Source organism: Mauremys mutica, unplaced genomic scaffold (assembly GCF_020497125.1).
Source record: "Mauremys mutica isolate MM-2020 ecotype Southern unplaced genomic scaffold, ASM2049712v1 000102F_np12_subseq_7507455:7611277_obj, whole genome shotgun sequence".
Classification (NCBI taxonomy): domain Eukaryota; kingdom Metazoa; phylum Chordata; order Testudines; family Geoemydidae; genus Mauremys; species Mauremys mutica.
Window position 1 is genome coordinate 1 of NW_025422848.1, and position 103,823 is coordinate 103,823.

At 42.1% G+C, this 103,823-nt stretch overlaps 2 protein-coding genes across 4 annotated transcripts; one reads left to right on the forward strand and one right to left on the reverse strand.

Moving 5' to 3' along the window:
• Positions 1-116: 116 nt before the first annotated feature.
• LOC123356966 (myotubularin-related protein 6) lies at positions 117-24,262 on the reverse strand (the record flags this gene model as incomplete). The annotated part of the gene is made up of 9 exons (XM_045000222.1): positions 24,135-24,262; positions 17,648-17,764; positions 15,396-15,558; positions 13,184-13,341; positions 12,314-12,442; positions 9,551-9,685; positions 7,402-7,534; positions 4,676-4,785; positions 117-242 (listed from the first exon to the last, which is right to left on the reverse strand). Coding segments are annotated over exons 1-9 (1,095 nt in total), but the record flags the coding sequence as incomplete, so codon positions are not given.
• Positions 24,263-30,356: 6,094 nt separating this feature from the next.
• Positions 30,357-89,462, forward strand: LOC123356967 (nucleoporin p58/p45-like). 3 transcript variants are annotated; one of them, XM_045000224.1, is made up of 16 exons: positions 30,357-30,559; positions 34,368-34,507; positions 36,665-36,700; positions 40,727-40,879; positions 43,226-43,360; positions 46,106-46,216; positions 49,108-49,132; positions 49,918-49,983; positions 50,536-50,710; positions 57,242-57,321; positions 58,261-58,379; positions 59,310-59,392; positions 64,286-64,487; positions 70,130-70,228; positions 73,527-73,622; positions 84,539-86,603. In XM_045000224.1, exons 1-16 carry the CDS (start codon positions 30,486-30,488, stop codon positions 84,706-84,708), a joined length of 1,764 nt encoding a protein of 587 aa, XP_044856159.1. In that variant the 5' UTR covers positions 30,357-30,485; the 3' UTR covers positions 84,709-86,603. The 3 variants fall into 3 exon arrangements, with proteins under 3 accessions (XP_044856159.1, XP_044856160.1, XP_044856158.1); XM_045000225.1 differs by lacking the exons at positions 30,357-30,559; positions 84,539-86,603 and adding exons at positions 32,409-32,626; positions 89,149-89,462; XM_045000223.1 differs by lacking the exon at positions 30,357-30,559 and adding an exon at positions 32,410-32,626.
• Positions 89,463-103,823: the final 14,361 nt, after the last annotated feature.

The window sequence follows — 103,823 nt, forward strand, 5'->3', positions numbered from 1 at the left end:
TGGTTTTGTTTTTTTACAAAAGGCATTCATTTATGCTGTTATACTGCATGCTTAGGACTCTTAGATTTAGCATGTGAGAACAAAAAGAACCATCAGTTATATGAGTAGATGCTTACCATGAAGCCTTTGATTGTTCTATAATGCGAATCCAACAAGAGAGATCCAAGGGAACAAACTTGGGAAGTCCTGTCCCAGCCATCAGAGCAATGAACTAGCACAGTTGCATTTTCAACTGCTATTGCCTGTAAAGTGGAAAACAAAGTCTAGTAATGTGTGTTCCACAAAGAGCTAAGTTCATAGTATAACCCATATTTAATGGCAGCACTTGAAACTCATCTGGCAATACACAAAGAAATTATTGTATGTGTGAAAATGTGCTGCAATCAGTTAAAACTGGGATCTCCCCTTTGCAATGCTATAATGCTCCCCATAAAGATCATAAGATCCAGTTTCCTGCTTGCCCACTGAAGGGGCAAGAACTACTAAGGTGGCTTGTCATTTTATTTTCCACCTTCCACCACTTCCAAGAAGTTAAAGTACCCAGAAGCATCTACAGTCTCCACAGACTGCTAGGAAAAAGCCTGACTACACATCCCAGAAATCCAAAGCAAGTAAGGACTACTTGGCCTTTTTTTTTTTTTTTTTTTAAACCTCAGTCTGCTCCACCCCTCAAGAATATGGAAGCATGTGGAGCAAGTAGCTTGGACTCAGGGATTGACTACACTACAAGTTATGTCAGTATAACTTATGTCGCTCAGGGGTATGAATAAGCCATCCCCCCCCCCATTACATTGGTGATGTAAGTTACACCAATATAATTGCCAGCGTGGACAATACTATGTCAATGGGAAACCTTCTCCTGCTGCCATAACTACCACGTCTCGCAGAGGCGGTTTTATTATGCCAACAGGAGAGCTCTCTCTCATTGGCATAGAATGTCTTCACCAAAGGCGCTACAGCTGCACCACTGTAAAACTTCTAGTGTAGCCTAGCCCTCAGTCAAATAGGAATTTACGCCTCATTCATCTAATCATTTGCAGGTCACATTTAAGAGATGTGCCAGCATTCTAACCTCTAAATCGCCTCAGGCACTACTTCAGCTACTAAAAAGTTTTGGGGCAAGAATTAGTGCTTCACAAAATACAATGTATTTTCTACTTTTTATGAGCCTCATGTACACCTTTACCCCGATATAACGCTGTCCTCGGGAGCCAAAAAAATCTTACCGCGTTATAGGTGAAACCGCATTATACCGAACTTGCTTTGATCCGCCAGAGTGCGCAGCCCCACCCCCCTGGAGCACTGCTTTACCGCGTTATATCCAAATTCATGTTATATTGCAGGGGTAGGCAACCTATGGCACGTGTGCCGAAGGTGGCACGCAAACTGATTTTCAGTGGCACTCACACTGCCCGGGTCCTAGCCACTGGTCTGGGGGACTCTGCATTTTAATTTAATTTTAAATGAAGCTTCTTAAACATTTTAAAAACCTTATTTACTTTACATACAACAATAGTTTAGTTATATATTATAGACTTATAGAAACAGCCCTTCTAAAAACATTAAAATTATTACTGGCACGTGAAACCTTAAATTAGAGTGAATGAATGAACACTCGGCAGACCACTTCTGAAAGGTTGCCGACCTCTGTTATACTGGGTCGCGTTATATCGGGGTAGAGGTGTATATGTGATTGTGCCAGATTCGCATGCACTGAGACATGTTTTTCCACAGAGCTCTATCAGCAGTATCCCACAGTATAAATATATGTTTTCAAAATGCCCAAAAAAGTACACACACAGTGAATTCATTCATAGATGAAGTCGTGCATGTTAGATTTAGCAGATAAGAGACAAAACACCATACCGTAAAGAGTGCCTCAAGGTGACAAAGGTTGCAAAGCGTAAACACCTCAGAAAAGCACCAGGGACATTAAGAGCCCCAACACACTGACATCCCTACTTACAGGTTGATAGCCCTCTTAAAATGTGACCTGCAAATATTTAGAGCGGCGTACACACAGATTTGTTCTAACAAACAAGGGCACTCAGCATACAACCACTTCAACCTACCCTTTCCCTGCCCACTAATTCAGGTCCCCTGAAGTCACAATCAATCAGCTATCTACTCCAGTGTCACCCGAACACAAGTTGTTCTGTGACAAAGTTATCACAGAACATCATTTGTAGCAGCCTATGAATGAGTCAGGGTTTAAATCAGGGTGGATAAAAATCAATTTAAAAAAAAATATCGGATTTTTTTTTATTTAAATTGATTTTTTTGATAAAATGCTTTTTGAGGAAAACACCTATCTAAAGATATTATAATGTTTCTTAATTAAAACTATGAGACAATACATTCATGTAATGTTTGAGAAAAGTTTTGTAAATTAGTTCCAATAGTTCATGGATTAAGGGCCCAATTTTATGGGGTTCCAGGGGCTTCTGTATAGATTATTTAGGTTAATCTTTCTATCTACCCAATGGGACTCAGTGCTCAGTCTAGAAGATACCACTAGAGATGCTTAGTTTTGTAGTTCTCAAACTGTGGCTTTGTGTCTCCAGAGATAACATGCTTGTTAACAGCAAAAATGTTTTTAAATAAATAATATATAGAGGTGAGAAATAAGACGTCAACCCTATTGTCCCTCTGCAAATCTGTGTACACCGAGTCAATTCCTTACCTCTCTCTAAAAGTGCAAAGTTTCAAAAAGTTCAATGAATAGAAGATTGTTGGGGGCAGCATAGATCTGGACAAGGAGAAGTCTGGAGATAAATGTGAGAAGGGAGGGACAGGCAGTAGAAACAAAAGTGAAACTGTTTGAGCAGCATATTCCAGAAGTCTTGAGGTCTTTCTGAGTGTAGCTTTCATTGATTTGAGATCTACCATACCATTCTCTCACTAGAAGGAAAAACCTATAATGGCAGCAGGCCGTAAAAGAGACCCAGTGTGGGAATATTTTAATGAAGTTCCTCTACCTGTGGGTAAGAAAGGCATGCGTGCAAAATGCGAACAGTGCAACAAAGAAATGCAAGGCCTGGTTGCCCGAATGAAATAACATCATGAGAAGTGTTCCTTCTCAGGAGGAAGCTGCATTGAAGATGATGAAAGGAACATGTCTGAACATGCGGGATCTTCAGGTTGGTAAACTTTTTTATTTCATGCTTCTTTCTTAAGGACTGCCTGTCTTCCTTCTGGACTATTCCTGAATTCTCATTTTGAGCAAAAAATATGAACTAATTCATTCCAAACTGAGAAATCATTTGGGACCCAAAAAAGCAGGAAAGCTTGTTGTTGATTTCCCCCCCCCCCCCCCAGATTATGGACAGAAAAATGAAGGTGAAGACGGAGTTAGCTGCAGAAGCCTATATCAAGTTTCTCATGTTGACCTAGCTGACACACACGATTTTTTTTTCAAAATATTTCATTTAACTATTTTAGTTAAAAACAATTTTAGCAAAAACAAAGATTTTAAAAAGCTTGAATGTTTAACTAAATTCAAAAATTCATATGCTTGCTTTGTTAAATTATGATGTTTGCTGTTGAAGAAAAAAATCCAGAATACATAACATTGTTGTTTTAGTTAAATAAAACAATTTAAATGTCTGTCTGGTGATGTTCTCCTCCTAATACAGCATGGCAAGAAAATCCGCCAAATACTAATGATTAACCTGTTGAATTGGAGATATTTATGAAGTAATTGGGAGGTGAACTATCTGCTTCAATTACCTTTGGTAAATGAAATAACCAAACAATCATTCGCTTTCTGATATAGCTATAAAACTAATCTGAAAAGTTTTCAAAATAAATCACTTTAAAAATGTATAGTGTGTACCTACTAAAAATGAAACCTATCTCTGTTTTATGAAGAAAACGTATTAAGGTTATAACAACCAACAAGAACGCACTTTTATGTAGAAATCCACGATTAAATTAAGTCTTCCTGACTAGTGATTTAAATCATGATTTAAATCAAATTGATTTAAATCAAATCCACCCTGATTTTAATTATTATATGATGTGGATTTGCAGAGATTTTATATCTCAAGAGATAAAACAAAAATAGCTGTTTTAAAACTGCAAACCACACCATGTAATAAAAAAAAGTTGCTTACCCTATCCCTATAGGTCAGCGCCAGTGCAGTTCTTTGATATCTGTGTATCAGAGTATGTTGGGGGGGACTCTGAGTAGGAACTGGCTGATTTGATTCTGAAAAGACTTGAACTAAAAGGAAAGAAAGAAGTAAAGTTAGAGTTGTGGGACTGGTCCCCTGCTCACCCCTGCTATGTGGAACACTCAGAACATTTAGCTTCCTCCATCCACATATTCATATATTTACAGGTCAGGTGATCTCTAAACTACGGCTACATAGCACAAAACTTGGGTAACCTAACATCCTTTCTTCACACTGGTAGGTGGGCAGCCTTCAGAGAAACCTAAAATATTAGGAGGCACATCAGTTCTCTCTAAATATACAGAAACATGTTCTGTTTGCATGCTGATGTACTTGGTGTGTATGTTATTTCTAACATAATTAAGATTCATAATGAAGCAAAACATCAACCACTGAGATTATAGCAGCAGCCGCCATCCCCAGTTTACACCTGACAGAATGGTTCGGCCTGTCACCAATCACCATCCCTCCCCCAGAGAAAAAAAGAGCATATGAATTACTTTGGCTAAGAAGATAGCAGCATCCAATACAGCTTTGATATGACGCAGCCAGCCAGAGTTCTCCAAACCAGACAAGAAACTGTTGACAGACAAAGCTTTTGTACCACTGACTGAAATAGAAAGAAAAAAGGTGTTAGAACTTTCTATGGAGCTGTAGCTCTCTAGGTGGAGAAAAATAAAATCAATTACAGGATAGGCTGATATTCCTCCAGGTTTAAAAATCTATTTGAATTATTCTCCTCTTTTGGCAAAAGTGTCAGATTCCTAATGTTTCAGAAATGCAAACACGAGTAATAAAACCCTTCAGCTAATATAGATCTTGCAGGTATCTGATCACGAGTTACAGAAGTGAAGAGATACAGCAACTCCTCACTTAACGTTGTAGTTATGTTCCTGAAAAATGCGACTAAGTGAAATGATGTTAAGCGAATCCAATTTCCCCATAAGAATGAATGTAAATGGGGGGGTTAGGTTCCTGGGAAAGCTTTTTTTGCCATACAGTATAGTACAGTACTATAGTTGGGAGGTGCCCCAGTCTTACCCCACACAGGCACAGCCCACTGGCACTGGCACTGGAGACAATGAGGCAGACAAGGAGGCTGAAGGTGCTGTAGGCTAGGAAAAGCAGCAGCAGCTTCCCCTACTCTGCAAGCACCAGGGTGGGGGCTCAACCCTCGGCCCACCCATGCCTCCTGTTCCCCCAAACCCCCACCCTTAACCCACCTCTTCTTCCCCCCCTTTACTCCGCACATCACATCCTCGCTCCTCCCCCTCCTTCCCCTGCCTCCTGCCCATGGCAATCAGCTGGCTTGCAGCGTTCAGGAGGGAGTGGGGAGGAGTGAGGACATGGTGTGCAGGCTCCCCCTCCCTCCCCTGCCTCCTGAACACTGCAAGCCAGCTGATAGCTGCAGGCAGGAGGCAGGGGGGAGGAGTGAGGACGTGGTGCACAGTCTCCCCCCTCCCTCCCGCCCATGGCAATCACCTGGTTTGTGGCGTTTGGGTGGGGGGGGGGGGTAGCGGGAGCCTGCGCACTGAGTCCTCGCTCCTCCCCGCTGAACGCCTCAAGCCAGCTGGCTGCTGCGGGCAGGAGGAGGAAGGGGAAGGCGCGGATCCGCGGGGTCTGCCGGTGGGCGGGAGGGGCGTAGGGGAGCTGATGGGGGGCTGCCAGCTGTGGACAAAGCATTATAGCGAAACACTGCACAACTTTAAACAGAGCATGTTCTGTAATTGAGCAGGGACGTAAGATTGAAACAACGTTAAGTGGGGAGTTACTGTACTAAGTCATCAGTGTGGTCAAAATGTAACGACAACATTCAAGGAAATGGGATTAGTGGTGCCCAGTTGGAAGAGCTACCTAACTTAACAGAAGAAGGATAGCACAAGATAAACATGCCACAATCCCAACAGCCTATCAAAAATATTTACCTGGGGAGTAAATCACATAAGCAGACAATGTTTACAGTTTTGAACAGTTATAAATGATTACTCCAGTAAATCACTTTCTTTAAATAATAAAGTAAATGTAGTGCTTGTATACGCAATGAACTGACAACCCTGGACAGCGAGGCCCTCTGTGTATCTGCAGAACAGATGTGCTGCCGCTACCTTACTGTAAGTTCCTCCATATTGCCTCACTAATGTACCTCAGATGCGATACTGGTGGCAGTGGGGGAGGGAAATTAATAGGAGAGGGTAGTTCACCCTCAATCATTCTAATTTCTCCCGCCTTCTGAGAGTATCAACATGGATGCTTCATTGCTGTTGAATATGAAGGGCTATTTATTTTTTGTGATGTGGACAATTGTCAGTCCACAAGAAACAGGACTTAGGACATCAAGTAATCATAAGATAATAGCTTTTTGCCTGTAATTCACTTTGAATCACACACATTACTCTGACTGCCAAGCAACCAGTCTGGCTTGAACCAGGTCAAGTAAATCAAAATAGTTTTGCACTATTGATCCTAGCTGATTGAGAGGTCTGGGCATCAAAAAAGATCAGGGCTTTGGAGTGGAGCATGGAGCTGGAGCACGGAGCAGCTCCAGACCAGTGGAGCTGCAGGTTTTTGCCTGGAGCTGGAGTGGAGCCGGAGCACAGCTCAAAGCCCTGAAAAAGATGAAACAGCTACCCATTTAGCTGCCACAAGATCACATGACCATGTGAGTTAAGGGAATTTTTAGTAGAGCGAGTGAAGATGTAGTAGTTAGTGCAAAGTCAATCCTTTTAGAACTGGCCTCTGATTTCTGAGAGTGAAAGTAAGTGCAGGTACATTTTATAGCACTCAGATGTCAGAGTATTTTATCTGTGAGTGCAATCAAGCATTTCAACATTTAAGTCCTATTGAAAAATGAAGGGTAATACACGCATGTTATAAACCCCAATGGTTTTTTCCTGTAAACTATCTGACATGCTAACAGAATTTGCCCACTTCCACCCAAGACACATTACATGTTAAACTATTTTCCTTGAGATAAATGACTGACAATTCATAAGAGCTCATTGCCCAGGAATTGTGATTAACACTAGCACCTGCCCCTCGGAAGTCCGTAACAGACACTAAATTCACTGGTGTCAATAAGAAAGTTTGGAAGTTCCTTGGTGTTTTACATAGACTAACATTAAAAGACCAATGACTTGAGAAGGTCACTTATCTTATTTTTAATCATATTCTGTTACACCAGAGTTAGAACCAAACAAAAAAAACAAAAAAAAAAACACAACCATACCTTCTAAAAGTTTCTGTAGGCTGGATCTCATTACATGAATGTTTTCAATTCCAACAAACTGGAATCTAATGTTAGCATAGTTATCTTCATTTTCATAGCCTTTACCTGCTGCTCTGTTTGCCATTGCATTAAGCTTAGTGAAAGAAAATACAAATATTTAAAATCAAGAGTTAAAAAGTAAATTGTAAAATCAAAATATAGATTAAGTAACCAAACATCTTCAGCAGGACACTCAGTTACAAAACAAAACTAACACACACATACCATAAACATCCTTATGGATATCAGATTTGTGGCAGACTAATCTGAAAGGATTACTCTGACATGAGAACACCACAACATGTGGGGGGGATTTGATACATAGAAGACTATGAAAAGTAAAAACAATCAGATATTGAGAGCTGACAAATCTGAATACTATATCCTAATTCTCCTTTTCCCAAATCATAACTGCTTATTTGAAAGATACCACACAGTAATTAACCTAAAAGAAAAAGTTAGTACTATGAAGTGTTAGGATACCTGAAGAGTGTAATTTGAAGGGAAAAAAAAGATCAGTGTATCCTAAGTTACATGATATCTACAAAATTATGAGGTACCAAAAACAGATCCAGCTGGGCTGGTTCCATTTCACTCAACAAGCCAGCACTTTTTTCTGGCGGCTCCCTCTTGTGCTCCAGAATCTAATATTTTACAGTTAAAATTTAATCTTAGATAAAATAAATTTAAAAATAAGAATGAGTGGAATCAACAAATATATCTGCCAAAGTCTGCAACTACGGCTCCAATAAGTATCAGCTGCACCATTCTTCTCAGTGCAGTGCTAATGCTGAACTTTAATAGCTGATCAGATATGAACAATTTACTATTTTATTGCTGACCAAAACATGTAAAAAAAAAAAAAGAGAGGAGATCTACAGTCTACTTTAAGTGACATCTCATTTTGATATCACATATGGATGGAACTTGGTTATAAGTAGAGTTTAAGAAATAATCACCATTTGATATGCCCACCCCTCAATCTGATCAGTGACCAAAGTCGTAAAGATGTAGTAATGAAATTGCTTTTTAAAATGGGATATCTAAACAAATTCTAGGGCTTGAACACTGTCCTGCAGATGCTCTCGAGGTTTTACAATTTCTGTTTCCTAATTTCTCCATGCTCCATTAAGGCATGCTCACTATAATTCTACCAGTGTGCGCTTGTTTTGTTTTGTTTTTTTAAAAACAGCCCTCCAGCTCTGCATCCAATGCTATAATAAAGTTCAGATCAATGTAACACATTTAATCCCAGCTAGAGAGTTAAAAAGTTTTAAAACTCAGAGTCTAAAGAAATGGGAGCCCAAATTTGACTGCTAAATCTGTTTATGCACCTAAATAAGTGGCCTAGTTTTCACAAGCATTGAACACCCAACAGCTTTCATTGACTTCAACGGGAGCTACTGGGTGCTCAGGACCTTTTAAAATAACATTTATTGCTTGAATATGGAGTCTTGCATGTAGGCACCCATTTTTAAAAAACTTCACCCAAGTTCCTAGGTGAAATGTGTGTTTCATTTTGGTTAGCTACCTGAAGAAGAGAAGTTACCAAAACTCATCTCACGTAGAACATGAACATCATATGAAACAGTAATACTTTTGGTCATTGACCTGGGACAATTCTGAATCTAGAGCAGGGGTTCTCAACCTCTCTCTCTTTATGAAGCCCACCCAATAAAAACTCCATGGCCCACCTGTGCCACAACTATTTTTCTGCATATCTAGCAGATTAAAAGCTAGTGTCGGCATTAGGGGGTAGCAAGCAGGGCAATTGCCCGGGCACAATGCCCCACGAAGCTAAGATGCTCAGGCTTTGGCTTCCGCCCCGCATGGCAGGGCTTGGGCTTTCTGCCCTGGAACCCAGCAACTCTAATGCCAGCCCTACTCTCTGGTTTATTTTGCCGGAACCCCTGAAACCTGCTCTCAGATCCTCTAGGGACCTCGGACCCCTGGTTTAGAACCGATGCTGTAGAGATTAAACAGCATGATACAGTACACTCCCAGCACCTGACCCACAGAGTGCCCTCAGTAGCACTTCCGTATGTATAAAGTGATTAAGTAAAGGAATTTAAGCTGAACCCTAAGCTGCAGCCCTGATAAAGGTACATACCTTAGGTCGAGTGTCCATGACATACATATAGTGATGAGCAGGGTTGGCTATACTGATCGCATGCAGCATATTTTCATCCTCCAGACACCTGGCACTGAAACCTGAGAGAGGCTGACTGCATCTGCAAATGGCAGCCTAGTACAGAAAACAAAGAATCAGATAGCAACAGTATATTAAGTAACACCTCTAAAAGAATGCTTCAGACATATGTATTCTATAGAGCTGAAACACAATAAATTATTTTATTCTGCAGACTATGAAGTGAAAGATAAGCTGAAGAACTAAAGCAAAGATGCTCTAACTTTTTAAATCAAAGTACACTTTTATAATAGACCTTACATTTAAGTCCCTGACTGCTGTTCATGGACTTTAAAGATCATGTGGCACTTTGATAGTGTAAAGGTTTACCAAATTTTGGAAATATGCCCAAAGATCTTAGACATCTCAGTTTACTTCCTAAAAAAAATTAAGTTTATAATACACAGCCTTTTTTTTTTTTTTTTTTTTTTTTTTTTTTTACAGTAAATGCCTGTCTCATGTCTCTACACTCTCAGGATGTTTTCTACTGAATCATCATCTCCCTAAATACAAGATGAATCTACATTTATAATGAAGACAGTCATTTTGTGCTCTTCTACACATCCTTTAGACTATGTCTACACTACGAAATTAGGTCGATTTTATAGAAATCAATTTTTAGAAATCGATGTTATACAGTTGATTGCGTATGTCCACACTAAGCGCATTAAGTCGGCAGAGTGCGTCCTCACTACCATTGCTAGTATCGACTTACAGAGTGGTGCACTGTGGGTAGTTATCCCACAGTTCCCGCAGACTCCGACGATCACTGGAATACTGGGTTGACCTCCCAATGCCTGATGGGGCCAAAACATTGTCGCAGGTGGTTTTGGGTACATGTCCCCTCCCTCCGTGAAAGCAACGGCAGACAGTCGTTTCGTGCCAGACACCAGGGCGATTAGAAGAGCACAGCAAAGGGCGCTACACACCAGAGAGGCTTTGAAAACCAGGCTTCGGTGTGACAGTTGTGTCTGTTTCTCCTTGATACAAACCCACCCCCTTTGTTGATTTTAATTCCCTGTAAGCCAGTCACCCTCCCCCCTTCAAAATAAAGTAACTTTTGTTTTGAAATCATGCATTCTTTCTTTATTAATCAAAAAAAAAATAGAGAGAGAGAACAGACTAGGTAGCCCGGGTGGGGTGGGGGGAGGAGGGAAGGACAAGGCCACATTGCTTATTGGAGCCACATTAAAAATCACACCGTTTGAATGACAGCCTTCTGTTGCTTGGGTCATCCTCTGGAGTCGAGTGGCTGGGTGCCTGGAGCCTCCCCCACTGCGTTCTTGGGTGTCTGGGTGAGGAGGCTATGGAACATGGGGAGGAGGGTAGGCGGTTATACAGTGGATGCAGCGGGGGTCTGTGCTCTTGTTGGCTTTCCTGCTGCTCCAACAGATGCTTCATCATGTCCGTTTGCTCCCCATTAGCCTCTGCATCACGTCCTGCCTCCGCTCTTCGCGCTCACTTAATTCTTTCCTGGCCTCTGCCACTGAATGCCTCCATGCATTAAGCTGTGTCCTATCAGTGCGGGAGGACTGCATGAGCTTGGAAAACATGTCATCGTGAGTGCGTTTTTTTCCGCCTTCTAATCTGCGATAACCTCAGGGACGGAGATGATAGGGGAAGCGTAGAAACATTCTACGGTCTACAATTCTGGGGGGGACTTCATGGTCACCTGTGCTGCTGAGTTCGCCACTGACCAAACAGGAAATGAAATTCAAAACTTCCTGGGGCTTTTCCCATGTATCTGGCTAGTGCCTCGGAGTTCAAAGTGCTGTCCAGAGCGGTCACAATGGAGCATTCTGGGATAGCTACCAGAGGCCAATACCATCGATTTGCATTCACACTACCCCAAATTCAACCCAGCAAAGTCAATTTTAGCACTACTCCCCTCATCGGGGAGGAGTACAGAAGTTGATTTTAAGAGCCCTTTAGGTTGACGGAACGGGGTTGGTTGTATGGACGCATTCATTTTTAAATCGACCTAACGTGGCTAAATTCGACCTAACCCCGTAATGTAGACCAGGCCTTAATCTCCAGCCTGGCCAATATAAAAACTGTAGTTCTCTCCTTGACAGCAGTGTTCTCTGAGGGGTGTAACGCACAGTCCCTGACAGGTAACACTCACAAATAAATCAACTCCGTGGATACAACTGGCAGTTGCGTATGTGTAGCTTTACAATACTGGCCCTTCAGAAACTGCTGAACTCACAGGAGCAGTTGATATAACTGCTATTCCCTCAGATATATATCAGGATTGAGATGGACTGCTGCTGCTCCATACAAACAACCCTCCTCTATGGAGTCCCACAGGGCTTGATTTTCTCTCTTCCCGCTCTCCTTCTCTCTTTAACAAATTATTTCCACAGTTCATAGCATTTTGGAACAAAAGGATTTTATTCTTGACATTCCAAGAAGTACAAAAACACAGAGGATTTGATCATCAGCTGATCTTAAAGGCACTATTTTTAGAAGTTTTAAGAGATTCAATTGACTAGTGAAGAATTTTACAGTTGGCTAAGCAAGACCTAGGCATCTCATTAGCCATCAGCAGTGTCAGAGATTAAGGAACTAGGATTGATCTATGAACTTAGAGAGGTAAGTATAATAACCTATCTTTCCTGGACCAGTGGCATCTGTTGAGAAATAGTTTTAGCCCACTTGCCCTGAAAGGAAATCAGACTGTACCTCTTTATCTCTGTGATAATACGATAACACTGGGAATCTTCCTTTGCTTCTAAATTTGGAGCTACCAACGATTACGGGCTTGCTTGCAGTTCTAGGAACATAAAGTTCTCTGGGATAGGAGTCACAAATCTGCAGGACAAAATAAATGTACAACCTAAGTGTTTCATTTACAGACTATATCAAATCTGGTGCAAGATTTCTAACAGTGGACTGCTGTCCTTGCATGAATCTGACAGCTTTGTGGATAAGAAGGTGGTTATAGCCGGGCTAGATGACACAGAGGTAAAAACACTTGCACCTGACATACAGAAATATGCTCCCAATCCTTCCTAATGTACACACACCAGAAGTGATACATGGATTAAAGGATATGAAAGAATGATGAAATGAAAATCATACGCTGTGGAAGGGGACTGAGACACCAGTGTACAGTCTATCAAAATGAGACCACAGAGAATAATTCCGCACTAGTAGTACAGGAAGATCACACCCCTTGCACCTATCCCCAACTTCACTAATGCAAGGGTAGGCTTCTCCCTCACTGAAAGAGTTGTTCTGCTGCTCCTTTATAACAGGATTTCCATGGCTTAACCTCAAAATAGGACTGTCATTGAGGGAAAATAAGAAAGAAACCATGCTATCAAAGACTATCCCAACACCAAAAAACCGAATGGGGAGGGAGAGTCTCACAAGTAGGCTCTCCCATCTTCTGCATCCTTTCACTTTAGGCAGCAAACTCATGACTCAAAGGGTATGTGGTTTGCAAGGCATTGCAGATATTGTGTTGGACTGGAATCCGAGGTTCTAAAATCAAACAGGCATAAAAATAAACGTTTCCTCCACTGCAACAGATTCTCTATTATCCTTTACCTCATAATTACGATTAGCATCGGACAACTGCCAGTTAGAGTTTGGCACTCCCATCCGCTTGTATTCTTCTGCGAGGTCAATGAGCTGCCACCCTTGCAGCCGCTTAGACTCATTTTGTTTTGGATTGTAAGAGAAGGCATACAGTTCATCGTAGCTTGCTAAAGGAAAAAAGAAAATAAGGTATTATGCATGGAGTCAGATCCCAGAGTCTTTTTTGTCAGAAAAAGGGCAGGAATAGTTTAATTCATCATCTGATTATCTTTGTAGTTCTGTAACTGGGCAAGATATTTTATAAAATATTCACGGTGGGTAAACTTTTAAAAAATGCCTACGTCACTTAGGCTAAGGGACTTTGGTACTTTTGAAATATTTTACTCAGTATGTAACTTCCGCGCCAAAGAGTTTACAATCTGAAGTCACACAGGTACCATACAGTTAACTGACAAATAAAGATGAATGGCCACCAGCACAGGTAAGTTTGGTGGAATGTAGGTTTCAGTATTTTCTGCAGAATAGGGTGGTTCCTAGCCATACATCAACTGGGACATTTTCAAGGTTTAAGGGGTGAGAAAAGCTGCTGGATTCAAATCTTGCTTAGTCTGTTAAAGTTTAGACTTTAGACTGCAATTTTATTTTTATTTCCTATGTAACCTACTTTGACCTCTATGCCTAGCACTTATAATAACTAAAGAAAGATAGATTTTAAATTAATAAACTTATTTTAATGTTTTATCCTTACCAGTGGGTTTGTCTAAAGTGCTTGGGGAATCTATTCAGATTACAAAGGCTGGTGCAAATCTATTGTCCTTTGACAAAGTGACAAACTAATCAATGAGCTTGCACTGTTCAAGAGAAGGTCTTCAGCAGTGTAAGACAGTACATTTCTAGGGTACAAGGCTTGGGGGCTGGAGGAATTGGTTGGAGTCTCCCACTGTATAATCCATGAATGGCTTAGAGAGCATTCATGCAACTCAGCTGGGCGTGTCTCTCCACTAGTTGATAGCTGAGTGATCACAGCACTTGGAAGGGTTTGCTGCGTGTCAGGGTATGGCTACACTTGCGGTTTGCAGCGCTGGTAGTTTGCAGCGCTGGTCATCCAGCTGTGCAGGGCCAGCGCTGGTGTGTGGCCACACTCACAGCTACCAGCGCTGGTGTGTGGCCACATTTGCAGTATTTGCAGCGCTGTTGGGAGTGATGCATTATGGGCAGCTATCCCAGCATTCAAGTGGCCGCAACGTGCTTTTCAAAAGAGGGGGGTGGAGTGGGGTCTAGTGTGACAGGGAGCGGGGGGAAAGAGAGAGGGGATTTTTGGAGCCAACACTGTGTGTTTAGCTTTCTGCATTGAAAAATCAGAACATGTTTCTGACCACTTAGTCTTAACTCTTAATTGCAAACAGCCTGCAGCCAACACGACTCCCCGCTGTTTCACTCCCTCCCTGCTTGCAATCTCATTTGATTGTTTACAGCCAGGTACAGATGATCACAGCAAACAGGAGCTCTGTTTGTTTTTTAGATAAGCAACGGAGCTCCTATCGGAGCTCGTTCATAACAAAACAAAGAGAGGCTGCATAACAAAACAAAGAGAGTAATTTATAAAAGCATTCTGGGATACATCCTTATACCCTGGAGGCCAATCACAGCGCTGGTGTGTGGCCACACTTGATGACCAGCGCTGCAGCACCAGCGCTGGAATCCTTATTCCCCATGCTGAGTGAGGTGTACGGCCAGCGCTGCAGCCAGGGAGTTGCAGCGCTGGAAGTGCCCTGCAGGTGTGGCCACTTACTAATTGCAGCGCTGGTGGAGGCTTTCCAGCGCTGCAACTCACCAGTGTAGCCATACCCTCACTGGCATAACACTGGGAGAGACAGCCCAAGCTGAAAAGTTGAAGGGGACTCAGTGGTCCCACAGTCTAGGTTGTACCCCAAGGTATGTGACAGCCAGCAATGACTTTTATAAATGCAGTTTCACAATCACTTAAGATCTCACTCTCTCCCATACCCGTACGTCAGCACACTCGAAGCTACACGCAGACTAACAGTTACCAAAACTATGCACAGCAGATCAAATGGCTTTCTGTGTTTATGCTGCTCAATTTCAGAGACTTTACAGAAGACTCACATTTAATAACAGAAACAGCACAAAGCCCAGAGTTGTTTTGCAGAATGGTGGCACAAACATACACTGCAAGGTCTTGTGCACTTGAAAGTCATACCTGGTTTTGACAGTTGCAGCAAAGAGTTGTAAATGTCATGACAATCCCTTTCTCTGGGAACAATAAAGTGAACTACCCTGAAGTTCTTGCACTGGATCACAAGAGGGCAACCTGAAGTAGTCAAGGCAAGTTTCTCCACTGCAGCGATATGATGATGTAGTATCTATGGCACACAAGAATTCATAATTCAAGTCTTACTGTAAGATGTTAATTAATAGCACTTTAAAATATACTTTTGAAAAGAGACACAAAGTATATTGTTAAACATAACTGAACAAGCTAGTCAAAAATCCTTATACAGTAGGTTTAATTTGTTAAAGAAATCTCTGACACTGGCATTTTGGTCAACCTATCCTAACCATTTATTTGAAATTATGCTCCTTCTCTTCTGCTAAACTTCAGAGGATTACCAGTATGTCACAAACTTCACGCGAATATCTTTCTTCACACATAGTGCAAAGGTAAATATTCAAAAAGGCAGGTCAATCACTTTCTATAAAGCTCCATTGCCTGAAAAGCTGCATCCATTTAGGTGTTGGGAAGATATGCGGTTGGTTGCTTTCCATGTCTGGGAGTGCTCTTAAGTGCAAAGCATCAAAAATAGCAACCAAACAAAACAGATAAAAATACAGAAAAGGTTATTTTAGTTAACCTCTTAACTAGACTTAGTTGAACATTTTTCATCAAGATGATTTTCTCGAAAAAAAAGTGTCTTTTTTGCAAAAGTGAAATTAAATTTTGAAAAAAAATAAATCCATTTTCTGTCCTGAAAATCAAAAGAGTTCCTCAGCTCCCTGTCTAGGCGGCTTTTGTCAATTTCGCTTTCCTTCTGTAGGCTGTGAAATTGACACAAAATTTTCCAGGGGGCTGCTCATGTTGAACACCTTAGCTTTCGGCCTCTCCAACACTAGAGCTGATGGTAGCGAGGGAGAGACAGGAAGCTGAGCACCTTGCTCTTTGACAGCAGCCCTGAGAGGCTATTATCAATTTCATTTTCTGCCAGATCCTTCCACGCCAGCAGCTGAGAAGGCTAAAATGTTTTGGTTCTCCAGAAACGGAATTTTTCTTGAAACCCCTTTTTGTGAAAAAAAAAAAAATATATAGCTTTTCGCCCCAGGTCAGAAGGAAAACATGGAATCTTTTGCAGGAAGGGATTTCCATTATCAGCCAGCTTTAATCTTAACACAACTCAGTTTTACTATCCTCAAACTTTAGTTTTAAGCAGCTGAACCACTACTTGACATGCAGAAGATGGACTTTCTAATGAAGAATGTGAAGGTTACCTTACATTTATGCCTATAACTGTAGTTTATGTTAGTGCTCTTTACTTTTGACATCAATTCCTAGAATCAGCCTCTCTGTACCCACACAGGTGTGAGCTAGGAGGCAGCATAATCTGTTCATGGGGAGCAGGATGAAAAGAGAGATGAGGAAGATCTACTATGAATTATTCTACAGCTACTCATCTGTATGGTCTAGATGTTATACTCAGACTCCAAAGTCAGTTCCATACAACTTCTCCCACACCAAACCACCACCTCAACCACAATACATGTCTTTTGAGGGAAGAAAGAATTAACATAGGAATTTTACTAAGTTTTTTACATAGACATGTAAACACAACAGATCAAATATGGAAAAATGCATGTGTGATTTAACAGTTGTTTTCCTATGCAGGAAAGCCACAGATGCAGTCTGCTTCATCTGAGACACTGAAAGGAGCATATTCTTCAGTCCTCTTACTACCAGTTGTTTTCTCCTCTTAAGACTCCAATAAAATATCCTTCCATCTGATAGCACAGAAAGTCAAAGAGGTAGAGATCTAAACAAAGTCACCACATACAAATGAAAAACTAATTGGCATGACCATCTTTGAATAGATAAGAAATAGAAATTAGCTGCATAATGACTTGATTTTCAGCACCCACAGCTCCCACCTTTGAAAATCAGGCAGCTATTTAAGTGCTTAAATAATATGGATTTACTTTAGACTCCCATGTGTTAAAATATTAGCTATAATGACAAGATGCAGCACTTAAGCCTGGTCACTGGCACAGTAAGAGTATAGATTGTGGATCTATTGCTTATTGTTTGTATTCATCATGAAGCAGGGAAAAATATTTGAGAAACTATATCCAGTTAATTATTTATCTTTAATTAGACATGCACAAGAAGAAGAAAAAAAGGAAAAGAAAACATTTGGAGAAGCTATGCATTTTCAGGCTACAAGGTAATGCATTTCATATCCTTACCCAAGTCTCCTTCTGGCTAGAGTCTATAAATAACAGATGAGTTGCTGTAAGGTACAAAGTTCCCATTAACGATTTGTTGCTGGTGCTGAAACGGTCTATTAATTTCACCTGCTCTACCTGCAGGAAGGAAACAAAAACTAATTTTACAGGAAGTAAAAAATGACTGAACATTGGGGGGGAAAAACCTTCCCTGACAGTGAGATCTATCAGCCTGTGGAATAATCTTGAAAGTGGTGGAAGCTCAAATACGTTGCACATTTAAAACTACACCGGACAAATACTAGGAAGCAAGCAATAGCAAACAAATCTGATTTGCCAGGAAGACTAACTAGATAACCTAGGTAATCCCATTCAAGACAATGCACAATAAATACACAAGGCTAGGATCATAAGTAGATTCAGTTCTTATCTGTAAAAGTTAAAGTTTGTCAAATAAAGAGTCACTTTCTGTTCTGCTATGTATTAGGGATTATTTTCCATTGGTGTTGATCGGTGCATTTAAGAACCATTTTGAAAGCAAGAGGTATAATGTGCTAAAGTAGAAAACATGTAGCATCCAAGTCTATCTGAAGTATAGCAGCAAATCCTCAAACAACAGTAAGCATATTATCCTGTTATGTAGAAGTCTCAAGTATTGAATTAACATCTTTTTTTTTTCTTCCAAGGTTTTCAGTATCCCTGTCAGAGCCCATGGACCAACCTGTCCTGACTTCATTTTCACTCCCACTTTGCACTATTCCCACCCTCCAAAACCTAGGTCACGGTGTGATGACTTGCTCTCTGGTAGTGAACTGGAAACTCCCAGTAAAATGGAAACAAGGGCTACTATCAGCAAAAAGACATTCTCCTAAAATGGCAGAGGAGTTGTTTTTAGAATAGAGAGCCCTTGCAGGGAGAGATCTCTCATGCTGGCACCCAGCCAGGGGTTTTAGATAGCCCACAATTTAGCTGGCGTGAACAAAGCCCTTTAAAAACTCCACACAGTTTGTTTTACAAGAAACAAACGTCACATGATCCTATATGTAAAACACCACAACACAAAAGGACTACAGTAAAAGGCTGGTCTGTGCAGTAGTCATCATTTCTTGGCAGGACTGTCTCATTAGTGCCAAGTTAGAGCTGTGTTACTAGGGGCCCAATGCTGCTCCCATTAAAGTCAGTGGCACAATTCCCAATCACTTCTATGGCAGCAGGATCAGCACCCAGGAGAGGTGGCTGTGACAACATAGATAAAGCCTTGGATCAGCAAAGCAGGCATCTGCATTTCCTAGATATTACCTCGATAATGCAGGCACAGATAACTGTATCTAGATGACCCCAAATGATACAGATTTGATTATTAAGCCACTAAAGCAATTTTTAAAAAAGTCAAGTGCAGTGGGAAGGATAGGTTGTGTGTACACTGTTCTACTGAACCATTAACAGTGTGCCACACCTCAAGGGGAAAAAATAAAACGAGTTATAGTTTTTCTCAGATTTATAAAGAAAGGGATTTTTAAAAAGGATAGAAAATAAAAGATGGCCTGCATTTACAATATAGATAACATAACAAATGTAAGATTATACAGCAAAGAAAACGTCAAAATATTGCTTCCAAACTAATGCCCCCAGACAAAAAATAACATTGTCTCTAAGAATTGTAGAGTGCTTTCAATAGCAAGATGGAAACCAGTCACCCCAACAATATATGAAATCTGTTTACAGTGACCAGAGTCACAGGAGAGGACTGAGTAATTGATTGGGACTGGTAGTGATGATCAAAGACTGCATAACAAAGGACATGTCTGAATGTTCTCTAGTAAGATGGCTAGTATATCACAGAAGAAAAATACAACAATTTTAAGTCTTTCCTTGCAAGTGTTTAAAAAGCGATTAAACTCTGAGTAATAACTAAAAATGGTATTCGGTCATTCCAGGTTTACTGTCTTGCCATGACTCCATATCAAATTTGCTCAGGTTATGAACAGATTTCCTGCCCCCAAAACCCTTAATACCATGCCTGCAAACTCATCCTGAGATCCAATAGCCAAGTTGTACTCCTTCTGAGAAAAGTATTACTAGTAAAAGACCCTACAGTGGAATGGACTCAGAAGTACTGATGATTTTTGAAGCAGAAATTAATCCCATAGCTGTATTGTTCTCCAATAGTAAATAAGATAAAAAGTAATACAATTGAATTCCTTCACTAAAAGAAGATTTGAATTGGAATACACATAAGAAACAGATCTGTGGTGCCATTTTTACACAGTCTCTTTTCTGAGCATAACCATACTATTTCTTTAGTCTAACCAAAAAAAAAAAAGATTGACAAACTGTCACTCCTGTACAATGTAAGTATCTAAGTACATTACAAAAGCTTGGCCAGACACTTGTAGAGTTCATTTCAGATTTGTTTAAAAAAGTAAAGAGCACCATAACTGGAAAGTCCACCTGAACACAGTTATGTGTGTGGCTTTATAGATTACAGCGTCAATGATAAGAAGACTGGATGCATGTGTCAACAGTTCTCATTGGTAGAATACTGGGCCTAACAGTCACTGCTCTTTAAATACACCTGTGTTATAGCGGGTCGTGTTATATCGAGGTCAAGGTGTATTCTGCGACTGTGTGGTTAGGCTCTAGTGCACCACTGGTAAGGCTCCACTGAGCACTAAGGTGGCACTACCAGGGGAACTGAGGCAGAAGCACAGGGACTGGGCTCTCCTAACCCCACTTCACATAGAATCCATCTCACTCAAACTGCCCTTTATCTTTATTTTGCATGTTTAGTTTGAAGAGGAACAATGGATAAAATTTTGAAATGTAAGTAAGGATTTAGGAGCTTAAATCCCATTTTCAAATGCAATTTAAGCACTTCAAAGCATAAATCTCATTGAAAGAGAATGGGATTTACGTTCCCAAGTCAATTAAGTGCTTTAGAAAATTTTACTCAGTATGTAGTTCCAAAGAGAATTTACAATTACAAACTCAATCCACAATAAAATAGCCTTATTATTGAGACCAGAAAGGAATGGGAAGGAACTTCATGATTACCTCTTCGGGTTAATGTTCTCACTGCCAGCCCATTGGTCTAGATCGGTGTGTCATTGCATTGTTGCCACTAGACCCCCCTATATGTTTTGCCTTCAAGCCAGGATTCCATTTGCAGCATTCATAGTTTGTTTAGCCATTTGCTATACCATCCACATGGAAAAACAAAATCTCCAAAGAGCAGTCAGATTAAAAAAGTAAATATGCCTCCCATAACAGTCAGAACAAAGTCCAGCCTGAACTATTATGCAGAAGGGATTTGCAAGATATTTATATTTTAATTGCCCCACTTCCCATGATAGATCTGCTTACATTTATTATCAACTGGTATATGCCTGCCTGCCTTCCTCCACTCCCACGCACACTATATCCTCCAAAGTTTATTTGAAAAAAAATCCAAACAAAGCAAGCACATTAGTGGACATGTTTCATAATTGAACAGAGTCCTTTCATAACCAACCTTGGTCATTCCTGACAATTAAATCCCACATTTTAATGTGAATTGTTTCTAGCAGGAATTATTCAAAAATTATATTAGTCTCTGACAGAGCACCCTCAAAAAATTCAGGACATACCATTTAAATTTCCTTTTTAAAAAAAGTACATTTTTCTCTCTTCATCTGATTATATATACACATAAAGGATTTTTTTTTTTTTTTACAAGAGAGACACTAAGGCCCAATTCCTGCAATGAACTCTGCACAGTCAAATCGTGTGCCCATCCTGAGCCTCATTGATTCCTATGGGATTGGGCCTACACCGAGCTAGGTAGAGGTTTGGTGCCAAAATAACTACTTGGAAATCGGTGAACCTAGCTAACCCAGTTTCCTGTCAAATGTAAAGTTAAAAGTAAAACATATCTATATTCTGGATCGCTACTTTCATTTACAGGAGTTAAAATTTGCTGTAGTAAAAACAAAATTCTCAAACATTACTTAAAACATTATGTTTCTTTCAGTCTATTCACTTGTCTTTAGTATGTTAAGTTTTGTGTAGCATAAGAAGTCTTAATTTATGTAGCTTTGTTGGCAAGCAGCTGACTGATCAAACCCTCCCCAGCATAATGAGTTTTATATTGATGCATAAAGAAAATTAAAAACCGATAATCTGCTCCCTTAATTAAATATTGGCTATAACTACAGTACTTTAAAACTGGAAGGTAACATTATCCCCTTCCTCCATGTCTATAAATCTTTATGGTCAGACTGCCTGATCATTAAATGAATAGCCTGTGAGGTGATGGCTTCTGGGGAACTGCAGATAATGCAGTCTTCAGCAGCCTTTGCAGACAGCAGCCTCCAGCAAGAAGAGAGGGAGTGCTGAACTGCAACTCATTCTGCATATCAAAAAACACCAGACACCACAGAAACACAGACATCAAGTAGTTTCAACTAGGAACATTTTTGCTTCTGCCGTTTGCTTCTTTATAACATATAAACAAAACTTTCAGGCCCTCTTTATATTAAATTCCCCTTACTACTTTTCTTTACCATAAGAAAAATATCAGGAAAGGTCTACTCTGGTCTAAGTGGTTTTTCTGGAGAGGTCTCAGAGAATGCATTCTTTTAGCTCTCACACTAACTGAAGGGGGCAAGGGTGATGAATCTTTAACAAAGGCATTCTTTCTCCAAAGTATGACCTACCTAAGTTAGAAAACAGATGCACACAAGTTTTAAAAAGTTACTAAAAATCCTCTCACTCACCCTTCACTCTCTTGATTCGTGATATCACTAGAGTAGTTTTGCAATCATCATCTACACTAGTGACATTTTCTAAATATTTCCCATCATAACAACAATTAATTTCAATTTGTGCTTACAATGTTAGAAATACTAGAGTAGACTAGCAGTCAGCACTTCACTCTCATTGACTTTGCTCAGAACAGATCTAATTGACATGGTATTAAAGATGCTGGCAATCTGTCTACACTAGAGCCATGACCCAGCATGGGAAGTCCCTTATGCCTGTGCAGGGCTCTACTGAAGTCAACTGGGCTCTGCACTAGCACATGGATGGCCATGCATGAATCAGCTTGGGCGATGACTGTTTATGGTTCCCAGTAGAGCTAGAACACAACTGATAGGGCCTGTAAAGAACTAAAAGTTGGTTCAAATCCATTTTTTCCCCCTTTGCAGGTCATCTATAAAGAGGAACCATCAATTTAAAAATCACATTTGTGTATGAATTTTCCCTACTAGTCATATAAAAATAAATCATAAAACCAGAACAGGGAAGAGAGTTTCCATTTTTCTGCCTGTTTACTTTGTATACAAGATGTTGTCAGATGCACAACCACTTGCACCATTTCCTGTGCATGACTTTTGTTTGAGTCTTTCACCCAGCAAAAGGAAAACATTAAAAAAAAAGATTTGATTGTAAAACCACAGGAACTTACAGAGAAACACACTCCAGGGGAACTATTGGCAACTATTTTTAACTCCCTTTGAACATAATTATATTTCCAGCTGACATGTCCCTTTAATGGTGTATGCACTGAATATTTTCCTTTGGTGGGGTTATATCCTGCTCTGGCTGGGGAAGCCAGGAGATGACTTGATCTGGAAAGTCTTCTCCATCCCTACCTTCTGTGATCCGTGAAGCACAGGAGGAAAAATGCATCCTGTGACCGCTCCCATGGCGGAAACCATGTCAGCGCAGAGTGGGGAGAACACAGGCCGGAGGGGGAGGTGGCTTTGCAGAGAGGCTTTCACCACTCCCTGATTTGTTTGTATTTCACAAACCTGCTGCACCAAACCGGCCGCAACTCCAAAGAGTGACCGGAGGGGGTGTGGGGGTGCCCCGCAGGGGAGGATCCTGCCAGCAGGGAGCGGCCGCGGCCCCCCCACCCCCGTCTGTACCCAAAGTCCCTCACAGCTCTGCCAGAGCAGCGGAGACTCACCCGCCACCCTCCCAGCAGCATCTCCCCAAAGGTCCCCTCCCGTATCGCGCCGCCTCGCCTCCCCCACAATACTACCCCCACCCACCCCCATGGCCCCCCAACGCCATCCCGCACCCAGCTCCCTACTACCTGCAGCCCCCCGCACCCTCCATGCCCGCCGCTTCGCGCAGTGGCCCAACCACCCCTATGGCCCCCCAGCGCCTCCCATAGCCCCCAGCCCCCCACAGTGACCCCCGCACCCTCCATGGCCCAACCACCCCTGTGGTCCCCCAACGCCCCCCCAGTGACCCCCGCACCCTCCATGCCCCCCGCTTCCCCCGTGACCCAGCCACCCCTGTGGCCCCCCAGCGCCTCCCATAGCCCCCCCAGTGACCTCCCACACCCTCCATGCCCCCCGCTTCCCCCGTGACCCAGCCACCCCTGTGGCCCCCCAGCGCCTCCCATAGCCCCCCCCAGTGACCCCCGCACCCTCCATGCCCCCCGCTTCCCGCAGCGACCCAGCCACCCCTGTGGCCCCCCAGTGAGCCCCGCAGCGCGGGGAGGGGGGGCGGCGGGTACCTTGGTGGTGCGGATGTGCTCCATGGTAGCTCACAGCCGCCACCGCCCCGCTACGCCCAGCGTCTCCCGGCCAGAGCCGCCGTCACCTGGAGACATTTCCGGTAAAGGGAGGGGGGAGTCGGCCAGGGAGCGGCCCAGAACTGCCTGGGAAGAGCCCGCGCAGCGCCCCCTGCCGGCTGGGGGACTCATCCGGCTCTGACAGGGCCCCCCGCTGCTGGCGGGAGGCTGGACGTGACGGGTGCTGAACTCGCCCCTGCGTTAAAGGCCGCAGGCCCGTGAGCCAGCCCCCAGCCCTGCCCAGCAGCATCTCGGTCACCACACAAAACTGCCACCCCGCCTTTGCCCAGCTAACACTAAGGGGGAGATTAGCCCCTGTGCAGGGCAAGGCCTAGCAGGCACCAGTTAACCCCACTTCAGACTGGGGATTCTCCCCCAAACCTCAAATAAACCTGACCCCCCACTCCCCATGTTATCCACCCTAGGTAAAATAACCCAGCCCTCAGGGGCTGACACCTTGGAGGCCTTAGCCACCCCAACCCACCACCTCCTTTAAGAGATGCCCCTCACCCACTTCTCCCTGTTTTGGCGCTTCACATGCCATATCACATAGCAAGTCAATATACAGATCACGTTATTTTATGTTGCTGAACATCACAACATAACTGACTGTTTATTCGTTCATGGCAGGCATCTGGAGTATGAGACACATCTTGAAAATCTAAAGAAAGAATTAAGGCCCCAGTCCTACAACAAGGTCTGTGTGGATGCTGGGATCCATCCAGGTGGATCTCAGGGTAGGATCACGGCCCACATTCCCAATGCACCAGCCTACCTCTTCCCAAACAACTGAGGAAAGTGGGGAGCTTTGCAGTGTACAGGTCCAGGCTGTGGTGACTCAGGGAGCAAATTCCAAAGTTGATAATAATGATAATAATCATGCAGATAACGATAGGCTGTAATATATAATTTATATATAATATATCATTTGGACCACAAATAAAGCATGGTGTGGTGCTTCTTAAAAATAAGTTTTGGTCGTCATCTTCTATATACAGTTGTCCTTCACTCCCATGAAACATATGTGACAGCCCTACCTTTAAATCTCCTCTTTGTGTCACGCAATTAGTGTTATAGTCACTGATCTATTAAATTCACCAGTTTTAATGTTAAATTTCTCAGTCACAGACCCCAGTGTTGAAGGTCCCCTGGGGCATCCTCTGACCACCTCTTACCAGGAGGCTTCTATGAAATATAAAGCTGTCCTCCTCTGACAGAACCTCCATGAGGAAGTCAACAGGGGAAACACTACCTCTCTCCTCCCCAATGAATCAGCTCATCTGGCACAGCAAGTCAGTACTTCCTGCTCCCAAGAGTGAGTGAATTTGGACCAAAGTTTCTAAAGATTTTTGAGAATGAAAAGTGCAATAAAAGTAATTATTATTTTATTAGTTATTTAAACATAGTTATGCACACAGATATGACACAGGATTTCACAGCTGCACACTGAGGCAAATACTACAGATGGATTTTAAACTAAGATTAGCTCATTTTATGTCCCTCAATAACATTTGAAGCTCAATAAGCCAAGGCATGTAATAAATGTTATCAAAACTCAGACTTCAACGGTGTCTAAGAAAAAGTACTTGAAATTCTAGATGTGGAATATATCACAGCCTGAATCAAACCATCTCAAGACTTGTTAGAAGAAAGATGGGCTCCAGCAAACCAATTGCTCATGACATTTGAAAATATACCTACTGACAATCAATGATCAACAATACATTCAGGCTCCAAGATAATGTTGAAAAACGAGGACTGGTCTCTCCTGACTGTCAAAAGCATGTTCTCACACAGACCACTCCGCCGGGATCTTTGGGTTTCTCTGTGTGTATGGGTGTGCTTCTCATGAATCACCAACTTCCTATAAGTCTCCTTCCTGTGTGATGCCTTTCGACCAAAAGGCCTTATGACTTCATATTTACTTGTAAAAGAAAATTTAAAATAAAAAATTAACTGTTCCAGAACCAAATAATACTCAAAATACCTGTTTGTATACTTCCCAATGGATTTTCAGGGGGCCGCCTGAACCTCAAGACCTAAAATTTTGCCTAGCTGCTAAGATCGAAAAGGGGCAACACTATGTATAGATTTACAAAGTATATACTATACCCACATATATACAAACAATATATAAATATATATCCTCGATGCTCTGGAAGATGTGAGGGAAATAGCTACCAATGGGCTTCCCCAAAGATCCTCTTAAGCTAAAAGAGATGTATGGGCCATCAACAGCCTCCTTCTGAAGATCCCACTATCCCTGGAAAAGGATGTTGAACCTGCCAGTGACATCTCTCTTACAGATATTTTGTGCATAGAAAGGGAAGAGGGACACTGGACAAAAGGGACAGAATCATCTCTGATGATCCCAGTGCTTTGGAGGAAAGGCTGATCCACTGCTCTGCATTCTATAAAGATCCAGGTATCCCGAAGGGGAAGTGAGCTGCCAGAAACCTCCTCCAAAGTTACTGCTTCAGGAGGAGGGATCAGGCCACCAACAGTTGTCCACTGAAGAGCCTGCTGCTCTATTCGGGGGGTCAGAACACCAGGAACTTCGCTAAGATGTACTTGTTTAGGGGTCTTCACCAGTTCACTAGCAGTCATCCAGCTACTGAACACAGCAGCTACCTAAGCTCTTTCCACACTATGGCTGAAACCGTAATATCATCAAAGAACATAGGACACAGGACTGAAAGGGCCTCCTGGGTCGTCAAGTCCAGTCCCCTGCTATTATAGGCAACCTCAACATAATCCCATTCACAAAAATTATCAAGCTACATTTTAAAACTAGTTAGGTTGTTTCCCTCCCTCCCCCATTGGAATGCTATCACAGAACCTCACTCCTCTGATGGTTAGAAACCTTCTAATTTCTGGCCTAAATTTATTCACGGCCAGTTTATATCTATTTGTCCTTGTGTCAACATTGTCCTTTAAGTTAATTAGCTCTTCTCCCACTCCCCGGTCCCCCCCTTCTCTCCTTTTCCTATTTAGGAACATCTTTTCCTATTTTATACTATAATGACCACCCCAACATGTTATGACTATGTTTGTCTGGTTTTGTACTGTCTGATCTTGCAGCTTTGATGAGTTGTAAAACTGCATAATTGCATAATTATATTGGAGACCTTGCGAAGCGTGCTGTGCTCAGAAACATAAACAAACATACATTCCCACTCAGCCTTCATTTTGCTAGGCTAAACAAACCAAGCTCTTTTAGTTTTCTATCGTTTCTACTAGTTATTCCATTTCCATGATCATCCTACCAGCCCTTCTGTGCAGCTTTCTATATTGAATTCATCTTTATTGAACATGGGTGATCAGAACTGTACACAGTATTCCAGATTAAGTTGTTGGAATTATTAATATTTATGCAGAGTACTACCACAACACTAATTTAACCATAAATTCCTCTATTAAATCTGAAGGCCAAATGGTATTTACACAATTGCTCTGAACAAGCCTAAATAATAAGCAATTTACTATACCCAATGCAGTAACAAAACATTTATAAACAACTGATCAAGAATCAGATACTTACAAATGAGCTAACTCCAGGGGTGTTTAGATCAGGGGTGGGCAAACTTTTTGGCCCAAGGGCCACATTGGGTTTCCGAAATTGTATGGAGGACCAGTGAGGGGAGGCTGTGCCCCCGCCCCCTATCCGACTCCTCCCCCCCCGCTTCTCACCCCCTGACAGCCCCCCTGGGATTCCTGCCCCATCCAACCCGCCCTGTTGCCTGTCCCCTGACAGCCTCCCCGGAACCCCTGCCCCTGCCATGCCCCCCTGCTCCCTGACCGCCCCGGACCCCTGCCCTGACTGCCCCCTGCTGCCCCAACCAACCCCGCCTCCTTCCTGACTGTCCCCCCGCGACCCTGCCCCCATTCAACCCCCGTTCCCCACCCTCTGACCGCCCCGACCCCTATCCACACCCCGAACTCCCCTGCCCTCTATCCAACCCCCCGCCCCCCGCTCCCTGCCCCCTTACCGCGCTGCCTGGAGCACCGATGGCTGGCAGCGCTACAGCCGCACCACCCAGAGCACCAGGACAGGCAGCTGTGCCGCCTGGCTGGAGCCAGCCACGCCACCACGCAGCACAGGGCACCGGGTCAGGCCGCGCATGGCTCTGCAGCTGCACTGCCCTGCAATGGCTCGCAGCCCCGCCGCCTGGAGCATTGCGCTGGCGGCGCAGTGAGCTGAGGCTGTGGAGGAGGGGGAACAGCAGGGGAGGGGCCGGGGGCTCGCCTCCCGGGCCAGAAGCTCAGGGGCTGGGCAGGACGGTCCTGCAGGCTGGATGTGGCTCGCGGATGGTCAGGCAGGTATTAGCAATGAACCCTTTCAGAGTTTACTTTTTATACCCTTCAACAAACAAGTGGTGTCATTGTCAAGTACTGACGTCACCTAAAAACCAATTGGAGACAGATCACCCTTATTTCCAGTTTTAATCCTGATAAGATTTACAACCTCCTTTCTTCCCTAGGCCTTTCCTCCCCACCTTCTTGCTGACCAGCAGTTTTTCCATTGCAGATTGATTCACATAGGTGTTAACACCACCGGTGTGTGGGTTGGGAAGGGTCATGCTGGCTTATTTTAGGACAGATTCTCTTTATTTAAAACCATCTGCAGTCATCTCTATCAGTAAGAGTCCTTCTTTTTAGAAACTTCCCCTTATCTCATTAGTTATTCTTTGAAACAGACATCCTCCCTACTTCATTCCTTCTGGCCTTATAATTAATTATTTTCAAGGCCTTTCCTTCTAACTGCTAGTCAGGGCCTTTTTTTACAACACATTTATTTTCTTTACCAAACTTCTTAATTCTTAAGAATTAATTTTAAAATTCTTAATTTTATATTTATCCTAGAGAGGTCTCACCAGTGCCTTGTACAATGGCATTTAATAGTTCCCTATTTTTATTGGAAATACCTAGCCTGAATCATCCTAAGATCATATTTCTTTTTCACAGCTGCATTACACTGGTGGTTCATAGTCATCCTGTGATCAACTAATACACTGATGAACCCTCAGCACTGATGAACCCAAGAATTTCTTGTTATTAGTAAGTACAATGACCGTGCACTTTGTACTTTTAAATTTCATTCCATTTCTATTACTACAGTCCTTAAGATCATCCAATGCTTCCTGTATAATATTCCAATTCTCTGTATTGACAATGACTCCCAAAATTGATCTTTGAGGAAATCCACTAGAACCTTCCCCCACACTTAATAGTTCTCTTTTCTGCACAACCCATTATCATCCACCAAATTAGCCAGTTCCTAACCCACCTTACAATTCTTGTGCTAATCCCCATTGTAACAAATAATTTTCCATGTGGCACCATATCAAATGTAGTTGATTAGATCAATTGCATTTTCCATGTCTAAAAAAATCAGTTATCTTATCACAGAAAGATATCAGGTTAGTCTGGCACAATCTACCTTCAGTAAACCCAAGTTTCAATTTATTCCATTTACCTCCATGTTTTTTATTATTCTTTCTTTCAAAATTTGTTCTAATGTCTTGCATTGAGGTCAGACTGATGCATCAGTAGTTGCCTGGATCAATCTTACCCTTTTAAAATATAGGTACAATGTTTGCTATTCTCCAGTCATACAGTACCATCCCTGATTTGACAGATTTATTTAAAATCATTACTACTGGACTTGTAGTTTCATGTGCCAGCTCTTTCCATATTCTGGGATGGAGATTGTCCGGCTCCCCTGACCTGAACATGGTAAGTTTTGCTTCTGTGCAGTTTTCCTGACCAGTGTGCACTGGGATTTTCCCTCTGAGGACCATCTTTATAAAACTGTATTACAGACTATTTGGGGTGCCTATGTTGGTGGTCTACAGAATACAGTAATTATTCAATATATATATATATCTGTCCACACTGGTCATGAAAACTGTTCTAGATTACAGTCATGTCTGTCCAAGTCTGGGAATTGCTAGCACAGAGTCAATCATAGCGTAGCTAGAACTTTAACATGAAGCTTCCCTGATGTTTGGGTTTTGTGCTGATGTACTGCTTACTGACTGGTAAGTACAAATGCAACATTTGTGACATCATGGTCCAGTTGGCAAGTCAAGAAGTGAATTTCAAACAATGGAAATGCTCAGAGGCATCATCATTTCGATGTCATCTAGACCAAACTAGGAAAAAAGGGGTAAAGGTTAAAAAGCTGAAGGGACAACACAGAACCTTTAAAAAACAGTTGGCCTGGTCAAAATCCAGGCAGATAAAAACTGCATCTGCACTACTTGTGCGGGAGACTGGGTCACAGTCACTGCCATGTCAAGAAAGAACGATCTCTTTTGTCTGGGGCTATGTTGCAAGGGTGTCCCTCAGACTGATTCCACAAGTAGGTAAGAAACATTACTTCAAACTCCATTGTCATCAAGAACCTAACAGGCAATGGCATTTTGCCTTCTTCTGTCATTGACGAGTCTTGTTCAGGCCTCTTCTGTTAGCTGCCCTAATAGTGGGTCCCTACAGGCCAGGAAGAAAACTCTGTTGAGCTTAGATGTTGGACAGCATCTGTGTAAAAGAGGAGTCTATCTTCCTTGTCCATGGGTAGTCTTTTGGATTCCACAGGCTGTGGAGGTACAGGCAGAGCCCCTGAACGCTGGTGTCACAGGGACCATAAAAAGGCCATCCCTCAAGCATCCAGGTGTAAATATAAGCACAGGCCAACCAAAACACAACCATCCAGTGCAACTACCTGGTACGCTCTGCTTTTCAATAAAGACTATGCAGCAGACAGGGAATCTTCAGTTGCTTGTTTGAGGCATATTTAAGGCCCCTTTCCACAGTAACCTTCTGGCCTCTGACTTATATGCATATAGAATCTCAGCCCTAACATTGTATTAATATTTTTTTTTGCACAGAATGTCCTTTCTTTCTTTTTTTAAAGGGCACATGCTTGTTGATTACACAGTACTTTTTTCAATGTTTAATTGTTGCAATACTTTGTATTATGGACCTATAGCTATACATGATCATAAACTAAGATATGTACATATGTTTATTTGGAACTCCATGTCTGTGTATTATAGAAAAATGGATACCATCGTGGAAGTATGCATCTCTGTGTTTACAAGATTGGAGTGATTGTTGAGGCTGCAATCTAATGCAGATTTTCACTCCCACTGTAACTCAAAGTAATAAATAAATAACTCTTTTAACATTTCAAAGTTTGCAGTAAGATTAATTTTCATATGTAGACTTTTTCATGGACTGCAAGATTATGAATAACTTTTTATACTTTCCACCGATTGGTTTAGGTCAACACCCCAATCCTACAAACACTTATGCATGTGCGTAATTTTAAATTCGTGACTAGTCCAACTGATTTCAATAGAACTACTCACATGCTTAAAGTTGAGCTTGTGTGGAGGACAGAGACTTGTCGCCTCAGTATGTGTTAGGGTGACCAGATGTCCCGATTTTATAGGGACAGTCCTGATTTGGGGATCTTTTTCTTATATAGGCTCCTATTCAGGGCCAGTGCAACCCATTAGGAGACCTAGGCGGTTGCCTAGGGTGCTAACATTTGGGAGGCGGCAACCGCCGTGGCCGGATGTTCAGCCGCCGTGGTCATCATCGGTATTTCGGGGGCGGGACCTTCTGTCGCATAGGGTGCCAAAAAGGCTGCCGGCGCTCCTGCTCCTGCTCCTATTACCCCTCATCCCCATCCCCATTTTTCACATTTGCTGTCTGGCCACCCTAGTCTGTGTCGCAGGGCAGGATGGCAACACTGCTGTTATCAGTGGTATAAAGGTGTCAGAAACAGGGGACAGAAGAAACCAAGGTGACAGTTACATGCTGGGTGGGACATTGTCGCAGCAGTGCCCTGATTTTGGCATCGTGCTTGTCAGAACCCCAGGGGCAAATCAGGAGACGGGGGTGACATCACACCGGGATGCTGCAAAATCTACGGCAGGGGGCGCGGCGACCCCCGGCCCGCACTGTTACCTCAGCGCAGGATCCCGCGGGAATTTCACGCCCGGCCACGTGCCGGGGCGGGCGGGGCGCGCTCGGGCCTAGGCGCCCCGCCCGCGCGGTGACCCGGGGAGCAGAGCCCCGGCCGCCCGGAGCGAAGGGCTCAGCTGCCTGCCTGCCGGCGTTACTGTCCCTTTAAGTAAAGTCCGCGCGCAGCCGGCTCCCCCACTATCCCTGGGTGCATTGCGGTGGGGGGAGGGGGCTATTCTCGCCGCGCTGCTGCGTGTGGGGACGGGGAGTCACCCGCCGCGCCTGCTCCCCCGGTTTGAAGTTGGCGCCCGGGAGCGATGCGGCGCTGAGGAGACACAGGCCGCCGCCATGTCTGCGGGATTCTCCTTCGGGGCCGGCACGCTGGGCGCCGCCGCCGCCGCCGCTGCTGGGGCGGGAGGCGGCGGCGGGGGAGGCTTCTCCTTCGGAGCCGTCCAGCCGAGGTAACCGCGGCCCGCCTGCCCCCTGCTCCGGCCCGGGATGGGTCCGTCCCGCCCCGCGTTGGGGCGGTGAGCGCCCGATCGGGCCCTGCCTGCTGCGGCCCCACGTCTCTGAGCCTGACCCCGCTTCCCCGCAGGCGGAGCCGGGCCCCGGGAGCGCCCGGGCCCAGCCCCGGCCCTTCTCTGCGCTTCACGTGCCTCCTCTCCCGGCCGCCAGCGCCGCGCTGCCCCGGGCGGGGTGTCCCCGTCCCTGGCTGGGAGTCGTGGGGCCGGCGCGTGTGTGTGACTCGGGGGCCTGGCGGGGTTTCTCCGCCCGCTTCTTCTGCAGCGGCGGCAGAGCGCTCCGGAGGGGACAGGCCCGTCGCTCGGGGCTTTGAGGGGCTGGCGAAACGCCCCTTTCTGCCCAGTCGCCGTCAGGCTCCGCTTGCGCAAGAGCGACTAACGGGCTTCATCGAAAGCGGCGTCCGCCAATGCAAGTGTGGTGCCGCATTTGGGGGCGGGGGCCGACGTGCTGTTTTGTGGGGCCATGCCCCGTCCAGCCGTATGCTCCAAAGGGAAAGAGGGAATCAATATTTGTATTCTGGAAATCCCCTTTCCGCTCTGCTGTGTACCCTGTTACTGCAATTAACAAGTCCCCCCTCTCCCTCCCGTCGTCGTCCCCAGGCTTGGCGTTTAAAATCCAAGATCTGAATTCTGTGTTCATCCAGAGTGAAAATAAAAAATGCACGTTTCTAAGGAGAGTTGAATTATTGTCCCATTGGTCTCCACATGTGCCACATGCAGTAGAAAGGAGGGGCTTAATATGGAAAGGTGTAAACAATTTTGTTTAGGAACTGGTGCAGCTCCAGCCCCTGCAGGTTAGAGAATATTACGGTTTATATTGCTGGGAATGCAGGTGGAGCTGGACTGGTACAGAAATCTGATTACAAACCAACTTAGTGTAGCTAAGGATTCAGTGAGAACATGGCACTCAAATTTCATTTGACTGTATCTGCACTTGTACACTTTTCCACAGTATGTGACGGCCTTCCCTTTTGCTAAGGATTACTGTGAAAATCCCATTGGAGAACCCAACAGTGCTACTGCCTTACAGTTTCTTTGGTGTCTCACACAATTTAGGCATATTAATGTCCTAACTAGTATGTTGAAGATGTAACACATTATATACCATTAATGATGTACTGCAATACCCTCTGCTTATTGCTGCTTTTTACATCTACTGCAACTTATTGTTTTACATTAAGGATTTTTTGCTCCTCACAATACACTTTCTAAAATGTAAATACCAAAAACCTGTATTATTTTGTCATGCTTATTAGGGCCTGATTTATAAACTGAGCTTTGATGACTCAGTGAATATGCCCACAAGTGGTGATGTGGAGTAAATTGTCAGGAAAAAAACATGAAGGAATTAGGGGCACAATTTGCTTCAGAATTGGACTTGCAAAAATGGAGGCTTAATTTGGAAGTGAGGTTTTTAGAGTTTAAGAATCCATGAGTGATAAACTGAAAGTAAATTCATCTTTGTGATGGTTTGGTTATTGGCAGTAAAGTTTGATAGCTATATCTTGACAAACCAATTACTTTGGAACTTACTTTTAAAGAGAGCTTAGTGTCTTAATGGCTGAGACCTGTTGGCTGTGCTTGGGGAGGAACAGGGATGAAATAATTGCAAATATGGACGTATGAAATGGGTTAGTTTGCAAAATAATTGATGCTAATAGTCAGTTTTGTCTTGTAATAGCTCAACCGGAGGTCTTAATTTTGGAACCTTGGGCTCCTCGACTGCTGCAGCAACTACATCAGCTCCATCAGTGGGTTTTGGAAGTGGACTGTTTGGTTCAAAATCTACCACTGGGCTTGCTCTAGGAGGTACTAATACAGGTAGGAAATGCATGTGGATTTATTCCTTTAATGTAGCAGAAATTTGGGCTTTTGCATAATCTGTGTGTTTCATTAATTAGTAAATGAACAAACACAAAAAGGAAAACTAATGCACCACAAAGTTGTGCTGAAATGTTTTTAACAGATTTGCTAACATTGTATATAGCTGTAGTTATCTTTTTTAAAAATAAGATCTTAATAATGCATTACAGCATTACTATTACAAAAAACCCTGATAACTGAACCTTTAATAGATGAATGTACTTGCTTTCTGAAATTTTTATCTGGTCCTGTATATGAATTTTGTATAGGAGTTGGAATTTTATACTATGAAACACTGATTTTTACGGAGGCTTTGGCCATTCCAACAAGACTTCCCTAAAATGTGGATTTGTCTGTATATTTCCTGGAGGGAGAGGCCACCAAAATTTTGTGTGGATTATAGCTTGCAGTTGAATACAATATGGGGGTTCAGTGCAGTGTGGGTTTAAGGTTGTACTGTACTTTGTCTTTAAGGATATTCTGAAAATCATTGCTAAGATGCCATAAACACATTAATTTTCTATTATGTTGTCATTTACAATGCTATAGTTCTTGTAAGAGCTTCATATTAGCAATAATAATTTGGCCAAAACTTCCTTTCTAAGTTTGGGCAGTTGTGTATACTTTCTCAGGCTAACAGAGACCTTTTCTTCAGTCTTGTGCAAACCATTCAGTGGGTTATTTAACAGGAGTACAGAAGAAAACTTGTACCATTTTAAAATCGCCCATCGCACATGCACAATAGCTAATATTAGTTAATTGTGTACTGGCTCTGTTGGTTTTTGAGAATGCTGTCTCTTTCATACACTCTAATGGGATTGTCTAAAGTTACCTTTTACAGGGAATATTTGTTACATTGTTACATCATTGGATATTATAAATAAATTGCCTGGGGAGATTGTAGAATCTCTGTCATTGGAGATTTTTAAGAGCAGGTTAGACAAACACCTGTCAGGAATGTAGATAATATTTAGTCCTGCCAGGAGTGCAGGGGACTGGACTAGATGACCTCTTGAGGTCCCTTCCAGTTCTTTGATTCTGTGATATGAGTTTCATTATCCCCTTAGCTTGCCTCCCTGTTAGTCTATGATTCTAACGGATCACTCAATCAGGGTTGGAAGGGACCTTAGGAGATCATCTAATCCAACCCCCTGCTCAAAGCAGGGCCTATCCCCAGACAGATTTTTGCCCCAGATCCCTAAATGGCCCCCTCAAGGCTTGAACTCACAACCCTGGATTTAGCAGTCTAATGCTCAGACCACTGAGCTATCCCTCCGCCTTCTCCCCCGTTATTGTCCTCTAATTGAATTAGAAGTAAGTTTCTTAGAGGCTGAAATTGCATAACTCAGTAATGAGTGATCAATTATGATTTTAAATTTCTAAGGGAAGAAACTAATTTGAGACCCAGTATTCTGAGTAGACCATGGACTCTGTAATCCCTTCCACTATAATGCAAAACCACACTGTTGTGCATGTTGGCATTCCTGACAGCATGTAAATCTGGAGTTCAACCATTTAAAAACTCTGGTGTTTTTAGTGGCTTTAATTTCATTTAAATTGTAGTGTACTGCTTAACTGGCATTTTAATTGCATAGTCACTATTTACCAATGGCTCTTCAACACAAATGAGTTCTGTACATTGTTGACAAGTTAATTGTGCTTTCCCAGGTGGGTTTGTATTGCTAATACTTACTTGAAACCTATTCATATTTTGTGTTTAAGATTCTAAACTAGAGTAAATCTTTTATGTCCAAAAACACTTTATAAAACTTATTCCAATATACACCTCTGCCTTGATATAACGCTGTCCTTGGGAGCCAAAAAATCTTAACGCGCTATAGGTGAAACCGTGTTATATTGAACTTGCTTTGACCCACCAGAGTGCGCAGCCCTCCCCCCCGGACTACTGCTTTACTGCGTTATATCCAAATTTGTGTTATATCGGGTGGCGTTATATCGAGGTAGCAGTGTATCTTGTGTCATTGTGGAGACTGCAACACAATATAATTCAGTATTTTACTGGTACTAACAAACAACTACTAAATTGTGTGTCTGAAGCTTGGTAAAATATGATATAAAGTTGATTATGGATTTTTATTTTGTTTTTCTTGGCAGGAACAGCTACAACTATTGCTACAGGATTAACACTGGGTAAGAGCCACATATTTAGAAGCTATTAGTATTTGGAGACAAACAAATATGCTCTAGGCCAGGGGTTCTCAAACTGGGGATTGGGACCCCTCAGGGAGTCGTGAGTTTATTACAAATGGGGATCACAAGCTGTCAGCCTCCACCCCAAAGTCTGCTTTGCCTCCAGCATTTATACTGGTGTTAAATATATAAAAAAGCATTTTTAGTTTGTAAGGGGTTCGCACTCAGAGGCTTGCTATGTGAAAGAGGTCACCAGTACAAAAGTTTGAGAACTACTGCTCTAGACCAATTGTTCTCAGACTGTGAGTTCTTGCCGAGGCAGAGACCTGGTAGCCGCATGGCATGGGTTCTCCTCATATTAAAGCTAAAAGTATATTAATATTTCTCCATGTAAGGAATTATTGTAGTTGCCACGGGTTTAATGCTGCCACTGATGGGAGGTCAGGTACACATGGTTATGAGGAAACTTTTGGCTCTTTTTATGGCAATTTGCTGAAACTGGTTTCAAAGGATTGATATACTGTTGGCTGAGACTAATGAGGCCGTGGGCTATATGTGTTGTTTTGGACCAAAGTGCACTGAACTGAAGAACGTGGGTGCTCTGTCTAGTTGACATTTGCTCACCCTTACATTTCTGGGGCCTGCTGAGCTTTAGGAACCATGTCAGTGCTGTTTGACACACACACACACACACACACACACACACACACACACACACACACACACACACACACACACACACACACACACACACACACACACACACACACACACACACACACACACACACACACACACACACACACACACACACACACACACACACACACACACACACACACACTTTTCAAATTGATGCTCTTCAGGGAAACGTTCATGTTTCTTCACAGATATACTTTTAGTGATGGTTCCTTCCCGCACCAAAGTTTATTGTACATCTATCAACCTTAGATATGGCAATATCCACTCTGGTGTTCTCCATCAGAACTGCTGCCTCTACACAGTTGAGGGAGTACAGAACCCTTTCAAGACCTAAAATTGTTGACTTCCTGCGTGGATAAACCACTTATTGTATAATGTTTATGTGAATGCACATTACCTCTGTGGGTCATGCACAAAGAGAGCACTGTCTCGTTCAGTGTTTCTTCATTCACAGTGTCAAGATCCATTTGGTTGTGGAAAGCTGTTTTTTGGCCTTCCATTCAGTATGACTGAAGTGTGTTAGCTTGTTCACCTCAAGTGATATTACTGTCTTTGGTGATGAACTTGCATTGGTAAACTGATATCAACAGATATTATCATTCTGGTTAGGTTGGGGCCCATTGTTCTGGGCACAGTATATTTTCTGCCCCAAAGAGCTAACAGTCTAAATAGACAAGTTAGACAAAGGGTGGGAAAGGAAACAGGTGAAATTATGTTGGATTCAAAGTTTGTAGGTTCAGATCCCCATGGAGTCTCCAATAGAAAGACAACTGGATTTGTTGTTAAAAAAGAACTTTGCTGCCTACCCTTCGCTTGAGTGAACCTGGCATGAACAGACTTGTTCTCTAACTCCTTTTGATGGACGGACAAAAAGTGTTGAGCTGGGAAGGAGCCTTCGGAAGATATTTCTACCTTCATTGTTTCTCTGATGCTTCTTTAAATATTTCATATTTCTCAGTCATGGTTATGGCAAGAAATGCAGGTGTCAGTGTACCTGTTCCTGAAAATCAGATAGCAAAGCAAAATAGCTCCTTGCCCAAAGCAGCAGCTGAGTTCTAGGTGAAATTAAAGTAAGCTATACCACCATTCAAAGCAGCATAGAAGAGGATACAGTCATATTATAGCATCAGACTGTTTTTATGCTGTTCTGTGAACAAGTTCAATGAAAGAGGCCTAGTGTAATAGAGGAAGATAGAACAAATCAAGGGAAAATCACCCCCAGAACAGACTGCATGACCCCTAGAATACATGTTTGGAAGTGGTGTCCTCTCCTGTACGGAGAAATAGTCACTCATTTCATTGAGCAAACTGGCAGTTACCTTCCAGTTACCAAGTTTAGCTTTCTTAGTCCTGGCCAAAAGACCTTCTCACCATTACTGTTTCTATCCAAAACAACTCAGAATTAAGGAGAGGGCTGTAATGATTCTGGTGGCATCATACTGGCTGCAGAGAGTATGATTGTCAGACCTAATAACATGACACTAAAACCTGGTATGACAATGAGGTGTACCCACTATAAGAACCTAAACAGAACCACAAATGTTTCTGCCCTTCAGAAAGGACCTATATACATATGGTCCCATCATGTTACCTAATAAAGCTTTCTTCCTGGCATTTGAAAGGAAGTAACTGAAGGAATTATATTTGGGCAGAAAATCTCTATGCTTATAACTTCCAAATAAGTTGACTAACTTAGTGTGCTCCATAATCTGACTAAAACCTAAAAGCTGGTGTTCAGTAAGTAGTTACACCAAGTTTGACAAAAATGGAGAATCTACTAGAGTTCCATCAGGACTGTTTCACTATGAGTTTAAAGGTGCCCAAGTTAAAGCACACATTAAATGTATCCCATGTAGGGGGTGTCCAGTGGGAAGAATCTCTCCATCTATATACTAAAATTTCTTCAATCAGCTTCTCATAAACTTCAACAGAACTCTAACCTGGTGCTGTATGCCCTGCACATGACCACGCTTTGAACACTTGGTGGACCTTCTTACCAAGTCATTCTTGCAGCCAAGCAAATATTGGATTTGGGAGCTCTGTCAATAAAAAAAACACAGCACCTGTCCTTTATAATTATATATTTTTTGCATGATCTTGACATTCGTCCTTAAAGTCTGCTCCACATGTTACTCTACTACAATCACACCTACAATCTACATGACTGATGGAAAAGCTATGGTACTCCTTTCCATTCTGTATGGATTTTTACATCCTGATGTCTGTGCAGCAGTAAAAGGTCTAGACAGTACACCCTCACTGTAACAATGCCCTGGGGAGCCAAGCCATTGGTAAATCCAGTGATTTGTTCTAGTGATGGGAGGGCAGGGGAGAGGAAGAAATTCTCCAGCTGTGGCTGGGGCACAGGACTCCTTCGGCCCCGGGGCTGCTGCAGGAGCTGACAGTGTTCCTCCAGCAGCTTTGGGGCCAGAGGTGGGATCCAGCAACCACATTCATTATAGCCCAAGTTTCACTATTGCGAAGGGCATTCTAGCAAGGGTCTACTGTATTCTAATTGTAAGGGACAACAAATACAAGTCAAAGAATTTACCTTCTCTATGCTGAGCACACTTGAACAGGTGTAGCAGTTTTTTGTGTGGATTCCTGTCCCTCCCTGTATTCTGTATCAAAATACTTCAAAGCTGATATGCAAGTCTCATTCAGTGCTGTATTTGGGATTATAATGTTGCAGGATATAATAAATCTGTCAGTAAATCAAAACAATCTGGGTGCATATTTGAGTTTGCTTATATGTTAGGTTAATTTCTCTTCATAGCTATATGCTGATGGATTACCATTGTGGGATTCTGAGCGCCTTCCTTTTATGAAGAACAGTAAAACTTCCTTTCTTCAAGTAGTAATGACCACAGATCCAAACGATCCTGATTTAGTAGAAGGATCACTACTCAAGAGATAAATTAATAATGTTTAACTCTCAATTTAAATTAGAAGGACACAATTTTCATTATACCTCTGACAGATGTTCAGGTCTCAGTTTTGACTTAACAGATACAAATAAACAAGACCCATTGTAAGATCTGTGGACCTTCCTATTTGAAGAGAGGAAATGCTGTGATAAGCTTTTATACATAATCTTATTGTCTTCCTTGTGTAGAAAGGAACCAAACCAAACCAAAATGTGGGGTTATGTGGGATTCCTTCAAGGTCCTTGTCATGGCATTTACTTGGTAAAATTCATTTTGAAGGTCATAAGTTTACTTTAAAATTTTGGTATTTAGAATGCATGACACCTGGTGACAAAAATGTTAACTTAAACATTTATGCCTCAACAAAATGTCTTAAGAATTATGTTCATTGTTGTAGGAGCTCCTGCCGCTACATCAGCCTCTACCACAGGTTTTAGTTTAGGGTTCAACAAACCTGCAGGATCGGCCACACCATTTGCTTTGCCTATTACATCTACCTCAGCAAGTGGCCTCTCACTTTCTTCTGCTCTTACATCAACTCCTGCAGTAGGTAAGGAAATACTATTTTGCACTCCGTGCTGCATTTTGCATTCAGACATATCAAAGTACTTTACAAGCACTCTGAAATAGATGAGCATCCTTACTATTCATATTGTCATTGCTTGCCTTTTACATGGGACTAATCTGAAACACAGAATTTAAGTGACTGGTTGAGGTTTACTGGTGTTTATATTAGGAATCCTAGCATAGATGGGTCAGCAGGTACTATCGTTGTTTAAATGCTCAGAGTTTCTTTTAAGCACCACATCATCTGGTAGTTATAGGTGATGTCTCATCTACACCAGAGTTTCTAATGTTGCCAATACCAGTGGAGCTCAATTGTGTTGGCAGTGGTGGGAAATCGTTTTTAAAAATGATCTCCCAAGTGTAGAAAGGGCATCATAATCTTGAAAATGGTTAATGTCTACTGTCAATGAGACAAATGGTTTTGGTACTGTTAAACCATGATGGAGAATATGTACCTACGGTAAGATGTCCCATGCTTAACATACTAATATGCAGTTGGCACCTTCTCCATATATGCAGTTTACACAACCATATTTTCCATAATCAAGTGTTCATTGAAAAGCCAGCTACATCAGCTAACCGTATGTGTGTACACCAAAGCTGTTCACCACACTTTCCCACATTCTCGTTTGTCAAGATGCTACAATATTTCACCTCTTATTCTCTGCATGTTCCAAAAACTCAAATCATCCATTCAAGTAGAAGCTTTAAAGTCACAATTAGCCGTTGTTTTTAGCCTCTACTATGTGAGATACTTTGATGTTCAGCTGGATCTAGTCATCTTCACCTACATGCAGAACTAAGAGCAAGATTCCACTTAGTTTGCAGCAACAAGTACCTAAATTGCGTCAGATTCTGCAGCATTCTACTGGAAATTCTTAAAAAATTTTGATAGCTTCAGATAAACTTGAATAAAGATGTTTTGATTGAATTACGTTTTAAAATGAATATTACAGTCAGTACAGTTGCCCCCTGTCGGTGATGATTAGGGCCCTACCAAATTCACGGTCCATTTCACGGCCAGCGGGTTTTTTAATTGGTCAGTTTCACAATTTCAGATGTTTACATCTGGAAGTTCACACTGTTGTAATAGTGGGGGTCCCAACCCAAAATGGGATTATGGGAGGGTTTGCAGAGTTGTTTGGAGTGGGTGGGGCTGGCCGTCCCAAGATTGCCACCGTCACTTCTGTGCTGACTAGGCAGCAGCCTCAGAGCTTCCTGCAGTTAGAGGAGGTTCCAGGAGTGGGGGGTGGGTAGGATCTCCCCCATACTACTAGGAATGCCCCAGCCGGGGGCTCCTAGCTGCTAGTCCAGGACAGATTAAGGCCGGGGTCCCCTGGAAAAATGGGTGCCCAGCCCCAGGGTGGAAGCCTCAAGCACGGGCAGCCTTGAGTCCTGACTGCCCCAAACCATGGCTGGGGGGGCCGAAGCCCTGAGTCTGGGCTGCCCTGAGACTGGGCGGGAGCAGCAGGGGCGCTGCATCTGCTGGGGAGGGTAGAAGCCCCAAGCCCTGGCTGGTGTGGGGTGGGGGCTGCGGAAGCCTTGAGCCCGGGCTGACCTGGCAGGGGGAGGGTGGAAGACCCAAGCATGGGCTGCCTTAGCTGCAGCTGGCAGGCGCGGAAGCCCACAGCCCCGGCCAGAGCTGCTGCAGGAGGAAGCTAGGAGCCGATTGGGAGGAAGGGCAAAATTCCTGATTCCGGGCTGACCTGGCTGGAGCGACAGGGAGCAGAAGCCCAAAGCTTTGGCTGCGGGGCTGCCCCAATCCCTGACTGGACCAGGGGGGGGTGGGGGGGTGACGAGCCCAGTCTACTCCAGCTGCAGCTGCCAGGAGCAGAAACCCCCAGCATGGCAGGAGATACTGGGGGAGGAAACCAAGAGCTCTGCGCTCAGAGCTGCAGCAGGAGCTGTGAGGGTGGGAGGGGAACAGAAGCCCGAAGCTGCTGCAGCGCAGAAGTGAGGGTGAACCGCCCTCATTTCTGTGCTGATTCTGGAGGTAGCTCTGATCTCCCCACCAAGAGCAGCCATGCAGGGGAAGGACAACTCCTGCCCCTCCCCAGCGTGGCTGGACTAGCAGCTAGGAGCTCCAGGCTCTCAGCATCAGGGGAGATCAGATTTCATGGGCTGATTTCACGGTCTGTGATATGTCCGTGAAATTGGTAGGGTCCTAGTGATGATATTAAATTTAGTTTATTGCTGCAGATTTCATTCAGTGTTAACTCTCCTTTATGATGAATGAGGCAGTTCACACCTGTGAGTAATTATTTTAGGCTGTCTGCAGACTGTATAGTCTGTGTATTAAGGATGGTTTCATTCTTCCTTTTAATTTCAGGTTCTACTGGCTTTACATTAAATTTGGGTGGGACAGCTGCCCCAACTACAAGTGCATCCACAGGCCTTTCACTGGGAGGAGCCTTAGCTGGTTTGGGAGGTACACTCTTCCAGAATGCAACCACAGCAGCAACAGGTAAAAATAGTTTTATTCTTTTCCCACTTCTATTTCGCAGTGCTGAAACACAAGTAACAGCATGTGGCTACTGTAAAACTTAAATAATTCCCTCTGAAACTTTTGCATTTTCCCTGAATGTTACTGGTTTTAGCAAGTCATAAAATACCAGACAATACAATTACCTTCTAAATATTCTACTTCTTCCGCCTTAAATTAATTTAATTTTGGCAGCTTTCTGCAAGAATGTAAGTATTTTTCCATTACTCCTGGGGGACTTCTGCAACAATGCACGCATGCGGAATTCATGTCCCCCACAGATTTCTTTGCTTCCCCGCAGAGAAATGACTTTCTGCTGGGGAAGCAAAGGGAAGCCACAAGAGCGGTCATGCGCTACTCCCCAGCAGCACAGGTGTATTGTTTTGGATGCCCGGAGCAGCCAGCAGAGAGGTAAATCACTGGAGAGCTGGGGTGCTCCAGCCAGGGGCTCCTACCCTGTGCCAGGCTAAGCTGCTCACCCTGGCTGGGCTGAGGAGGACAGAACTTTCTCTTCCTCTGCAAGGAGCAGCAAGAGCTAGGTCAGACCCACCCGCAGAAAACTCACTGACTGCAGGAAGCTCCACATAATCCCCCCCACACTTCCTTCCCCCATCGCTCCTCAGCCATGGGGCAGTGGGAGGGAAACTGCTCCCCCATCTGACCAACCCCTGTGTATCCGGACCCACCTCATACCCAGATCACCCCACCAAGCCTCACCACCTGCACCCAGACCCCCGTGCCACTGATCTCCCCCCCCCCCCCCAACCAAACCTACACCCTAATGAGCCTTACTCTTTGCATCCAGAGTCCCTTTGCACCCAGACCCCCCTTGCCAAGCCCCATCTCTCTGCATCTGGACTCCACCTCTGCACTGAGACCACTCTCCACACTCTAATCCTCACTCCATCTGCACCTAGGCGACCCTAACTAGCCCCCTGCACTTAGATCCCTGCTCCACTGAATCCCACCAAGCCAGCACCTGGACCCCCCCTGCTGAGGATTTCACACCAAGACACCCCCCCACACACACTCCCCCCAAGTCCCAACCACCTTCACCTGGACTCCCCTGCAGAGTCCCATTGTGTCTGCACCCCAGTTCATCCAGATCCGCACCCAGACCCCCCCATCATGCCACCCACACCCAGATTGCCCCACACAGAACCCTATCATCAAACACCTTGATCTCCTCACACTAAGCCCCTCCATACTTGGATCCTGCTGGGATAAGCTTGCCTGCCTACATCTAGTGTGCTTGGCACAGAGGAGCAGGCCTGGTTCTTGCACTGTGTCAGGGTTGGGTGCAGCTTTACCACAAAGTCCATGTTCCGGGTGGGGGAGGGGGCAGGATTATCTCCCACCTCTGTGCAGTCAGTGTCTTGTGCTCCCTACTGCCATGCTGGAGCCTCCACATTTATTTATTGACAAAATGTGCAGAGTTTTGCAGGGTTTTAAAATATGTGCAGAATTCTTTTGGCGCAGAATTCCCTCAGAAGTATTCCATGAAGTAGTTACCATAGCTGCCATAAGAGTGTTATGTGATCATAAATGGAAGGGGAGGTGTTCTATAAAATAATCTCTTCATTAATATGTGGTTTGCACTATGAAATGCTTTGAGAACTCTTAGTATAAAATAGTCACTGGTTCCTTTGTTTTAGCAGTGATTTTTGTGAGTGAATTTAGAAAACCTTTGAGCTACAGTAGTGGAACTTTAAATCCCCTTTGTTAGATCGGGACCCCCTCCAGCCCCGATGTCCAGGGACAACAGCTTGGAGAAAAACGTAGTATATATCCCTCTATCCTCTGCTGTTAAAAGGGAGGGTGCTGTTCCTGGATCCAATGTGGGGTGGAGTGAGGAGCACTCCAATCTTTCATATTGGCCGTAGTTGTCTAATAAATATGGTATTTTTCCTCTTTTTATTATATTGCAGTAGTGCCCTGTGACTTTAGTCAGGCTTGGGCCTCCAGTGTGCAGGGGTTGTAAAAATACAGGAATTCATTTTCTCTATTCTGAAACACTTAGTGTAGTTGCTGTATGGAATGGAGAGCTTTACTTTCTCCCTTTGGCTGATGTGGGAAGGTGAGATCTCTTCATACCCTTTCCTAGCTACTTGGAGAAATGCCTCAAATCGTTACTTTCCTTAAAAACTTCTAGAAAAGATGATGAGAGATTCTGTCACCTTCCTGTTCACACTCCCCCAAAATAATAATAATCCTATTCAGCTGTAGGAAGTGGCTAGTTGCTAAGTGACATTTATAAGAATTTTGTACACTGCTTCTCAGAGTCCTGGAGAAGGCCTCTGTGAAACTAACAAGATCTTTTTGTAAACTCTGGTCAATTGCTGTCTGTTGGCCACTGGCCATACGAAAAACTAATGGCTCAAATTTTCAGTGCTGGCTGCTTGCTATTTTGCATATAAAATGCAATTAAGTGGATATTGCACACTCCTTTCAGTGTGTGGAAGTAATGTTGAAAAATAGTGTATTAATCCTGAGTGAGGCAACATGACACTATGCAGTGATGAGGCAGGTAAAGATGTTAAAATTAGATATTTAGAACATAGAAGAAATTGTTTTTCTTCTCTTTACGTTATTTTCACTGAACTTCCTGACCCAAGTATAGCTAAACAAATCCTGAAAACAAGATGACATACATAAATCTAATCACAATATATTGAAGCTAAAACACTAAATTATGTGTTACTGAAATACTTTTTGGGTTATTTGTAGGACTCGGACAGAATGCTCTGAGTTTGACTCTGGGGACGACTTCTGCTCCTTCAACTACTGTTAATGAAGGTCTTGGTGGCATAGATTTTAGTAGTTCTTCAGATAAAAAGAGTAAGTTGTTGATGCAATATTGTTTTTCTGTAATTTTTATGAAACCTTGGAAAATACCTGCTATAAAAATTCTGTTTGAAAGCACTTAGTTGAAAGATGTAAGTGAGGAGGCATTGATGGCTTGGTTTTTCTAACTCTTAATGGACACTGTAAAAATAAAGTATTTAAAAATATCTTTATTAATCAAGGGTGGTTTTAAGATTGATAAAGCTAAAAAAGAAATTATGCAGTTTAGTTGTAGCTGTGTTGGTCTCAGGACATTAAAGAGACACGGTGAGTGAGGTAGTATGTTTTATAGGACCATCTTCTATTGGTGAGAGAGACAGAGCTCTTCTTGAGGTCTGGGAAAGGTACTCCCAGCATCACAGCAAACTGCATGGTGGAAGAGATTGTTTAGTATATGTAGTTAGTACATGTTGTAAGGCAGTATTTCTCGAACTTGGGACGCCACTTGTGTAGGGAAAGCCCCTGGCAGGCCGGGCCGGTTTGTTTACCTGCCGCGTCCTCAGGTCCAGCCGATCACGGCTCCCACTGACCGCCATTCACTGCTCCAGGCCAATAGGAGCTGCTGGAAGTGACACAGGCCAAGGGACGTACTGGCCATTGCTTCCAGCAGCCCCCTTTGGCATGGAATAGCGAACCACAGCCAGTGGGAGCTGCGATCAGCCGGACCTGCGGGCGCGGCAGGTAAACACACCGGCCTGGCCTGCCAGGGGCTTTCCCTACACAAGCGGTGTCCCAAGTTTGGGAAACACTGTTGCAAGGAACCATTCAAAAGATGAGATGGAGAGCTTAAATTCATTACTCTGCTAGACATAGGCACTGATTCCGTGGGTGCTTGGGGCTGGAGAACTCACAGAAGAAAAAAAAATAGTGGGTACTCAGTGCCCACTGTCGGGCCCCGCCAATCAGTTCCTCCCCCCTGTGCCTCCTGTCCACCACAATCAGCTGTTCAGAGGTGTGCAGGAGGCACTGGGGGGAAGGAGTGGAGCAAGGGCAGAGAAGGGAACGAGAAGGGGTGGGGTGGGGCCTTAGGGGAAGGGGTGAAGTGGGGGTTGGGCCTTGGGGTGGAGTGGGGGTCAAGCACCCTCGGGGAAATGAGGAAGCCTGAGGAAGTGCTGCTAGACACTAAAAATCACAGATTGAACAGAAACACTAGATTTATGGTTTATTACTGCAATCTGAACCATCTAACCCCCTCTCTTTATTCTATAACTGCAGAGGTGTTAACAGGCCATGCTACCTTGAATATTCCCTTACAATATGTGCTAACTACTTACGGTAAACAATCTCTTCCACCTTGCATTTTGCGGTGACGCTGGGAGTACCTTTCCCAGACCTGAAGAAGAGCTCTGTGTGTCTCAAAAGCTTCTCTCTCTCTCACCAACAGAAGTTGGTCCAATAAAATATATTACCTCACCCACCTTGTCTCTCTAAAAGAAAAATAGTAATTTACTCTTTGCACTTCTCTTGCTGTGGAAATTTGACTAAGTTTTCAACTATTTTAACTTGTAGGTTCTTATACATAAATACAGTGCAGCAATATTTTGCTTGCAAACTTGGTGTAATGCAATGCCTCTGAGTGGATTGTTGGCAGCAAGGATCAAACTTGGGATCTCTGAGTCTTAAAGTATGAATCTCTACAGGTCTGTTGCCTCAAAGGCTGTGTCAGGCTCGCACATGTCCACATGTACTCTGATCACTTGGGAGTGCGGGGGAAATAGAGCTAGACTATAAGTGTGTGTTACAAATGCAAAGAACCTGTTTGAAAGCAACTTTCTTTCATTGCAATGAATTTTAAGTCATGGAAGCATTTCTAATCATGTGGGGTTTATGTAACTCTCCTACAAAGTTGATTAAAATAGTCTGTAATCTTCTTACTGTCTTTCTAATACTTTACAGTAATATACTTTTAAAATTCCTTAATAAAATATTATATCAAAAGCAGTTTAAAAAAAGTACTTTCGTACTTACAGTACACTTTTTGCCAATTAGTAAGTAATGTTTATGAAGTTGATATGAGCATACATTAAGGGGGTTTGGTCTTCCACTTCCCATGTCAGACACTAGCTAAACTAGTTATTCCCAGAGTTTTAAAGCAAAGATGATGCATTTTCTTCAGTGTTCACATTATAGTTGAGTAATCCCTTGGTTTTTGTGGGGAGAGGGTAGTTAAGAGCAGTTGTTCAGGGTAGCTATTTCAAAGGCTGGAATAGTAGAATAGCAGGTTAGAAACCATATAAAATCGACCCTTGTGAGTCTTACTTGAGCCAGCAGAAGGGTATGTATTGCATGTTTTGTGAAAGAAGACTTTGCTAAAGGAGTGTACTGGTACAGTGGGAAATGTGGAGGAGGCCTATCACTTAAGAGCCGTATAATTACCTATTACCATAATATCTGAGTGCCTCAGAATTATTAATGAGTTTATTCTCTCAGCATCACTGTGCAGTAGGGAAGTATTATCTCCTTTTTACACATGAGGAACTGAGGCACAGAGAGACTACGTGACTCATCTGTAGTCACACCGGAGGTCTCTGGTGAAGCAAAGCATTGGACCATAGTTTCCAGAGTCTCAGGGTAGTGCCCTCTCTGCCGAACCATCATTCCTGTTCAGGAGATCCTTGTCTGTAAAGTGCCATGCACCACAGTGATGCTGTCTAAATAAGAGAGACTGTAAGTGGTAGGGGGCAGGGAATAGAAACCTGTAATGAAGGAGGAGGGGAAGAGTCAATTAAATTTTCTTCCAACGGGGCTGACCTAATGCCCTAAGCTAACATGCACAGAGGTGAGTGATAGTCATCAGTCCTTCCCCCAAAAATGTCTTAAGGCTTATTTTGCTTGACAGTTGTTCAAGATATCAATTCTTATATAAAATTATCTGTATCTTCTAGGTGATAAAACAGGAACAAGACCAGAGTAAGTATGTTTAGTATTCCTCTTTACGTTCTACAGTAAAGTTCCAGTTTCTAAGTTTTCACTTAGAAAATAGTGAAGCTTTAAAATGTTTCTCCTATTTTGTTTCTTTGGCCTTTAAAAATGCCTATATACTATGAAGATGCAATTATCACTGTTAAATACGTTATGGGAGTTGACTGTTCTGATTAAATTTTGTAGGACTCAAATAGGTGGAGAGGGGGTCACTGTCCCATAAACCACAAAATACATATCCAGTGTTTCTGGTTATTAGTAATTAGTTTGTAATAGCACCAAAGGTGTGCTAGATGCTTTCCAAATGCAGAGGGGGCATGGTCCCTGTCTAGAGGCATATGTAACCTTGAATTTGCTTAGTTTAGCTTCATGTAGAAAGTCGTATTTAGTAGCTGGAGTTCAGAACAGAGAGAGAGGACTCCTGTGGTCTCTCTGTTCCTGACTCTCTTGCAGACTCGTTACATGTTTTTTGGAAAATCTCATCATACTCATCTGTAAAACTAAACTCTTGCAAAACACTGAAGAAGTTGGTCCAATCAGATATTACCTCACCCATCGTATCTCAGTGAAGAATTAAGTAAGTTGGTGCAGTTCTTCACAATTGGTTTTATAAAACGAAATTCAAATCATTATTACTTATTATAGTATTCATAAATTTAGATACATACTTGAACAGCAGAATGAATATTTACAGCTCTTTGACTGTTTAGTAGTGGGGTAAAGTTGTTTAAAAGTACTCTGTGTCTGTGTATGCATATGTTATCTTTTGGCAGAGATAGTAAAGCACTGAAGGATGAAAATCTACCTCTACTAATCTGTCAAGATGTAGAAAATCTCCAGTAAGTATTTTCCTTATACTAGTTGGGATAACCAAATAATTATGTTGTCATGCTTTAAAGTAACAAGTTGTTTAATCACACTTTTAAAAATTGTTTTAGATAGTGAGGATACACTGCTTATCTTTTGAAGGTACAAGATATTTAGAGGGTTATCTTTTATTGAAGTTCCAGTTTTAGAATGTTGGGGGTGATGGTGAAATTATAGGTTTCAGAGTAGCAGCCGTGTTAGTCTGTATCTGCAAAAAGAACAGGAGTACTTGTGGCACCTTAAAGACTAACATTTATTTTAGCATGAGCTTTCATGAGCTGCAGCTCACTTCTTCGATAAATTTGTTAGTCTTTAAGGTGCCACAAGTACTCCTGTTCTTTTTGGTGAAATTATAGAATATTGCAGTTCTGTAAAAGAGGCAAAAGCCAAAATTATCACTCAGTATTGGTGGTTTGGGATTTCATCAAGATTAATTTTATTTTTATTAAAACAATACTCAAGAGGTAAAACATTTGTGTGCTTTAAATGTAACAAAATAAACTTCTGCTTCCAACTTTTTTCAGGAAATTTGTGAAAGAACAAAAACAAGTGCAGGAAGAAATTAGTAGAATGTCTTCCAAAGCAATGCTTAAAGTACAGGAAGATATTAAAGCTTTGAAACAGCTTTTGTCAGTGGCTGCTAGTGGACTACAGAGAAACACTCTTAATATTGACAAATTGAAAATAGAAACTGCCCAGGTATGTTAACAAACAAGTATCATTTTATTAGCTCAGATCAGTAAGCATATGATTTCACATAAGGTGAGAGGCATTCAGTGTTGTCAATCACTCTAATATTAGAAGCTCAAATTATTTGTATATTGACCAGAAAATAGAATATTAGACTTTCAGGTGAGAAGGGACCATTATAATCGTCTAGTCTGACCTCCTGCACAACGCAGGCCACAGAATCTCACCCACCCACTCCTGTATCAAACCCCTAACCTATGTCTGAGCTATTGAAGTCTTCAAATTGTGATTTAAAGACTTCAAAGTGCAGAGAATCCACCAACAAGTGACCTGTGCCCCACGCTGCAGAGGAAGGCGGAAAACCCCCAGGGCCTCTGCCAATCTGCCCTGGAGGAAAATTCCTTCCTGACCCCAAATATGGCGATCAGCTAAATCCTGAGCATGTGGGCAAGACTCAGCAGCCAGACACCCAGGAAAGAATTCTCTGTAGTAACTCAGATCCCACCCAAAATAATTTTACAGATGAAAGGTTGGATCACTTCTTGTAAATCTTAAGGATATATCTACCCAGCAAAGAAAAAACAGTGTCTGGCCTGTGCCAGCCGACTCCGGGTGGTGGGGCTTGAACTATAAGGGGCTGTTTCATTGCAGTATACAGTGTTAGGCTCAGGCTGTAGTCAAGGCTCAAGGACCATGCAGGGTGGGAGGGTTCTAGGGTTTGGGCTCCAGCCTTAGCCAGGAAGTCTACATAGCAATGAAACAGTCCTGCAGCCTGAGACCTGCAAGCCCGAGTCAGCTGGCACAGGCTAGCCATGGATTTTTCTTCACTATGTAGACATATCTCGAGATTCCCAAGAGAAGAATACTGAAAATAGAAATCCTATAATCACTTGTATAGTCAGATGTAGGGATATTAATTACGAAGTCAGTAAAGCAGCAGTAAAAATTGAATTTTCTTTATTAAAAGCATGGCACTTAAGTCTGGATCTAGTTTATTTTGTCACCTTCTTATATTGCTCACTTGGGAAATATTTCTGCAGGGCAGTGTCTCTTAGTATAGAAGCGGATTAGAGATCATGCTTTGATTATCCTAAGTGGAAGCAATCAAAATAAATTGAATCTGCATTTTCTTTCATGTTTGACATTTCATAAAATCTAATTATCACTGTAAACATTAGACTTTAATAAATGTGGCATTTTCAAATCAATCTGGAATGAAACAAGAATACCTTATCTTCTGTTTGTTAGCAGTTGTGAGAGCTAGAAATAACTTCCTTGCTGTCAGACTAGTTTGTGGTCTGTTCAATCCCAGCATACTAGTATCTATTCTTTTCAGTCACTGAAGGTTCTAGGTTGTAAGAAAGCAATGAAATAAACACAAATGTTTAGATAGATTTCACTTTGTCTTGCAATTGTACATTGTTCTATACAACATGCACTTGGTATGTAGCTAACTTTAAGTGGGATGCTTGTCAGTCTAAGTCTTCACTTGGGAGGACTGTGGCAAGGTAAATGCTGCTAGCCTCTAAATCGCTTCCTTAAATTCAGAGGTAAAGGAACTGTAGCACTTTATTTTCCACTACACTCTTCAGGATTTTGCTTGCTTTGCTACTACTAACTATGGTATGTAATCTATCACTTAAATCAGCCTCTGTACCAGATGACTGTAGGATAGCTAATGTAATGCCAATTTAAAAAAGAGGAAATGCTGGCAGTTACTGAAATTAAGCTTATTGGCCTGTATCTGGCAAATTGGTTGAAACTAGAACAGAATTATCAGTTGCATAGATGAACACAGTATGTTGTGAAGGAGTCAGTATGCCTTTTGTAAAGGGAGATGATGCCTGGCCAATCTATTAAAGATTTTTGAGGGTGTCGGCAAATATGTGGACAAGGGTGATGCACTGGATATATTTGCTAGAACTTTCAGGAAGCATTTAACAAGGTCCCTCACAAAATGCTCTTAAGTAAAGTAAGCGGTCATGGGATCAGAGGGAAGATTGTCTCATGGATCACTAAGTGGTTAAAAGGCAGGAAACAAAGGCTAGGAATAAATTATCAATTTTAAATTGGAGAGAGATTAATAGCAGAGTAGTCCCCCCAGGATCTGTACTGAGACAGATGCTGTTCAATATATTCATAAATTATTTGAAAAAAAGAGGTAAACAATGAGGCGGCAAAATTTGCAGATGATACAAAATTACTCAAGATAATTAAGTTCAAAGCAGACTGTGAAGACTTGCAAAGGGATTTCAGAAAACTGGGTGATGGAGCAACAAAATGGCAGATGAAATTCAGTGTGGATAAATGCAAAGTAATGTACATTTGTGGGAAAATCGCAACTCCACATATGAAATGATAGGATCTAAATTAGTTATTTCCACTCAAGAAAGATATGTTGGAGTCATGCTGGATAGTTCTCTGAAAACATCTGCTCAATATGCAGCAGCAGTCAAAAAAGCAAACAATGTTAGGAACCATTAGGAAAGGGACAGATAATAAGACAGAAAATATCATAATGCCACTATATAAATCCACGGTACACTCATAGCAGTTCTGGTTGCCTCATCTCAAAAAAGATAGTTTAGAACTGGAAAAAGTACAGAGAGAGGCAACAAAAATTATTAGGGATATGGAACTGCTTCCATATGAGAGATTAAAAAGACTGGGACTGTTCATCTTGGAAAAGAGATGATCATGGAGGGGGATATGAAAAAGTCTGTAAAATTGTGAAAGGTGTGGAGAAAGTGAATAGCGATGTGTTAGTTACCCCTTCACATAACACAAGAATATCCTGGGGTCACCCAATGAAATTAATAGGCGACAGTTTTAAAACAAAAGGAAAATACTTCTTCACACATTGCAGTCAACCTGGGAAACTTGTTGCCATAGGATGTTTAAAGGCCAAAAGTATGACTATGTTCAAAAAAGAATTACCCGTATTTTTCCATGTATAAGACGCCCCCATGTATAAGACGCCCCCCACTTTTCTAACCCAAAATTCAGAAATCAATATTTTAAACATAGAACACATTTTTATTTAGTAATTAGGCAACATTTACATACCAGTACTATGATATTATGCATCACACTTAGCTTTGAGCAAATCACTTTATTCATCCTCTATTGCATCACTGCTTCTTCTTCATCACTATTAGTTTCGAACATATCAGTTTCTTCAACTTCTATTGCATACTGCTGTCTACTGAGTCACTGTCTATATATATATATATATGAGATCATCCTCAGTTCCGTCCATGGCATTGCCGATTCCACATTTCTTGAAGGACTTCACAATCACCTTTTGTTTGACGCCATACCATGAGTTTAGAACCCAATTGCTAACCTCAGTAATGGTTGGTTTTTTCACTCTTCCTGTCGGTGTCAAGTTACCACCTGCTTTTTGAATCCATCTACTCCATTCTTCTCTCATCAGGGCTTTAAATGGCTTGTTGATTGAAACATCTAGTGGCTGTAGCTGACCTGTAAATCCACCAGGAATAACTGCTAGCTGTGTTCGCAAATCCGATGCAACCCTTTTTGTCTTTTCTGTTAAATGTGCTCGGAACTGATCAAAGACAAGTAGAGCTGGCTTCTTTAAGAGCCCTCCAGGTCTTCTGGACCAAACCTTTGCAAACCAAATGGCCATAATGTCTTCATTCATCCATCCCTTCTCATGAACTTGCACAATAATGCCAGGTGGTATGGTCTCTTTAGGATATGTTTTCCTCTTAAAAATAAGCATAGGAGGCAGTTTAGTACCATCTGCACAGCATGAAAGCACAGCAGTATAGTGTGTCTTTTCATGGCCACTTGTTTTGATTGCCACTGTTTTGATTCCTTTCACATCAACAGTTCTGTTGGAAGGCACATCAAAATTGAGAGGCACCTCATCCATGTTTGCAATCTGACTTGGTTCAAAATCATATTTTTTCCGAAGTTGTATGATATAGGAGTGAAACTGTTGGATTTTATCTTCATAAACTAATGGCATTTTCTGTGCTAACTTTGTTCGTGCTCTCATGGCCAACCCTTCTCTCCTCATGAAATTGAAGCACCATTTTGCCTTTCCTGTAAAATCAACAATCTTCATTTTGCTTGCAAACATTCTTGCCTGATATTGAATAAGCTTGGTTGACACACATAAGCCACTCTGGCACTGCTCCATAATCCAAGTCTTAAGCCTCTGCTCCAAGTTTGGCCATTTTGCTGGTTTTCCTCTTAAGGCCTTCTTCTTTTTTGGCATCTTAAGGAGTTGTTCTTCCTGTTTTCTCCACTGTCTGATCATACACTCAGTGGGAGGAGGTCCAAACTGTGTCTCTGCAGCTCTATTTCCATGCTCTTCTGCATAACTGATTACATTCAGTTTGAATTTTGTAGAGTAAGACATTCGCTTATTTATTTTTTTATTTTCCGACATCTTTATGGGCTCAGAACGCTCCGACAATACCGGTCCCTGTCGCATCTGCGCACTGCCTACGCGCTCTCCACCTCCAACGGGATGTGTTCCAATTGGTTTGTTCAGCATCAGCTGACATCAGTTACATAAGGCTCCTGATTGGAGGAAGCCTGTTTGCAGAGACAAGCTACCAGTTTCCCTCCTGATTGGAGGTTAGTGATTGGCAGGGCCAGCTCCAGGCACCAGCTGAGCAAGCTGGTGCTTGGGGCGGCATATTCTATGGGGTGGCATTCCACCCAATCCTAGGGCAGCACAGCCATTTTTTTTGTTTTTGGTTTGCTGCTCCGGCGGTGCTGCAGGTGTCCCCCCTGACTTTGCCACTCAGGCCCAGGAAGAGGACGCCGAGGTAGGGGTAGAGGGAACGAGGAGGGCCCGGCGCCCCGGCTGGTCTCCGGCCCTGGCCCTGCCCGGCTCCTGCCGCGTCCCTCCCCAGCGGCTCCAGCCCCGCGGCCCCGGCTCCGGCCCCGCCTCCGGTAGTGCGCGTCCGGGCACTGCGGCGGCCGCGACCCCACCTACCCGGATGCCCGGCTCCGGACACTGCCTGGCCCCATGGCTCCAGCCGCCCGGCTCCTGCTCTTTTGCCACGCGGCCGGGCTCCGGCAGTGCGGGTTCAGGCGCGGCGGCAGCCCCGGCTGCCCGGCTCCAGCTCTGGCTGCGTGGCTCTGGCCACCCGGCTCCCGCCACATCCTCCGGCTGCGCGACTCCTGCCCTGCCCCGCGTCCCGGGCTCCCAGCTCCAGCCGCGGCTAGACTGTAGCGCCGCCAGCCATGTCCAGGAAGCGCGGTAAGGGGGTAGGGAGGGGGTGTTGGAGAGAGGGCAGGGGAGTTTGGGGGTTGGGGGGGTGGATAGGGGCTTACTTCCGTGTATAAGACGACCCTCAATTTTTAGTCTAACGATTTTAGGAAAAAGTATAGTCTTATACACGGAAAAATATGGTGTATACTTTCCTGTAGGATATGTCCATCAATGACTAGTAGCCAAGATGGTCAGGGACTCAACCCCATACTCTGGGTGTCCTTAAGCCTCTAAGTGCCAGAAGCGGCGACTTAGAGGATGGCGGGATGGATCACTCAGTAATTGTCCTGGCTTGTTCATTCCCTCTGGAGCATCTGGTATTGGCCACTGTTTGAAGACTGGATATTGCGCTAGATGCACCAGTGGTCTGATGCAGTATGGGTGTTCTTATGAAACCAGTCTACGTGTGATTTGTACTCTAAAATGAAAATGATGCTAGTCCTATGTCTTGTAATAAAGTACTTTCTTCAAATATAAAATAATAGTGGTTTCTAAAAGTTCAGTGGTATGTTCCCATAGAAGAATACAGTGAATACAGTTTTTTTCTTCTGCTTCCACAGGGGATGTGTTTTCAGATTTTGATTAGTCAAAACAGCTAAGAATAATCAAGTCCAGAACTAAATAACGAGAAATTCTTATTACTACAGTTATTAGAAGGTACTACGGTCAAATCACAGAAGTGTGTATCCTGTGATGATAATACTCTGGGAAGTCCGTCAGGAAGGATTTTAGTGGAAAAGTTATAAATAAATTGTAAACTATTGGCTGTGCTCTTTTAAAAATAGACAATCGGGTAATCTGTTCTCCTGTTTCTTCTTTTTAGGTGTGCTATTTCCTCCCATTCCCCTAATCTTCTCTATTGAAGTCTAGGAACAAATCTCAAATTATTTTAGATGAAGTGGAAATTAAAGTTTAATTGTGATAGTATAGTACAGCATTTCCTAAACTTTTGAAAACTGAATCCCCTTTCAGGAAAGTGAAACCAATTGTTCCCTCTTCAGCATTGCTATGTGTTGTGTTAAAGTCCTGTCCATCTTAATGTGTGTGTCTTTGGCAACCCCAGTCCCTGACATTCCAAGTTTTGAAAATATCTCATTTAGCAGATTTACACATCCGTGCCTGAAGGTTTAACGTTAATTAAACACTGCATGCCAAAAACACATCCAAGGAAAGAGCCCTCTGTGAAGAAGTAGTAGCGTTCGATTTTTTTTTCCTTCAGAATTCATCTTTCTTATAGAACTATAGCATGTAGTCCTTTGTTTTATTCACTTCATTTGCTTATTTAGGAACTGAAGAATGCAGAAATAGCATTAAGAACACAGAAAACTCCTCCTGGTCTTCAACATGAAAATTCAGCCCCAGCAGAGTAAGTTACTGTATCTTACAAAAACTTGTATTTACCATCAAAAATACCTTACTGTCTGTCTTATAAATAGATTTGTACATTGCAATGTGTAATCTATTACTCCTTTGATAGAGGCATCTGATAATATTTAAGTATACCTATAAAAACACTACACATTAAATAATTAAAACGGGTTGGCAACCTTTCAGAAGTGGTGTGCCAAATCTTCATTTATTCACTCTAATTTAAGTTTTTGCATGCCAGTAATACATTTTAACATTTTTACAAGATCTTTCTTTAAGTCTATAATATATAACTAAAATATTGTTGAATGTAAAGTAAATAAGGTTTTTAAAATGTTTAAGAAACTTCATTTAAAATTAAATTAAAATTCAGAGCCCTCTGGACCAGTGGCCAGGACCCGGGCTGTGTGAGTGCCACTGAAAATCAGCTTGCATGCTGCCTTCGGCACCCATGCCATAGGTTGCCTACCCCTGAATTAAAATCACAAATTGACCCAGCATCAGAGGATTCAAACATGGCATCCTATCCCCTACATTGGCCAGCAGTGGAGAGGAAACCATCTTTATTTAGTACTCTTTGTCTCCCTTTAAAATGTGAACTGTATACACTTCTGTTTTATGCTAATATGTGGGGGTTTTTTGTGTTTTTGTTTTTTTTGTTTTTTTGTTCTATGCCTTATTGCATGTACTGCATGTTTTACTGAACAAAAGTAACAGAAAAAAATCAATCTTAACAGATTCATACATCACTTTCAGGCAGAGGCAACACACATTTTCTAGCATTGGAAGAAGAGTAATATAAAATATGCTTACTGGAATACTGACCACTGCTTAAAATTATATTGATAAATCCTGCAGTTGGTGTAGACCTAAATAGTAAAAATGAAGTTGCAAAGGAGGGAAATTCAACCAGTGTGATCTGATTCTTCTATTCTAGCTACTTCAGGATCTTGGTTGAACAGTTTGAAGTACAGCTGCAGCACTACAGACAGCAAATTGAAGAACTGGAAAATCATCTTGCCACTCAAGCAAACAATTCACATATAACTCCACAAGGTAAAAAGTTCAACTTTAATGTTTTTACATAAATTCTTAAATATTGTGTGTGTAGGAAATGCATATTAGTTATTTTACTCTTTAACTATCAGGGTTCTTTAGTTAACTTTCAGAAATTATTGTTCATATGGATGTTGAAGTCACCCAATACAGTAAGTTTTAGGAACTTAAGCACCAGCTCAGACAACTTTGACAGGAAGCCTGGGGCCTGAATTCCTGCTTTAATTCTATCTTGGGACTAGCACCAGGTGGATAAACTGAAAGCATTTCAGTTATGTTTAGGAAGAGACCTGCATCTGAAATATTGTGCAAAAACACAGCTATCCTACTTATTTGACCTTTTTGGCTTACTGTGCCCCTATGGACAGAGCTAGATTAACGTTGGTCCAGTGGTTATATCTAGTCATGTTTTGGAACTACACACAGCATTGAGGGCCTCCTCTGTGGCTACATCATGGATGGTTAACTTTTTAGTGAACTTTGAATATTCAGAGTCATGAAATTTTGGGTTTTAAATAAGCATTCACAAATACAAGAAAATTTGGCTCATTTTGATGCATCTTTTATTAGTATTGACAAGACATACTGGCCCAATAGAGCTAAAATTTGGGCAGGTGGAATTCAAGTAAGAGGACAAATAGGCAAAATTTTGTGAATATCATTCCCAAATATAATTTTGTCCATTGTTCACTTGTTAATAAGTCCAGACTCCTCTTTAAATAGAAAATATTACTTTACTCTCCCACAGCTCCTTTTGTTTGTTTTACAGGAAATATAGTGCTTTTTATTTTTTTCTTCCTAGGTTTGCAGCAAGTTGCATCATAGAGCTGGTTGTTTTACCCTTGTTGCAGTATAAATACTAAATTAATTAATTTGTCTCAATATTGCAGTAAGATTATGAATTTATTTGTTGATGTACATGTTTTACAGATTTGTCTATGGCTATGCAGAAAATTTATCAAACATTTGTAGCTCTAGCTGCACAACTTCAATCAATACATGAAAATGTAAAGGTAGGTTATACTTCAAGAATAATATTTTCATATGTATTTCATAATCAACATTTCTGTAACACTTCTCCTTTCTGTTTTTTAAACAGAGTTGATTTAAACTATTCATTTAAGCTTTTTTAAAGTGATGCTGCAAATAAAAAGTTCATTCTCTAATGTGAGAGCTGGAACATATCTGGTTCAAGCAGTGAGATAGGCTGGCTTAAACTATTTGTTATAAAAGTGGCAGGAGCGGTGACTGCTGTATTTAAGGTTACATAATATTTTCCATTTATTCCACTGTCTTTTCAATTGCTCGTAACTTTCTGAAATTTTGTGAGCGGACATTTTCTATACTTGCTGTTTGGCCAATGAGTGTGTGTTTGGTTTTTTTTTTTGACAATTCAAGCACAAATGAGTTAATCATTTGAATATGAGCAGAATCAGGGGAAGATACAGCTTTCCAGTTATAAAGTAATTTTGCAAAATAGCCCTTGAGTGTTGTGTTGAAAACAGCATTCTGGGTTCATTGCTGGTTGAGATTGTGGCTTCTTTAGTACAGCCTCTGCACACCAAAAAAATAAAATATGCAATATGGCCTATTCTCATTCATACCCACAAAAAGATTTTTTTAGATCAGTAGAGAAGACTGTAGTAAGACAATTCTCACATTGTGTAAATTCCTCAAATTTCACATATCCTTGTTGCGATTGGGGCTATATCTGTGCAATTTATGAATTCTCTATGAAATTTTGAACTCGTGCCAGGCTGTAAATTTCATTTTGAGTGTGCAGCCTTTTACCTACTCTGTGATCTGTTTGCCTGCATGTTGGGTTGAGATTCCAGAGGCCGGTGGTAAAAGCATAACAAAATAGTCGTTCTGCTGAAGTGCTCTTCATCAATAGGCTAGCTCCTCATACCCAGGGGAACTCCTGTGTCAAGGGAGATGATGCCATGGCAATGAAATCAGGTGGCAAGGGTTTGTGCTCATGTGGGGAAGCTGGCAGGAATGTCATATGATAAAGGAGGGGCTAAAAGATTTAAAAGGGCAGAAGCTGGTCTGATCAGGAGCCATTTTTCTCTAGTCCATGAGGGAGAGACCAGCAGTTTAATTGCTGATCACTAGAGCCCTGCAAATCTGCGGATATCCGCTTTGTATCCACAGATGCAGATATCTGCAGACCATTTTTTCAGATCACAGCACGGTTGTGGATACAAATTTCGTATCCACACAGGGCTCTGCAGCCAGGGCTGCCCGGGGGGGCAAGTGGGGCAATTTGCTCCGGGCTCCGCAGGGGCCCCCACGAGAACGGCTAAGGCTCCTGCCTCAGCCCGACCCCGCCTGCCGCCCCTCTCCCGGAGCCTCAGCGCATCCAGGAGCGTCACTGAACAGCGCTGCAGCATGGCTTCCGCAGGGCCTGAGCTCCTCTCTGCTCAGAGCCGTGTGGTAAGGGGGTGGGGCTGCGAGCTTTATGCTGAGCGGCTTCTCCCCTTACCATGCAGCTCTGAGCGGGAAGGGGCTCAGGCCCCACCAGAGCCATGCTGTGCTGATGTTCAGGGATGCTCCTGAATGTGATGCGCTGAGGCGCTGGGTGTGTGGGAAGCTGGGGGTAAGAGGCTGGGGATGGGGCTGGGGGGTTGGATGAGGGGCAGGGAGTCCCAGGGACAGGGAGGGGGCAGAGGTTGGGGAGGGGCGGACAGGGAACGGGGAGGGGGTTAGATCGTGGGTGTTCCGGGGGTCTGTCAGGACTCAGCCGGGCAGTCAGGGAGCAGGGGTGGGGTCCCGGGGTGGTGGTTGGGGAGGGTCTCTGGGGGAGGTGAGGGGACAAGGAGCAGGATGGGTCCAGGGATTCTGAGGGGGGCGGGCAGTTGGGGGACAGGAATTGGGTGGGGGTTGGATAGGGGGCAGGGAGTCCCAGGGACAGTCAGGGCACAGGGAGGGGGCAGAGGTTGGGGGGCCGGTCAGCGGACGGGGAAGGGGGTGGTTGGATTGTGGGTGTTCCAGGGGTCTGTCAGGACTCAGCAGGGGGGTAGATAGGGGTTGGGGCAGTCAGGGGACAGGGAGCAGGGGTGGGGTCCCGGGGTGGTGGGGGGGGGGTGGAGTCTCTGGGGGAGGTGAGGCAACAAGGAGCAGGATGGGTTGGAGATTCTGAGGGGGGGCGGGCAGTTGGGGGACAGGAAGTGGGTGGGGGTTGGATAGGGGGCAGGGCCAGGCTGTTTGGGAGGCACAGCCTTCCCTACCCTAAAGCTCATTCAGCAGTTTGAGGCTTGCAGAAGAGCCAAGCTGTTAGCTTTTCCATTAGGGCTACCATCCCTTTCACTTCTCAAATGCCAAATTATAGTCTACATGTAATTTCAGTGCCATAGGGAGATTCATGTCAGGGGAGGGTAGCTTCATTTAAAATTAGCCACTGGGGGAGGGATCAAATGAGAAGAGCAACATCCGACACCACCTAGCTCCTTCCCAACCCTACCAAGGGAGACCCCCCCATCCCCTGAGGCTTCAGAGGGGTTAATTCAGTGGTTCTCAAACTTTTGTCCTGGTGACCCCTTTCACATAGCAAACCTCTGAGTGCGACCCCCCCCTTATATAAAAAAGTGTTTTTAATTTATATTTAACACTATTATAAATGCTGGAGGCAAAGCGGGGTTTGAGGTGAAGGCTGACAGCTCGCGACTCCCAGTAATAACCTCGTGACCCCCTGAGGGGTCCCGACCCCCATTTTGAGAACCTCTGGGTTAATTTAATTTTAGCACTCTGTGTCCATTCATATGCATGTGCTATTTTGAGCATTTCCGTTTTCACAACATAGGCTCACCCCAGATTCTGGAACAAGCTCAAATGCTCAGTTCGTGGAGTATGTACATAAGCTATACTAAAGACAAACCCACAGTAACCATCTCCAGTTTGTGAGGGACCCCAGGGAGCCAGTCTCTAGGAAACAGATAAATGCATGGAAGTTAAGTCATTAATGGCTATTAGCCAGGATAGGTAAGGAATGGTGTCCCTAGCCTCTGTTTGTCAGAAGGTGAAGATGGTTGGCAGGAGAGAGATCACTTGATCATTACCTGTTAGGTTCACTCCCCCTGGGGCACTTGGCATTGGCCGTTGTCGTTAGACAGGATGCTGGACTGGATGGACCTCTGGTTTGACCCCGTATGGCTGTTCTGATGTTCTAACCTAAATGAACCCAAAGTTATGGAGACAGATATGAGTCAAGGAAGCCAGCAGAGTATCAGAAACTTGGAAAAATCTCTGACTGGATGGTCTCAGGCGTTTGGTCACAAGCTGAGGTGGTTCAAAAGTTTTGGATTTTTTTTTTAAGCAGAATTTTTTTTATTGTTTCTTTAAACAATCAAACACAGCAAGCAGCAAATATTTGGCCACACACTTCTGAAACCCCAAACCATATTCAGGTTTTGGCAAACTAATTTCAGCTTTTCAATTAAAAAAACCACAACAAATTTTGAAGGAAAGCAGACATTGTCTGTGGTTTTTTTTTTTTCCTGCTTTTTAAAAAACCCTAGTTTTCGATCCAAAAAAAGTTTTGACGGAAAATATTTGTCCAACCCTTTTAATGAGCTTTAGTGCCTTTTGGCACTAGCTGATGCTGAGAGCCAGTGAGACCTTGTAAAAAAGTTTTCTCAAAACTTGGTTTGTGCCAAGATGCGGAAGGTTTATTTTTCCCAGGGCCGCCCGTGGGGGTGGGGCAAGTGGGGCAATTTGCCCCGGGCCCCGCAGGGGCCCCCACGAGAATATAGTATTGCATTTTTTTTTTGCTTTGCCCCAGGACTCCTGAATCCTCTGAGCGGCCCTGTCTGCAGCACACGCTCACCCGAACAGAGCTGCTGTCACCCAGCCTGCAGGCTCTAGCTCAGTTCTCTGAATCACGCAACAGTGTGCTAGGCATTCTGGGAGGAGTTGTCCCCAGCTGGCTTGGAAGGAGGTGGTAGACTACAATTCCCTATTGGGAGTGAGCCAAGCACCATTTTGAGGGTGGGGTTGTTCTTTAAACAAGCAGGTGGCAATGGCTGCATGCATTAGAGGGTGCAGCTTAGGGGAGGGCGGCACTGCATAGAAGGACCCAGAATTGTAGCCTTACTGCCCAGAGCGGGGAAGGAGGTACGGCAGGGGCAGAATGGGCGGCAAGGCAGGAGGTCTCTGGGGAGAAGTGGGACTGGGGACGAGGGGCAGTTGCGGGGGCTTGACACCACCCTGCATCACTGCTGCAAAGTGACCTGTGGAGCTATTTAGAGTCCTGCAAATCCGTGGATATCTGATGTGGATACCCGCATACCATTTTTGTGGATCATGGATACACCTTTTTGTATCCATGCAAGGCTTTATTGATTGCTTGAGCAGATGAAATGGGGTAGGGATGGGAGTGAATCCCAAGAGGACTGGGAAATGGGAGATGCTGTATTTCCTTCAGTACAGAAAGAAGGAAAAAATAAGTAAGAAGGGTTAAAAAACAAAGAAAGCAAAGGGCAGCAATAAGGGTTCTGAAGTTCAGCATGTTTTCCCACTCAGTGATACTGAATGCCAAAATAAGATATTAAATAAGTTATGTTACTACATAAAGATTATATTCTACTTGGGACCAAATCCTGCCCTGATGTAAATCAAGTGCAACTATATGGATTTATACCAGTTGAGGATTTGGCCTTGATCTTTGTGGAAAGTCTTTTAGTTGACATCTGTGATTAGCTCCAGATTGGTGGTAACATGTAGTCATAAACAGAAAATTAATTCAATCCTCTCCAAATCATGAGTTTAACACCCCTAAACTAATATGACAAATGTTTCTTTAATTATATTAAAATGTATTTAACTGTTAACTTGCCCCATGACTAAACTATTCAGTTCTTACCTCAGATGTACTGAACTAAAATGACTTCCCTCTCCTTCTCTTTCAGATGCTCAAAGACCAATACCTTGGCTACAGGAAAACCTTTCTGGGAGATGCTATGGATGTGTTTGAGGCAAGACGAGCAGAAGCTAAGAAATGGCAGAGTGCCCCACGTGTTATTACGGGACCAACCCCTTTCAGCAACATACCAAATGCAGCAGCCGTTGCCATGGCTGCCACACTTTCTCAGCAGCAACAGCCTGCTACAGGTCTGAATGCATTCAAGTTATAGATTACTAGTGTTACAACAATAGTCAATTTGTGTACATTTTTATATAAGGTCTTCCTTTGTGTTAGCTTAAAAATAAAAAAATTGTAAGTTATCAATACATAGCTAATAAAAAATGCAGGGTAGACTTAGCAATAATTATATACCAGATAGATATTTAATCTTGTGAATTTATTTGTATTAGTGATATTTACTGTATTCCTCTAATTACCCCTTGGAATGTGAGTCTTCATTCTTAAATGACATCTCTGAATATGAGTAATATAGCATCTTTCCAAAATTGTATGATTGTATAGTAAACGATTTTCAAATTGGGGGGGAGGGAGGATTGAATCCAAATGCATATTACATTTTTCTTATGTAAAATGAATGATGCATTTTTTTATATAGCACTTTGAAATTGTAAATTGAATCATGCTACAAAACAGAGGATAGTGGAGCTTAAGTATGTAGAGTAGAGGGAAAGAATGCTTGGCCCATTGTTTCTTGTTTTTCTAATTTCTTTGGAAAGATGGTACTGAAACAGTTGCTAACAGGTCATTTGCTGTTGTGACTGAACAAGAATGAAAAAGTGTGTGTGAAACACATCAAGGGTGTGTGTTTTGGCCCAATGTACATGTGAGGTGAGGTGACTGGACAGGAAAGGAAGCCACTTAAGCTGTCTTAGTTGACATTGTCAAAATGCACTCCTAGTCATATTAACCAAAATTTTCAAAGCTGGGTGCCTGAAGATAGGCATCTTGATAGAAGTGGCCTGATTTTTTTTCAAAGGGACTGTGCATCTCACATTGTCACCCTTGGAAAAATCCAACCATGTTAATGGCAGATGCACAGTCCTTTGAAAAAAAAACACATGCGCTTCTGTTAAGCAGCCTGAACACAGTTTTAGGAGCTGAACTTCAGACACCCAGTTTGCAAATTTGGGGTATACCTTTATTTTACCATTTGATTTCCTCCTGAAATGTTCTTTATCCTAGATGTGCTAATCACCTCACCATCTTTACCCCTTCTCTGCACTCCACATTTGCTTTCTTTGCCCACAATGCCTTCAGTGCTGGCACCTGGCCAACCAAAGGAATATATGGCTTTGCCAGAGAGTCATTCAAAAATCATCTGTAGGGATTGCTCTCAAGTAATGAGGCACTCCCTCCCTTATCTATGTAGGTAGAAAGCTCTATATACTTCCAGCCCTGGCCCCTATGAAGAGTGAGGAACCAGGTCGAATTACATGCAAACCAGAATACATAGATCACAACAAAAGGGAAATAATGATAAATATACATTATATTTAAATCTCGACTGTAATCCACTAAGAGTGTTTCTACTGGTGGCTATAACTAAAAATTGTGGAATTATTCTCTAGATGCATTGACATATACGGTAAACTTTTTTAAAGCATGTAACAATCTGAAATGACTTCCAGTTCTCTCATGTTTTTTTTATATAGAGGGATGTGTGGATTGTGTAGCCCTAATAGCTACCAAAAACTGCACCTCTCCACTCACCTTTTTCTTGTCTTTTAAGATCCTTTCATTAGTCATTATAGGATTGATTGTCACACTACTTAAGATGTCCTAATCATGTGTCCTCATTACCTCTGGTGAGGGGTTTGAAGTTCCTTTCTTGGCTCCAGAGACAAAAGAACTACCAGTTGAGCTATCACATCAGTAAAGTAATGTCATTGTTAGAACTTTTTCAGTATGAATGTCCTTTCAGCAGTATGGGTGAGAGAATTGAAAAGTTGGGCTATTCCAACCTCCATAGGACAAGGCAGTTTATATCTTGAGGTACCCTCAATAACGTTTTTGCAGTTAGTAATAAAGTCTCAGCTCATATTTTGTTGGGTATCTCAGAAGTGCCAACAAGTATGCCAACTATAGATGTGATCATGGTCTCTGATGCAGATGGACTCAGGCAATCAACCTTTATCATGTATGCCACCAAAAAAGAATAGGTGGCAGTGACATTAGGTTACCACTAATGGAGTCAGACTATTACCAAATGCACTCATTTAGTCTCCCCATAAAACACACTATAGAGGATTTGGCTGTAAGCAACTGAGGTGAATAGATGTTTGGACCACTGTCTGTTTAGCAGAGGAAAAGATGCCATTTGGCTTTCTACTGCAATAAAGTTCTAATCTTGCAAAGACTTAAAACATTCGCTTAAATATTTGCAAGATCAGGGCCCAAAAGAGCAGGAATCTAAGGGATGAGAGAAGGTCAGGACAAGTGTTTGACTGTATGTGTGTGAGAGAGAGATACCTAATCTACTGTTCTTCCCCTCGATCTCTTCACAGACTTTTCTAAAACAAGAAAATTAATCTGGGCTTTTAAAGTTTGGCTAAAAAAAAAAGTAACACAGTACTCTAAATGTCAAGAGTAAGGACTTTTGTTCTTGTGTCTGAAAATATATTTGATGTTTACATGGTATAAGGCTATTCCTTAAAGTTAATTTAGATTTAGCAAGCTATTCATCTTTCTCTGAAGGAAGGCAGAGACCGTAATTTATTTTTAGTTCACATTTGGAACTCAAGGGTTTAGCGCTAATAAAACTATGCTTTAGCCATGTCTGCACTAAACTTTTCTCTTAATTTCACAGTTACTCTTAGTGCAGCATTACTGTTGGTGGAATGCTGGTTGTGCTAGTTATATCAGCAGCAAGCGCTTTTACTACCCTCTCGTTTAGACCTGCAATGAGCAGTCTTTAACAACATGGTAGTTAAAATGCCAGGGGGCAGTCTACTCTTAGTGCTACTGGTGGCAGTAGAAATTGTGAGAAACACTAAGGGAAAATAAAAAGCCTAGTGTCATTACAGCCTTACATGCAATAGGATGGAACCAATCTGACATTCTGCTGGTAAGGCTAAGTTCGCTTAACCAAAGGAATACTTTCCTTCATCCCCCCCCAAAACATTTAATTATTCTTGATTTAGCTGGGGGGGGGGAACTAAAGTCAAAGCATGATTAAGATATTAGCTATGTTTTGACTTCTCAACATGAAATTTAAGTGAGAATGGGATACTTTAATAAAATCTTTACAGCACTTAGAACTTTATTGTATAATTTGACCTTGACATAGGTAAAATTTCAGTGTGTTACTCTCAGAATGAAATTTGAATTGTGACACTAAACTTGGTCTTGTGTTTGAACCAATGATGTGATGAACTCTGTAAAATGTCACATAAATTTAAACTATGGTATCACTTTGGTAGGGAATCTTGTTGACCTATTGTCTAACTGGGTTCTTAGTAGTGAGTCTTTATTTATTAAACTAAAAATGCTCTACAGGGCAAAAAAAAAGCAGGTTTTAAAATATTGTTAAAATTATTGTTTTAAGGATTTGTTTCATAACTTATAATAGCCAAAGGTGACAATGTTTGTTGGTACTTTTGGCATGGAGGATCTTTATCACTAGTCTTTTGCTATTGAAAATTATGTATGTTTACCTAAGAGGTTTATAAATTATGACAATGCCTTCAGAATTTTATGGTACAAAATGAACAAATATATCACAGGCCTGTTCAATGAAAAGCTTGTCAGCTTTTGGAATGAAATCCTGTTTTATATAACTTGAATATAGGTGTTTTAAAATAATACTGTTTTACTGATCTAAAAAGCATGTTACATTTAAAAAACAAGCATGTCTTGGAGGACTCTGGTGTCTTCATTCTATTCTAAGGTCTTCCACCAACAGTGCCTCCTATTAAGGTAGAAAATTGATGCACTCTCTAAATGAGAAGGAACTGGACACATTTTTCTGTTTGTTTTTTTTAGTTTTAGCGGTCTAACTGACATGGGGGTTTTTTTGTTTGTTTGTTTTTTTAAATTTCCTTTGTACTGACAACATTTCTAAAGGAGCTGCTAGGTAGATATTTCAATATTTAAAATAAACTGGATGAAAACAAATTAGTTTGAGATTAATCCATCACTTTTATTGTAGAAAAATACTTTAAGGGCCTTAGCTGGTATGAAATACAGTGCATACTACTTACTTGGAACAATGATAGAACTTGACTTCCCAAATAGCTACTTAATCGCAGACTGCAAATTCACAGCTTTAGTTGCCCGTATAAATTTTAGTTTAACACTACTTTGAGTAGGCAGACCTCATTCTGCATTGGATCATTTAAGGGCTTTGTTGTGTTTCTTGCAAAATTGTTACCACTTAATAAATACAGTGCCTTCTACTTAATTCAAACACTAGTTGATTCTCAATTTGACTTTCTCAATCTCAAGAACCAAATAATTTGTATTCAAAATACTACCACTAGCTTTTTTTATTTTAAATCGCTTTAGATGAAAATTGCTGGTTATAGAAACTTTAACAAGTAAGGCAAAAATTCTGAATAAGAACCAAAAGATAACAAAAAAATAAAAGGACTACAAGATCTTACTTGTTCCAACATTGTTGGCAAAAACATTACCATGTACATTGCATTCTGTGCTATGTATGCCTGTGACCATATGGCTTACATTATTGCCTTTTTAAATTATAAGAATGTACTTCACTTGGGTTAAGAGGTAGGCACTGTATTTTATCTTGACAACCCCTTCAACTTTCTAACTAATGCACTGACTGTGTTTGAAAAAGACAGGAATATGAAGATTGTACTGTGAAAACTGTTGAATCATTTTCATAAATTATTTATCAGCGTTAATGACTTTTAGATTTTTGTAATGTGTTAGTAACAGGAGGGGCTAGCAAGGTGATTCTATTCTCCACAAGAAAAACAAACTAAGGCTATAAATTTAAGCTTGGCAGACTGAAAATGGGTTTCTGACAACCCTGCATTTTAGTGTGAACGTGCAGGGTAATTGCTTCTCTAAAAATTTTTAAATGATGGGACAAACTTCTGAATTTGAAATTTTGAATGTATCTAATTAGTTAAGGTACATAAAATTGTGCCTTTGTAAATGTTTATTTAAACAGGTGGTTGGAATGGTGTAATGTAGCAAAGCTTAACAGAACTCAGTTATTATTTTGTGTGGAAAAAGTTTGAATTGTCATGTTGTGTAATTGACTTGCTTTAAAATGAACAATAAATTTAATAAAATAAAGTCATTGTCTTGTTTTTTATCTACTTAATGTTTGTTTAAATATGGAAAAATACTCATGAGTAGCTTTGAAGGTTTCTAGTTATTAAATATATTGGCTATTGGTAACACGATGGTTTTTAGTCGTGTTAGTGTCAGTTCTCTTCTTTTAATTGGAACTTGATACTAACTATTAAAGTTAGATTTTTAAAAAGATTCTCCTTCTGCTTTCAACAGAATGTGTGTCAAAGTAGTGTCACATTTAAGTGTAGTTCTTAAAAGATTTTAATAAATTATTAAAATAGGTTTATAAGGTTAGACTGAATTTGTAATAAAAATACTTCACTATATATTGTAACTAGCTAGTTTTAAGTAGTTTCACCTTACATTGTGTTCAGTATTTTCTTAGATTTACCAGGTGGACATAGAGGCAGTTTGGGGAAGAATTTTGAAGAGGTAAAGTTTTGGGGATTTTAATGGAATTTGTTAAAAGCAATAATGTTCACTTTTATCAAATAATTACATAAAGGATCTCTTTATCATGAAAGAGTAAGGCAAGTTTGTTTTCATTTTTTTTTTATACCAGGGCCACAGCCATCTCTGGGAGTTAGTTTTGGAACGCCATTCGGCTCAGGTATTGGCACTGGCTTGCAATCAAGTGGCTTAGGTTCTTCAAACCTTGGAGGTACACTTTAACTTTTCTAATGTTTCATTGAATTATTATACAATACATCTGAATTTATTACAAACTTTAAACTTCACTAAGAGGATGATCTGTTTCAGAAGTAAATCTTCAGTTTGGCAAAAGTAAGGCACTTGGAGGGAAAAAGTCATCTGCATTGTAGAGCAAGAGTAAGATAAACCACAAAGGTTAAATCTAGTGTTGACATTTTTAGTGAACCCAAAGATGCAAGAGAGATGGGCATAAGATAAGCATGTCGGCGTTGCATTTTTGAAACCAGGAAAGTACCAATTACTTTGTAACTAGGACTTGAATTTATTTATAGTTTACTAAAGGCTTTAAAAGTAGGTACCCACAGTCTTAAAGACAATCACATTTTATTTGGATTTGAAACAGCAGCCAGAAGAATTTATGTTAACCTAATTAAGAAATTTCTCCTGTGTACAATTGAGTTCTAACTCTTAGAACACATTTCACCTTGTTTATCAGTTCAAGGATTTAATAAGAAACTGTACTGAAAAACTATCTAATTTGCACTTGTTCAGGGAACCTGTTTGTCAAAGCATAATTATGTTCTGCTACATAGCTTTCCAGTACAGAATCCAGTTCTGTAAAATGTTTGCCTTTTAATGCTGAGATCCAAAATCCTTTTTGTCAAGCTATTCAACCTCACGACTTCTGAAAAAGAGGAAAATTCTCTTTTGTTTAAATTAAATATTTTTTGACTGACTGGAGGGAGTAGGTAGGAGAACCTTCAGGAGAGGAGCAGTGCCTTAAAGAGCAGGTAGTGAGGTAAAAAAGATAATTTAAAATTTAATGACTATTGCTTTCTCACTTGAAACATAGGATTATTATTAACAGGTGAACTGAAAAGTGTCAACATGTAAACTTCACAGAACTATATAGATATTAAAATTCACTTGCTATTAATGTTGTGTGGTGCAGTGTATTTACAGTAGTTTGAGATCATGTTAAATGACTCATCATTTTAAAGATTAACTACTTTACTTATCTTTTGGAATTAGTTACATTATTTATAAATTCCAGAATGGTCCTCATCAGCCAAATTGTAAATTTGACTATCTATGGAAGTAGATTTTGTGTGTACCGATAACAGGAAAAATTACTAATCTTCATGGGTGGACTAAAAGAAGTATATACTTGTTTTGAGTAACCCTATAGCATGTTACATGCTGTACAAACACAAAGGGAAGGCCTGGTCCCTCCCTCAAAGACGTTGTAAACTACAGTTTGTTCAGATACTCTTTTAGAAATGTTGCTGATGCAAGTTACACAAACTTGTTCTAGCGAGTAAATAAGAGCTAACTACTGGTTAGATCTTGAAGCCTTAATTTTTAAGCTTTCTTTAGTAGCCCTTTGCTTAAGAAGGCAATTTTTTGATAACTTTTTGCCATAATTGTATATTATCTTGTAAAATCCTTAACTCCTTTTGTTTGAGTTTGTAATTTATTCTGCAACATACGGACTTGACACATGGTGAAGGGTAATTTAACAAAGAGAACTTAGTACAGCAGGGGGGAGAGAGAGAAAAAACATCCAGAAATGGGGCTCCTGGAAACAAATAGATAAAGTGAATACTTCAAGGATTCAGAAAATTAAATACTTAAATCAAGTAGTGTAATCATAATCAGTTATTAGACGCACATTCTCCAAATTATATTCTTCGCTTGCAAAATTTCTTACTGGTCATATTCACAAGTTACAGTCTTAACAGTTGCATGTATAGTTAGTATTCTTGGAGTGTAGATGCCTGCTCCTTCATTAATTAAAACAACATTCCTGTACTAATGGTACTAACACCTATCTGATAATCCATTTATAATCGGATTGGGCAAAAAATGGGAAATGTTACTTCACCGAGCAACCTTACACTCATACAATATGTGGCATTTGTTCACCTGTAAAATAGAGAGATTTCTCTGATACAAAGGCAAAGTCCTCTTGTCTACAGAATAAATACTTTGGAACCTTACATGTCCTGAATTACTACAATTATAAACCTAAAAATTCATATTTGTAAATTAAGACTAGTAGATTTTACAGTTCTGCTAAAAATGTGAATATTTTTCATAGCTTTTTAACTAAAGCTTGAAAATAAGGGTATCATTTAACAAGTTTGAACACTGTTCTCTCTTAAAAAGAATCAGTTAAAGCTACTGAATGTATTTTTAATTTTTCCTATCCCATAGCCTCTTCCTCAAACATCAAATGTGTGCTTACTTTTCCTTGTATATGTTAATAGTAAACAGTATTTTAAAAAATCTTACATTCTAAGCAAATTTTGAATGGTCTAGTCTCAAAATATAAACATCTCAGAACTACTAAATCAAATTGTTCCTTGAGATTACAGAACTATAGAGTAAAAGATGACTGCCCTTTTTCTGCGGGGATGTATTTGAGTAGTTCGTATGAAATCCTATTTCATACGAACTTAGTAGTTATAAGGTTATCAGAGCCAGGTGACCAAACTAATTTCATGTATTTGTTTTCCTGTTACAGTGATTTCTACCTCTAAGAGTGCCAGATACTTTATTATCTTAATTATTGGAGATTTTTACCTCATACTTTTCATTTCATCTAAAGTCTTGTCTACACAAGGAAGTTGCAATTAAAGTGTGGCTTATTTTGATTTAGCTTAAACTGATCCCTAATCGATTTAAGCTGAATTGAAAGAAGCAGGGTTTAAACCAAATTAAAGGTGTCCATGCAGCCTTTGGCACCCATTTAAGTAAATTTGGTTTTAAATAACACCTTTAGTTAAAGTGGGGCAATCTTTTTATCATGTAGACAAGTCCTGTGGTTACTGGAGCTAGAATTCCAAGCCTATTCATGTAATTTAAGTCAGAATTTGCTTAGGTTTATAACCTATTGGTGGTGGAGTGACATGATGTCATTGAACTCATCCTCTTTTTGTATTTAATAGAATAATGTGACTATGACTACAGACATTTCCATTTAATTGCAGTAATTGTTTATAGCTCAATGCTTACCATTCAGTATCTGATTTTTAAATAAAACTTCTAATAGTTTTCTATGATTCTCAGACACTTTTCTGTTTGAGGATTGCTTGGGGCAGGGTGGAGGGGTTGTTTTTTGCAGAATTCATTTAGTGCTGCATTTAGAGCAGGACACTTTGAGTAGTGAAACAGATTTACTAAAAATAATTCTTAGGATTAAATATGCTTTTAAATTATTGTCTGAAAACTATACATTTTAAATTGCAGTGTTCTGTGTTACCAGCTTTTTATGTTGTTGCATGTCTTTACTACTCTTCCACTAGGATTTGGAAGTAGCTCTGCTTTTGGAAGCACTGCCACAGGCGCACCATCATTTGGATTTGGAACTACAAATAAACCCTCAGGAAGTCTTAGTGCAGGTTTGCTTTTATCTGAATTCAAATTTGTCTTAAAAGTACAAATGCATAATCCAACTGCCGGTTTCACTTTAAAAAAACTAATTGAAAACAAGATCATGTATATGCTTAAAGTTGCCTTTACAATAAAACTCTTGAAAAATGTTATTTTAACTAAAATATTTGCTTTAAACTAAATTGATTATTTTAGAGGGGGGAAAAATCAACCCCTAAAATACCCCTTTTTAGATGCTATCTTCCCTAAAAGGGAACTACTGATTTCAATAAATGATAGCTCCAGTTTTACTAATAATTTACAGTTAAAAAAAAAAATCACATCAGATGTAGTTTGGGGCACAGGAGACACGGCTTGCTATTTGAATACAAGGAAAAGGTAGACTTTTTAAGGTTATTTTAAGTTTTGTTGTTTTTTAAATGTTCTGCTTAATTCACCAATAGTTAGATGCTCTTATTTTTTTTAGTCAGAATTTACCTTACAATAACTAAACGTTAAGAATATCTTTGTAAAACTAAATACCTACATTTTATATGCAGAAAGGATATGCAATTGTCTGTTTGTACATTCATAATTCCTATATATAAATTAAGAATTTTATTTTGAAAACTTGTCTCATTCTGAGGCCTCTCATCTAGTTCAACATTTGAATGCATTTTTTATTTCATACCTCTGTCAGTTTGGCAACTTCCTGCTTATTACTCATTTCATTCTTAATCTTTTATTAGTGATAAAATAGATGTAGAATCTTGGACCCATTACTCCCAAACTTTGGGTATTTGAAATCTGACTTTCATTTGGCACCCATGTCTAATTTTCTAATTAGCTTTAGTTATTAGAACATATGTTTATCATAGCTTGTGCTTTCTAGAAAATTAGAATAGATGTCTACCTTCCAGGATTGGTTTATGATAGTATTTTTATTTGTTTTTACTTTTGTTTTTCTAATTACAACTGTTTCTAAAAAACAAGGGTTTTCAGTAATGCTGAAATAATGTTGCTGATTTTTCCTGTGGACTCTTCTGGCTCATATTAATTTATGTATTACATCAAATAAGGACTGCATTAATTTTGACCTCTAGTGTGTAGAATCCATGCTTTTTCTTAGTTTAGGATGATTCTTTTTTCAAAGGAGGCCTAAAGAATGCTTTAGTTTAAAACAGCGCATTACAAAATGGAAATAAATGTTTGCTTGATTTTGGTGGCTAATGCTCATGAATGCATAACATCCTGGTAAAGTGCATGTCGTCTCTGTTAGTAAAATCTGCATATTGCAAAACTGGAATGCTAGCATTCTTCGTGTTTAGTAACAAATGCATATTTTATATAATGTTCAAATTTTTTTACTTTTATAATAATTAAATTTTCTTACAGGTGCCTGCTGCTTAACTTATTTTTGGCTTAATGTAGTTTATTTGCCAATTTTTCATATATTAATGATAAAAATGTCAAGTTCTTCTTTGAGTGATTGCACATGTGCGTTCCACCCTAGGAGTGTACGTGCCCTAAGCACAGTTGCTGGAAATGTTTCCCTCAGTGGTACCTGTTGGGGTGGCTCAAGCATCCTCTGGTGCTGCATGCTTATAGTGCTGATATAAAGTGCCCAGCCAGCCCCATGCCCTTTCAGTTCCTTCTTACCACCTGTGATGGTCACTGGAACTGCCATCCTTGCTTTGGCAAGTTCTCTGTGGTCTTCTTTTTCTCATATTTAAATAGATCATAGACTCATAGAATTGTAGGACTAGAAGGGACCTGCAGAAGTCTTCTAGTCCAGTCTCCTGCACTCAAGGCAGGACTAAGTATTATCTAGACCATCCCTGACATCCATTAGCCCCTTCCTAGATCCCAGGGACTGGTATGCTGCCCTCGATTAAAGAGATGCCTTTTTACATATATCAATATACCAATATGTCATTAGGTTCCTCAGATTTGTAATGAACCCTCCCATTCGGCCTATCTGCAGCTACACGGATGTTTACAAAATGTCTGGCAGCAGTGATAGCCTTTCTGAGGAGGTTAGGGGTGCAGGTCTAACCTTATCTAGACCACTGGCTAGTCACCAGACCGCTACCATATGGACTTCGTACTCGTAGTACTTCAGTGGGTCCTCATCTCCCTCAATTGGTGGTTGGATCTGTTCACTGTTTGTTTGTACAGGTGTTCCCTTTATACGGCCTTTCATCTCCGGAGGAACTTTCATTCCACATCAGTGCCAGGGAGCTCAGAGCAGTTTACCTGGCCTGTCAGGCCTTCCTGCCACACGTTATGGGCAGAAATTTGTTTGTTCTTATGGACAGCACTGCAGCCATGTTTTATCTCAACAGACGAGGAGCTTGCTCTTCCCTCCTATGTCAGGAAGCGATTCAGCTATGGGAATTTTGCACAGCCCATCAATCAGTCTTGTGGCCTTGTACCTTCTGGGAACGCAAAAAGACCTGACACATCACCTCAGCAGGACTTTCTCCAGTCACCACGACTGGTCCTTTCACCAAGACGTAGCGAGAGACATTTTCCAGCAGTGGAGGACTCCTCAGATAGATCAGTTTGCAACCTGGTACAACAGAAAGTGTCACCAGTTCTGCTCCCAGTGAGGTCACAGTCCAAATTTTATCATGGACGCCTTTTTGATATCATGGACAGGACGCCTTTATTATGCTTTTCCCTCTATCCCGCTCATGCACAGAGTACTGCTAAAGATGACCCAGGACCAGGTCTGAGTTCTTCTGATAGCCCCAGCATAGCCCCATCAACACTGATTCTCCACTCTGCTAGGCCTCTCAGTGATGACCCCATTCCGCTTCCGTTACACCTGGACCTGATCTCTAAGGACAACAATCGGCTGCTCCATCTGAACCTGAGCTCCTTTCACCTAACAGCCTGAAAGCTCCATGGCTAAATCCCAGAGAGCAGGCTTGCCCACAGCAAGTTCATCAGGTCCTATTAGGTAGTAGAAAGAGCTCCACCAGGGATACTTACTTTTCAAAGTGGAAGCGGTTCTCTGTCTGGGCATCCCAATGCAGGGATTCACCCACACAGTCATCCTTACAAGAAATTCTTGAGTATCTATTATACCTGAAGCAGCAAGGCTTAGCTATTTCCTCTGTCAAGATTCACCTTGCAGCAAAATCGGCTTTCCACTATTGGGTGGATAACCGGTCCATGTTTTCAAATGACATGTCTGGTTGATTCCTCAAGGGCCTACAAAGGTTATACCATCAAGTAAGAGAGCTTGTTCTTCCCTGGGACCTGAACTTGATCTATCAAAGCTTATGGGACCACAGTTTGAATCTTGGGCAACTTGCTGTTTATTATACCTCTCCTGGAAAGTGGTTTTCTTAGTGACCATCACTTCGGCCAGAAAGGTCTCGGATCTCCATGTCCTCACATCAGAACCTCTGTACACAGTCTTCTTTAAAGATAAGGTGCATTTATGTCCTCATCCAGTTTCCTCCCAAAAGTGTTTAGCAATTTCATAGCAATCAGGCAATCTACCTACCTACCGTCTTCTACCCGAAGCCACATGTAAATAGGGAGGAACCATATCTTCACTCATTGGATGTTAGATGCTCTATGTCACTTTCTACATAGAAAGGACTAAACTGTTCCAATAATTTACCCAACTGTTTGTAGCTGTATCTAATATGATGAAGAGTCTCCCAGTCTCTTCACAGACAGTTTCATCCTGGATCACTTCATACATTCATAATTGTTATGACCAGGCAGGTGTTCTGCCACTAGCTTACCTGACTGCTCATTCCACACAGTTGCAAGCATCAGCAACAGCATTCCAGTCACAGATCCCTACTCAGGATATTTGCAAAGTAGTGACCTGGTCATCGGTGCACATATTCTCCTCCCATTATACCATCACTCAGGAGTCCAGGGATGATGCCAAATTTGGTCGAGCTGTCCTGCAGTTAGTATGTCCATGAATTCTGATCCCTCCACCTATTCAACTGCTTTGGAGTCACCTAGAGTGGAATGCACATGTGCAATCACTCAAAGAAGAAAAAACAGTTACTAACCTATAACTGTTGCTCTTCAACATACATTGCACATGTCCATTCCATGACCCACCCTCCTGCCCTTCTGCATTGGCATTTTCCAGAAAGAACAAACTGAGAGGGTGCAGAGTTGGCTGGGCACTTTATAATGGTGCTATATGTGCATGGCACCAGAGGGCATTCAAGCTGCCCTGGTGGGTACCACTGAGGGAAAACTTCCAGTGAGTGTGCTCAGGGCGTGCACACACATGGAATGGACATGTGCAATACATCTCACAAAAGCAACAGTTACAGAAGGTTAGTAACCTTTTTTCCCATTGAATTACTGCTAAGTGCAAAACTTGCTTAATCTTCATAAGCAACGTTGTTACTCTACTATTAAACATTTTTAAATGAATGGTATAAAAGGTTTAAGGCATCCAGTACTTTAAAGATTTGTGTTACAAAGCAGAAGTGTTCATTAAAACCCTGATTCGGCAAGGAACTGAAACATATGCCTAACTTTAAGCATGTGTTCAAAAGCGTTTCTGAACTGGGAGATCAATAAGGAAATGTTATGAATCACTTAAACCATATTGCAAATCTAAACAATATCATTTAAATTGAAGAGATTATGGAAATCAAATCTCCAGATAACTTTGATAGTGTATAAATTACATTAATCCTTGCCTGTGTAAAATGGCCTCTGGATTGAATGTGATTTTACAGTATAGATTTACTTTATGGAGTAACTGGGCTTGGATACACTTATTAAAAAAAAAAAATAGAATCTGACATTTGTCAGTCCTCTTCCCCAGGCACTGTTTGCAATACTTCAGCACTGAGACCATTGTTTTATAGAACCTTGCGATTGTCCTAGGTAATGAGAATTGTATTTTGTTTCTGCAGCTTTTTCTTAAATCAGAGTCAGTAGGGTGGTTTGGGTCTAGGGGAGCACGTATGTGCCATTATTGCAGCTCTTGAGTTTAGACCTGACTCCTCTTCCCTAAGATGTTACCATAAATTTCGCTGCAGAGGACAGGGGGTGGTGGGGGAGGGGAGCTTGCGGCCACAACAAATAACACTGCGGGCCGTGTGTTTGAGATCCCGATCTTGGGGTGAATCCTTGTTCCTAAATCCCAGTCATCCAGTGCCCCTGCCAGCCAGCACACAGCACCCCAGGTCAGTACTGGGAAGAAGTCCACAGCACTGTCAGGCAATAATATAGGACCATTGAAGACTACCTCCGTATTGGTTACCACCATGGCACTGAAGACTGGTATTGCCTTCTCTAGGCAATGAATATATCTAAACAGACAAATGAATATTACTCCCAACATCAATCCCCCTCTGTCCAAAGGAGACATTTAGAAACTCATTCTCTTTGCTGGGACTGGAGGACTGCGCCCAAAGACAAATGACACCAACTCAATTTCTGGCTCAGTACTGAAAAGGTACAGGGCACCTTCTGTGCTTACTCGTGACAATGCTGGAAGCTATCAACATTGACACTCCCAATAGAAGCCTTAATTAATGGTTAAAGGTAGAAGCTAAGTCTCTGGCACCACATTCCACATCAATGTCACTATGGTGGGCACTCGTACACACCTCTGGTCTCTTGGTACTGAGTCCTCCTCAAGATCAGTGCCACCTCTTGAGAAAGCTTTCTCTTTTTCTCCTTCACTGGGGAACACCTTCATTCTGCCGTCTAGCAGTTTCAGTCATGGAGACCAGGAGAAGGCCTTGCCCTACAAACCAGGGATGCTCACTTCAGAGCCTTGACTCATCCACCTCAGGCATGGCAATGGTCTGATCAGCATTACCAGAGCCAGGTGGATCCCTTTTGGTCCTATTGGGCATACTGAGGACCTCCATCTAGTATTCAGGAGCTGGTCTCCATCTTACCACTCAATAAAACACAGGCCATGGTCCCTTTCTGTACCACACCCCCATCTGTAGACAGGGAGGAGCAAGACTAGCATTCACAGGAGAAACATTCAGGTCCAGAGCCCTCTGAGCAACACCTTTCATCCTCTGAGACCAGTCATTATCTTCTCCCAGTGAAACACTCTTGTTTCCTGTACCAGTCCCAGGTGATTTTAGAGCCTTCCAGAGGCTGCTTTCTCATACAGCTGAGATCCTCAAAACAGAGACTTTAATAATTGAAGGAGACGCTCCCAAGCTTTCAGATATGCTGCATTCTTCTGCTCCTGCCAGAATAGCACTGTCAATTAATGAGGGCATCTTAGAACCAGCTAAGACTCTATCAGGTGTCAACAACTTTGCTTCAAACTGCTTAAAGAATGGAAAAGGAGTATCAGTTACCCCAAAAGGGACAATTTTATAACCACCCAATTCCAGGTTCATTAATGGTCTCTCTTCTGCCCACAAGAAATCTAAACCCTCCAAAAGATGAAGAACCAAATAAACTAGACCTTTTTGGAAGAAGTTCTGTCTATCCAAATGATCATTACCAGTATCAAAACAAATCCATCAACTGCAATAAGAAACTGCCTCAAACTTATTGGCCACATATCAGTTTGGCATGTATGGGACACCACTAGCCAAACTTTACCTATGCCCATTACAGAGCTGGCTAAAGTCTATCACCCCAGGAGAAATCAAATGGGTATGAAACTTATGATCCCTGCTCACATTTTATCAGAACTGAATGGAAGGTCAGACCTTAAGAGCATTCCACCCCTCCTCCTACAAAGATACTGATCACAGATGCATCAAGAACAGGTGGGGCACATCTTGGCCAACTCCATGTACAAGGAATTTGGTCCCTAAAAAGTATGACTCCACCCATATACGTTTTAGAATTACGGGCAGTCAGATTAGCGTGCATTGCATTCATACCTATTTTACAGAATTCCACGATTCAGATTCTCAGAGACAGTATCATCAGCAATACATTTATATAAAACAAGCAAAGAGATTCTTGCTTATCACTCCTGTGTCAGGAGGCAATGAAAGTTATGGACGTGGTGCCAACAGAGGATAACCCAAGTAACTCTTCATCTTCTAGGAGTTGGCAATGATTGAGACCTCCTAATCAGCCAATCCGTTACCAACCAAAAATGATCTCTGAAGAACTCCATCGTGTCAATATTTCACCAATGGGAATATCCCATTATAGACTTGTGTCATCAAACAGCACAGTGTCCAGCCTTTTGCTGCAAGGGGGACATGAGACACTTTTTGTGTACCATGAGATCAAAGACTCATGTTTTCACCCATTACTTTGATCATTAAAGTGATGTGCAAAATTCATACAGATCCCGATAGCTCCATATTGGCCGAGACAATTCAGGCTAACAGATCTCCTCAAGACATTTATTCAGCATCCAATACCACTTTCAGACTGTCCAAACATAGTATCAAAGAATCAAGGTCAAATACTAAATCCAGACCTGAAATTGTTACATCTGAGCCTGGATATTGGCGGGTTGAGTGCTATTGATTTACTGTTCTCTACAAGTACAGAAGATCCTACTGCAAAGCAGAAAGCATTCCCCAAGTAAAATGTATTCCTGTAAATGGGAAAGATTTTCAGTTTGGGCAGCCCCACACAACCTTGACCTAATGGAGGCTCCTATACCTAAAGTCCTTGATTTTACTTTGTATTTGAAACACTTTGGACTCTTAATTCAATTATGGTCCACCTTATAGTGAGCTTAGCATGCCATTCTCCAATACAGTCATGTTTATTTTCTCTCCCTTGCCCCCCTTTTTAAAGCGGTTACTATATACTTACCTGTTAGCTGGTATGGTATTTTACTATTGTTCCTACAAACCTAATGGAAATCCTCTCTCTGAATGCAGTCCACACTACCTTGCTGTCAAGATGGCCTGTTTTGGTTGCCATTGCATGAACCAGGAAGATCAGTAAAATAAGACCTTTTCATGGCCAGCTCTCCTTACACAACATTAAACAGAGGTTAGATGGTGTTGAGACTTCCTCCCAAATTTATTCTCAAAGTTGTGTCAGACTTTCATTTGAATCAATATGTTAATCTTTCCATTTTCTTTCCAAAAGCCATAGTCTTGCAGGGGGGTGGGGGGAGGGTTGAAAAGGAGGAAAGAAAATCAACAACTTGGATGTTTCAAGAGCATTGTTATATTATCTTGATAGGGCAGAGCCCTTTAGGCAGACCTCCCCATAAGTAGCACTTTTAAGGGGCACACCACTTCTTCCAGGAGGATATCTAAATGGATTAACCAGTGTATTTCAGTCTCTCACATGACTGGTACACCTTTTCCTCTAAACATCACAGCTCATTTCACTAGCGCACAAGCTGCCTCTTCTGCATGCTTCAGAAATATCCCTACATCTGTAATCTGCAAGACAGTTATTCGAGTGATCCCTTTCCTTTTGTTACACTATGCCCATGACCTGGCCACAAGATCAGATGACAAATCTGGCAGCAAAGTGTTACAATCACCTTTTAATCAGTGGTAGTCAGAGCTCCTCTATCTCACCTTCCAGATGGGGCACCTAAAGTGAGATCCACACACATACCTGAAGAAAGGCGGGTTACTCAATCTACTGTAACTGGAGTCTTTGTGGTGGTGTCATCCGTGTGCATCCCAGGACCCGCCCTTCATCGCCATTTTTTTTAGAGTCCTCATTACCACGGATTCTGAAGGAACTGAGGGATGGTTGTGACTGCTTTGTCCATGATGGTCTTGGATGGGGGCCACGAGGACATTGTACGTTGCAGCATGGCTCAACATACATTGCTATTCGGAGATTGCAATATCATGCACAGGAATCATATGGTAGTCCTAGAGTGCCACATGCATATTTCAAAGAACCACGGTTACTGTAAGGTATTCTTTTCTTAAAAGAAAGATCAGTTGTGTGCACAGTGAAGGTTTTTTCACCAAATCTGCAATTATAGCAAAAAGAGAGCTATCTGGTTCATCTGATAGGGTTTTGGGTTTTTTAAATACATTTTGCATATGGCTTAATCCTTTTGGCAGAGTTAAATCAAACAAAAGTTTCACTGAATACATTATTAAAGTCTAATCATATTCATTGCATTTCCTTGATCATATTTCTAATTTGATATGAAAAAGCAGTTGAATTAGGGATTAGTACTTCACTAATTCTTACTGTTCCATATATTCATAATTTTTAAGGCCAGAAGGGTTCATTATGATCACCTAGTCTGACCTCCTGCATAACAATTTCTGCATCAAGAAGCAGGTACATGAAATATTGCAACATATGGAAATCTTCAAAATAAATCATGAGTCAAGAGTGGTATCCCAAGAGCGAGGATCTGCATAGGCAGTAACTGAATTATCATAATGGGTTACAATCAAGGTGTAGGAAATGAGTTTTATTTGTGTAACTCTTGAAGAGGCCAGTATAGCATTTGTACCTATGCATGTTTCTATTTGGCATGAAGCACCCAGGTGATGGACAAAGGTCCAAATTGAAGTGTTTGCACAGTTATTTATGCACAAGTCTTAAAGTGCTGTAGGATTCATTCCTTTAGTGTAAATAACTTGAAACTGAGTTTCATGATTCTTTATTTCTGATGTAAATAATTTTCAATAATAGAAGTGAGAGGACATCAAATTTGTTTAGGACATAGATAACTTTGCGACTCAAATGAGGCATATTTTGGAAGTAAATTAGGATGTTTTTTTCCAAACCTACAGATATTTATAGCATTGTGGCAGTGATACTGAATATGAATATGGAGATGCTTTCATTTTATGACTCTCTTTTATACTTGTAACTAGTACTGGTTAAACTACTTGTTACAAATAATGCTCATTAAGGGTCTAGCTCCTTTTCTGCCTGAGAATAGCTTGTGAACCAATCCTAATTTCTGTTAATGTTTCAATTATTTGTGGTCAGTAAATGATTTTTATCCTTTTCATGATTGTTAAATAGATTAATTCACATATTCGTTAACGTGACCAATCGCACTCAATCATCATCTCCCTGAAAGTTGTTAAACAGGAGAAGGATGAATAATGAACTTCTACTATGAATTGCAGTTACAAATCATGCTAATCTTTCAGAACCTCTTAAGATTCTCTAACACTTTCATAAATATCCAGCTATTGTCCAAATACCTATGCATAACTAATATGACCTCACAAATCTGAGTGAACAGCACTTGGTATTTTTACTTGCTTATTATTGCAAGACAGTATTTGACCAGTTCTATTTTGTAAATTCTTGAACAAAATTCCTCATGTTCACTTTCAGTCTAAAGGAAGATTGATGGATTTCATTTGTTTACTTTAGCAACATCTTCTGAGCTATTCTTTGTTTTTTCCAAAGCTTGCTGTCTTTTGTGCACTAATTCAAAAGGGCTTTTTTAAATAGCTAAAACTTGTCATGGATGTTTAGTGTTTACTTATTTCCCTTTTAGGTTAGGACCTGTGTTGCACATATTAGGAAGACAGTGTGGTCTTGTTAAGAGGGCACAAGACTGTTAGCTCTCTTCCAGATATGCCACTGATCTGCTGAGAGACCACAGGCCAGTCACTTCACCTGGTCTGTGCCTCTACTTCTCCCACCCTTTGTCTGGCTTGTCTAGGTAGATTGTAAACATGCAGAGACAGGGACAGACGTGCACAGTGCCTTGCAGAGTAGGGCCCCAATCTCAGTTGAGAACTCTAGATGCTACTGTAATACAGATAATAACAAAGGAAATAACTATTACCCTATAGGGTATAGTAACTTAGATGTTACAGTGCAAGCACTGTATGCCTCTGACTCAGTGCAGCAAATCTAAAACAATGTATTAGGAATGCGACATAGTATTGTGGGTCCACTTTGATATCTTCAGAGTAGTGTAATTACTAGTAATTCAGTAAGTAACTATCCCTGGTAAATTGGAGTGAGGGCAAATCTGAAGTTATGATTTAACTGACTTCTGGTTTTAAAATATTTTTCCTTCCCATACAAGGCTTTGGCAGCTCAACTACATCTGGGTTTAACTTCAGTAATCCTGGCATCACAGCATCGGCTGGCTTGACATTTGGGGTGTCTAATCCTGCATCTACAGGTTTTGGGACAGGAGGGCAACTTCTTCAGTTGAAGAAACCTCCAGCTGGAAACAAGAGAGGGAAAAGATAGACACACTGTTGGGGAAAGGGGAAGTGAATCAGCTTTGTTCATCCTAAAAGTCTATTTTTCTAAATGGATGCAGTAATTAAATTGCATCCCAGGAGATTTATAAAATTTTGCTACGTTTCACTATTCTGGAATATGAAATGTAATCATATTGAACAACTATTTTCCTGTGAATAGAAACCCATCTATGTATTTTTATTTTGGTTCTAGTTTTAGAAATGTTCTATACTGCATTATTAAAGAATCTTGTAAAACCATCTATTTAACCTAATGGTAGTAGCAGAATATTTTTTGTTAACAAGCTTTATACCTAATGGTAGTAGCAGAATATTTTTTGTTAATAAGCTTTATACCATATGAATATATGCATATTTGGTTTTTTTGTACAGATAAAATATATTCTAGTACAAATACTAGAGTTCATATCTTCTGTTCCTGGATATGGCCTTTAAATCTACTTCAGGGTGTTTCTTTGTGAATATCGATGTAAATATAAATATATATACAGTACAGTGCACACGTTTGTGTGCATGTATTTGTATATATAATAAAAACATGTGAACTTTGCCCCATAGACAAAACTCTCCATGTTTCTTTGCTTTGTGTGTTCACTTTTCCATGTTTCAGGCTTCCACATCTTGATGCTCATAGGAATATCAAATAGTAGTCCCAGGCTGTAATATTTTTGCAGCTTGTTTTTTAAAGACGAGCTGAAGTACTGTTCACTATTGTATAATTCTGGCAAATAGTGTTTAATTGCCTGTTTGTCCTCAACATTTTCCTTTCCTTAGCTAGCAATCACTCCAAAGAGGAATCTGGAGAGACTTTCAAACAAAGGTATTGTCACAGCTGGTGTTGCCAAACAGATCTCTCCTGGGCTGGGCTTCATTTGTGAGGCTGCTAGGCTTCCGGAGATTGCTTGGGGGCAGAGAGTTGTGAAGCCGGTGGTCTCTTCTCTCTGTGGGTGGTGGATGCAGACTGTGCCACTCTAATGAAAATTGTAGCTAACCATTCCAAACAGAGTTGATTCACACAGGGCTACTGGCATTGACTCCAAAAAGAGTTGCTTACCTGCCCTTAACACCCGTCGCTGCCAAGGAATGAAGTAAAACAGTATACTTTGAGGGTAAGCTATTGTAACAGTAGAACTACCAGTCTTACAAGTGCAGCAAACTTCATGTTATGGCATCTTGGCACGTTGGGCTGCATCTCTAGCTCAGACTGCATTAAAACAGAAACAGCAGAAAAATCTCTTACAGAGTGTATATGGAAGTTTGGAGATAAGTGTAGCTTTTAATATAGAGGTTGTTTTGTACATAATGTGCATCCAAGTGAATAGTCAGTCACTTTCACCAAGGCACCTTTTTTCTAAAACAGGTATTATGCATAATTTTCTAGTATGAAGTCAGTTGCTTTCAATTGTAAAAGTGTTGTCAAGTACTGTTTTGTATGTTCTGGAAGTAATGTCTGCATACAGCAATTACTGGCCTTTGACAAATGGGGTTTTCTGTTTGTGTTCAGAAATAAGCATATTAGTTTTGAACACAGAACTTTTCACTTTTGTACACTTGTATGTTACTGCATCTAAGAGATGAGCATTTTCTTTGGGAGGCAGTTAATAGTGTGTGCGTTTTTGTTTTTTAAGGCAGAATTAAAAGCTTAAAAGTCCATTTCAACTTAAACCTTTTTCAAGGGTTTGCATTGGGCTGTAATCAAAATCCTGATATTTGTATTTCTTTATCGCTTTTTTTAAAAAAAGTTAAATTTAAAATGTTGAACCACTGGACTTTCTTGTATTGTATTAATTTGTGAAACTAATTTTTTTAAACTGTGTGCTGTCTTTGTCCACATGTGCAACCTACCATTGTGCAAAACAATAAAAGAAATGAATGCTGTGATCCTAGTCATAATTATTTGTCTATTTGCAGAATCTGGTCCTGTCACCTTAGTTCTCTTGTATGTCATATTTTAAAAAAAGCTTTAAAATCATGTTGATTGATTTTGGCTAATGTATATTTGCTCTTATTAAAAATTGAGTTTTGATCTCTGAATTAAAATCTTAGGACTTTTGTCCATAATCCTTTATCTTCTCCCACAGCATGTGAACGCAGATGATACTATACTGCAGCACAATGTGTGCTCTTGCCTTCTCATGAATGAGGGTTTTGCACTGTAAATTTAATTTCAAAACAAAGTGTTAATTTGCTTTGTGTACTATAGTCCATTGTCAGCAATAGTTTTGAAAGCTATAGAATTTTGGACTGCGCTAAGCAAATAAGCTGCAGCATTGGCTAATTCGACAGATGCCGCTAAGACATCATGCAATAAGCAGCTGTGCCTAAGTGTCTTTTAAAAATGAAATAGTTTGAACATTTGATCTAATCAATTTTTCTTTTAAAATAAGAAAACTACCAGAGGAAAGGAAAGTATATAACTTTAACAACTGATTGAGCTCTCTATGTATATAGGGCCTGATTTGCATATATGTTAAGGCCCCTTTACACCTATTTACACTACCAGAGACCACCATTTTGTCCATGTAACTCTCACTACAGAATAACTGCCAGAGAGTAATAGAGCTACCACTAGACTGGCCATTTCCTTAGTGTCCTTGCAGTCCTTCCATACTCCTCAGTTTGTCTCTTTCCTGTCCAGCTGGGTTCCTGCACCATGCCTGCCAAACTCCCCTGTTGTTCACTTGTGCTCCTGCCAAGCTGGCTTTTTCAGCCCCACCAGTTCTTGTGCTCCCTTGGAAATTGGGGTAGAGGAGGTGAGAGGGAGGTAGCTCTGCACATCTTCCTTCTCACAGGGTCCTCTAGAACCTAAGGCCAGCCCTTTACATATACATGTAAGTCAAATGTTTGTTAAAATACTAAAGTTGTATTTTGAAACTGAATTATGTCCATATTATGTTTTTAAAATGTGGTTAAGGTTATGATTATTTTAGCTTTGCTTTTTTATGCTTGTTTCATCAGGGACAACTCTTGTACTGTTCATTTATCCCCAACCTTTCGTCATACCATATCAATATAAATAATCTAGCATCAGTAATGCCAGCTCTCCTGTGATTAGTTCTAATATCTCTATATTGAATGGCCAAATAGGAGCTTTGGGAGAAGCAGCTTCTAGGTTTTAACCTAGGAATTAAAGGCATTTACCTCCCCAGTGTATTTGTCTGTATTTGTAGAGTGGGAATTAGCGTGACTTAGACCATGCATTGTATGTCGAGCCCCACCATAGCATAAGAGCCAGCCTAGCCTCCCTCTTCCAAAGCTCCACTTCAAATTTAAAAGAACAAAAGATTTCACCGTATGAAACCAGATCATTTGTCCATCCTGTCTAGTTTTTCAAAAATTCAGCTTGGGATCACTAATTATGAGCTTGGGGCTAAATAAATGCTGTTTAGATGTTTAAATTTTCCTTATAGCACACAGGAGGTTCTTTGTCATCCAAAATCAAACTAATATGCAAGGTAAGTTTCAGTACTACATTAAGCACAAAATAAGGAATTTTAGGAATTTTATCTTTAATGTAGGCTACAGAATGTATTTTTTGTTGTTGTTGTGAAACAGGTTAATCACATAGTTGGGGAACACAAAGTAAGTAATAGATATCCTTGTTCTGGGACCATTTTTTCTGTGAAGATCTTTCTTCTTAGCATCTCCCTTCAAGGTTTGCAGCAATTTTGCAATACAATACTTCTTTCGCCAGGTGGCAGGAGACTACTATTTTTCAGTTTGCCAAAGACATCTTATAAAGCCCTGTAAGGCATTATTGCTGTCACATAGTACACTAGCTTTTGTTTTCAGATCATTTACACAAATAGTTTCTTTTACACAATGGAATTCTGAAAATTTCTACCAGTCACGGAGGGTTGGATCAAGCTGTCCCATGTGAATCCAGTACTTGGGTGCCTTTTACTGACAGCCCTCCCACCTACCTCTAGGAGTTCAACCCTTTTAGCCAATCACAATTACCATAAAAGGGGGCAAAGAGAGAAACCGTTTGGATGTACAATTTAGATACCTAAGATAATATATCCGAGAGCCTCTAGTGATTAACAAGCACAAATCCCATTCACTTTCAGTTGAATTTATGCCCTATGTCACTTAGAGGCAGAATTTTCCAAAAAAAACACCATCTGCCATTTTGAGGTAGTTTTAATCATTTTCCGAAGATCAAAACAATATGGGTATGTTTTTTCTGGGCTGGCTGTTATGATTTGTAGATTCCTGTTGGGCTCAAAGAATTCAGTATTTATGCATATTTCTAGGAAGGTTTTTGGTTGAGAAACTTACAGGCAAAGCCTTCAGTGTGCTCTGATGTTGCGTCTACCTTTAACAGCTGATACTTTGTTCTCTGACCAGCCTCAAGAACTTTTTTCTGCTATGGTACTAAAATCTCACAATCTGAATTGTTTTCCTCTTTTTCTTTTCACCTCAGGCATCCCTGTACAGCATTTACTGGGCCAGCACAAGTACAGTAACATCTTAGAAAGTAGTGAAATTGCATCCAAACTCCGGTTCTGATCAGGGACTAGTCTGTACCTGCTGTTCAAGAAACTCCCTGTTTCTCACATCTGTGTGTTTTTAATATGGCATTGTAATGTGACAGCAAGACCTGCCTCTGAATTGCTTATCTTTTATCATTGTTATGAAAGCAAGCGAGAGTGATTGGATTTTGATAACACACGGTGTTAACCCAGTGTAAGCAGAAAAAGAAACAAGGACTCAGCACTTTTTCAAGAATCAAGTAGCTATTAAATAAAACAATTAACACTCGGAAAAATTACATAGCCTGGAGATTATAAATAATCTGGTAAATTCAAAATATTGTAGAACCACAGTTTGAATAATCCATAGTTGGATAGGACCCTTACAAGAAAAAAGTATTGGCCAAAGGTGACAAACCTGAGTGTCCAAAGCGAACTCCATATTTAGATGCCTAAGTAAAAGCTGCCTGACTTTCAAAGATGCTGAGTGATTCTAGCTATCTTTGACCTCAGTAGGATTTGTTGCGTGAAAATCTGTCTACCTTTATTTCAGTGCCTAAATATGGATTTAGGAGTCAAATTTAGGCATTCATGTTTGAAAGTTTTGGCTACTACTTTCAACTTCCAAATAAGGATACATTCTCTCTAGGGATCTTTATTAAAGCCAAACTTTTTTATTTTTTTCCAAGCTTTGGTATTTATACTGTCACTGTTACAAATGTGGACCCTGGCCCTGCAGCTGGATCTGTATGGGCAGACCCTGGTGCCGGCATGGAACCTCAGTGAATGAACATCAGTGTGGTTCTGTGAGGGAAGAAGGGTCTGTCCACACTGATCCAATTGCAGGGTCAGGGCCATAGGAGTTTCACTTAATGTTCTGTTTAAGTGATCAAAGTAATCTTCAATAGCTGTGTTTCATTTAGAACCACAAGATTATCAGTTACTCTCATTGGAGGTGAAGCATCATACTGGAAAGCACTTCTGCATAGAAATATAAGCCCCTACTAACTGTATAGGACAACATTTACAAATGAGCACTTAAAGTTAGGCATGTGAGAGATTTTCAAAAGCGCCTAAGGAGTTTAGGAGCATTTGTCCTATTGATTTTCGGTGGTGCTTATGCTCCTAAATTCCTTGGGTGTTTTTGAAAGTCTCCTAATTCCTTACTAAGTAAGTGGCACTGAACACCTTTGAAAAATCAGGCTACTTACTTAGTGCCTAAATCCATACTGAAAAGATAAGTATTAGCTTAACTTTAGCTCTCCCTCCTCCCCCCACCCTGGTTTTAAAATTCTGGCATGTACATCTGATAGCTTGTATATATTCAAAAGTCATTTTTAAATTATATACACACACCATCCATGGAATATTCTCATTCCTAGTCACACCTTAACGAGAGATAGGTAGACCTTCCCCTGCTTTCAATATTTTTTGATCAACTACAGTAGAATAAGACAGAGAGAAAGACCAGGAGTGAAAAATCTGCAAGGCGATCACCTTGGAGAAGCAGAATTACAGGTAAATAACTGTCCCTAATGGACACATTTATTCCTCAGTGTGATATTGGCTAATTTAATATTTGTAACTGGCAGGGAGCCTTTAAATTAGTTAAAGGGGAGGTAAATTTATGTGGTGTTAATTGCAAACATTTTAAGGCACAGTTCATATTAATTTTAAATTGCAGACAGTTTTATATTAGTTTCTGTGTATCTATTCTATGGATAAATAGATTACTTTATTTTCCAGTGCCCTCAATTTGGCAGTTTCCAGAAGTATTATGGTCACTTAAAACAAATCTATTTTTTACTCTCCCTGTCCCCAATCACATCTGCAATCCATGGTATAAAGATTGCCATTGAAAATTAATTAATGCATTAAATGATTAGAATTAAAGCTAACATGCCAGGTATTAACTTACCTGCAATAATAATAAAAAAAATAAAATTTTAGTTCCCCAAGAAATGTCTTTCTCCACAAAAATTGTTTTAAATGTATTAACTGCACTTTCTCAGTGGGTTTATTTTTGACCAGTTAATATTACATCTTCATTTCACAGACGGGTCAATTTAGAGAGATTAAGGGCCCAGGGTGTGAGCCCGGCTTATTGAAGTCAGTGGCAAAACTTCCACTGACTTCAATGGGACCAGGATTTTGCCCCAAATTTGCAAAAGGGCCTTTAACTTTGGATACCTCAGTTACTGGTTTTCTGACTTTAGACATCTTGTGCCTGGTTTTCAGAAGTAATGAGCACCTGTTGCTCTCATTAACTTTGCAGTGGAGGGTTCTCAGCACATGTGAAAATCAAACCATAGATGTGTGAAGTTGAGCGCTTCAGAACTGATGCATCCAAAATTAATTGCTGCTTTTTCAAATGTAGGTCTACATGACTTGTTTATAGCAACATAGTAAGTCAGGAATAAAACCCAGGTGTTCTAATACAGAGTCCCCTTTTCTAACCACCGAGATCAGAATCTTCCCAATTTAAATTCAAATTATTCTTAATTTATTCATAACATCAGAGCATGTTAAGTGTATTGGACCAGCTTCTCAGCCACAACTGAAGTGTACACAGTACAGCTCAGGAAAAGGAGTGTACTCCCCTATTCCTGGGCAGGATCTGCTCTTGGCTAGCTCTCCAACATAAATTAGGGCACCCTCAAAGCTGCTCTAAATTTTATGCCAGCTTCCAGTGGCTAAAGGAGCAATATTGTAGCTGAGGTGTTCAGCAAAAGATAGGGAAGCTGTAGCCATGCCTGCCTTTTTCCAGCCATGCCTCCTATGCCAGCAACAGGAAGGTCATAGGGGCTATGTTGATCTTGAGTGCTGCAGGCTTCCCCTTACACTGGGATGATTCTCTGTGGCCTGCTGTGCCAGCTTTTGGGCATCCACCAGCAGTGTGGCGCAAAGCAGCTGCACACCGCATCAGGAGATGGACTGTAGAACGAAAGTCTGTAGTCTAAAAAAGTAACTCCTTTGTTCCTCTCAAAGCTTCTGCTTAGGAAAGCACAATTCCCAGATGCATTGCTTTCTCTTCACAACCAACAACAACACCTGAAGGTAGTTCTAAGTTAGCACTCACAGGGAACAGAACAAAATGCAAGGGATAAGAGAGAGCAGAAGAAATGCCCAGTTTTATTGCGATGTAAATGAGTTTTAGCAGTATGTAGTATTCAAATACATTTCAACTAAGAAAAGTCTGACTGACTGATTGCATGTTTACCTTTAGCAGTGGCTTCTGACTGAAACCATGGGCTGTCTGGAAGAAATAATCAAAACATAAATATTTTAGAGAAACACTGACAACTATTATCATTATTTCTGCTGCTGCTAGTTCCTGTTGTGCCCATAGGAGCTGACTTTCCCTTTTTCATGTGGGTACTCGATCCCCCGTGTGCCCCGAGCCCTGCCCTATTCCACCCCTTCAATGAGGCCCCACCCCTGCCCTGCCTTTTCCCACCTTCTCCGCCCCCATTCCAACCCCTTCCACAAAGTCCCCGCTGCAACTCCGCCCCTTCCCAGCCAATATTCCAACTCCTTCCCCAAATCCCTGCCCCTGTTCCCCTATGCGTGCCACGTTCCTGTTCCTCCCCCTCCCTCCCGGAGCATGCTAACGTTGCCAAACAGCTGTTTGGTGGCAGCTGGGCGGGAAATGGGAGGTAGGCGGAGGAGCAGGGATGCAGTGCACTCAGTGGAGGAGGAGGTTGGGGGAGTGAGGGGAGCTTGGCTGCTGGTGGGTGCAGAGCACCCACTACATTTTTCCCCATGGGTGCTGCAGCCCAGAGCACCCACAGAGTCGGTGCCTATTGTTGTGTCTATTGCTGTGGCAGCCAAAGATTAAACCACCAGGAGAGAATTCAACAAAACAGCCTGTGCTCAGCACCCTTGGCAATCCAGTGAAGAGCAGACCTTGGCTACAATGGGAATGAGCGTGGGTTTCTGCCATCAGCACACAGCCTCCAATGCTAAAATTCCCATTGATTAGAGTGGGGCAGAGTGAACGTGACAGGAGTGCTTTTGAAAATCCTACTCTTAGGGTAGATAGCGAAAGCCACAATTTGCACCAGTACTAGTTAGCCTGGTTTCAAGCAGGGATACTTTCTATCAGTGCAAATCACAGCTTTCCTTAGCTATATGTGTGGTTTGCAACTAGTGGCTAAAATCACAGAGAAGGCCATAGGCTCTGATCATTAGCATCCTGCAGCCATTCTTATTTGCCATAATGGGCTGCAGGATGAGGGCTGGTATTTGAGGGTATATCTACAGCACAAAGGAAGGTCAGGTTGCCGGGCAAGTAGACATACCCCCCCCCCCCAGCTTTAATCTAGCTGCTGCCAGTAGCAATGTGAATGAGGACGTGTTAGAGTGAGCTGCCCACCCCATACAAGTCCACAGGGGAGTCGGGGTATGTTCTTGGGTTGCTAGCCTGTGCCAGGGTCTGTGCTACCACATCTTTACTGCTGCTGTTACCTGCCCTCATTCAATTAGATGGGTATGCCTGCCTACCTATGTTGCAATCACACCTTTGACTGCAATATAAATGTATTCTCAGCACGATTGCCTTTTCTTAAAAAACAACTTTGTGTTTTTTTCTTTATTTGTAATAATGTCTGTTTGGAAGCTTGAAAATGTTTTCCCTACTCATTTTGTCCTTTTCAGTTTAAGAAATATCACTCTCCTCCCCACCCACCTTATTGCTAGTGCAAGAGCAGCCAACATAGTCATAGCTTCTTTCTTTGTGTACCTGCTTTACTCCAGTGTTTGTTAGCTAGATACTGCTTCAGAGCCAACAGGGGGAAAGCAAGAGCAAAAACAGTCTAGATAAATTCAGGGGATCATAGATAGCAATGGAATTCCAGCTCCAATTCAAATAGTGATGTTAAGCTCCATTATGGAATGGTGGATTTCTTCGTTTAAAGTGAACATTGAGAATGCAAGGAATATTCCTTGCCACATTATACCATTTTTAAGGTAAATCAAATTTGGAACTATACTATTGATGTTATGTAAAATAGCAGTGCTGAGAATGCAATAATTTTTTTGGTCTGTTTTAGCTAGTATTTTCCTCTATTAATGTTAGGTAGATGACCATATGTGTGCTATTTTTGTTTGCTTTCAAATAGGGCTATTGATTTATCACAATTAACTCACGCGATTAACTCAAAAAAATTAATTGATTACAAAAATTAATCGTGATTAATTGCAGTTTTAATTGTACTGTTAAACAATAGGATACCAATTGAAATTTATTAAATATTTTTTGATGTTTTCTACATTTTCAAATATATTGATTTCAATTACAATGCAGAATACAAAGTGTACTTTATATTGTTTTTATTACAAATATTTGCACTGTAAAAATGATAAAAGAAATAGTATAAGAACATAAGAACGGCCATACCGGGTCAGACCAAAGGTCCATCTAGCCCAATATCTGTCTACCAACAGTGGCCAATGCCAGGTGCCCCAGAGGGAGTGAACCTAACAGGCAATGATCAAGTGATCTCTCTCCTGCCATCCATCTCCACCCTCTGACAAACAGAGGCCAGGGACACCATTCCTTACCCATCCTGGCTAATAGCCATTTATGGACCTAACCACCATGAATTTATCCAGTTCTCTTTTAAACGCTGTTATAGTCCTAGCCTTCACAACCTCCTCAGGTAAGGAGTTCCACAAATTGACTGTGCGCTGTGTGAAGAACAACTTCCTTTTATTTGTTTTAAACCTGCTGCCTATTAATTTTATTTGGTGACCCCTAGTTCTTGTATTATGGGAATAAGTAAATAACTTTTCCTTATCCACTTTCTCAACATCACTCATGATTTTATATACCTCTATCATGTCCCCCCTTAGTCTCCTCTTTTCCAAGCTGAAGAGTCCTAGCCTCTTTAATCTTTCCTCATATGGGACCCTCTCCAAACCCCTAATAATTTTAGTTGCCCTTTTCTGAACCTTTTCTAGTGCGAGTATATCTTTTTTGAGGTGAGGAGATGTGGGCATACCATGGATTTTTATAAGGGCAATAAGATATTCTCAGTCTTATTCTCTATCTCCTTTTTAATGATTCCTAACATCCTGTTTGCTTTTTTGACCACCTCTGCACACTGCGTGGACATCTTCAGAGAACTGTCCACGATGACTCCAAGATCTTTTTCCTGACTCGTTGTAGCTAAATTAGCCCCCATCATATTGTATGTATAGTTAGGGTTATTTTTTCCAATGTGCATTACTTTACATTTATCCACATTAAATTTCATTTGCCATTTTGTTGCCCAATCACTTAGTTTTGTGAGATCTTTTTAAAGTTCTTCACAATCTGCTTTGGTCTTAACTATCTTGAGCAGTTTAGTATCATCTGCAAACTTTGCTACCTCACTGTTTACCCCTTTCTCCAGATCATTTATGAATAAATAGAATAGGATTGGTCCTAAGACTGGCCCTTGGGGAACACCACTAGTTACCCCTCTCCATTCTGAGAATTTACCATTAATTCCTACCCTTTTTTCCCTGTCTTTTAACCAGTTCTCAGTCCATGAAAGGACCTTCCCTTTTATCCCATGACAGTTTAATTTACGTAACAGCCTTTGGTGAGGGACCTTGTCAAAGGCTTTCTGGAAATCTAAGTATACTATGTCCACTGGATCCCCCTTGTCCACATGTTTGTTGACCCCTTCAAAGAACTCTAATAGATTAGTAAGACACGATTTCCCTTTACAGAAACCATGTTGACTATTGCTCAACAATTTGTTTTTCTATGTGTCTGACAATTTTATTCTTAAGTATTCTTTTCGACTAATTTGGCCGGTACTGACATTAGACTTACCGGTCTGTAATTGCCGGGATCACCTCTAGAGCCCTTTTTAAATGTTGGCTTACATTAGCTAACTTCTAGTCATTGGGTACCGAAGCCAATTTAAAGGACAGGTAACAAATCTTAGTTAATAGTTCCGCAACTTCACATTTGAGTTCTTTCAGAACTCTTGGGTGAATGCCATCTGGTCCCGGTGACTTGTTAATGTTGAGTTTATCAATTAATTCCAAAACCTCCTCTAGTGACACTTTAATCTGTGACAGTTCCTCAGATTTGCCACCTACAAAAGCCAGCTCAGGTTTGGGAATCTCCCTAACATCCTCAGCCGTGAAGACTGAAGCAAAGAATCCATTTAGTTTCTCCGCAATGACTTTATCATCTTTAAGCGCTCCTTTTGTATCTCGATCATCAAGGGGGGCCCCACTGGTTGTTTAGCAGGCTTCCTGCTTCTGATGTACTTAAAAAACATTTTATTACCTTTGGAGTTTTTGGCTAGCCGTTCTTCAAACTCCTCTTTGGCTTTTCTTATTATACTCTTGCACTTAATTTGCAAGTGTTTATGCTCCTTTCTATTTGCCTCACTAGGATTTGCCTTCCACTTTTTAAAGGAAGTCTTTTTATCTCTCACTGCTTCTTTTACATGGTTGTTAAGCCACGGTGGCTCTTTTTTAGTTCTTTTACTGTGTGTCTTAATTTCGGGTATACATTGAAGTTGGGCCTCTATTATGGTGTCTTTAAAAAGCGCCCATGCAGCTTGCAGGGATTTCACTTTAGTCACTGTACCTTTTAACTTCTGTTTAACTAACCCCCTCATTTTTGTATAGTTCCCCCTTTTGAAATTAAATGCCACAGTGTTGGCCAGTTGAGATGTTCTTCCCACCACAGGGATGTTGAATGCTATTGTATTATGGTCACTATTTCCAAGCGGTCCTGCTATAGTTACCTCTTGGACCAGCTCCTGTGCTCCACTCAGAATTAAATCTAGAGTTGCCTCTCCCCTTGTGAGTATTTTTCAATTCACCTCATACAAGTACCGTAATGCAATCTCTTTATCGTGAAAGTGCAACTTACAAATGTAGAATTTTTTTTGTTACGTAACTGTTTTGTTTTTGAGTGCAATGTAAAACTTTAGAGCCTACAAGTCCACTCAGCCCCACTTCTTGTTCAGCCAATCACTAAGACAAACAAGTTTGTTTACATTTATAGGAGATAATGCTGCTGGCTTCTTATTTACAACATCACCTGAAAGAGAGAACAGGCATTCGCATGACACTCTTGTAGCCGGCATTGCAAGGTATTTACGTTCCAGATATGCTAAACATTTGTATGCCCCTTCATGCTTTGGCCACCATTCCAGAGGACATGCTTCCATGCTGATGACACTCATTTAAAAATGTGTTTAATTAAATTTGTGACTGAACTCCTTGAGGGGAGAATTGCATGTCTCCTGCTCTGTTTTACTCGCATTCTGCCATATATTTCATGTTATAGCAGTCTCAGATGATTACCTAGTACGTTTGTTTTAAGAACACTTTTACTGCAGATTTGACAAAACGCAAAGAAGGTACAGTGTGAGATTCCTAAGGATAACTAGAGCACTTGACCCAAGGTTTAAGAATCTGAAGTGCCTTACAAAATCTGAGCGGAACGGGGTGTGGAGCATGCTTTCAGAAGTCTTAAACGATCAACACTCCGATGTGGAAACTACAGAACCCAAACCACCAAAAAAGAAAATCAGCCTTCTGCTGGTGGCATCTGAGTCAGATGATGAAAGTGAACATGTGTCGGTCTGCACTGCTCTGGATTGTTATCGAGCAGAACCCCTCATTAGCATGGACACATGTCCCCTGGAATGGTGGTTGAAGCATGAAGGGACATATGAATCTTTAGCGCATGTGGCACGTAAATATCTTGCGACACTGGGTACAACAGTGCCATGTGAACGCATTCTCACTCTCAGGTGATATTGTAAACAAAAAGCGGGCAGCATTATCTCCTGAAAATGTAAACAAACTTGTTTGTCTGAACGACTGGCTGAACAAGAAATAGGACTGAGTGGACTTGTAGGCTCTAAAGTTTTACATTGTTTTATTTTTGAATGAAGTTATTTTTGTACATAATTCTACATTTGTAAGTTCAACTAACATGATAAAGAGATTGCATTACAGTTCTTGTATGAAGCGAATTGAAAAATACTATTTTTATAGCACAAATATTTGTACTCAAAATAAATATAAAGTGAGCACTGTATACGTTGTGTTCTGTGTTGTAATTGAATCAATATATTTGAAAACGTAGAAAACATCCAAAAATATTTAAATAAATGGTATTCTGTTGCTTAACGGTGCAATTAATCACACAATTAATTGTGATTAATTTTTTTAATCACTTGAAAGTCCTACTTTCAAAGTAAAATAATAGAAATGATTTATCAGGTAAATAAAAGCTGTGTGAATCAGTGGTACTCGGCCCTACACTGCTGAGGAGCTATTTTGCCTTCCAAGAGAGCTAATTGCAGCTGGAAGTTCTGATGTTGCATAGCGATATTTGTAGAGCCTCAACATCATTGTCTCATGTTGTAATGCTTCGATGTAAGCAAGGGCAAGACACTGGACTGCAATTATTTTTGTGGCCCCCACTCACTACATTTGATACAAAGGTATTGATTGTGATCTCACGTCAGTATAAATTTGAATGAATCTCTCTGCTTGAAACTAGAGAGGAAGGCTTGTCTAGTGGTTAGAAGCAGTAGCCTAGGCTTTGAGAGACCCAGATTCAGTTTCTTGCTGTGCCACAGACTTGCTCTGTGACTGAGCAAGTCACTTAGTGCTAGATCTACAGAGAGATTTAGGTGCCTAACTGTAGCTTTAGGAGCCTCAGTCCAAAATTTAGATAGTCAAAAACCCCTGCTCACTTGCCATTTAACCCTCTAGGCATCTCAGGTTTGGCCAGTAAAGCCCCTATAGTTTCCACCAGTGCACATAGAACCATAGAAATCTAGTGATAGAAGACACCTGCTGAGATCCGTACAGGTGAACGAGGGGAGGGTGGTTGTCTTGGGAAGAGCAGCATGGGAACAAGGCCTTGGGGGAAGAGGTGGCATTAGGGTGGGGGCTCAGGGAGAAGGGGTGGTGTGAGGGCGGGGCCTTGGGAATGGGAGGTGCAAGGGCAGGTCTCGGGGGGGGGAGGGAAGCACAGAGAGGTGGGGCCATGGGTCGGGTGTCTGTGTTCCCCCCTACACTTTTAGGACACTTCCACTGCTCCTGGCTCTAGGCCGCCACCCCTTTCTTCAGCCTTTCCTCCTGGCTAGTTTAGGCAGCTCCTTGCTCAGCATTCTGGCCTCTGTGAATCCTATTCTTAGGCATCTAACTCTCCCCACATGTAGTTTAGGGAGGCTAGGCACCTAACTCACGGCTGAAGATTCCAGTAGGCAGCAGGGCACCTAACTTTAGTGCTGAGCCTAAGTCACCTGTGTAGATCTAGCCTCAGCTCCTCATTTGTAAAGTGGAGATAATTCCCTGCATCACAGGGGTGTTGTGAGGATAAACCCATTAAAGATTTTGAGGTGGTAATGGGGGCCATAGAAATACCTTAGGTAGATAGAAAGTGTAAAAATTAAACTTTACTTTTGTTAATGTGCTTTCTTTATTGGCTGAGGAACACAGCAACTTAATTATCAAACACAACATCTTTTGTATAATCATAGAATATCAGGGTTGGAAGGGACCTCAGGAGGTCATCTAGTCCAACCCCCTGCTCAAAGCAGGACCAATCCCCAACTAAATCATCCCAGCCAGGGCTTTGTCAAGCCTGACCTTAAAAACCTCTAAGGAAGGAGATTCCACCACCTCCCTAGGTAACCCATTCCAGTGCTTCACCACCCTCCTAGTGAAAAAGTTTTCCCAACATTCAACCTAAACCTCCCCCACTTCAACTCGAAACCATTACTCCTTGTTCTGTCATCAGGTACCACTGAGAACAGTCTAGATCCATCCTCTTTCAAACCCCCTTTCAGGTAGTTGAAAGCAGCTATCAAATCCCCCCTCATTCTTCTCTTCTGCAGACAAAACAATCCCAGTTCTTCTTCGAGTGATTGCTCCTATGCATTCCAGTCAGGTGTGCGTGCCGCGCGTGCACGGCATCTCGGAACTTTTTTACCCTAGCAACTCCGGCGGGCCGGCTGGCGCCCCCTGGAGTGGCGCCGCTATGGCGCCTGTTATATACCCCAGCTGGCCCGTCCGCTCCTCAGTTCCTTCTTACCGCCCGTGATGGCCAGTTGGAACTGTGGAGTGCTCTCTGTCCTCCACAACCCTAGCTCTCGCTACTTTCATCGTGTATATAGTTCGTTTAGTGATTAGTGTAGATAGTTTTTCATAGTTAATTAGTTAGGTTTAGGATAAGGTTAAGGGTATCCCCTCCCTTTCCTCCCCCGGTGCGGGCTCATGCCCAAGGCACCGGGCTTTAAAGCCCTGCGCATCGTGCCAGCGGCCTATGCCAGTAGGGGATCCGCATGACGCCTGCCTCCGTTGCCTGGGCGAAGAACATCGAACAGATAAGTGTTCTTTCTGTTCCGCCTTCAAGCCGCGAACATCGCAAGGAGCGTGATATCCGCTTAAAACAACTCCTAATGGAGGCGTCGCTCCAGCCCCTGGCACCAGTCCGCGCCGGCACCACAGCGAACTTCATCGGTGCAGAGCACACCGGCGGCACCTAGCCGCTCAGGCACCGCGGCACCACAGCCTAAGCCAGCGGCTTCGAAGACCCGGCACCGCTCGCTCTCTCGCCTTCAAGGAAACACAAGCTGGCGAAGGCACTTGCTAAAGCCCGCGCTGAGGACTCAGCGAAGATAATTGCGCCACCTGCGCCCCTGCGGTGGCCGTGCCACAAGACGTGCACCAGGACATTGACTCCGGCGCCGCAAGGCCCGTCGAGTCCGGCATCACCACGCTCCCCGGCACCGACCGTGGTTGAGCCCCGGCTGCCATCAACGCCGAGACTTACTCCTCGGCACGCGAGCTAATACAGCTCATAGAGGCACCGAGCCTCCGGCCCCCAGCACCGCCGGTGCGGGCTGTCGTGTCCGCAGAAAGCCGGCCATGATGCTCCGGCCGCCCTCATCCGGAAAGACGGCACGACCAGACGGCTCACCTGGTCCGCGTTCCCATCGGTCCCCAGCCGCAGATCACCATCCCGTCGATCGCGATCTCGGCAACCGCTCTCGCCCAAACGTGGTAACCCGGTCGCCGTCTCGACGTCGGTTCAGAAGTCCCGGTACTGTTCGTCATCGCGGTAAAACCGGTCGCACTCCTCCCGGCGTCGCACCCAGGTCCCCGATCACCGTCGCGTCGGCACCGACACAAGGGTCTACCGTCCCGGCTACCGTTCCCCGCTGCAGGTCCACTAACCCGGCACCGCCAGGTCCGGCTCCCGGTCGAGCTCCCGGCAACCGGTCAGCTCCCTGCAACCAGCGGCTTTCCCGTGTGGTCTCGGTCACCGTACCCAGTACCGTGAAAGCCGGCACCGTCCAGAGCCGGATCTGCCTCGTCGGTGGCGCACTCCATCAGCGCCTCGGCACCGCCATGGCCATCCCTGTCTCTGCATCGGTCACGCTCCGCAGTTGGACGGCACTAGCCCACGCTTCCGCCTACCCCACAAGGTCACCCTCAGGGGGCACAGCAGTGGGGCCTTCTGGGTGCCGTGGAGCCCAGTACAATAACTCGGGGTATGCGCCATTTTGCCCCCAAGAGCCCCTGCTTCCCCCGAGCGCAGGGTAGCCAGAGGCGACGGTTTAGTCCGACCGCCCCCCTTCTCCTACACTTGAGCCTGACCACGAGGAGACCATGCAAGCCCGACCCAGACGGCGAGCAGTCTGCAGGTCCTTCGACAGAGGTCCGCTGTCCTAGGGCTTGTCTTCGTCGTCCTCACCGTACGAGGCGGATGGCCGGAGCTTCTGCCAAGGAGCCTCCGCCTATAAGATCTGAAAGGCCACCAAGACCTTCTTCGCGCGCGTGGGCGACGGCTATGGCTCTTCCCGGGTGGCGGAGGTCCAGGAGGACGAGGACACCTATAACTAACCGTCGTCGGGTCCGAGGCTCCTGTGCGAGTTGGCGTTGCCGTTTGTGCGAATCAATTCAGAAAAACGCCACCCAACACTTATGGCAGACGCCTGCGTCCATCCCTCCAACGGCTCAGTGGGTCGAGCGCAAGTATTCTGGTCCCCCGCCCACGGGCCTATGAGTATCTATAATACTCACTCCGAACCACCGGACTCGTTAGTTGTTCCCAGTCAGTCAACGACCGGGAGAGCCATGGGTCAAACCCTGCCCCTCGCGCCGTGAAGTCGGAAAGACACGCGGCGAATGGACCTGTTAGGCCGCAAGGTCTACTCGGCGGGCGGCCTACAGATGCGCATCGCCAACCAAGATGGTCCCTCCTCAGCCAGGTACGTCTTTGACATCATGACGTCCCTGGCAGGAAGTTTAACGGAGCTACCTGCCGACAGCCTCCCGCCAGGAGTTCTCGGCGATGCTGGACGAGGGCGCCCGCCGGGGACAACACCTCGGGAGCTCGGACCCTGGCCTCGACCGGCGTGACGATGCGCGCATCTCCTGGCTGCAGATCCTCCACCCTGCCCGCCAGAGGTGCAATAATACATTTACAGGACCTGCCCTTTGACACTCAGGTTCTCTTTTCTCCGAAAAGAACTGATTCCCGTATCCAGAACCCTGAAGGACGGTCCGCGTTGCCATCCGCAACCCTAGGTGATGCACACGCCGGCTCCACAGCGCAATGTCCTTCCGGCAACAACCCTCCCGGTCTTATCCCCCTCAACAGCGGTACCAGCCCATAGCAACAGCAGCGGCCGGGGCAAAATTCGCCGTCGTCCATCCGGCAAACAGGCGTAACCAGGCCAGGCCCCTTCCAAGTGCCCCGCAAGGCTCCAAGCAGGGCCCTTTGATGGGACGCCCGAGGACGGCCCATCACTCTCACCTACCGGATCCTTCTCCTTTATTTTACAACCGCCTTTCCCATTTTCTTTGTTCGGCGTGGTCCCAATTAACAACGGACAACTGGGTGCTTCAAACAGTCCAGTCGGGATACCGCCTTCAATTTATGTTTCGCCCCCACCTTCCCACCCACCCCTCCCTGTCCCCGTCTTCAGGGACCGCCTCTCACAGAGCAAGTCTTCTCTAACAAGAGGTCCAAATTCTGTTGAGCGTGGGTGCCATAGAGGCAGTGCCGCAAGACAGGCGGGGCAGGGGATTCTATTCCCGTTATTTTCGCATCCCCAAAGCAAGAAAAAACGAAAGGAGGGCTACGTCCTAGTCTTGGACCTTCGCGAGCTGAACAAATACCTGCTCAAGCCCAAGTTTCGCATGGTCACCCTGGGGACCATCATTCCCTCTCTGGATCCGGGATAACTGGGTTGACCGCCCTCAGACATGAAGGACGCCTACTTCCATGTCCGCCGATCTAGCCTCCTCATCGACGTTACCTCCGGTTTGTTGGCAACGACGCCCACTACCAGTTCCGCTCGTGTTACCGTTCCGGCTCTCCACCGCAACTAGGGTGTTTACCAAATGCATGGCAGTGGTTTGCCGCAGCTCTCCGCCGTCGTCGGTATACAGGTCTAACCCAGTACATCCTCCTGTCGACTGGCTGGTTCGCGGACAGTCTCGACAACTGGTAATAGGCCAGTTTGACAGACATACTGTCCCTCTTCCGGCGACTCGGTCTTCTCATCCAACAAACCGAGAAGTCCACCTTGAACCCGTCGCAGCATGTGAAGTTCATTGGAAGCGGTCCTCGACTCCC

Bases quoted from the DNA above. Each gene is read 5' to 3' on its own strand.
- LOC123356967 (XM_045000223.1), top strand. From the start codon at position 32,514: ATGTCTGCGGGATTCTCCTTCGGGGCCGGCACGCTGGGCGCCGCCGCC. The intron at 32,627-34,367 runs GTAACCGCGGCC...GTCTTGTAATAG, and splicing joins TTCGGAGCCGTCCAGCCGAG to CTCAACCGGAGGTCTTAATT. The intron at 49,984-50,535 runs GTAAGTATTTTC...AACTTTTTTCAG, and splicing joins CAAGATGTAGAAAATCTCCA to GAAATTTGTGAAAGAACAAA.